The sequence below is a fragment of the Terrapene carolina genome, unplaced genomic scaffold (genome assembly GCF_002925995.2).
Source record: "Terrapene carolina triunguis isolate 2854851 unplaced genomic scaffold, T_m_triunguis-2.0 Scaffold926, whole genome shotgun sequence".
NCBI classification, from domain to species: domain Eukaryota; kingdom Metazoa; phylum Chordata; order Testudines; family Emydidae; genus Terrapene; species Terrapene triunguis.
The window spans coordinates 4,582,799-4,712,838 of NW_020665277.1; the positions used below are offsets into that span (position 1 = coordinate 4,582,799).

General features: G+C 42.0%; 4 protein-coding genes and 1 pseudogene across 11 annotated transcripts in view; 3 read left to right on the top strand and 2 right to left on the bottom strand.

Annotated features, from left to right (window-relative positions):
• The window catches only part of LOC112113064 (bile acid receptor-like), a 20,003-nt gene extending 5,429 nt beyond the window's left edge, over positions 1 to 14,574 (top strand). For 4 of the 8 annotated variants that reach the window (XM_024209228.3, XM_024209230.3, XM_024209229.3 and 1 more), the window contains exons 2-13: positions 1,395 to 1,527; positions 2,181 to 2,307; positions 5,623 to 5,985; positions 7,172 to 7,192; positions 10,034 to 10,174; positions 10,869 to 11,008; positions 11,110 to 11,214; positions 11,347 to 11,446; positions 12,881 to 13,009; positions 13,451 to 13,570; positions 13,752 to 13,865; positions 14,221 to 14,574. In XM_024209228.3, coding sequence (XP_024064996.1) covers positions 2,217 to 2,307; positions 5,623 to 5,985; positions 7,172 to 7,192; positions 10,034 to 10,174; positions 10,869 to 11,008; positions 11,110 to 11,214; positions 11,347 to 11,446; positions 12,881 to 13,009; positions 13,451 to 13,570; positions 13,752 to 13,865; positions 14,221 to 14,459 — 1,563 coding nt within the window. In that variant the 5' untranslated portion in view covers positions 1,395 to 1,527; positions 2,181 to 2,216 and the 3' untranslated portion in view covers positions 14,460 to 14,574. The remainder of the gene's footprint in view (positions 1 to 1,394; positions 1,528 to 2,180; positions 2,308 to 5,622; positions 5,986 to 7,171; positions 7,193 to 10,033; positions 10,175 to 10,868; positions 11,009 to 11,109; positions 11,215 to 11,346; positions 11,447 to 12,880; positions 13,010 to 13,450; positions 13,571 to 13,751; positions 13,866 to 14,220) is intronic. The other 4 variants (XM_024209227.3, XM_024209232.3, XM_024209231.3 and 1 more) reach the window with 2 other exon arrangements.
• Positions 14,575 to 18,888: 4,314 nt separating this feature from the next.
• SYCP1 (synaptonemal complex protein 1) lies at positions 18,889 to 83,586 on the top strand. The gene is made up of 30 exons (XM_029913816.1): positions 18,889 to 19,002; positions 21,216 to 21,300; positions 21,495 to 21,541; positions 22,587 to 22,751; positions 23,338 to 23,405; positions 23,615 to 23,688; positions 25,818 to 25,876; positions 28,660 to 28,729; positions 36,227 to 36,300; positions 37,313 to 37,421; positions 39,356 to 39,450; positions 40,957 to 41,141; positions 42,304 to 42,371; positions 43,553 to 43,614; positions 48,071 to 48,175; positions 56,485 to 56,588; positions 59,347 to 59,455; positions 59,743 to 59,809; positions 61,735 to 61,820; positions 64,504 to 64,566; positions 65,654 to 65,716; positions 67,794 to 67,910; positions 69,909 to 70,019; positions 70,927 to 71,019; positions 71,978 to 72,052; positions 73,665 to 73,724; positions 73,882 to 74,061; positions 82,366 to 82,509; positions 82,918 to 83,006; positions 83,101 to 83,586. The coding sequence occupies exons 1-30, from the start codon at positions 18,895 to 18,897 to the stop codon at positions 83,234 to 83,236; spliced, it is 2,871 nt and encodes a 956-aa protein (XP_029769676.1). The 5' UTR covers positions 18,889 to 18,894; the 3' UTR covers positions 83,237 to 83,586.
• A 4,204-nt stretch (positions 83,587 to 87,790) lies between these two features.
• Positions 87,791 to 93,101, bottom strand: LOC112113062. The gene is made up of 3 exons (XM_024209225.2): positions 92,573 to 93,101; positions 91,215 to 91,376; positions 87,791 to 88,023 (listed from the first exon to the last, which is right to left on the bottom strand). The coding sequence occupies exons 1-3, from the start codon at positions 93,099 to 93,101 to the stop codon at positions 87,791 to 87,793; spliced, it is 924 nt and encodes a 307-aa protein (XP_024064993.2).
• Positions 93,102 to 109,385: 16,284 nt separating this feature from the next.
• TSHB (thyroid stimulating hormone subunit beta) lies at positions 109,386 to 111,504 on the top strand. Its single transcript, XM_024209246.2, has 3 exons — positions 109,386 to 109,432; positions 110,300 to 110,462; positions 111,262 to 111,504. The coding sequence occupies exons 1-3, from the start codon at positions 109,386 to 109,388 to the stop codon at positions 111,502 to 111,504; spliced, it is 453 nt and encodes a 150-aa protein (XP_024065014.2).
• A 2,717-nt stretch (positions 111,505 to 114,221) lies between these two features.
• On the bottom strand, positions 114,222 to 117,647 carry LOC112113060 (annotated as a pseudogene).
• Between the last annotated feature and the right edge of the window lie 12,393 nt (positions 117,648 to 130,040).

Sequence of the window (130,040 nt, forward strand, 5' to 3'; positions counted from 1 at the left end):
TTGCATGAAGCATATCCCAGTTACATTATATCACTTATTACCGTATTCTCTCTAAATCTATTCCAGTTACATTATATTGACTTATTATTATATTTTTATAAAACCATGTAGACTGCACAACGTCACACCATGATGCTGTCATTTTCTTTCAGAGTACGGATATGTCTACATTGCAGAGGAAAGTGTGCCTACCAGTTTGGGTAGGCAGAGAGGCACATGCTAGCTTTGCTCAAGCTAGAGCATTAAAAATAGCAGCATGGATGTTGCAGCATGAGCTACCCACCCAGGTACAAGCCTGCCTGACCCTGTGGATCCAAGCTCAGGTGGCTAGGCCATGCTGATGCCCAGGCTGCAATGTCTACACTGCTGGTTTTAATGCATTAGTTAGAGCAAAGTTAGTCTGTCTCCCTAGGCTGGGAGGAGTGCTCCAAGCTGCAGTGTAGACATACCGTAAGAGTTTAACCTAGGATCTTCCCCAAACCATTGTGGAGCATACTATGTGCTTGGTGGCTGCAGTTCAATAATTTTTGTATCAACTGTGAATTTCTTTGGGATAAAAGTTTCAGTAGAAATGTAAAATATTGGGTGCATCTCTCTTAGGGTTCATCTACATTTGATCTTGGGGATGTGATTGAGGCACAGCTAGTGTGAGTACCTCTGTGTGAGCTGGGAATCACATCTCCCAGCTCAAATACAGATGTATCCATAGTGTGAGTATATACTATATTCTTTTTCTGTAGCACATTTCAGCATTTCATACAAGTTTTCAGTTACAGCATATGTTTTGTACACACTACATATTTTACATAAAGTCTATTTTAGAAATGTTTTAGACATTTTACATTTTTTTAGACAGGCATTCCTTGTATCCCTCCTCCTGTGAAGTAAGGTGCCTTATTTATCATGAGTCCAACTGTTCAGTACTTAGAGAGAAAATTATGATGATTAACTAACTTTAGAAACTTCTAAATATTACCTAAAATAGCTTTACCGTGATGATTTCAATAGTCAGAAATGTGGCTTAATTACAGTATTTTCAGCCCAGTTCAGTAGCTGTTAATCTGAAGTTCTCTAGCATGCAGCATTTTCATAGGTGTTAAAGCCCACATTATCCTGTTGTTACCTAAAATAACTGCTGAGTTTTGGATTTTGCAAAATATTGACTTTATATTTAATCAAATCCTGTAATTCTTTGAAAGCAACTTCACAGTTAACAGAATGAGCTTTCATTTATGATATTCTGTGATGTATAAAATGGCAAAATCAACATCATAATTAGTGCTAATTTGCCACCCTTGTCTGCTGTCTCACCCCCCTACTGGTCACAAAGCTCAGCAGAGGGGCCAAGAACCAAGTGAGCCATGGAGAGTTAATGTCCCTTCTCCTCTCTACAGATGGTTCCTCCTGAGCTGAGTTGAAGCATATTGGTTGGGGACAGTGCTGGCCAGAAGTTTGCACTGCCACTGCCCATCTTGTACTTGCTCTGGGGATATGCATAGAACTTCTGAGTCCAAGGCTGTCAGACTGGTACTTTTCATCTCTTTGACCCTCTGTACTCACTCCTATCATGCACTTTTTATTTTTACCAAATGATTATTTGCCTTCTTCATCTTTGTCATCCCTCCTCTTTGCTAAAGGAGAGACTATTAATATTTTAGTGGTGAGGCCCCCTTTGGAGCCTCACCTCTTCTGGAGAAGTCAAATTGACTGGTATCTTTAATCAATGCAGTTCCCCTAATCCTTCCCCACTGTGGAGAGAAGAGAAGGACACTAAGGCTATGGCAGCTACACCAGACTTTAGGCTGCAGTAGTGGCTTCAGAGCAACTCCACTGCTGCTATGAGATTAGTGTTGGAGAATATTAATCCTAGTCTAATTATTTGGAATGGGAACATAGTTTAGAGTAAAATCAGCGACATGAGAAGACTTATAAATGAATCCTCAACCCTGTTCATTAGCACCAACATAGTCTGAAATGCTGTAGACTCACAGTGACTTTCCATCTATCTGCATTTCTCTCATAATTCGCAAATGGCCTCATTATCTGGAGATGTTTCTTTTTTTTCAGGGCTGTTTAATCTGCCTCCCACAACAATTCTTTCTGAAGTAATGTTTGTCTTCTTTCTAATGAAAGCCTGAGTCTTGCCTTTTGAAGTAACTGGCAATGTTCTACTTCCTCAGATTTTCTTCTTAAAAGCCCATCATACACCAAAGTGAATGAAACAGTGGGAGCTGGAGCAGAGTATGGCAAATACCTTTGTAACTGTATCTGATGGGTACTGTCTTGCTGAACCCATTCAATATTATGGTGAGTAAAGCAAAATGAAAGCATTATGAAAACTCAGATTGTCTGCAGCAGTTACTCTTTTCTTTTGGTTTATTATTACAAAAGGTGCCTACCTTAAAGATCTAGGCACTTATACATTCAAATGGGGAATGATAAGCAAGCAAGTATGTTTCTAGTGAGCTTCCACAGGGATCAGTTCTTGGCCCTATGCTATTTAACATTTTTATTAATGACTTCAAAGAAAAGGTAAAGTCATCCCTGATAAAAAAAGTATGAGACGATACAAAAATTGGCGGGAGTGGTAAATAACTAAGAGGACATGTCACAGATACAGAGCAATCTGGATTGCTTGGTAAACTGGGCACAAGAAAACAATATGTGTTGTAATACTGCTAAATGTAATATCTAGGAGCAAAGAATGTAGGCCATACTTACCGGATGTCATGTGGGACTCTATCCGGGGAAGCAGTGACTGAAAAAGATTTGGGGGTCGTGCTGGATAATCGCTGAATATGAGCACCCAAAGTGATGCTATGCCCAAAAGGGCTAATGTGATCTTTGAGCGCATAAAGAGGGGAATCTCAAATAGGACTAGAGAGCTTATTTTACTTTTGTGTTTGGCACTGGTGTGACCCCTACTGGAATACTGTGTCCAGTTCTGGTGCCAACAATTCAGGAAGGATGTTGATAAATTGGAGAGGGTTCAGAGAAGAGCCACGAGAATGATTACAGGATTAGAAAACTTGCCTTATAGTGATAAACAGATTGATCTCCGTGATTCTATCTTAACAAAGAGAAGGTTAAGGGGTGTCTTGATTACAGTCTATAAGTACTTACATGGGGAACGAATATTTGATAATGCACTCTTCAATCTAGCAGAGACAGGTATAACATGTTCCAATGGCTGGAAGTTGAACTTAGACAAATTCAGACTGAAAATAAGGCATAATTTTTAACGATGAGGGTAATTAACCATTGGAACAATTTACCAAGGGTCATTGCAGATTTTCTCTCACTGTACATTTTAAAATCAAGATTCAATGTTTTTCTAAAAGATATGCTTTAGGAATTATTTTGGGGAAGCTCCAGGGCCTTTGTTATACAGGTCAGACTAGATGACCACAGTGGTCTCTCCTGGCCTTGGAATCTATGAAATATCCAGTGAGAGATATTCAAAATTCATTAAAATAATTCAGGTACAAAAATCTGTGCATTCAGTGTGATATGCTGACCATCAGTTTTATCCCAGGGTTGCACGGAGCAGTTTTTTTGTCGTCCTCTCGCACACAAAGGTTAAAAGTCTAGGTGTCATTAAACTATTCCAGACATACTGTAAAGGCCCTATGACTATTGCTTCCGCTCCAGTGTGACTGTGTAATTGAAGTTAGTATCTGGTTCAGGATGAGTGAACACTAAAGTCCTGATCAAAAGCCCATTTAAGGCAAAAAGACTTTCAAGATACTTCAGTGCTCCTTGGATCAGGCCTGAAAGGTAGACTAAAACAGGATACATAATGTACTGAAATATGCACACATATTCTTAACAAGAGGAAAGAACAGGTTAAAGAATATTCAGATAAACTAGATGCATTCAAGTCAACAGGGCCTGACGAAATTCATCCTAGGGTAGTTAAGGAATCAGCTGAAGCAATCTCAAAACCATTAACAATTATCTTTGAGAGCTCCTGGAGGGCGGGTGAAGTCCCAGAAGACTGGAGAAAGGCAAACATAGTACCTTTCTTTAAAATGGGGAACAAGGAGGACGTGAGGAATTATAAACTACTCAGCCTAACTTTCATACCTGGAAAATACCTGGAAAATACTGGAACAAATTATTAAACAATCAGTTTGTAAGATGAAATTCAGTAATGATAAGTGCAAAGTACTTAGGAAGAAAAAAATCAAATGGACTACTAAAAATGGTGAATAACTGGCTAGGTGGTAGTACTGCTGAAAAGGATCTGGGGGTTAGAGTGGATCAGAAACTGAATATGAGTCAACAAAGTGATGCAGTTGTGAAAAAAGCTAATATTCTGTGGTGTATTAACAGGAATGTTGTATGTAAGACATGAGAAGTAATTATCCCACTCTAGTCAGCAGTGGAGTGGCCTCAGCTAAAGTACTACATACACTTCTGGGTACCACACCTTAGGAAGGATGTGAACAAACTAGAGAGAGTCCAGAGAAGAGCAACAAAAATGAAAAAAAGGTTTAGAGACTCTAAACTATGAGGAAAGGTTAAAAAACTGGGCATGTTTAATCTTGAGAAAAGAAGACAGAGGGGGCACCTGATAAGCCTTCAAATATGTTAAGGGCTGTTATCAAGAAGACTGATCAACTGTTCTCCAGGTCCACTGAAGATAGGACAAGAAATAATACGCGTAGTCTTTAGCAAGGGAGATTTAAGTTAGATATTAGGAAAAACTTCCTAATTATACAGGTAGTTAAACACTGGAATGAGCTTCCAAGGGAGGTTGTAGAATCTCCATCATTGGAGGTTTTAAAAACGTGTTGGACAAACACCTGCCAGGGATGGTCCAGGTTTACTTTGACCTGCCACAGCGCAGAGGGCTGGACTTCATAGCTTCTCAAGGTCCTTTCCAGCCCTACATTTCTGTGATTCTTGTACATTTTGTTTCATTTTTAAACCAACTGCAAACATGATAAATAACTGTAAAAACAACTCCTGTCACAATGCTGTACAAACATATTAATGCAAGTATGACTATATGAAATCTGGGTTACACAGAGAAATATTAAATAAAACGTTCTGGCATTTGTGGTCTGTTGAATATCAGCTTTGAGATGTGTATGTGATGGTAAAATATGTCACCCTTTGGAATTTCTGAAATGCCCTTCTCTGCTTGTTAATGTTTTTCATTTTCATATATTGTGCCTGGAATGTGTTTTAATACAAAACATAAATGTTTCCCTCCTTAAAATGTTTACTTATTTAAGGGTAAATTTTCTGCTGGACTGATACCCAGCCTCTTTTCTGGAGCTCAACCTTAGTCCATATTAATGAACTACAGGCATAAGTCTGAGTATACCAAACTCTCACTACCTGAATTTCCTGCAATTTAACGATCTATGGAAAATTAAATTACTAATCTACAGGATTCCAGTAGCCCACAATATGACACTGACCAAACACATGAAAAGAATTTACTAAGAAAAATTGCAGGCACCAATTTTTAGGTGCAAAAGTGAAGCTACCCTTCTGAAAATTTCTCTTAATATTGACACATTATAAAAATAATTTAATATTTTCAGGTATATGAAGTCATAAATTCTTCCACAACCTTTTTGTTTTATTCTCATTTTTTTCATTATCTAGATGTTTTGCCAGAGCACATCAATTATCAGCTGCAAGACTCAGACTTTCAGGCTACTCCTTACTGCCAGTATTCAACTGTTCAGTTTCCTCCAATGTTACAGTCACAACCTTCCCAGTCACAATACAACACATACAGCCTGGATTCTCAATACAGTGATGGGCAGTACATAATCAGTAATTGTGAATTAAACAAGCCCCCCTGCATGGTTGCCCATAATGATGATGATGGATATCATGGACTAAAAAGGCCAAGACTAAGTCATTCCTCCTTGCGAATGAAGGGTCAGGAAGAGCTCTGTGTTGTATGTGGGGACAAAGCCTCAGGATACCACTACAATGCGCTCACTTGTGAAGGCTGTAAAGGTAAGGGAGAAATACCGTATATACTCGATCATAAGCCGGTTTGTTTATAAGCTGACCCCCCCTAAGATGGATAAGTAAAAATGGAAAAATTTTATGACCCGTTCATAAGCCAACCCTATAGTTCAGGGGTCAGCAAACTTTCGCTCCCGGGCCATGAAGATAAGCCGCTGGCGGGCCGAGATGGTTTGTTTACGTCGAGCGTCCGCAGGCACGGAGGTAAACCTAAGTAACCAAAGTGTCCCGGTGCACCAGCTGCTAACCTTGACGGGCCGGGACAGCAACTGGTGGGGACATTTTTTGGGGGGGAGAAGCTGGGGGTCAGGGGAGTAACCCCTGTGACCACCCCCCACATGACCCCACCCCTAGCCCGGGACCCCCACACTCTCCCCACCCCATCCCTTCCCACCTTATCTGGGAAGGATGTCTCTGACCTGGCTGGAGCTGCTCCGGCAGGCTGGGCAGCGCGGCCGCAAGTTGCTCCGGCGGGCCAGACCAGGCGGTGCGGCCGCAGCATGTTCCAGTGGGCTGGGCCAGGCGGCATGGCCACAGCGTGCTCTGGCGGGCCGGGCAGCACGGCCACAGCCTGCTCTGGGGGGCGGGGCCCAGCGGCACGGCTGTAGCCCGCTAGCCCTGGAGCTGCAGCTGCTTCGGAGGCTGGGTGGAGAGCAGCGTGGCCAGAAGCGGAGAGACTCTGGCCCCGCCTCTTCCCTTCTGGCTGTGCTGCCTCTCCTTGCTCCCTCTGTTGGGGGGAGGGGCTGTGTCCCACCTCTCCCTCTGTATACCCGTTCATAAGCCGACTCCCTTCTCTGGTGCTTCCCTTTTTTAGTAAAAAAATTCAGCTTATGAACAAGTATATACGGTAGTTTTATTTTGTGACTTAAAAGAAAAGTGCCCCATATTAATCAGTGCAGCATGCTGAAATTCCACATGTGCAATTTTAAATTAACACATTAATGTTAATTTTCAATTGACATTTTGGAGGACAGCTGCAATCTAGTTGAAGAGTGGAATAACTTATGGGATCCCCTCCTTTGAATCCCACTACTGACTGCTCCTTCTCTGCTACATCAGACTCCATCTTCTTGTCTTTGCTTTCAAGTATCTACATAACTCAACTCCTCTGTACTTATCTACCCTTGTCTCTTTACATGTTGCCCCATCCCCTCTGTTCCACCAATGATGCCAGACTCATCCACTCATTTGTCAGGTATGTAAAAAAAACATCACCACCCTTCTCCTTCCCTGCTTCCCCCACTGCATACAAAGTCTTCCTGAGCTTATGTGTAAGACCACTACCCTCACCACATTAAAATCCCTCCTAGAGATCTATTGCTGCTGTGAGAACTATAGATTGGGCAAATTCTGGAACTCTCTCATACAACACACACACAAAGCTATTGTTATTCAAGCAATATGTTGCAGTGGACAACTACCCCCTTGACCACTTTATTCACATTACTCCTCTTCCTCTATCTTTTATCTGCCTGCTTGTCTTTTAGCTTCTAAGTTGTTCAGGGCAAGGACTGTGCACTCTTTTGCGTTTGAAAAGTGCCTAGCACATTGTGGAAGCTATCAGAAACAGATAATACATTATAATACTGGTCCCAGTTTCACATTTTTGAGGAATTTAATTAATATCTATTTTCACAGTAAACATTATGTGAGGTGAAAACTGATTTCACACAATGCTACACATGGCTCTCGGGCCTGGCTGACTTCAGTGAAGTTGTGTCTGCTTATGCTGGTGGTGACTTTAGCTCATAATGCCTATGTATTAGCCCTGTGTTTTTCTCTCTCTCTGCTGGACTTGGATTCCTGAGGATCACTGCGATTTTGCATTTATCAAAGTTCCTTTTTCATGGAAACCAACTCATTTCTCAGGAACCAGATAATACAGCTCTAAGAATGGCGAAATCCCTACAAAGTGGTGTGGTGCATTCATAAGAACACAGGAATGGTGATATTGGGTCAGACCAATGATCTATCTAGCCCGGTATCTTGTTTTCTGACAGTGACCAGTGCCAGATGCTTCAGAGGGAATGGACAGAACAGGGCATCTATCGAGGGATCCCTCCTTCATCATCCAGTTGCAGCTTTTGGCAGTCAGAGGTTTTGGGACACCCAGAGCATGGGGTTGCATCCCTGACCAACTTGGCTAATAGCCATTGATGGACCTATCCTCCATGAACTTAGCTAATTCTTTTTTAAACCCAGTTATGCTTTTGGCCTTCCCAAAATTCCCTGGCAATGAGCTCTACAGGTTGACTGTGCATTGTGTGAAGAAATACTTCCTTATTTTTCTTTTAAACTTGCTACCTATTAATTTCATTGGGTGACCTCTTGTTCTTGTGTTATGTGAAAGGATAAAAAACACTTCCTTATTCATTTTCTCCACACCATTCATGATTTTATAAACCCCTATCATATCTCACCTTAGTCATCTCTTTTCTAAACTGAACAGTCCCCAGTGGTTTTAAACTCTTCTCAGATGGCAGTTGTTCCATACCCCTAATCATTGCTGTGGCCCTTCTCTGTACTTTCTCCAATTCTAATGTATCTTTTTTGAGAGGGGGCAGTGTCACGAGGTGGTCTACTCATTACTGGGTGGCACCCCCTTCTGGCAATTCTGGGGATTACCCCCTTTCTTCTATTCCACTGTTGCAGCTCTTCTCCTGCTCACGGAGTCGCAGTATGGCTGCTTTGTGACTTGGCAGTGTGGCGAGGTCACACTGTGATTTCCCCTTCCAGGGGGTCTGTCAGAGTTCCCTTGCACAAGCAGCGTCAGGCAGTCCTTATTCCCGCTGCCCTGACTATATCACTGCTGCAGCGACTCAAGCAGTCTTCCATTCACTGCCTCCCAGCAAATACCACTCTGCAGTAGATGATAGGGGAACCCAGGCTTGCCCTCTACTCTGGGTTCCAGTCCAGGGCCCAATAGTGAGCAGTTAAGGTCTGGACTTCCCTGGACTACTTCTTACCAGGCTTCCTCCCTGCTGTCTCCCACACTGTTGTTGGCCTCCTGCCTGTTCCCTCACAGCTTCCTTCTCATTGGCAGCCTCCACACAGCCTAATTCTCCCATTTGCAGGTTAATTGATTGATTGGGCCTACCTGGCCTAATTCAACTCTTTCAAGGCCGGAGTGGAGAGTACATCCCATCACAGGCAATCAGAACTGCACACATCATTCAAGGTGTGTGTGTACCGTGGATTTATATAGTGGCATTATGATATTTTCTGTCTTATTATCTATACCTTTCCTACTGGTTCCTACCATTCTATTAGCTTTTTTGACTGCTGCTGCACACTGAATGGATGTTTTCAGAGAATTATCCACAATGACTCCAATATCTCTTTCTTGAGTGGTAACAGCTAATTTAGACCCTATTTTAAATGTGTAGTTGGGATTATGCTTTCCAATGTGCATTACTCTACACTTTTCAACTCTGAACTTCCATCTGCCATTTTGTTCCTCAGTCTTCCAGTTTTGTGAGATCCCTTTGAAACTCTTTGCAGTCAGCTTTGGATTTAACGATCTTGAGTAATTTTGTATCATCTGCAAACCTTGCCACCTCATTGTTCACCCCTCTTCCAAGCTGCTAAACATGTTGCCTTTACTGTGTTCTCAGTCTCTATCAGACCTATATTATTTTGCTCATTTTAGTTTTCTCGGAACTACAGTGTCAAGTGTTAGAGTGTTGGTTAGACCTCCTACTTAGAATATGGTTTGAGCCATTACTTAAAAATTGGGGGGGGGGGAATTATGCTGGATTCCCTGCCACTTTTAATAGATCCCTCTAGTCATTGGTAAGGTGCCTGTCACTAGAAAGAGTGAAAGGGAGTTACCTTGGTCAAGCACTGATTAATATTAGGCATAAAACAGCAACAAAAGTAATCAATGATTATTAGATTGTTAGAAAATATTAAAATTTCATCAATCTGATCCTTTCATTGTAGAAACATCATACAGTAACTCTTTAAATAACTGAGAGTGGAATTACAAAGATTCCTTATATTCCTTCCCATCATCCAAAATATCTTTTGTTTCTAGGATTCTTTCGACGTAGTATTACCAAAAATGCAATATATAGATGCAAGAATGGTGGCCACTGTGAAATGGACATGTACATGCGGAGGAAGTGTCAGGAGTGTCGCCTGAAGAAGTGTAAGGCTGTGGGAATGTTGGCAGAGTGTAAGTGCTTCACTGCTCCTTACAACTGCAACAAATTCTCTGGCATACTATTTTCCAAAGCCAGTTTCTTTATTTTGCTTTAGGAAGTTTTAACTTTGGAGGGTCCTCCCCTAGGTTCAGAGCATTTGTGGTATTTCTTTTTCCACCCATATTGGTCATCAGTATTTGGGAAATATCCTCTCTAAAGTGATGCAGACTTACTTGTGATCTAGAATTGCTGTGTCAGGCACCTTAACTGAATCAGAGAAGGGTCTATGAAATTGCCATCAAGAGATAGCTAAAGGTGGTGAACTGTGACTGATCTCCATAAGCGTGTTTAATGCTCTTTCATGTTACAAAAAGATAAAAAATAAATTTTGCCCATGTTCATTCTTCATGTGAAACCCTTATGTTCATATGGTTCAGAGCCTAGGTTAAGAGAATGTGACGTCAGACTGTTTGACCCCTGCCCACATCTAGGCTATTGATAGGAACTGACTGACAAAACACATTATGTTGCTACCATCATAGGCAGAACCTGGAACTACCTGTTATCTGAGAACATTCATAGGTAGGAAGCTGCTTTCCATATAGATGATAAGCTACTGAGGTGCCAGACTTATAAAGTCTGCATAATAAAACAAGTGTTTGTTTTGAACAGTACAGGTATTTGAACTTTGATAAATACGTTGATACAGAATTATATATCTTACAGGTTTGCTGACTGAAGTCCAGTGTAAATCAAAACGACTCCGAAAGAATTTCAAGCAGAAGAGCAGTTTCCTTTGTAGCATCAAGGTGGAAGATGAGGGAGTAAACAGCAAGCATGTTTCATCCACAACTAGACCTGGAAAAGTGGGAGATTTTACCTATTTAAAATGTATCTTTTCATTGTAATACATTATTTTTACCTTACCACATATGTATTGTCATTTATCTGATTCTTTTTTTTAAAGATCCAAGAGAGGATGGAACTAACTCCAGTGGAACATCAACTTATTGATCACATTGTGGCAGCCCATCAAAAATATACAATTCCCCTAGAGGAAGCAAAGAAGTTTGTACGTGTTCAGAATGGACAGGACACAATACAGCGATATTAATTAATATTGTTATATTTATTTTTTCACATTCTAGCAGTGTATTTTGGCAATACCAAATGTTTCTAATCTTGCTTTCTTTCTTTTATTCAGCTGCAGGAAACTGCAAACCCTGAAGAGAGTTTTCTGCGGCTCTCAGAGACAGCAGTTGTTCATGTGCAAGTACTAGTGGATTTCACAAAGAGACTCCCAGGTAACTTTATAAAATAATTTAACAAACTCTTCACCACAAGCAGTATAATTTAGCCTTACTCTAAGAGAAGGACATTTATTTATGTGGCATGCATACTCTGAGAAAAGATATACAGTTCAGAAAAACTATTCAATTGATTCATTATTAATTTTATTTGCAAATGTTAATACTTAGGGACACTCTGGTTATCTTCCCTAGACCTGAGGAAGACCTCTGTGAAGCTCAAAAGCTTATTCCTTCCACCAACAGAAGTTAGTCCACTAAAAGATATTACCTCACCCACATTGTCTCTCTCATATCCTGGGACCAACACAGCTACAACAACACTGCAAATGACAATTAGGAAGGCCATTAATTCACTAGCATTTGAAAAACAAAGAAGCAGTTCCTTGTTCTTTCTTTCAAGAAGCCAATTCAACATGTATGACACACATTTCACTTCAATAACAGTACAATTCACCACCTTTTTTTCCAAATCCAAAAATCAGACAATATACAATATGCAATAATTGATCCATATTTTCTCAAAAATATACAATTAGAAATGCTGTCTCAAGTGAATTATTGTTCATCTTATTGTCTGAACTCTGTTTCACTTTGTCACAGCAAAAAGTGAAGTTACTTTATGTATCAAAAATAAAAGAGGTATACTATAATAAAATAATGAATGGCGTAGAGAAGACAAATCAGGCACTCCCATTCATCCTCTCTTATAATACAAAAACAAGGAAACGTTTGATTTAGTTGAAAGGTGATACATTTAAAACCGATAAAAGGAAATACTTTTTTTACACAGTGTACAATTAATTTGTAGAACTCATTGTCAAAAGATATTGGGTTTGTCTACAGCAGGAATTTTCACACTAAGTATCTAGCACTGGTCCAGCTTCACTGGTGGTAGCACCAGTGGAAAAACAGGAATGTTTACCACCCTGTTAAGTAAACCTGCGCTGATCAGGATTAAGAAATCCTTGCAATTTAACTGAATGTCCCCTTGCTCTTGTAGGAGACCAAGAGGTGAGTACATGTCTGTGGCTAAACAGAACATCCACAGTTACACCAGACAAGATAACAAATGTATAGGATATAAGCCCTCTGGCTGCAGGGCAGGTTATTCCAAAATTGTCTACTAGTTTCTTGTACCTTCCTCTGAAATTTCTAGTATTGGCCACTGTCATTGACAGAATGGTGGACTAGATGGATCACTGGTCTGATCCATGATGTCAATTCCTATGTACATGTAAAATATCTAGAAAGACCACAAGACTCTGCTAGCTGAGATTGCTCCTTTACTGCTTGGTACAAGGATCTTGCCTTTGATGCAACTACGGTTCCTACTGTCTCTTAAAGCCAGAGACTAATAATTTTTGGTAACTTATATTGGTAGCCTGAGGCCAAACAGCCACCCCTAATTTTGAATCTTATTGAATACAGGATTTGAAAGTTTAGCCAATGATGACCAGATTGCATTGTTAAAAGGTTCAACGGTGGAAGCAATGTTTTTGCGTTCGGCCCAGATATATAATCAAAGAGCTAATGAATGCCAGTCATCAGTGAGTGAAAGTAAGTAAGTTTTAATGCTAACAGTTGTGTGAATTCAAACAACAGTTTTGTATTTCTTGACTTATTTTTTTCAGCAAGCCTGGCTCCTCTGGACACTGCACCTAAATGGGGTTGTCATTCAAGCATAGAAGGGTTTTTCTTATAATAGCTTTGATAATAATGTCCACCTACCCTTCACTTTTTTAAAAGACCCCAACAAATAACTCTCTTGCCTCTCATTAGCCCCAAAGAGGTAGCAGTGCTTCTGGAATGTTTATACAACAGAATATTGGGTGGGTGGGGAGGTATGTGAACTTAACTGTACTGTGTATCCCCTGTACTGGATTTACAAATAGTGTACTCTTGTCTAGGACTCATTTGCAAAACATTTGCAACCCAATGTTTAAATAGAGTAAAATTAAATGCAGAAGTGGACTTTTAATATTGTTTTCCTTGTTCTAGGTCATGTAAGATTTTCTGATCATGCTGTGTATTGTCATGTTCAAGACATTGATAAAAGCACTATTTATTCCATGGAAATATCTCACAGTGAAGAGAGTCCAACTTCCACAACTACCACAGGTAGATGAGCCCTCAATACCTCAAGAATTATCATTCTTTTACTAAATTTGCTAATAATTTTGAGATAAAATAGTTTGAGGATTTTAAAATTACTCAAAAGTTTTTGAGAAAATGAATTGACAATGGCAACACGAGTTTGCTCCTGGATTGATTTTTCAATAGCTTGATTTCATTTTTAAAGGTATCACTGAGGAGTTTATCACTGCGCTATTTTACTTCTACAGAAGCATGGGAGAACTTAATGTGACTGAGACGGAATATGCCCTACTTGTAGCAACTATTATATTTTTTTCAGGTAAACTTTCAGATTAATGAAGAAGTAATTATGTTCCATATACAAATTAATTTTTTTTTTAAATTAACTGATCACTTTCAAATCAAATATGCTCAAGCCACTGTCCTAAGAAGCAAAAAGTGTGTAACTATTTTATGTGTTATTTTGCTTTGCTATTCTTTTTCCTCAATGTATAATATTTCTTGAGAGTTCAATTTCGCTAATCATTGCATTTCATTTTATGCCTTTCATTTATGTCAAATCCTGTTATCATTCAAATGAGTAGTCTCACCAAAATTAATGGGACTACTCAGAGAAAATAAAGTGATCAGATTTGGGTCCCAAATTATATTAATATACTATTGTTGTTTTGCAGATCGCCCACTCCTAAAAAACAAACAACACGTGGAAAAACTCCAAGAACCCCTTTTAGGTATTTTGTACAAATATTCAAAAATTTATCATCCAGAAGATCCACAGCATTTTGCACGCCTCATAGGGAGGCTTACCGAACTCAGGACCCTCAATCACAACCATTCAGAAGTGCTAGTAACTTGGAGGACAAAAGACCCCAAACTGACCTCTTTACTCTGTGAAATTTGGGATTTGCATTGAACTATATTACTGTTGTTATACAAATGGCTGATTTTCCTTAAACTTGCAGAAATGCAAACTGTTCAGAAACGTCTTACTTTTATAAAAACATACTAAAATTTTCACTTTTATTTTACATGGCTGCAGCGTCTTCTTCAACAAAAATATTGTATTTAATATCTGTAGTAATAATCTATATTTTAAACAAATATTGGATCACAAGTCATGCTCTGTTGAAGTGATCCAGTATTAAATATATAAAATTTATCTTAAACTTTATTACCACAAATGGGAAACAAAGTAGAATTTAAATCAGGTTCACAGTTTGAACTGAGTCCCCAGGAAAAATACAGTAGCAGATCCTTCATTTAAAAACACAAAAAATCTAATCCTCCTCTTACTTAGGTACTATGATTCTAATATTGCCGTGCCATTAGACTGAAAAGTTAATTTCCTGGGATCTGTTCAACTTGTGCAACATCTTCCTTGCAAGAATTATGTGACCATGTTGGGAAATTTGCCAGGTGTATAATCCAGTGGGTAGCATGTATGTCCAAAAGGCCCCAGAAAAAGTAGGAAAAAGGATACAGTGGCCCCGATGGACACTGCAAGTATAATGTTATTAAAACTTTTAAAATCTTGGGAAGGCTGGGTGCATAAATTGTCACCTGAATGTGACCCTGGCAGGATTATAGTGCTCATATTTTTACACATGAATTACTCTGGAATGGTTTCTCCAAAGCAGATAAGCACAAAATATACTTTTTCAATTTCAGCAATGTAGGTCTTTTTTCCTTACCTACTATGGGTGAAATCCTGTCCCCACTGAAGTCAATACCAAAATGTCAACTGACTCTAGTGGGACCAGGATTTAACTGTGTATTTTTGCCTACCAATCATAGTGCAAGTTTTATGGAGGATGTCATAAGGACTCTACATTAATGCTTGAATTCTCTGTTACATTTATCATGACTATAATGGGGTAGAAGATTCCTATATGGATTTGAGGATTCTTTTTCAAGACACCAGTCTCAATTAGAGGCACTCAAATTCATTTGTTGAATAACTTCATTAAAGAAAATGGAAATACAGTGGAGATGAATGTGACTTTTCTCCAACAATGGTCACATTCTGGAGCGGTTGAGATCAATGTTCTACTGCTGGCATGTGCTGTTCCAGAGTCTGCTCCATCTCCCAACACAGGCTATATATCCCATTTCCTTAATGTATACAAGGATTCCAGCAGCACGTTTTTCCTGCATCAGACATAGCATCATGATAGATTATGTTGGAGGCAGAATACTATGAAGAGTGAAATCCTCCTCTTACTCAGAAGAGCAGGATCAATGGAACTACTTATGTGAGGTTGTCATGGGGTGGATGTACTCCATGCTAGGCCTGCAACCAAAGGGTTAATACAAGCACTGCTAACCACTGCTGATTGGCAGTCTCACAGCAGCTGGGAGGATAAAAATGCTTGGAAGCAGAAAGGTGGGGTGGCTGCCAGAGGAGTGAGCAGGCTAGAGAAAGGAGCTTCTGTCAGCAAGCTACTAAACAGCTGCCTAAAGACAACAGCACAGGAGGGGATGAACTGACCAACAGGTGAGAGAGCCTGCAGAGATCCAGGGGAAGATAGGAAGGTGCTCAGGGCACTGTCTGTTGAAGAGTCCTGATCCTGTTTATCTAGCTTGAGGGCTCTGAGCTGGAACCCTGTGGAGTGGGTGGTCCTGGGTACCCCTACTGACAAACTTGTGAGTGAAGAAAGGGTTTTCAGACTCCTGGGCATCAGGACTGCTAGGCTGTAAGCCCCAGGGCTGTGCCATACTTGACCAGAAGGGGTGCTGTTGCATGGATCTACCACCTCACAGGTGAACAGAATCTAGCCTATAAAGGGGAATAATTTGGTTGGTGGGTTTTTTTTTTTTTTTTTTTAGTAGTTTTAGAAAATTACATGCTCCCATTGGAAACTTACATCCACTCTGGGCACTGCCTATAACTGTGTGTGGGTAGAATTCCATAGTCAGTAGTGCCCCCATCTTACTAAAAAGAGAGGAATAAAGAGATGAGGGGTATATAAAGAAGACTATAATAAAATCTTATTTGAAACATTCTACACAGCCATTAAACATTTCTCACCATAGAATGAATGTGAACTTTCAAATAGTTTAATCTCAGGATTATTATAAAAACAACTGACTTCTTAGTGTTGTGTTTTTTTTTAACAGAATCAAAACATAATAAATGTAAAAGAGACTCAGGCAGCTGGTGTGCATCTCCTCCCACAATGAGTTTGCTATTGCACCTAATCATATTTTTTTTTTTTTTTTTTTTTCTACAGACTCTTTTTTTTGCTTTTTTTTGGATTGTTTTTTTTTTTTTCAATAAAGTTTCATGATACTTAATGGGCAGCTGATTCTCTTGCTAATGTTTTCAAGGTTATGCTAATCTGAAAATGTTAATTAGCACCTCTTATATTTTGTCATTAAAATATTTTCATATCGCAGATTAAAAACCATGTATGAATACTTTCATCTAGTCGATAGACAGATTGAATCAAACCATCATGCATGTGGATCTTTCATCACTTTTGAATTATAATGCAAATAGTGACCACAGACTAAAGATATATCTTTAAAATCTTAAATTTAAGTTTTATATTTTTTTCAGAAATTATATATGTTTTTGCCCTATATACATACTACTAGTGTTTTTTACTATAGTTTGAGACTTTTATTTTGTATGGATTTAGGAAGAGTCAAAGGAGTGCTCTAACCACATAACTTACAACTGTAAGTGGTGTAACTATGTGCATCAAGTATGACTGTTTGGTGGCCTACACTCTGTTATACTGACTAAAAGGAGTGGAAAATAAGATATGTAAAGCTTTGAGGCACCACAGCCTCAGACTAAAGGAATGAAGGGAACAGGTGAAACAAGCAGAGACTATTAGGACAAAAAAGGAAATAAGTGAAGGGAGCTGTTCCTCCTAATATTTTTCCCCTCCCTACCTGTTTCCATTTCTTCTCCCTCTCTCCTCCTCTAAAATGAGATATAGTAAAGTGAGTACAAAAGAGCTATTTTTAAAGGCAAGTTAAAGTGCAGTCCTATCCTGAAAAGTAGGTCTTTAACAAGTATGGGTGGAGATTTCTAACCTTTCAGTGGTGTCCCACTCAAGTTTGCTGTTTAGATAAAAATAAATAGGGGATGTGTATATTTTAGATTGGGAGTAGGCAACCTATGGCCAAAGGTGGCACGAGAACTGATTTTCAATGGCACTCACACTGGCCGGGTCCTGGCCACTGGTCTGGAGGGCTCTGCATTTTAATGTAGTTTTAAATCAAGCTTCTGAAACATTTTAAAAACCTTATTTACTTTACATACAACAATAGTTTAGTTATATACTATAGACTTATAGAAAGAGACCTTCTAAAACAGTTTAAAATGTATTACTGGCACGCAAAACCTTAGAGTGATAAATGAAGACACGGCACACCACTTCTGAAAGGTTGCTGACCCCTGTTTTAGATTTTTGTCATCTCACCTTGAGAATCCACCTGGGCTCTTTCCTCCTTATGCACTATCCCCAGTAATAGTCCACTGATCAAATTATGCTCTCCATACCACCTGTGCAAAGCCAGTAGCCTTTACGACAGGTGCAACAGGATAATAATTTAAGAAAGGCCGAGACATTATTTGGCACAGAATGGAAGGCATTAGGTTTTCAGAGGTATTACCAAGAGCAGAAGTTGGCCTGAAGCATTATTACAGGTAATGACAAATGATATGAGCGGCACAGAGCAACCCTAAGATCCCAGAGAGAAGGTTTGAGGCTGGCAGGTATTCCAAGCCACCTTTTCCCTGAGGGGAGTTGCTGCTGCGAGGCAGTGACTAGGGGAGCAGAGGAGGCTGCTGTATCTGAGCCCTACGCCCTTCTCAGGGCAGGCCCCGGGGAAGCTGCCCAAAGACTCGGGGTCAATCTGTTTCCAAACAAGGCTGAGGTGTGAAGGGGGCGTCCCGGTTTCTTCTGCCCCACCTGCGTGTGTCCACTTGAGCCGTCCCCCGCCGGCTGACAGCCCGATGAGCGTCCCGGCGCCGGGGGCCAGGCTGCGGCCAGCTCGCGCCACACCGCGCCGGGGGCTCCCCACACAGCCACCGCTGCACCGTGCCCCCTCCCAGCTGTCCCCGCGCGGGCAGCACGCGGCCCCCCCGGCTCGCGCCACACCGCGCCGGGGGCTCCCCACACAGCCACCGCTGTACCGTGCCCCCTCCCACCTGTCCCCGCGCGGGCAGCACGCGGCCCCCCGGCTCGCGCTTCCCGCCTTTTCCGTCTCCCGCTGGCTCGCGCGGCCGTCAACCTCCGCGCCGCTGCGCTCAGGGGTGGGGTAGGGGGAGCGGCGGCGGCGGCGGCGCGCGGTCCCTTTGAGCCCCTGGTTCTCATGTTGCGGGGCCTGGGGAAATGGAAAAAGAAAAGCCCTTTAAACTGTTCGTGCCACCCAGGCTGAGCAGCGGCCAAGTGTCTGCCGTGAAACCGCAGGCGAGCGCCAGGGACGATGGATCCCGTCAGGTAAAGACGGTGCGAACGAAACGGCCGCGGCTTGGCCGCGGTCTGTCCTAGCGCGGGCCAGGGGCTGGAGACCCTGCCGAGCTCTCCCGGCCCCCCTGCTGCGGGCAGGGAGCGCGACGGCCCGCGCAGACCCTTCTGGTGCTCGAAGTCCTGGTCTTGGCGATGAGTTCAAGGCCCTTGTCAGGCAATATTGGTCTCTTATCGTGTAGTGTCACTTCTACACTGACGCTCCAGGCCAGCCTAATGGAAGTACTTTTATTACAGTGGTTCTCATCTAGGGTTGCCAATTCTGGTTGGACGTATGCCTGGAGGTTTCATCACAGGACCTAATATTTACTTGAAGATTCATCTTTACTTCCTGGAGACGCCAGGACACTCCTGGAGGGTTGGCAACCCTGTTTCAACCAGGAGCCCAGGGTCCCTAAGGGGGCTGCGAGCAGGTTTCAGGGCCTCTGCCAAAATAAACCAAAGAGCAGGACAAGTGTTAGACTCACAGGAGCCGAGGGCAGAAAGCTGAATCCTGAGCCCCGATGCTCCTGGCTGAAGCTGAAGCCTGAGCAACTTAGCTTTGCGGGGGGCCCCCCCCTGTGGCGTGAGGTCCTGGGCAATTGCTCTGCTAGCTACCCCCTAACACCGCCCCTGGCTATTAATCTACTGAAAAACTGTTGCAGTGGCACAAGTGGGCCGGGGAACTTGTATAGCATGGGAGGGGGAAGAGGAAAGCCTCAGAAAGAAAAAGGTTGAAAACCTATACACATACACCGAATAATGCATCTGGGGGTACGTTTACACTTACCGGAGGGTCCGGCGGCAGGCAATCGATGTTCTGGGATCGATTTATCGCGTCTGGTTTAGACGCGATAAATCGATCCCGGATCGATCCCGGAAGAGCTCGCCGTCGACGCGGGTACTCCAGCTCGCCAAGAGGAGTACGCGGCATCGACGGGGGAGCCTTCCTGCCGCGTCTGGACCCGCGGTAAGTTCGGACTAAGGTACTTCGAATTCAGCTACGTTATTAACGTAGCTGAATTTGCGTACCTTAGTCCGAAGTGGGGGGGTAGTGTGGACCAGGCCTAAAAGGTTACACCTGTTGCACTCTGAAAGCTGCAGGGAGAATTATGGTTGTAGCTAGGCTTGGCAGAATTTGGTTTGTTTATCTTTTTAAATAATTTTGATGGATAATAATTAGTTGTAAGCATTTTTTTCAGTTTTTATAGATTTAAATTTTCATAGTTGTGGGAAACTAAGAGGTTCGACAGTAAATATTTAGTCACAATAGATGTTGAAATTCAAGAAGTTAAAGATTTATAGCCATTAAAACAGTATCAGTATCTCATGTAGAAATATACAAAATCCTGAAATCAAACAAATAAGCAGCCTTTTTCTTACTTTGCCTATTTGTAAATGTTGATTATTATAGGTGGAAATATTTTTTTAGTTGGTTTCTGTGTGTATGCTGAAATTGACGCTTATTGATAATATAATCCTTCCAAGCCTAACTATAGCTCCAAAACAACTAAAAATAATGTTACCAGTATTTCCAAAAATGGTAATATTTGGCATAAGAACAAGAATGAAAAATTTCACCCCCCTCAATATTGTTTTTTTACAGAAAGCTACAATAATTTGAGAACAATGACAGAAAAAAAATATAGATATTCAGCCAACGAGAAATAAAAGTTGCAAAGCCTATTGTGGATAATTTAGAATACAGAAAATGATCCAGGGATTATAAAATGTCAAGGCCATATTCAGATATCCTTATTCACCCTGAATAGTATCTTACTTGACAAATAGTCCCACTGAAAGCAATTGGATTATGAACTATTTCATGTTCTGTCAGTCAGTAGTACTAGTTGAGGCCTGCACACGCTCAATTGTCTATTATTGCATGAATATACATAGGTTCAACATATTATTTTTTTCTTATTGGGGTCTCTTATTCAAGTACTGATCAGTTCCAGATATGCTCAGTTTTTAAAAGCATTTGAGATCAGGTATACTCATATCAGATTTCTATGGTATTTTCTAAAAATGAAAAATTGATTTATAAGGTAAGATTTAGGTTGTGAAATTTCATCACACGTTTTCTGAGAATGTTATAGGGAATGGAAAATAAATTTTGAACAGAGCCTTAGCTATAGTATTATTCTGGGATTGGCACTCCCAGTCTTCAGATATACCTTAACAAACTAATTTTTAAATTTTTCCAGGTTTTTAACAAGTGCACAGAAGATTATTTTAGTTTGCCTTTTGTAATGACAAGTACACCAAGCCATGGTGAAGTCACAGATCCAGGTAAGGCCAAAAAAGGTATTACATCATCTTGTACAATAGTCTCTTTAAATTTAAGTTTCTAGTTATATGCACTTTTTAATGTCTTCTAAGAAGACACTTCTAAATATTGTAACATTTTGCCTAGTTTTAAGCTATTATATTATATGTTATACAAATTTATTTAGAAAAAATACTTATCAAAATATCTTTTTCAGATCCTGTTTCACAGAAAATAAATTTTTTGCCTGGGGTAGAAGAAGAGGTCAGTTAAGTGTACAGACTGTGAATCTAGTATTTCAGCACCTCACAATCTTTAATGTATTTATCCACACTCACAATGCTCCTGTGAGGTAGGCAAGTAGTGTTTAACACATGAGGAAACAAAGGTACAGTCTCTGAATGACAGAGAAGGTCTGTGGCAGAGGAGGGAATTGAACTCTGGTCTCCAAAGTCCTAGGCTAGTACCCTAACCATTAGACAGCCTTCCACTTATACATAGTACACTCTATGGAAACACCAAATAATTTACTAGCATGAACTACTGAAAAACTGAATTACAGTACTGCACTTTCAGCCCATTTTCCCCAGTTAAAGCTTTTGTGGGCGAATACCCATTTCGTCAGATGCACGCACGAAAGCTTATGCTCCAATACATCTGTTAGTCTATAAGGTGCCACAGGACTCTTTGTCCCTTTTTACATTTCTTGTGTGGTGCTCTACAGTTCTTTTTAGAGTTCTTAATTGACTGATATAATTAACGGCACATAAAGACCCTCTACTGCAGAAAAAAAATAGGAATTCTTGGATATGCTCTCTGGAGTCCTACTGATTTCACTCCCAATGTCTGGAATTTTGGGCATTGGAACTTGGTATGGGAAACCTAGTGGGTGAAATCCTGGCCTTAATGAAATTAGTAACAAAACTCCCATTTACTTTAGTGGGGCCTGGATTTGACCCTGTGTAATCATCCATGACTGCCAGGATTTGCCTTCAGCTATGTTAGAAGATCTGAGTATGTTAGGATAATTTTCCCTTATTTTTATTGTATTGTAATTATGCCTTTTTTGTTATTTCTTATTCCATGAAACAAATTGGTACACAGTGGTTTTTAGTGGGTGCTGTAAGCATTCAGAATAATGCATCAGTGGTGCTACCAAATTTAATCAGTTTAAACTTTGGTCCCTAGAGCAGCTTGATTTGCAATTTATTAAAGAAATATGAATTCTTATGATATTTCTAAGAGACGTGTGTAGAATATTTTTAATTAAACAGCATTTCAGATTAAATTGTGAAACCTGTTTCAATAGAATATAGAGACAATGCATGAGCTTTATTCAAAACTCTACAAAGAGGCTGAAAAGATCAAGAGGTGGAAACTGACAGTAGAATCTGAACTGAAGCAGAAGGAGAGAAAACTGCAAGAAAATAAAAAGATTATTGAAGCACAACGTAAAGCTATTCAAGAGTTACAGGTAAGTTTCTGTATAGGATACCTCAAAATATATTTTTAAGAATAAAAACTTTCTGAGTAAACACACATAATTTGGATTTCTGATATAATTTAATATTCAATAATGATTCACAGCTCACAAAAATATTTTAAGCAATTAATCTCATGTGGAAAAAAATGTGACTGTCTAATTGATCCAACAGCTTCACCTTTTTACAAGCAAAACTTCACTTTTTAATTGTAAAATGTAAAAACTTATCCTCTCAATAATGAATGTTTGTTTTGAAAGAAAAAAATGAGTTAATATATACAAAGAAAAAATAAGAATGTAATTAACACGTGGAAATGAAGCTTCTCTGTAACTTGTAAAAAGAGTACAGTGAAACTTGATATGTTTATTCCCTCTTTCATACAAACTGTATCACAAAACATGGTTCAGAGTTAAATATTGCAGTCAGACTGAAATAACAGCGCAGAGAGAGAAAATAAGAGGTATAATTAACAGCACATAAAAATATATTATCAGGTGAGATTTGAAAAGAAATGGAGCTAGATAATAAGTGTATTTTGAATAACTAATTTTTTAATTGTGTCTCTTATAAAATTAGTTTGAAAATGAAAAACTAAGTTTGAAATTGGAAGATGAGATATGTGAAAATAAAGATCTTCTACAAGAGTAAGTAATATGAATAAAATATTATAGAAAAAAATTTCATACTGAACACTTCTCATTTTTATTTTTAATTTTAAATAATTGCACTCAAGAAAGACATTAGATTGCAGAGCTTCTCAAGGCAAGGACCTTGTCGTTTTTATATCTGCAAAATACTATGCACCCCTGTAATATTATGTAAATAATAATAAAATAGCTATTTCTTCTTTCAGAAACAGTGCAACAAGACATTTGTGTAATCTGCTCAAGGAAACCTGTGCTCGATCCACAGAGAAGTCCAACAAATGTAAATATATTTAGATATTGTTTTACATTTGTAAATGCACACTGCTGCATGGGAGAAAAAGCTTTCTTTCTGCTGGCATGGATTCTAGTGTAGTTTGAATAAGTTGTGCATGGCTTATCTCACTAAGATGAAGTTTTCTGTAGAAAATAAGCCATAGACTTAATAGCTATTAGTTTTGTGGTCTTAATTTCAGAGGGTTTTTTTCCCCAAAGGCAACAAGTTGTTAAAGAGTTATACATTTATGTCTCCCAACCTTTTCTTTGGCATATTCATCGGAAGCAACATTGACCTGTTTGGGGCAGCTTGATTCCTAAACAATGCAGAACAAAATAAGTGCATCACTCTAGTATTCTGTACATTACATAGGCTACCCATTTAGACATTGATCCAGGAAGGTATTTAAGCATATGTGTAAATTTAATAGTCCCATTAAATTCAATTTAAGTACTTAAAATTATGCATGTGCTTAAGTATTTTCCTGAATTGGGACTTTAGAACTATAATCTTGAATTTGATCTGGATTAATCTTCAAAACCCTCAATGTTGCTGAACCCACGCCGCTGGAGAGTTGCTCTGTTTCTCTGGCCTCAATCCTGCACATATTTACACATTTAACTTTACTACTGTGAGTAGCCCCGTTGTTGACCATTATCTTTCATGACCGCTGTGTCAGCTACAAGGGTGAAAGTCTTAAGCGCAAGATGCAGAGATTTTTTTTAAGAGTTGTCTCATGGCTTTGAAACTCTTTTCACAAGAGAAGAGAATGACCTGCATCTTGCCTCATATAGGATAAAATACAAGACTAAACCTTGCATCATAGCATTCCCTCAATAATAAAAATGTAAAAATACATTCTTCCTTCTACAGCAATGGAAGACAGGGCAGAACAAAAAATCAGTATTGATTATGCTATATGGGGAACCCATGATATTTTTGTAAGGTGCTTAGCTACCACAGCAGTGTGATTGGTCACTCTGGCACATTAACTTTGACTCTTTTATCTCCCTTGTGCTCACATCTAGGTCACGTGCAAATCCTGCTGTATTTTCCTTCATAACATTTCTAAAATAAGATCTTTTATTTCTGTTCACACAGCTAAAACATTGACATCATCCCCCTTTAGTCCATATAAAACGAAGGTGCTAAGATAATGTTCTTTGCCTGTTGCACTAACTATATCACACAAATCTCTTTGGATCTCTTTGCTGACCAAGTTTTCCATTGCATCAAATTCAAATGTTTTGTTCTCACCTTCGAGGCCTTTCACAACGTTGCCTCATCTTAGTTATCTGTTCTTGTCGTTTATCACATCAGCCTCACGTTCCCTCGTCTTTACCAACAATGTCAGCCTTGATGGTCCATTTGACTGATTTTCTCACAAGTGTCTTCACACTTTCTTCTATGCCATCTCTTACATATGGAACACCTTTCCTGAATTTATCTTTGAAATAACTACCTGCTCAAGACTCATTTCTTCCATGATGGTTATTGGAAATTGGCCAACTAACAATGGTTAGGTTGAGGGGGTAATCCATGAAGTAAATAAATATATATAAATGCTCGATTCAGAAATATCTAGTTGTATGCGGCACTACTAGCATGTATAATGATGCGACCATATCACTTGACCTCCTTATTCCTCAAGTAGTCTCAGTGAAACAGAGTGGATTTCAGTGGGGCTACTCAAGGAATTATCAACTTTGATACTCCTGCTGTCACTGTGTATTGATGTATCAGAATCTGTTATAACAATAAAAATGATAATATGCTTATACTGTTTGATCCTGGATTTACATCTAGCCTGTCATTCTGTCTGGAAGAAGTGGAATTCAGAATGAAGCCATATAAACTGATCTGGAATGCTACTTAGATGGAGAATACACTTTTTCTGCATTGCATAACATTTGCCAACAATATTTTTGCAGACATTTTGGTAAAATGATGAGAAAAAGCAAGATCACCATATCCATGTTTTAATTCTTGATGCACTGTGTATTGAAATGCTTGGGCAAAACTTTTTTTAAAATCATATGTAGAATCTAATATGCCCTTGTATATTACATTTATTGCTGTATTGTTATGCATATCTTAAAAGTAAAATTTAGTTCAAAATATTTTTATATTGACAGATGAACATGAAAGAGAAGAAACCAGACATCTATATATGGCACTTAATAATAATATTGAGGTAAGTGATTGATTGTAAGAGGTTTCAAAATACTCTACATTTAAACAGCTGAATTGAGTTGATGTGAATGCTGAGATTTTCTTAAATACAAAACACATTTGTCATTGATCTACAGGAAATTTGGTAATTGGGGGTCAAAGACCAGAGCCAGAAAACAAGCTGAGGATCAGAGACAGGATTGATAGGGCTGTTAGAACAAGGTATAGGGGCAGGAACCAGAGATGAAGCAAGGATCAGGAACAAGGCAGGAACTGAGAAGCAAGGGAAGGAGCAAGATAGGGATCAGGAACAGGACAAGGGTTGAGTGGAACTAGGAACAAGGTTGGATGCAGATTGCAGAAGACAGAGAAGAGTGGGGTCTGTTGCAGCATCATCAAAGAGTCTGCACAGTTGCTCGGACAGCCCTGCCTGGGACACTTCCTGGTGTAAGTAGTGGGTGTGAGCCAATCAGATGGCTCTAGGCCTTGGGCATTCCAATAGGACCTTCCTGTGAGTCCTGATCTTCTAGGACTAGTGAGATACTGCTTTGTCTGTCTTCACTGGTGGCGACAAGGGACTGTCTGAGACCCATGCCTCCCTCCCCCCCCAAAAAACAAACAAACAAAAAAAACCCTGGGTTGTAGACCTGCCAAACCTGAGGACCCAAACCCCTGGATCCTCATAGCCCCAGCCTTTATACAGTTTCTTTGGAGTATCCCTATTTTTTGCCAAGCCCTTTGCTTTTTACAAGGGTGAGACCCACAGTTGTACAACTCCGAGGCTGGGCCTTTAGGCGCCAGCGCTCTTGATTTTTCTCTGTGGCTCTACAGCAAGTCTGAACAAGTTCAGACTCCTTTTAGAAACTTCCATTACTTTAGGGAGCAATATAACCAGTATTTACAGTGACAGAGAGTAGCCTTTTCAAAACAAGCCGGCATTTATTAGTCAATTGGAGCACCACATTTGAGAGTCATTAGATCATCATGGAAAACTTAACAGAGTCTATATTGGCAGAAAACAACTGTGCACTGTTCCATGTCATCCTTGAATCTATCCTAGTCTCACTCTCTCTGAACCTGTCTCGCTGCTCTGGGCAGCAGTAAGTCTCAAAAACCATTCTAGTTGCACCTTATAGATCAGGGGTCGGCAACCTTTCAGAAGTGGTGTGCCGAGTCTTCATTTATTCACTCTAATTTAAGGTTTTGCATGCCAGTAATACATTTTAATGTTTTTAGAAGGTCTCTTTCTCTGTCTATAATATATAACTAAACTATTGTTGTATGTAAAGTAAATAAGGTTTTTAAAATGTTTAAGAAGCTTCATTTAAAATTAAATTAAAATGCAGAGCCCCCTGGACCAGTGGCCAGGACCCGGGCAGTGTGAGTGCCACTGAAAATCATCTCGCGTGCCGCCTTTGGCACGCGTGCCATAGGTTGCCTACCCCTGTTGTAGATGCAGCCTTCCTTGTCTCCCAGACAGTTAAAAGTTAATTTTCAGTCATTGGGTCTCCCATTGTCTCTCAAGGGTGACATCCACTTATGTCTCGCTTCTCTGTGTCCTGGGGAGAAGTTAACCTCTTTGCACCTAGTGGGTAACAATACAAAGTAAAACTGAGTCACATGGATTGTTCATAAAAATAAAACAAGAATTCCCACAGTCTCCCCAGCATTCCCTTCCATTGTCACATGGGCAGCTACTGGTGCTGAGTGCCCAAGTCTTTGATAAGAACATAATTATAAGAGTTTGTTCTATTTGGTTGGTGGTGGTTTTTTTTAACATAAAGAACTTTATTTGAAAAATATATACATGTTCATACAAAACATGCTTACAAACATTATAAGGTGCAATACAATTATGTTATGACATAAGAATTGAAAATATACACCAGTTTTAAGTACAGCATAGTAAGTAGAGGGAACATTTAGTCTTAAGGCTGGTCTACACTACCGCACTATGCACTCTCCTGTCATCATAATTACTCCACCTCAGCGAGAGGTGGAAGCTATATTGGCGGGAGAGTGTCTCCCGCTGACATAGCATGGTGTATATGCCACTTTAAGTCGATGGAAATTATGTCGTTCGGGGGGGTGGCTTTTTCACATCCCTGAATGACTAAGTTACATCAACTTAAGTGGTAGTGTAGACAAACCCTTAATATATTTTGTGGAGGAACAGATGAGTAAATGTGGAAGATTAGGGAGGTACTAAGCTCTCTTGCACCATTTTTTGTCTGGACTTTGGTATTTTAAACAAAGTAATTGTAAAACCATCAGTAGAGTCTTGCAAAGTACATTTGACCTTCAGTTTTTTTCTGAAGTTCCTTGGGGATATAGTGAGAATTTTGAATATTTGTCAATGAGACGGGAGAGGCATTTTTATCTGGGGTAGAGAATTTGATATTAAAATAGTTAAGTTAAATGTTTGTCTTTTTAACCTTTGACTTTTATTTATTGTTTGTACTGTGATAGCACCTAGGCACCCCATGTTGTGCACCAGGGCTCCATTATGTTAAGCACTGTACAAATAGCTAGCAAAAAGATGGTCCCTGCTCTAAAGAACTTACCATCTAAGTATGGAATTACTTGATTTTCTAATTTTTAAAATAATTAGTGTTCTAATAATATTGATTTAAATTAATAGCTGTCTGTTTACAACTGTAACTCTGTTTTAACAAAGTACTTTTTAATCTGGAAACATTACCATCGGCTTATAATACTGCATATTTTTAAATGGTATGTACATTCCTTTTTCATTATAGGAAATCATTTGTCTGTGAACATTTACTGCTATGTTTTATTTTTTAGAGAATGATATTGGCTTTTGAAGAACTTCGTGTGCAAGCAGAGAACTCCAGATTGGAAATGTGTTTTAAATGTGAGAATTCTGCCTAATGTTTACAATACTCATAATGTACTCTGTATATGTAACAATCTCTTTGATCCTTGGAGATAGCATAACATGCACTTTTGGCAGGAATGATGGGATTTATTAGAACCAATGAATTATAGGCACACTGTTAAGCATGATTATAGGACATGCTTATGTGGTGGTAAGGGGAGCAGATGCCCTTATTACAGCATAACTTGGTTCCACAATATGGCAACAATTCCTGAGGAAGGTCAACTAGGTTCTAAAAAGGGGCATAAAAGAGATTCTCATCCATTCTTTGTACTCATTTGGCCTAATCTTACTCCCCTTAAAGTCAATGGCAAAACTCCCTTTAATTTAGTGGGAGTAGGTTTGGAACCTGTATACTTGTAATACTCTAAAACAGTGGTTCTCAACCTATTTACCATTGTGGGCCACATCCAATGCTACCTCTGTGGTCCTGAGGATGTCACATGGGCCGTAGCTCTGTGCTGATTGGGCCGCAAGCGGGCCGCAGGTTGAGAAACACTGCTCTAAAAGCTTGAAAATAACATTATTCACCTGAGAGATAGGGTGCATGAGGTAATATCTTTTATTCTGTTGGTGAGAGAGACAAGCTTTCAAGCTGCACAGAGCTCCTCTTCAGGTCTAAGAAGTGTACTCAGAGTCACAGGTTCAGCTAAATACAAGCGGTGACAGATTGTTTAGCATAAAAAGTTAACACACATCTCAAGGGACCATTGAAGGTGAAGTGCCTGTTAACACCACCCCAGTTATTGGGGGGGTAAGTAGGTTACAGATTGTTGTGATAAGCCATAAATTCAGTCCAAGATTTTTAGAATCTAGCAAAATTATGAATTTAAGCTCCCAGGTTCATTCTTTGAAGGTGTTATGCAGGTTTCCAATGAGGATGAGGACTTATAGGTCAGATATAAAGTAATTGCTTTGTGAAAAGTGTTCACGCACATGTGATAAGCAAACACCTGTCTGGGATGGTCTAGATAATACTTAGTCCTGCTATGAGTGCAGGGGCCTGGACTAGCTGACCTCTCGAGGTCCCTTCCAGGCCTATGATTCTATGATACCATATTTTTTGTCTTTTATCATTTTTCTGAGAGAGTTAATTTGAGTATAGTGATTGTCTTGTTTCACCCACATAGTTGTTGGGGTATTTAGTGCATTTTCCAAACCTGAAGAGTACTGTATAGCTCTAAAAATCTTCTCTCTCTCTCACCAACAGAATTTGGTCCAATAAAAGATATTGCCTCACCCACCTTGTCTCTCTAATATACTGGGACTAACATGGCTACAACAACACTGCATACATTTATTTTCCTGTCATAGAATCATAGACTTTAAGGTTAGAAGTGACCATTATGATCATCTAGTCCGACCTCCTGCACAACGCAGGCCACAGAATCTCACCCACCCACTCCTGTATCAAACCCCTAACCTATGTCTGAGCTATTGAAGTCCTCAAATTATGGTTTAAAGACTTCACGGTGCAGAGAATCCTCCAGGAAGTGACCCTTGCCCTACGCTGCAGAGGAAGCCGAAAAAGCCCCATGGCCTCTGCCAATCTGCCCTGGAGGAAAATTCCTTCCTGACCCCAAATATGGCGATCAGCTAAACCCTGAGCATGTGAGCAAGATTCACCAGCCAGACACCCAGGAAAGAATTCTCTGTAGTAACTCAGATCCCAACCCATCTAGCATCCCGTCACAGGCTATTGAGCATATTTATCGCTAATAGTCAAAGATCAATTAATTGCCAACATTAGGCTATCCCATCATACCATCCCCTCCATAAACTTATCAAGCTTAGTCTTGAAGCCAGATATGTCTTTTTGCCCCCACTGCTCCCCTTGGAAGGCTGTTCCAGAACTTCACTCCTCTGATGGTTAGAAACCTTCGTCTAATTTCAAGTCTAAACTTCCTGATGGCCAGTTTATATCCGTTTGTTCTTGTGTCCACATTGGTACTGATCTTAAATAATTCCTCTCCCTCCCTGGTATTTATCCCTCTGATATATTTATAGAGAGCAAACATATCTCCCCATAGCCTTCTTTTGGTTAGGCTCAGGGCTGGCTCTTGGCACCAGCGAACGAAGCAGGTTCTTGGGGCGGTCAATGGGAAGGGGCGGCACATCCGGGTCTTCGGCAGCAATTCGGCGGCGGGTCCCTCTCGGACCGAAGGACCCACCGCCGAAGTGCCGCCGATCGCGGCTTTTTTCCCCCCCCCTTCCCCGCTTGGGGCGACAAAAAAGCCTGAGCCGGCTCTGGTTAGGCTAAACAAGCCAAGATCTTTGAGTCTCCTTTCATAAGAGAGGTTTTCCATTCCTCGGATCATCCTAATAGCCCTTCTCTGTACCTGTTCCAGTTTGAATTCATCCTTCTTAAACATGGGAGACCAGAACTGCACACAGTATTCCAGATGAGGTCTCACCAGTGCCTTGTATAATGGTACTAACACCTCCTTATCTCTACTGGAAATACCTCGCCTGATGCATCCCAAGACCGCCTTAGCTTTTTTCACAGCCATATCACATTGGCAGCTCATAGTTATCCTGTGATCAACCAATACTCCGAGGTCCTTCTCCTCCTCTGTTACTTCCAAGTGTTGCGTCCCCAGCTTATAACAAAAATTCTTGTTATTAATCCCTAAATGCATAACCCTGCACTTTTCACTATTAAATTTCATCCTATTACTATTACTCCAGTTTACAAGGTCATCCAGATCTTCCTGTATGATATTCCGGTCCTTCTCTGTATTGGCAATACCTCCCAGCTTTGTGTCATCCACAAACTTTATTAGCACATTCCCACTTTTTGTGCCAAGGTCAGTAATAAAAAGATTAAATAAGATTGGTCCCAAAACCGATCCCTGAGGAACTCCACTAGTAACCTCCCTCCAGCCTGACAGTTCACCTTTCAGTATGACCCGTTATAGTCTCCCCTTTAACCAGTTCCTTATCCACTTTTCAATTTTCATATTGGTCCCCATCTTTTCCAATTTAGCTAATAATTCCTCATGTGGAACCGTATCAAATGCCTTACTGAAATCGAGGTAAATTAGATCCACTGCGTTTCTTTTGTCTAAAAGATCTGTTACCTTCTCAAAGAAGGAGCTCAGGTTGGTTTGGTACGAGCTACCTTTTGTAAAACCATGTTGTATTTTGTCCCAATTACCATTGACCTCAATGTCCTTAAATACTTTCGCCTTCAAAAATTTTTCCAAGACCTTGCATACTACAGATGTCAAACTAACAGGCCTGTAGTTACCCGGATCACCTTTTTTTCCTTTGTTAAAAATAGGAATTATGTTAGCAGTTCTCCAGTCATACGGTACAACCCCTGAGTTTACAGATTCATTAAAAATTCTTGCTAATTGGCTTGCAATTTCATGTGCCAGTTCCTTTAATATTCTTGGATGAAGATTATCTGGGCCCCCCGATTTAGTCCCATTAAGCTGTTCGAGTTTGGCTTCTACCTCGGATGTGGTAATATCTACCGTCATATCCTCAATCCCATTTGTCATCCTACCATTATCCCTAAGCTCCTCATTAGCCTCATTAAAGACTGAGGCAAAGTATTTGTTTAGGTATTGGGTCATGCCTAGATTATCCTTAATCTCCACTCCATCCTCAGTGTTTAGCGCTCCCACTTCTTCTTTCTTTGTTTTCTTCTTATTTATATGGCTGTAGAACCTTTTACTGTTGGTTTTAATTCCCTTTGCAGGTCCAACTCTACATGGCTTTTGGCCTTTCTCACGTTATCCCTACGTGTTCTGACCTCAATAAGGAAGCTTTCCTTGCTGATCCCTCCCATCTTCCACTCCTTGTAGGCTTTCTGCTTTTTCTTAATCACCTCTCTGAGATGCATGCTCATCCAGTTTGGTCTACAACTCCTGCATATGAATGTTTTCCCCTTTCGTGGGATGCAGGCTTCTGATAGTTTCTGCAACTTTGACTTGAAGTAATTCCAGGCCTCCTCCGCCTTTAGATCCACAAGTTCTTCAGTCCAATCCACTTCCATAACTAATTTCCTTATTTTTTTAACCCTAGTCACAGATCTATTTTTGTTTATCCTTCCATTTAGTTTGAACTGAATTAGCTCATGATCGCTCGAACCAAGGTTGTCCCCTACAACCATTTCTTCTAAATGGCATCCTGTAGTGGGGCAGTTGCCCCACTCCTACAGAACAGGGGATGAAAGCAGCCCTGGAGAGGGCTACAGATGCAAAAGGCTAGGCTGATTGGGAAACAGCCATAGCTGGGGCCACGCCCCAATCAGGCCACAACTGGCCCTATAAAAGGGCTGTGAGCCAGGAGCTCAAAAAGGGAGTCTCTCTCTCTGGCTTCTGAGAGACAAGGACCTGGCTGCCTGCAAGCTGAGAAGGGTACCTGAGGTGGAGCAGTGCTGGGAAAGGGCAGAGGGAGCTGGGGAGCTCCAGCCTGATAAAACCTCAGGCTGCAGGCCTTGAAAAGGGCCTATGAAAAGGTACTGGGGCTGCAGAAGGGCAGCCCAGAGATAGACAAAGGCAGCAGGTCCTAACCCCCCCCTTGCTAATGATGAATGGTTTACAGACTGCAGTCTGCCCCAGTGAGTGGGGGCTAGATGGTGACTGGCAGTAGCCACTGAGGCAAGATGGATAGAGGGTTGAGGTTTCCCCTGGGTGGGGGGACCTAGATTGTGGCTTACTGCTGGGGCAGAACCCTGACGTAGAGGGGCACCGGGGTCCGGGAGGGACACGGGGGCCAGCGGCAGGCAAGACACCGGCCTGCAGAGGGCGCTTTGGGCTGGAAGAGCTCATTCCCAGGACGACCAGCAGGAGGCGCCGTGCCCGTGAGTCGTCGCCTTGCCACACATCCCCTCTTGTTGGTTCAGCAACTACTTGGTGAAGGAATCCATCAGCTATCGCATCCAGGAAAATCTGAGCCCTATTATTATTACTAGCACTTCTCCTCCAGTCTATATCTGGGAAGTTAGTCTCCCATGGTCACACAAATCCTATTAGTATTTACTTCATTAAAAACATTAAAGAGGTCTCGATCCATATCCAGATCGGATTCTGGCGGTCTATAGCACTCCCCAAGCACTATCCCAGGGGAGGCTGTAGTAGCTTTCTTCCCCAATGTGATTTTTTGCCCAGACAGACTCTGTCTTATCCATTCCATCCCTTCTTATTTCTTTACAGTCTACCTCATCATTGATATTCAATCCACCACCTACTCCACCACCTTTGCCTTTATTTCTGTCTTTCCTAAACCGCATATACCTTTCAATACCTGTACTCCAGTCATGACTATTATTCCACCATGTTTCTGTTATCCCTATAATATCTGGTTTCACTTCCTGCACCAGTAACTTTAGTTCCTCGATTTTTTTTTTTACCTAGGCTCCTCGCATTGGTGTACAAACATCTTAATTTTTGCTGTTTGGCTTCGCTCACATTCTTTACTTGATTAGGCACAGACATTCTACTGCCAGTATCACCTATTAGACTGGTATCTACACTACCCTTCCTCCTTATGTCCATTCTCCTACCCACGGCTGTATCCTTTCTTACTTCATTTTCTTCCCTCTCAATGTTAAAATCCGGCGTGGAGATTACCTGGACATCTCCCCCAAATTCCTAGTTTAAAGCTCTCTTAATCAGTTCTGCCAACCTCCATCCTAGAAGTCTATTTCCCTCCCTACTCAAGTGAAGTCCATCCCGAGGAACAGTCCTCTGTCCATGAATGCCTCCCAGTGGCCATACATCTCAAAGCCCTCCTTATAGCACCACTGCCTGAGTCATCTATTGATCGTCATAATCTTGTCACACCTTTGTTGCCCTTCTCTAGGAACAGGCAGAATCCCACTGAAGATCACCTGAGCCTCGATTTCCTTAAGCGTCTTCCCCAGCCTAGCCTAGTCTCTCTTGATACGTTTCAGCGAGAATCTAGCCGTATCATTTGTTCCCATATGAAGGACAATCAGTGGATTCTTTCCTGCTCCCATTAGGATCCTCTTCAGCCTCAGGTCCACATCCTGTATCTTAGCACCTGGCAGACAGCACACCCTTCTGTTCTCTGGATCAGCTCTGGTTACAGGCCTGTCTATTCTCAGTAAGGAGTCCCCAATCACGTAGACCTGCCTTTTCCTGGTGATGGTGCAATTCTGTTCCCTCTGGCTGCAAGTCCTCTCGATTCCTATTCTCCCTTAAAATCCTCTGTAACCCATCCCGTATCCTCCTGGGGCTCATATTTGGTGTTATCTCCATTGACTCTTCCCCTCTTCCTATAGGACTAGCTGCTCTTCTCTTCTTCCTTGCCCTCTCACCTTCAATGACCACCTGCTGTGCCCCTTCTTCATTTTCCAACTTCGCAAACCTGTTCCTGAGCTCTATTTCTCCTTCACTAGCCCGTCTTTTCCTCTGTCTGGTTCTCTTAGTCACATGCATCCACTGTCCACTTTCCTCACCCAGCAGTCTCCCCTCAGAGTTATTTGGTCCTGCTTCCATCTGCAAGTCTGAGCTTTTCCCTTCAGCCTCCTCGTGTCTTTGCTCCATCATCTGCTCGAACCCCCTTCTAAACTCAACCAGAGTTTCCACCTGCATCTCCAATCCTCTGATCTTTTCTTCCATCAGCTCTATCAGGTGGCACTTCATGCAGACGAAACTCTTTTCAGGTACCCCCTCCAGGATCATGTACATGCCGCAGCTTCCACATCCAGTCATCTTCATTGTGTCTTCCACTGCTTGGGTCACTACCGTTGCTGCCTCTGTATCTGTCATAGCCTTCCCACGTAAATCCTGTTAGTCCGTGAAACACAAACCAAACCAAAACACCACCACCCACAGCAAAACAAACCCCCAACGAGCACCAAAACACTGCCAGAACACCAGACACTCCCTTCACTAGCCTGTCTATTCCTCTGCCTTCCTCTTAGTCTTCCCCCCCAAACTCCCCTTGCAAACTCCCACTCAAATTCCCCTGTTTACAGCTCTGTTTGTTGGCTCCTGTGCCGCTGCAGCTGTCTGTGCTGCTGCCTGTCAAATTTGTTCTTGTTTTACTTCTGTTTTAGGGTTTTGTATTAGTACATATCACCATAAGCATCTTTCAGACACTGTTTTTCTAATTATGGAGCCCAGCCCACAATGGCACTGCTTGTTTTCTGTAGTTACCTTCTTGATATATGATGAAGCTGCACTGGTTTATACCAGCAAAAAATTTGGGCTCATTAATTGCTTATTTACACTTAAGTCCCCAGCCTTGCATCATTTCTATACATGAAATTCTCATTGACTTCCCATTTTACATAATACTGGAATAAATACGTAGAGAGACAGTGCAAAAAATATTTTCTCTGAATGGTTCATAGCTTCAAACATAACCTCAGCAGTAAATCTATAATGAAAAAGCTATACAAATATACATATATTTTAAAATGATAATTATATTTGATTTCTTGAAGTATATTTAGTTTAAGTACTAAGTATTCACATTATTTTATTTCTGAAGTAAAAGAAGCAGCAGAAAAAGTAGAACAGCTTGAAAAAGAATACAAAATGGAAATAAATGTCAAGGAAAAGCAGGTTTGTTTAGTGTAAAGTCCAATTTGTACATTTTTATTTGGAAATATAATTTGCATTATATGGAGCAAAAATTTCAACTAATTTTGACTGATTTTTGTTGTTGTTGACTAATTTAGTTGGAGTGCAGAAAAACCAAAATAGTTCTTTAAAAGGTGCTTTGTCTGTAAAAGATTTTGTACTTTTGAAGGATGAAAATTATTATTATAAGTGATATTTAAATTGTGTGCTTTTTGCTTTGTGGTGTTTGAATTAAAATGTTAATGGGAGTTATATGCTATTATTTTTTTCACCACAAAGCACCATAAAAATAAGTACTGAGTTCTGACAGTCCTCATATTTGAGCAAGGTTCATTCCACATCTGCTGGTGAAGAAGAGATGGGGGAAGGACAATGATGCAGAAGCTGGGAGGAAGGATCAGGAAACAGATCAGACCAGGGACTGACTAGAGGAATACTGAGACTAGGAGAGGGAATAGGGTGTTGTCATGGTATTGAGGGAGCCAAGGAAGGTGGGCAGATTGTGGAAACTTGTGGTGGTGGTATTAGGAGTGTAATCAATAGTGTGGAAAGAAGGTTTTATTTCTTTATTTTTTTTTAAATCTGAGAAGGGTCAGAAGTTGGACCTGTTGGTTCATGGGGAGAATGGATCTGAGGAGTGTCAAGCAGTCTGACCAGGCACTGATGTAAGTGTAGGAAATGACAGCAGGAGACTACTTGAGAGTCTGAACGGATACTCCATTCTCCCTAAATATAAGTTTCTACACCTCCATCCTGTTGGAACTTACACTCTAGTTTTGATGGCAGATTTGCTGTCTCTAGACTGCAGCACCTTTTTTTGTTGGACATTTGGTTAATGCCTCCCTATTTTTTCTTGAGCAGTATTCATTTTTCTACAGTTATGTAATGAAATCCTAATCCTGCGTATAACGTACAAATGTGAAAATAATATGAAGTTAGTAATCTTTTCTAGACCTTGTTATTTATATATTGTAATTGCTCTTCACTTCATTAGCTATCAGTTTTGACTGTGCAAAGTGGTGAAAAAGACAATAAAATGAGAGACATCACAGTTCAGTTGCAGGAATCAAGGGATAAGATTATTGATTTAGAAGAAGCAACAGGTAAGAATTATAATCCGAATAGCATTATTTGTAATAGTGAAAGAGACAGAAAAGCTAGAGATTGATCATGGTGGTGTTATTCTTTTACTGAGCACTGGTGGAATTTGGGGCCTTGCAGATCACTTTCCTGTTTTGAAGCAGAAATTGGGTGAAATGGGAATTGGGTATTTTGTTAGTGTGATTTGTTTGTTTACAAAATATACACAAGTGCTGTTTCCTTGAATGGAATAGGTAACAAACATCGATTAAGCATATACTTTTTGTAGAAACCTCAGGTAAGGTGCCCCTGTCTCAGTCCTAAGAAGCAGTTGTCTTGCTCGCCTCTCACCCCAGGTAAAATCTCAAATTGCTAACAAACCCAGCTGCTTTTAAACACATCCTGTGTCCTTTTTTTCCCACCCTCAGCCCCTGCACATTACACCTGTGAAACCCTTAGTCCAAGGCTACTCACTGAGACCACGAGGCCTGGAAAAGTGAGCCTTGGCATTGTTCACCTGCTTCTTAGTACAAAGGAGTGTCAAAGCTGTAACTGCCAGACCAGTGCTTTAATCCGCACAGTCTCTTTAATTATAGACTTTTATAGATCACTGGCACCCTAATGGACAAACAATTAGCACCTTATGCCATAACAGTATGTTCAAACTTTCATCTCTAGGGTCTGGTCTACAATTATTTATTATTCTATTAAATAAGAGCCCCAGTCATGGACCAGGACCCCATTGTGCTAGGTGCTGTACAAACAAAAGAAAAGATAGTCCCTGCTCCCAAAAGTTCATAATCTAAGTATAAAATGAGACAACAGATGGTTACAGACAGATTGATGAGAGAGAACAAGAACATTGAGACACAGTGTTGTTCAGCATGGTAGGCTGTTTTTGTCTCAATACGCCAGCAGCTTTTGTAGTGGTATAATGGACGCATAGTTTTTGTATCGATGTAATAATTTGTTTTGGGGGTGTAGTTATTATTATTTGTGGTGGTTTTTTTTTTTTTTTTACTGCTAGTGTGGACACTGTTATACTAATATAGCTTATTCCCTTATAGGAATAAGCTATACTGGTATAACTGTGTCCACACTGTGGGAGGAGTTCCATTTTAACTATCCCAATATAGCTAAAAGGGTACAATTTTTGTGTAGACCACCCTAGGTCCCTAGTTACTGAAAGTTGTTAGTTTCCAGCAGTTGTTCAGCAGCCAATGAAATAAATGGTGGCTTCACTCTTCTCTATTGGACATGTTTCCACATCTCCAAAAAATACCATTACAGATGGCATTAGAGTTGACATTCTTGTAGGCAGGCAAAAGGCAAAGGATTGAATGGAGTTGGAAATTGAACTGCTTTTAGAAGGGGTCTTCCATTTCATGGTTGAGACATGTCAATGAGTTTTTGAGTGAAACTTGCAAAGGACAAAGAAAGGACTTCAGTCTTCTTAACTGTTAATCAGCCATTTTTAATTAAATTAAATACTTCTTAAAAATAGTGGTATGTTTTTAGTGATTTTTGACACAAAATTATATCATTTTATCAATAATTAAGTTATTTCTGTTTCCTTCGCTTTGTAAAATTGTGAGGAGAGTGCTAATTCATTGGGTAGATGAGGAATAATTAATATTCATTTTGGAGGGTTGTAAGTTTTATAGTTAGGTGTTTTTTTTATACCATGTTGTGCCTAGGATGGGTACATTTAATTAAATTTTATAAATAAAATATATATAAAGTACGGTACTCCTTGTATTTTATATTTACATAATGAAAAGTGATATGTATGCAGTGCTGTCTCATGTCTCTCTCCTAAACCGTTGAGATAGATAAATTATTTAAGTGGCATATATCGTACAAATTATTGTAGAGTACAATCAAATTTATTGTTTGGTACATGACATAATGTTTAGAAACATTAGTGTATATCTTATCTGTAACAATTGTCATTTAGAACAACAAAAAGAAATGTTAAAAGAATCACAGAGCAAACAGAAACATTTGATGGGAGAACTGGAAGAAGCTAAAGTTTTGCTGCAAAAAACAGAGGTATGACTTGCTCTAACTTTTTTTTACAAATCAAAATGTAATATAAATAAGGTAAATGTGTAATTTGTACAAGCAATTGTCAGTACTTTTCATCCAAACCCTGAATTGTAATTGCTTGCTACTACACATTGTGACGAGTTGGACCCCCCTTCTGGGATGCCATCTGATGTACTAGGATTTCACTGAACCTCTCCTTCTCCACCAGCCTGGATTCCCACTCCCTGTTTTGCTGAATTAGGTTCCCCGGCCTCTTGCAGCACACACACACACAGGTAGGGCCACACCCAGCTACAGCCAGACTGAAGTCAGCTCTGTGTGGGAGGACTCCCCCAGCACTCACGTGCACACCCCTTTTGGGAGATAAACCCAAAATAATACTGTCTTGCGCTGTGCAGATTTTTTTTATACAGTGCAAGCTCATAAAAATCTGCCCTCTTCCTCAATGTGAAGAGAGATGTGCACGACTTCTTCCCCCCCCTTAGAAATTACATAAACTGGGTTTAATAATAAACTAAATAAGTTTATTAACTACAAAAGGTAGATTTTAAGTGTCTAAAGGGATAGCAAACAGAACAAAGCAGATTACCTTAGTAAATAAACAAAAGTCGCAAACTGAGTTTAACACACTGGATAGGTAGGATACAAATTAGCAAATTCTCACCCTGAGTGATAAACAGGCTGGCAGATTCTTAAGGCACAAGTTGCCTTGGCTTTCCCAGGTTTTCTTACACAGGCTAAAAATCCTTCCAGCCTGAGACCAGCACTTCCCACAGTTCAGTCTTTGTTCCTCAGGTATTTTCAGGTGTGTTGTTGTAGGGAGGGTAAGGCCACTCATGTTGTCATTGTCCCTCTTTTATATCTCCCCCCCACTTGCTGGAAAGCTTTTTTGCTGTGACTTGGGTCAAACAGTTCCCATTGTGTAGAGCGATCTCTGAGAGGTTTCTATTGCACACAGTTCCTGGGGTAATCCTTATGCTTGTGTGCATTGTCTTCAATAAGCCACTAACATTATTTGGCCTCATCCAACGTAGCACATTTGAAATACAGAGACAGCTTCAGATACAAAAATGATACATGCATACAAATTGGATAAACACATTCAGTAAATCATAACCTTCCCAACAGGGCCGGCTCCAGGCACCAGCTTCTCAAGCAGGTGCTTGGGGCGGCTGCTCCGGAGAGGGGCGGCACGTCCAGGTATTCGGCGGCAATTCGGCGGACGGTCCCTCACTCCGCCTGGGAGTGAAGGACCTCCCGCCAAATTGCCGCCGCAGATCACGATCGCGATCCCGGCTTTTTTTGTTTGTTTGTTTTGGCTGCTTGGGGCGGCCAAAACCCTGGAGCCGGCCCTGCTTCCCAATGAGACCTTACATGAGCCATCTTGTATAAAGTACATTTCAGATATGTATACCCATATCATAACCATATTTCCATTAAGAATATGGGGGGTAACGTCTTACACATATTTACAACAAATTTTATTTTTTTACACTTCTTTCTATTTAGACTGCTCAGAAGAGTTTAGAAACCGAATTACGGACTGCAATGAAAACCTTAATTGAAGTCACTGTAGAAAAAGAAGCACAAATGGAAGAACTTAAAGAAACTAGGGCTTTGCATGCCTCAGTGGTTGAAGAATTTGAAATTGCTGTTTCTAATTTGAAAGAGTTGCTGAAAAGAGAACAAAATAGGTTAAAAAGATTTTTACATTTAGAGTGAAAGGATGATCTTGCGATTTAAGGCACTAAACAGTGTTCAGTTCCCAGCTCTTCCGTAGAGTTTTCTGTGTGACCTTGAGTAAACTACCTAATCTCCGTGCCTCAGTTTTCTACCTGTAAAGTATCATCCTTAATTTCCCACATCCTTTGGGGTTTTTTTTCTGAATAGTTAGCTTTTTAGGACCGGTTCTTTCTTTTAGTGTGTCTATGTTGTATTTAGCACAATGTGGCCCTAATCTCAGTTGGGACCTGTAGGCAGTACTGCAATAGAAATATTCAATAATAATAAATGTAGTGATATGGACATTCAGTGGGTATATAATAGTATTACTCTTTAGTGCTACTTAATGTTCTTTCATTTCATTTGTTATTAAAATGTTTGGGGTTTTTTGCAAGAAGTAATTGATGGTAATCAAAATTAATCTCAGCAAAACTAGAATTTGATCTATAAAGTGGGTATTTTATTCAATTCTTTTAATGGAGTTTTTCAGGAGATTGACTGCATTGCACTATAATGTCATGTCACTAGTAGAAACTGTCTCTCACATAAATTGGTGTAAATCTGGAGTAACTGCACTGACTTTTCAATGATTACTCCAGATTCATAGTGGTCTAAGGGTAAAATCTGGACATGATTTTTTTTTTTTAAATGTAACATTTACTTTAAAAAAAATCTAAATGTTGGGAACGTATCTTTTTATCAATTTATTTTTAACTAATTTTTTTTAATTACACCTCTACCCTGATATAATGCGACTCGATATAACACGAATTTGGATATAACGCGGTAAAGCAGCGCTCCGGGGGGGCGGGGCTGCGCGCTCTGGCGGATCAAAGCAAGTTCGATATAATGCGGTTTCACCTATAACGCGTTAAGATTTTTTTGGCTCCCGAGGACAGCGTTATATCGGGGTAGAGGTGTAATTTTATTATGCCTGGTATTCAAGCAACATGTTGAAAGAATGTTTGTTACTTAAATTTCTCACAGCTTACTTGCCTATATGCATAGTATATTTACCTATCTGCTTGTTAGCAGGCAGAAAGACATATTGTATTTCCAATAGAAATATGACTGACTTTTCTAGTTTAAATCCTACATGGAAAAATATTGTTTTTTAATTATGCTTTTAAATAGATTGAAGCAACTTGAAGAAGAGTCAGAAATACTTGCCTCAGAGCTCCAAAATAAATCTATTGAACTGGGTAAGATTTGCCAAAAAAGGAATAAGTTGTTTTGCAAGAGCTGGTTACAGGTAAAAAGATCAGTATTAGTTCTCTGAGAAGGTTGGTGTTATCTGTATAATACCCACTCCAGTGTCTTGTATTTTGATTCATGATGTAGTATGTGTATGATCAATGTGTGGGAGATCCTCTGGTGGTGTAATGTTGATGAGTGCCTGTCTTTTTTAGACTGCTCTAAATTATACTGAGGATCGGTTCCAGGATTGAGGAAGTAGAAAGATGACAACATAAACTACCTTTTCTTCTTTTTCCCAGATCCCTTGCGAAGCAGAATTTGAATTGATCCAGAATGCTGGCCCTAAGATTTTCATTACTTTAATATTCTTATAAATAAATAAATAAAATAAATTATATATATATGCCTTATGCAAAAATATTTCTGCCAAAAGGTGTTTTTTGAACTGTTTGTCTTGAATATTAGCAATCATTATTTGTGGTGTGTGATTGGTGTCTAAAAAACAGTACTACGGAATTTACTTCCTGGTTAATAAAAGTTGCAGCTATTCAAACAGGAGGAGGAAAATCAGTGAGATTTCAGGATAGCCATGTGAACACTTGTGGTCCAAATCTTTGTGCAAGAAGACATTTGCATAAGTATTCTGAAACTAGCTTTCTCTGTACATTCTTGCAAACAACAATTCACTTATAGATGTGTATGTGGAAAACATAAGTAGCTTTGTGAATACCACTGAAGTGAATGATTTAATTTTTATTGAAATGTATGTTCACTAGTACTTTTTTGAAGTATTTGTCCAGCTCAGCTTTCAATTAAGTCATGTTACCAAGCTATAATTTAGAGCAGGATATAGCCTTGAGTCAAGATTTCTGGATTTGGGCCAGTGTCTTTTTTAACTCCATAGAAAAATATATTCAGTGGTAAAATATAAATTAATTTTCATACATGACTTGAAACTAAAAATAAAAAGGCAATATGTTTGGCCCTGATTCAGCAAGATACTTCAGTACATTTTGTAATTTTGAGCACATGCAGTGCCAATGAAGTCAATAAAGCTACACATTTGTACAAAATTAAGTACTTTATTGAATTGGGGCCTAAAAAGCTTTTGAGGGGGAAAACAATGTTGATAATATATAAAATTGTATCCATTTTGTATTATATCTTTACATTGTATTTGCTGTAGAAGAGATGGCCAAACTAAAAAGTGACAAAGAAACACAACTTGAAGATCTGACAGAAGCCTTGGTAAATATAAATTGTCCTACATGTTAATAGTCTAAAGCAGTGGTTCTTAACCTTTACTGCAGCCTGCACCCCTTTGGTTCTCAAAAATATATTCTCGCACCCTTTATCAAAAATTATTGAAGTAGGTCAGTTCTTTAAACCTAGATATATTGTAACTATAGAATGAAAGAGAGAGAATTATATATTTATTTTAATTTCACAGTTAAAATTTAACACAGTAATCATTAAAAATGTATAATGTTAATAAATACATAGGTTTGATGAAACAAAGTAGTTGTACTTATGTGCCTATGCTTAATTTGTGTTTTCGATGATTTACCTTCTAAAAAAATCTGGCATGTCTCTCACCCCCAGAAAGGGCATCTCACACCCCCAGGGGATGCGTGCACCCCAGGTTAAGAACCACTGGTCTAAAGACATTTATTTTTCGTTTGGGGTCCAGCGTCCCTTCTAGAGGCTTCCTAGAGACCCATATCAACCATCTCCAATCTATTCAAAAGCTGCCACTAAACTTAACTTTCTAACCGATCATTTAGACTATTTCACTCATCTCTTTTGAAGTCCCTGAATACTACTTCTGGTTCCCCTTTGCCCGGGCCTTCCACAACTCCACCATAGCCTACGTCTTGGACTTCGTCTCTTATGTTTGTTTCCTGTGTATGGCTATGAAATGAGCCTTGATGCCCTATTCATTTTCTTCTTCACTTCCATCCTTTCGCATGCCATCTCCTATGGATGGGATGACCTAGTCTTGGTATGCCAAGCATTCACCCTGTCTTCATTCAGATACCTTTCTAAATACTAATTTCTTCCATGATGTTTGCAAACTCCTACCCCTGTTGAACTCCTCTGACATTACATTTGAGGCTGAAGTGTGAAATGAATTCCAATAATAATTTTAAAAAATGATTTAATGCCACCTTCTGGGATCCCCACTGTGGTCGGTTTTTTCTGTAACTTTTAGTTTGTAAAACTAGAATCTAAGTTCTTTTAGAGCGACTGTCCAAATAAATTATGCCCAAATAAATTTGTTAGCCTCTAAGGTGCCACAAGGACTCCTCATTTTTTTTTGCTGATACAGACTAACACAGCTACCACTGAAACCTGTCTATTTTGGTGTTCAGTATGGATTGTTAAACTTCTAACTTCACACAAAAAGTGCTATAGAATTTTGAGACTATTATGTTTAACAAAGAGCATGTCTACACTTTGAGCTGGAAGGTATACATTTCAACACGAGACATACTTGTGCTTTTTCTGATCAAGCTAATGTGCTACAAATAAGAGTGCAGCTGCAGTGGCATGAGCAGTAGGTGGGGCTAGCCACTCCAACTACTTACCTGTCCAAGAGGCCAGTATATGTTCGAGGCAACTAGCTGCCTGCATTGCCACGGCTACCCTCTTATTTTTAGCATGCTAGTGTGATCAGAGCTAATGTGTGTGTGTCTCCTCAAGCTGGAATTTACACCTTCCAGCTTGAAGCATAGACAGTCTCATCAAAGTACTCACACTAGGGTATCCTATATACTTTTCACATTTTTACAGACATGATGTGGGATTGCGGGAAGTGTGTGAGCCTTTTGTGGGTGCTTACAGACACTTTTGAATTTCCCATTGGAAATACTTCAATGGAATTACATTTTCTCCCTACGAGGCACTATTTTTTCCTGTATGTTAGGCATAACAAGGAATTGCAGTTCTACCAACCTTTTCCCCAGTGAATCGTTATGGAAGGGAATGACATGTACTAGAAATTTCCCTTTAGGGAAGTACCTTCAGGAACTGGTGCTGACCCTCTAACAGAGTGTGCCTGCTCTCCAGCACTCCTTGCCTGGGGTAGCTCTGTAGTACTCTGCCTCTGTTTCCCTCTTCTTCAGAGCCTCTTTAATAAACTCCACATACACAAGTTGGTGCTGGAGATGTGGCTTGGCCCTCTGGTCAAGTCACAAACAACACCTTCTGGGGTAGCAAAAGTCCTATTAAAAAGTCCATACAAACAAAATGTGTTTTTCTGCCCTTTGTGGGCTTCTCTTCAGCTTATTTTCTGAACGCTCTTTTCTGCTGCTTTCTGGGCTACTTTTGAGTCTCTCTGATACAGAACACTGTCCCCCAGGCTGGTTCCCCGGGAGTACTTGCCTGCCAGCCCTCAGCTCTTTTGTAAGGCCCATGTGTCAGGCTGGGAAGGAGCTAATTAATTAGGGCATTGGTGGAACTGGTCACATCCCCTCTTACAAGGGAGCCAGTCACCTGTGACACTGCCAGTATGAATTCCTTAAATCCAGTAGATTCTTATACTAGTGCCAATCACTGTATTATCTGAGTACTCTTAATTTTTATTAGATTCGCATAGTATGGTTCATAGTGAATTTCATGGTCCTCTTTCCGTTCCGTCATCTGTGGGGTTTACCCAGGCATGGGTTGGGAGGCATTTCCAGCATTGACATTGAGTGAGGGCGGGATGCGGGAGAGGGAGTAGTATGTATTCTTTGTTGTGTAAAAATATGACTGAAAATAACCCATATACTTAATAAATCTTCTCAGCTTACTGGTACATTTTAAAAGATACATTTTAAAACATTTTCCTTTATTATTTAGGAGAGGTCAGTAAAACTTCAAAAAGATTTGGAGCAGCAGCTAGTGTGTGAACAATCAGAAAAAATGATATTAATAAAAGAGAGAGAAATTAGGGACTCTGACCACTCAGAGTTTAAGGTTAGACCATGTGGATTTTCTTGTTAATTATACTTAAAATTTCATTTTATTTATGTTACCTCTTGAATTAACTATTTCAAAAGTTATAGCTAATTTTTGTCGATTTTTCCCCCCAAGGGAAGTTGCTTTTCTTTGAGAATCGCCTGTACATAAGATTCTCATTTATAGTGATGCGCATGCCCAGCTCACAGAGGTTGGCAAACTGTAGATAGCAGTGCCTGTTGGGGCACTACAAGTGCCCCTTTATAGACAAAACCTTCAGGGGTCTGAAGCTATAAAAAGGATTCAGGGCCCCAGTTGCCACAATTCCTTCACTGGAATTGTATCCCACATCATTCGATCAGGTGGGGAGGGTTCTTCCCCTTAGAACAGACTGAGGGGCCAACTAGGGTGACCAGACTTCCCAATATTATCAGGACCGTCCTGATATTAGGGGTTTTGTCTTATATATGCTACTATACACACAGCCCAAGCCCTCGCAAAGTGTCCTGATTTTTCACACTTGCTATCTGGTCACCCTAGGGACAACTACAGGTCCTATGAATCCTAGATTCGGCCAGCAGTGACTCCTTGTTACAGATCTGGTTAAGCTTCCCCTGCTAGGCACTCAACAGATTGCAGTGAGGGGATGCAAATACTGACTCCCACATGCCTTTAGTTTGCTGGGGCTGGGTGGTGGTTAGCATTGTCCCTGGCTTTGGGCATTTAGGCACTCCAAGTGCAGATTTTGTGTCTGACAACTTTTGGCAGTGGGGATGCTATGGTCCAAATGCATATCTCCTGAAACGAGTGCCATCTCCTGCAAGCCTCCCCAGCAGCTCTTGCTTGTTCCCTAGAATCCTATTGAATGTGTTAGCCTTGTGTTTAACCCTTCAGGGGCATGTGATAGTGAAAGCCATCAGTCAGATTGTGCACAGGATTCTAAAACACTTACTCTTTACTTAACAGCACGAGAGAGAGGCAGATTTAGATTAAATAATAAATACACCTATTTGTGTTTTCCTTGCCTCAATTTTGTTACCACTTTGAAGAGTTTTTTTGGGCATGGGCAGAGTCCTCTGCGGTGTCTGGGATCCTTCTGTCACTACACAGCCTTTCTAGGTCAGCTAACTTTCTCTGATCTTGGCTGGTCCCACAGTTAAACTGGACCATCCCAGCTCCTCCCCACACCCCCTCCCAGGTGAAGGCATGTCCATTTCATCCTCACTGCAGTCAAAGTTTCCTGTTTGTCTCAGTGAGTCTGTCACTCATGTTATATGGCCCACCAATAATACCTGGTTCCTTTGCTACTGGGGATTTTCCACTCCCCCTCTCTGGAGAGGAGATGGAGGGACTAGCTTCTCCCAGCCTGTGCCAACCTATTGGCCCAAGGTGTTTCTACCTTAATAGGCAACAGTTTAAGGTTTAATGATTGACTGTTGCTCTTGGTCTGGCAGAAAATGGTGGATTCCACATCCACGTTCCATGATACAACAATTTCATAAGAACAACTTCATAATATCAACTAGAATTAATAAATTGTACATAGACAGATTCCCCAAATCATTAATGTAGTCTAACTTGGTTGCAATGTATATGTATTTATTACACGATGTTACTTATGGTCCTACATTTGATTGTGTAAATAGAAATTATATTAAAAAATATGCTCACGTATACTAGGGTTGAATTTAGCCAATTAAGCGTATTCTTTATATGTCCAAGCCCTAATTTTGTAAATTTTGAGCTCAATGTTCTTAAACAGGAACAAGTTCAAGAACTTTTATCTGAAAAGAAACATCTTGAGATCACTATTGAAAAATTACAAAAGAGAGAAAAAGAGATGAAGGATATTCTTCAAATCAGAGAGGTCTGTAGAAAGGGTGACTTTTTTCTCAGAAATATCTTATTGATATAATGCTCTTGAATATCCTGATTAGTGACTTACAGAAATTATTGTGCATGCAATGAAATTAATAGACAGCAGGTTTAAAATAAATACAAGGACGTACTTCTTCACACAATGCACAGTCAACCTGTGGAACTCGTTGCTAGGGGATTTTGTGAAGGTTAAAAGTATAATCGGGTTCAAAAAAGAATTAGATAAGTTCATGGAGGATAGGCCCATCAATGGCTATCAGCCAAGATGGTCAGAGATGCAATGCCATGTTCCAGGTGTTGCTAAACCTCTCTCTGACTGCTAGAAGCTGGGACTGGACGACAGGGAATGGATTACTCCATAATTATCCTGCTTTGTTAATTCTTTCTGAAGCATCTGGCACTGGCCAGTGTCGGAACACAGGATACTGGGCTAGATAGACCATTGGTCTGACCCAGTATCACCATTTTAGTGTTCTTATGAGTTTTTACATTACATATATTACATTTAAAAATCCAGGAGAAGAAATGTCCTGTCAGGAACCAAGGAGGCTCTCCTCTGCAAGTGCCCTGGCAACTCGGCACACTTCTGATTCCAGCAGGGAGAAGAGTTGGAAGAAAGTTGACACTGGCATCAGGAGTCCTAGAACTGATGGGTACTCCAGTACTGCAAAAGAACGGTTATTCACGTTCTTGTAACTGTTCTTCAAGATGTGTTGTTCGTGACCAAGGTCTTAATTAGTGGTAAGACGATATGGGAATGGCCCAAAGGGGGCAGGATGTCTACCATAGAGTCTGCATCATCCCTAACTTTTTCTGCCTTAATGCTCCGACCCTGTGCGACCCGGCGGAGCAACTGCTGCAATATCCTGGAGTCTTCCAGGGCTGAGGCAATGGTAGAGCCTGCAAGCGCCTCATCTGGGGAAGATGAGGAGGCAGCCACTAAGGGAGGTGGTTGTTCCCTTCCATCCCCGCCGGAGGAATCACATGAGCCAGTGGGGACAGTGATGGGCTGGGCTGGTCTTGGTGTTGAGAAGCGCACCAGCGTCGACATCGCCCCCCAGGTCGGTGCCAGAGGCACGGTTAGGTAGTGTGTCTGCGCCATGGTGGTCATCGACATTGGTGCAGGCAGTGTTGATGGCAGTGTCGGTGCCTTAGCAGGGGCCGGTGCCACAGTCAGTGCCGAGGGTGCTGTTGGTGTCGTGACCTGAGCCCCTGGAGCCGAGCGCACTGCCGAAGGGGCTGCTGCTGTTGGTGCCGACATCGGCAATGTTGACTCAGACGCCAGCATCAACACCGGAAGTAGCTGCTCAGCCGTGGTGGGACAAAGGTAGCAGACACAACTGAAGTGGCACCCGAGCGAGGGCCTTGTCTCCAATCCTGGGCTTGGTGGAAACCCCATGGAGTCCAGAAGGGCAACTGAGCTGGGTTCTGCCATTGAGGGGCCCACTGCCTCGGTCAGGACCTCCTATGGTGCCTGGAGCGATGACCTTCTGCTCCCACTATAGTCGGAGCGGTACGAGTCCGACTCAGAAGCCTCGGAATATGAGGACCAAGGTGGCGCTGCACCTTTTGATGTGGAGCATCGGGAGTCCGGGGACTTTGCTCCCTGGATGGAGGTGCTGGCATCTGTGGTTGGCGACGGGGAACAGCGTGTTGTTATAGCCGGCTTTTCCTTAGACTGCACAGTATGGGATGGAGCCTGCGATGCCAACGTCTTCTCCTGTGTGGGTGGCGAGAACAGTGCAGTGAGTCTGAGCAGGTTCTGCACTGCCCCAAATGCTTCAGGACTGGACGGAAGCGGCAGGCTCTCTGAGGGGTTCGGCAAACATGATTGGTCCGGACTCGACTGCCTCGCCTCAGCAGGCGTCGACATGGCCACCCCTAGTGTCTCAAAGCCGGGGCCCTATTGTGGTGCTACTGATGGCTGGTCTCTGGGTCTAGGTATTGGGGATCGACCCCTTTAAACCCTCTCCTTTTTCTGCACTGGCGACTGGGACCCGTGCCGAAGGCTGAAGTGTCCTCGAGACGCTCCATGATGGTGCTGAGGCTCCTTGGGCACGTCTTTCTTTGGTGCCTGGTCTCTTGAAGAGGGCGCCGGCACGCTCCACACTGAAGACAACGTTCTGGTGGTAGGGTCCCCGGAGTGGGGTCCGACTGTGGTTGAAGAGCTGCCTCCATGAGGAGGATTTTAAGCTGCTGCTCGCTCTCTCTCAGGGTTCTTGGTTGGAACTCCCGACAGATTATACAGTGGTCTTTTTGGTGACCTTCGCCCAGACATTGTAGACAAGATGTGTGGGGGATCACTCTTTGGCATGCATTTCACTCAGTCCTTGCAGGTCTTGAAACCCAGGGATCGCGGCATGCCCCAGGTGGCAACGAGAGTGGGAAGCAGGAGGGAGAACCCCCATAACGGAACATATGACAAATTAACTAGGTAACAAACTAAACTAACTGACTAAACAAGAAGAATACAATGAGAGTGGAGCTGCTAAGCCACTTGCTGGAGCAAGAGCCGGGGAAGTTCCAGCTACCGTCACTGGCGGTCTGAAGGAACTAAGGGAGTGGCGGGTCAGCAGAGATCTACATTGGGCGCCATGAAGGCGCAACTCCAGGGGGCGCCCAGGCCGACCCTACGGTGGCTGCTAAGGGAAAAATCTTCCAGCTACTGTGCACGTGCGTGCGCACACCTGATTGGAATTGACATAAACATTCTCTCGAATAGGAGAACATCAGAGCTGACCTCCTCGGCACTGACACTGGAAGAGAGAAGCCCAGGACATTTTGAATCCAGCACAGAGCGCTTGAAGCTGCATTTGCAGCAGTGAAAATCATGGGTTCCCTGGAAGGAGGTCTTTAAGTCCAAAGACATATTACTGAGGCATTCCAGTTCCAGAGACAGTGGCAGGGCACCAATATCAAAGAAAGCCAGAGAGACTTTGGCCCCTATATCAGCTTTGGCACTGAGATACCTTCAAGCCCCGACCATGACACTGACTAAGAAATCACTTCAGGCACCAAGGTTTGAGGGTTTCACTTTCACTGTGTCTCAAGCACCAATATTGGTACCAGTACTGACCCTGGTACTTGTACCAGCACCATCCTTGCTGGACCCACACCTGATGGCACCACCATTCCTGAAGAAGATTTTCTCCTTTTCCTCTCCTGGCTACAACAGCAAGTCCTCCTCAGAGAAACTGGAATGATACCCTAGGAGATACCCAAAGGACAATCAGTACCTGGCCCTCTGCAAAATGGTAGTGAATGGACCACCCACAACCTAGACAGTATCAATATGAGATGCCACCATGGCTGTATTGCCCATGGGGCCTGCCGTCCCATCAGCCCTGGAGTCACTCCCCATGGTAAAAGCCTCCACGAGGGGGAGAAGGAGATCTTGCTATCTGTTGTCACTTCCTCACCGGAATTGGAAGAGCAGGAAGAAGAGCCAATAGGGCAGGCTAGGGAGACACTCCAGTTTCCCTCAATGCCCAGGGAATTCTCTTCCTCACCTGATGAGGCTATCGATTTGGCCCTGGTGCCAACAGTGGATAACTTTTGGGTATTCCAGGAACTCTTGTCTGAAGTTGCAGATACCTGGGCTGTCAAAACAAACATAATCCAAAAGAATATCCATAAACTATTTGACATTTGAGTTACATACTGTCCACAATAATTGCCTTACCTATTAATGACAATTTGTACTCTGCAAGCACCTTGGAATACCTGAGCCTCACTCCTTCTGACTTCAGGTTGAAAAGTGGTATTAAGTACCACTGAAGGGGCTCAATCAGTTCTGTGCACACACTATCCCAAGGTCACTCTTACTGGTGTTTACAAGAGAAAATAAGGCCTGCCAAAGGACAAGAATCCAAAGAAACTTTTCAGTTGGAAGGCATACTCTTTGGCCTTCTTGCAGTTCCTCATGGCAAATTAACAGGTGTTATTCATGAAATACAGCTTCTTGGTGTGGGAAAGTGTGACCCCCATTCCTTTCCAATTTACTGCAGGACTACAGTGTTGAACTGAAGGATGAAGTGAGAGAAGGGCAGATGATAGGCAAAGTGGCATTACAGGCAACCATGGATGAGTTGGACACGGCCACCCAGTCCACAGCCATGGCTATCACAATGCTGAGAATCTTGGGTGCAGGCGTTGGGCATCCCCAAAGAGGTCCAAGCAACCATTGAAGATCTGCCATTTGAGGGGATGGTCCTATTCAGTTCCAGGACAGATTACATAGACTATGGTTGCTAGACATCAGTCCCCTGGACTGGAACCTGGAGTAGTGGGCTGACCCATGTTTCCCTACCAGCTACTGGGAAGGTAGCTCCACTGCCCAGAATGTGCTGAAGACTAATTCAGACAGTCCAGAGGGACTTTGATACCCTGAAAGAGGAAAACTATAACTAGAGGGCCAAGTCATAAAGAGGGTGCACCCTGAGTCATGAGGAAGGAGCAATTGAGTCCAGCAAGAGAGAGAGAGACCATGGGGCAAACAACTGAAGGAGGTGGTGTCAGACTGGTTGACTTCAATATATTATTAACAAGATTGATGGGGGGCCTCCCCTTCTTCCCTTTGCAACCTGTTTCCTATACCACCTATCAGTGAATATTGCCTTTTTAGTAGCCATTACATCACATCAAAAGTTAGGGGAGATTCAGGCCCTCAGGGCATGTCCCTGTCTACAGTATTTCATAAGGACATGGGTACTCTCAGGTCTTGTCCCAAGTTCCTGCCTAGAGTTGATTCAGAATTCCAGAGGAACCAATTTATCTGACTTTCATTTTTCTTCCACAAGTCTCACTCAACACAGATGAAGTTAAACTTTGCACACTTGATGCAGTAACAGCACTGTCTTTTTACATTGACAGAATCGTTCAGAGAAACACAGATTATTTGTGGCCTTTGCTGATAGGGTAAAGGGGCAACTTATGTTCTCTCAGATTGTCTAAAGTGGGTCTCCAGCTGTATAGGGACATGTTATGATTCAACCAGGTTAAATGCACCTAGTCTCATTAGAACTCACTCCACTACAGCTCAGGCAGCCTCTGCTGTCCCAGTCAGGCAGCCTAATACAGGCCAGCTGTGCTTGTTAGGTTGACCAAAGACTGGCTCCGCTGCAGACCCTGATTCCTGACAGTGCTCCTGCCTCAAGGGCACTTACTTGGGGCCTGTTTTTTTCTGGGTACTTCCGATGAAACTCTCATAATAAGTCTGGGGTTTGGATGTTCTCTGTCAGTTACCAAGACTGCTTGTCCAGCCTGTAGCCTTTCCAGTCCACCAGGTACTGGAGCCTTTCCCTAACTTGTTGAGAGTTGAGGATTCAATGGACAAAATACTCCTCTTGTCTGCAGACTGTTATGGGTGGCAGATTAGAGCGGTTTGGGTATGGGTTCCTGGTGTAAGGCTCTAAAAGTGAGATGTCAAGGATGAGTGTATCTTCAAGGACTTGGGCAGCTGTAACCTGAAGGTCACTGGGTTCATCTGTTCTACAATCTTGAAAGACTCAGATATTGGTAGTCTAGTTTGGTAAATCAGCTCAATTTAAGGTTCTGGGCAGAGAGCCCAATCTTCTCCCCCTACATCCAGATTAGCAGTCTTGGTCTGGGGCTTCTTTAGGGGACTGCAGGTGTTCTTTGAGCTGCAAGTTAGGTGGGAGACCAAATCTGCAGCAGCTGCCGTACTGGGAAACTCACAGGTAAGTGTGAATGGAAGCAGGGGTGAAAGCCCTAACGTGCAAAGTATGGACTATTTTGCGTAGCACAGCAGGGAAAGCCAGTAACATTGGTGGTAACTCAGGAAGCAGTGAAGATGCTACTCCAAGATTTGATTGACCCTTTCCATTTGCCCATTAGTCTGGGTGATAGGTAGACAAGGTGAGAGACTTGATGCCAAGGAGTCTGAGAAATTCCTGACAAAATCAGGAGCTGAACTGAGGACTCTGGTCTGATAAAATGCCCATTGGTGGTAGCAGAAGATGTTTTCCATGAAGAGCCAAGACATCTCATGTAGTAGGAACAGTATAGAACGGGTTGAGGAGCTCTCTTCTTGTTAGGAGGTCAATGACGACCCGGATTATTGAGTGTCCCTTGGGAGTGTGGAAATTTACAGTGAGGTCCATTGATATAGTAGACCAAGCATGTGGAGGTGTGGGCAAAGGCGGAAGGAGACCTAAGGGTCTTGAACTTGGGTTTTTGGTATGGGTACAGAGGTCGCAGGACCTTATATAATTCTTGATGAAAGCTTATTCTCTTGGCTAGCAGAAGCTCCTTGAAACTGGATCCCAGGTCTTGAATTGGCTAAAATGCCCTGCAGGCAGCAAATTGTAGCATTGTTTCAATACCTGAAGCCTAACTTATCCCTCCAGAACAGAAATACAACTCTTGTGGTAGAGGAGGCCATTTTGTAGTCAGAACTCTGACTCAGGTTGGGTACCCACATTGTTCAGAGTCTGTCAGATCTGGGTTGTGAATGTGTCGTTGGAGGGCAGGGAGTAGATGGAGAAAGTCAGACTGCTGTCAGTCATCTTGTTGACAAAGCTGGACATCTTGAGCATGGTGGCAGAGAATTCATCGCCTGCTTCAAGATATTGTCTTTGTGGGACAAGGCATCTATCTTCCCGTTTTTGTCACCAGGTGATAACTTACAACAGAGGCAAAGTGAGAAAAGAAGAGAGACCAGTGGATCTGGCAATGGTTAAAATGTCTAGCAATCCATAGGTATTCCAAGTTCTGGTGGTCTGTCAGGACTTCGAGCAGGAACTGGGCTACTTCTAGAGGTGTCATCATTCCTTGAAAGCTGCCTTAATAACCAATAGCCCCTTATCCCAAATATCATAATTTTTTCCCCACCAGGGTTAGCTTCTGAGAATAAAAGGTACAGGGGCGGAGTTGGTTGCAGGTGCCCATGTATTGAGATAGTATTGCACCCGTGGCAAAATTTGAGGCATCCGCCTCAATCGTAAATGGTTTAGTAGGATCTGCATGAATTGGTGCTGAGGTGAATGCCGATTTTAGTTGATCAAAAGCCAACTGAGCTGCTGTCGACGAGGTAAACCAGGCCACTGTTCGTAGGATCACCATTTTGGGTGCAACCAGTGTTAGAGAATCCTTTAATAAATTGCCTGAAGAGATTGGTGAACCCCAGGAATCATTGCATACATCCTTGGATATGGCCCAGTCGGATATTGCTGCCACGGGTGAGACAATAAATCCCAAGAATTCCATTGTATCCTTATCAAACTCACATTGCTCTTGATTTGCGTAGAGGTCTGGCAGAGTCTCTCCAAGACAATGCACATGTGATGATCATGGAGATCCTGACTTTCGGAGAAAATGAGGATGTCATCTAGAAAAATGACAACAAATTGGTCCAGCATGTCCCTGAAAATGTCATTAAAGAAATGCTGGAAGGTTGCAGGGAATGTTGCACAATGCAAAACAGCATGATCAGATGCTTGAAATGGCCAGCCCTGGTATGGAATGTAGTCTCCTACCCAGATCCTTACCAGGTTGTAAGCTCTGCAGAGGTCCAACTTTCCGAAAACCTTGCCAGAGCAGTCTTTCAAACAGCTCATTTATGAAAGGGGTACCAGTTTTCAGAGAGTGATCTTGTTCAGAGCATGTTAGTCCACACAGTTGGAAGATTCCTGACATTATCTAAATAGGACTCCCAGTAGCCTCAACCAAGCAAATGTTTGAGAGTCACCAAGAGTAGAATCCATGTGGCCAGTCTCTCAGAGAAGAAAGAATGGTAACTTACCCTACAGTAACTGCGTTTCTTTGACATGTATTGTCCACATGGATTCTATGACCTGCCCTCCTTTCCCACTATTATGGAGTTCTGTTTCTCTGGGATTCTGTATTGGTGATGGAATGGAGGGATGGGTGGGTGTGCTCTGCCCTCCTCTTTGTAGCACATCCCTTGCATATACATCTTAATAACATATTATGTATTCCTCACTGAAGGCGCTATCCTGAATTCCTTGTACTCCCAAACTTCCATTGGATTTGTGAGGAGTGCATGTGCCCACCCATGCACCCAAACAAAACACTTATAGCCTGGTTACTCAGGCTATGCGCTAGGGAGAGGATTGGCCTAGTGTGTATCTATGAAATGTTTTAATACAAACATTTAATATCTCATAGTAGTCCATATAATGCTATATAAATATAATCTGGCTAACAGATATCCATAGGTTTATTTATTATGAAGTTTTGGGTTGTCTGTTTCTTTGCAGCAGTATTCAGAAACTATATATTATAAATGCATAAGCATTTGTGACTTTTTTTCTGCAGAAAGAAGTACATGATTTGGAAGTACGGTTAACTGGTGCCATTGAAAATGAGCAGAATTGTTTAAAACAGATTACAGCACTGAATGCAGAGCTTGAAAAAGAGATGTATGACTTTATTTTTAATTACATTAACTTTAAAGTTGTTGCTCCTTTTAATGTATATTTAAAATCTGTGATTTGTTTTCTTATGAAAAATGTAACATTTATTTTGTTACATACTAATTGCAAAAGGGTACAATGTATCTCTCACTTCACACTTGTCTCTGCTGTCTCTCCCTCTTATTGGTACCAGAGCACAAAGGGGGGGAAGCGTTAGGTATGGAAAGGGATTGTCTTCAGGAAGAACCATAGAAAACTGCTTAAACTGTAACAAATGTCAATTTTGAAGTTTGTAAAAAATAAATCAAGGTGCAACTGTTGCTGATACCTCAATTCCCCCCCCCCTTCTGGTCCTCAGAGTATTTTTCAGTAATGTAAAAGCTGAATAGACTGCCACCCTCCTCTTCCCCCCCACAACAGTGTTACTATATTTATCTGTGCATTTTAAAATTAGATTAATACTAGTATTCGTATTTATAGCTGGAGACCCACTTTAGACAATCTGAGAGATTATTAGTATTTATATTATGACTGAGGCCCCAGTCAGGATCAGGGCTCCACAAGCTGTGCACTGTAGAAATATCTAGAAGAATCCATAGTGACAGGCAACGATTTTATAGTCTTATTTCGAATCATAGAAATGGAGGACTGGAAGGAACCTAGATAGGTCATCTAGTCCAGTCCACTGCACTGAGGCAGGACTAAGTATTTTCTAGACCATCCGTGACAGGTGTTTGTCTAACCTGTTCTTAAAAAAACACCAGTGACTGAGATTCCACAACATCCCTACATAATTTGTTCCAATGCTTAACTACCCTTACAATTAGGAAATTTTTCCTAATGTCTAACCTATCAAGCAACCATTTATTTAAATATTTTTTGATGTTTTCTACATTTTCAAATATATTGATTTCACTTACAACACAATACAAAGTGTACAGTGCTCACTTAATATTTTTGATTACAAATATTTTTCAATTCACCTCATACAAGCACTGTGGTACAATCTCTTTATTATGAAAGTGCAACTTACAAATGTAAATATTTTTTGTTACATAAATGCACTCAAAAACAAAACAATGTAAAACTTTAGACCCTACAAGTCCACTCAGTCCTACTTCTTGTTCAGCCAATCGCTAAGACAAACAAGTTTGTTTACATTTACAGGAGATAATGCTGCCCACTTCTTATTTACAATGTCACCAGAAAGTGAGAATGGGCTTTCGCATGGCACTTTTGTAGCTGGCATTGCAAGGTATTTACACGCCAGATATGCTAAGCATTTGTGTACCCCTTCATGCTTTGGCCACCATTCCAGAGGGCATGCTGATGACGCTTGTTAAAAAATAATGCGTTAATTAAATTTGTGACAAGTCCTTGGGGGAGTATTATATGTCTCCTGCTCTGTTTAACCTGCATTCTGCCATATATTTCATGTTATAACAGTCTGGGATGATGACTCAGCACATGTTCGTTTTAAGAAAACTTTCACTGCAAATATGACAAAATGCAAAGGAGGTACCAATGTGAAATTTCTAAAGATAGCTACAGCACTCGACCCAAGGTTTATGAATCTGAAGTACCTCCCAAAATGAGAGGGACAAGGTGTGGAGCATGCTTTCAGAAGTCTTAGAAGAGCAAAGCTCCGATGCGGAAACTACAGAACCTGAACCACCAAAAAAGAAAATCAACCTTCTGCTGATGGCATCTGACTCCGATTATGAAAATGAACATGCATCGGTCTTCACTGCTTTGGATCATTATCGAGCAGAACCTATTATCAGCATGGATGCATGTTCTCTGGGATGGTGGTTGAAGCATGATGGGACATACGAATCTTTAGCGTCTCTGGCACATAAATATCTTGCAATGCTGGCTACAACAGTGCCATGCGAACATCTGTTCTCACTTTCAGGTGATATTTTAAACAAGAAGCGGGCGGCATTATCTCCTGCAAATGTAAACGAACTTGTTTGTCTGAGCAATTAGCTGAACAAGAAGTTGGGCTGAGTGGACATGTGGGCTCTAAAGTTTTACATTGTTTTATTTTTGAATGCAGTTTTTTTGTACATAATTCTGCATTTGTAAGTTCAACTTTCATGATAAAGAGATTGCACTACAGTACTTGTATTAGGTGAATTGAAAGACTATTTCTTTCTTTTTTTTTTTTTACAGTGCAAATACTTGTAGTCAAAAATAAATGTAAAGTGAGTAGTGTACACTCTGTATTCTGTTGTAATTGAAATCAGCATATTTGAAAATGTAGAAAACACCCAAAAATATTTAAATAAATGATTGCTTGATAGCTGTACTGCAAATACATCTCAGAACGATGTTCACTTTTTAAGACAAGATGTATTAAGTGTATGTAACAAATGGTGGGAGGAGGATAAAGATAACAGCAATAAAAACATATGGTTACATAATCTAGCTGTGTACATAAGTTGGTAGTTCAAAGTCATTTTAAATGTATAGATTAGGTAGATATATCAGCGTGCTAAGCAGTTAGTAGAATCAGGGCCTGAGCGCACAGAGATTTGCATTCTGTACAGTCACTGACAAATAATTGTACTCTAAGGCAAATCTGCCACCTGTTAATCCAGTCAGCGTGCAGGGATTTACATAACCAAAAACTAACTCTACAGTGGTGAGTCAACAATTTTTCAGTTAGCCTGTATTCAAGGAGCTTTGTCATGGTCTGATCTGAAAGGGAATTTGAGAATACAAATAAATTATTCCTCTTGTCTCCCAATTATTTTAATAGGCTGCAGAATGAGGAACTAAATATGAATTGCAATAAGCTTTTATTAGAAAAAGAACAAATAGCACAAAAGAAAAGTGATACTGTCACAGAGCTCAAGAAACTACAAGAAGTTCATAAGGCAAGTTGAGAAGTAAACTTACCTTCTTTTGGAAGACACTTCTTACTTACAATATGCTTTATCACATTTTATTTTATATCGAAATATGACACATGACCATTTTCATGATATTAATTAATTTTGAAACAACACAATTTTTGCATTTTAAAATACACATGGTGAAATTCACCCTATGTAGAGGACCAGATGAAAGTGTATGCACTTCTTTGTGCTGTCTGTCACTGCACGGATTGAATTTCACTCAAAATAAATAATTGATTGCATGCATCTTTGTTTAGGATAACAGAAAGAAAGAAGAAAAGACTAAGAAGCTAATAGAAAACCTTGAAGAAACAAACAGCCAGCTAAGGGAAGAAAAAACAAATATATAAGTAGCATATTCTCAGAAAAAGTCTTGATTCCTTTACCATTAGATTTTGGTGTTATTCTTTTTTATGTATAAATGTATGTAGGCATTGGCTTCTATGACTTCAGATTAATATATTTGTTTTCAAGCTGTATCTTAATGAAATAGGTCTTACTCTCTCTGTGGTGATTTTTGGGGCACCCAGGACTGAGAGTCACCTTGTTACCCTCCTTCCTGAAGAGGAGGAGGTAACAAAGGAGAGTCTTGCCTGTGATGGCTGGGTGGCCTGTCAGCCATGCAAGCACCCGGCTGCAGGCTCTGCCAGGCCCTTTCAGGTGTGCATGAATTCCTCTGGCGCATTTCCCTGTGATATCCAGTCCCTGACTCTGATTACTCACAGAAATTCCAGATCCTCTGCTCCCAAAGGAGTAGCATACCCCAGTTTACCAGTTTTACCTTAAACCCTCCTCCTGTATAAGATACAGCATTGTAATAAAACTAAATAAGGTCTACTTAAGAAAGGATAGCGATTCTACTAGAAATAAGAGTACTGGAAACAGATGGTTACAACTAAATCATAAAACACTAACCTAGGTCTACACTTGTTAATATTTACTTTTCCTATCTAATAAAGTAGGTCGTGTTTCCCCCCCTCTCCCCTCCAAAGTTCAGTATGTTGCAGAGCTGGCTGGCTTCAAAGGAACATGGCTCCAATTTTTCGTGAGATCAAGCACCGTCCTCAAGATGTCTTCTCAGTGAAAGAATACCAAGTGCCTTTCCCCTTCTGTGTTATACTGAAACAGTCTTTTGTCTTCATTCATAGACAGGGTGATTCTCTGTCTGTTGTAATGTTCCTTTTTTTTTTTACCTCCAAGTGGTTTTGATTGTTTGTGATTGTGTCTGATGGTTTTCCATTGAAAGTCTTGGGATGAAGCAAGGCTAGATTATTGAGCCCTGCATTACATCACTGGCTAACCAGGACAGAATGACAACTCCAACCTCCTCAAATGAGCCATTGTGGAGACATATTATCCTCTGGTGATGAACTTCTGCTTCAAGTCCATAAAGCATACTGTCCATACAGTTCATTAAATATTACCCACACATTCATCTTGTAATGCTCGAGTCTTGATAAGTCATGAGCTTTCTATAGGTACCTTATGTGTTACTTTTGGGTAAATATCCTGCAAGATGTGTGGTCTAGTGAGCTTGTCAGGTTTGAGGTGAGAATTGTTTGCAAAGAACAGGGGACCCTTTGTTTGTGTCACATTCTCATTTACATTAAGACTACTCTGTCAGTGTACAGAGCCATGAAACTGCTATGACAATAATTTACACCCACTTTGTTAGTTATGTTCTTTTTGTAATTGCTGCACAGTTTATACCAAGAACTATACTGCATCATTCATTTTCATCTAAGACAGAAGTTTGGGTTTTCAGTTTTCTGAGAAAAACCCTTTAATTGTAGAGGAAATTTAAAGAAAATAGCATATACAAAGTTATTAGTTAAATGTGGAAAAAATGAGACATAACTATTATGGAGAAGAGGATTCCTATTAAATTTTACCATCTGAAATGATGTATATTTTGACAAGTCTCATTGTTAATCTGCCTTTCATAATATGGATTTAGATATTATGGAGATAGATGCATTAAAATAATGTAGATAGAAAGATAAACTTATTGGATGCCTAGGACTTTCTAGGTCTGTGAAAAATAAGTACAGCTCAGAAGTGAAAGTCTGGGCCACTGCCCTGTACCTTTTAGGGACATCTTCAAAGATTGGCATAAACCACCCTTAATATTAGCTATAAAGGAAGCTGCTTTTCTCGCCTTGAGCTAAGCTGTGATTTTTTTTTTAGCAGCTGTGAAAGAAATCTTCAGTTTTAAATTAATTATATACTAATACTTATTAATTTGGCATTTAGAAATGACTTGGAGTCTCTGAAGGAGAAGATGAAAAAGAAAGATGAAGAGGCTAAAACTAAACTGGATGAAAGTGAAGAAAATGTATGGGATATATACAATGCTACATCTTATTATGAAAAGCTATAGCAGTAAATGTCTGAGCCAAAAAAGGTATCCTTAGGAAACAGATGTAGGAGAGTAGGAAATAATAGCTGTGTAGGAAGGGGCTGGCTGTGATGCTTTCCATGAGTACCCAGGGTTGTGAGGCTTCTATCTACCCCTTAGAGTGAGGAAGTCTTGACTGTGCCTGTTGGGGATCAGCTCCCTGACTGCACTGGCCTCTGACAATGCAAACACTACCTTCCAGGCCTCCTCAGGCCTTGCACTCCCTCTGCAGGTTAGTGATAGGAACACACCAACCCCAACACTGCCCAGCCCGTTCCACATTCACAGAACTCAGCTGTGCTACTCAAAAAGGAATAATACACACCAACTTATAGTTTTAATTCAGGATCACCAGTCCACTTAATATACAGCACTTAGATATATTTATAGTGAAAACAAGAATAAGTTTATTATCAAACAACAGAGATTTAAATGATACAAAATCAGAATATTGGAAACAAATGGTTGCAGAGAAAACCAAATCATAACATGCATTCTAGAGCTTACACTTTGTTGTCAGATGTTCGGCTGCGTGCATGTGTTCTTTCTGCATGCTGCTCTGGCTTTGGCCAGATAGCCAATACAGCAGGCTCTAATCGAACTGACCAATAAACACAAGACTTGGTTTAGTAGCAAAGGCACCCGGCCAGGTTTATTGCCAACAAAGCACAGTGCTAATGCCCTTGCTCAATGGTTACAGGTACACTAACACGTATGCCTGTGACAATGGACCAGCTCAGTCAGTGGCGGGACTTTCCACTGCCCCCTAGGCCAGACAAAGGGTTAAAGCGAGGTATCCCAACATTTATAGACTAAGACAAACAACCTAGGGTAAACAACTTATCCATCACCTTACATGTTTCATGACATGTTTATTATCTCCCCTTGTACTTTTTCCTGATGTTTCAGACAAAATATCACTATTCATTACTTTTGTCAAACCATTTTATCATGTGCTGGGTTGGGGTGTTCTTGTACTGGCCTGCTGGAATGTGTTTACATATTCAGTGTGTTTTAGCAATGGTAGCAATACTGGTGCCGAGTTCGTGTACCGGACACTGACTTCCAGGCAAGCATCTGCTTTTGACAGGGTTTAACTGTTGCTCACAGCATAACTTTTTCTGACTTTGGTTGAGACCTCAGGCCTTGAACTAGGCCTATGCTTCAGGCTCTCTCTTTCTACTACACACTTAACTACAGGACATTCCTCTGTCTCCTATAGGATAACTTACCCAAAGTCCTTTCCCTAGCATTTTCAACCAGGACCTTTCATACAATCAAGCTTGCTGGCACCTTGTCTTCACAGATTGAAGGATGCCAGAATGTCTCTGCATCACCAGCTGTACCAGACTATCCCTTTGATCTTCACCTCAAAACAGGGGTGTCCCCTAGCTGTTTACGTCTTACTGTTCATTTCATTCTGAAGTCTCCACAAGCTCTTTGTTAGCATTTGACTCAGTATATTAATAGATTTATATTGTAAGACCTGCAATACACAGTGATCCATCAGGGAAAAATGTCTCCCACTTCCTGTCTGTAGAAGTTTGTCTCAAGGCACTGTACCTTTGAATGATCTGCCTTTAACTACAAGGCCTAGAGAATGTAATTTTCATCATGCATAACACCTCCCATGTTTTCCATATGTATGTCTCTGAATGATTATAATGACCAATGTGACCCATGGTTGTCTGGGGATTAGATGAGATTTTAATACTAGTATGTCTGGTGTGGAGGATTTTTATTTTCTTATTATTGTTTTCTGGTGCATAGAGATATATCTTGGAGCATGCCAAACAGTCTCTTTTGAAGTTTTACTGTGAAATTAAATTAGATAAAGATACCCAGAACAAGGGATGGTTGCTTGTTTGTTCTGTAAATATAAATAAGTAGCAGAAGAAAACTAGCTGCATATTTTGGGGCAATTTGTGGTAAAATTTCTAATAATAATTTAGCCAGATTTTAAAATAATGTATTTCAGACTAGAAACATTGGAAGTGAAATTTCAAGAAAGGAAAAGCAACTGAAGATGCTAGAAAATAAGGTATGAGAGTATACTATTATACTATGAACTAGAGAGAACTTCAAAAATTCTTTTCAGTTTTAAAGCATTAGCTGCAGTATTTCATACACAATTTGTGAACAGAAAAGAGGTGATTATGGTTCCCTACTACACATTTTTGCTCTGCTCTAATTACAGCTTTTGATGGGCTGTCCTACTACAGTTTTACTTAGCTAGCAGTAGACTATCAAAACCATTACAGTTTTAGTGCTCTAAATCCTGATTCAGCAAAACACTTAAGCTTGTATTTATGTCCCACTGAAATCGGTGGGATTTATGCATGTGATTATAGTTTAACACATGCTTAAATGTTGTACTAAATGGAGAGAGTTGAGCATGTGCTTAAGTGTTTTTACTGAGTTGTGGCCAAGAATAGTTCCAATGAGCATCAGTGAGGTTAATCACATTATTGAAGTTGAGTATGCTTAAATGCCTTACTGAATTGGGACCTATGCAAAGACAAATGCAATTGTTCTTAAAATATCAATCAAATAAATTAACAAATTCTAAAAAATAAATTATTTTGCAATGATTCATTGTTTGAAATCTCTCTGTTTTTAGTTTAACAATTTAAAGAAACAGGTTGAAAATAAAACCAAATACAACGAAGAACTGCAGCAAGAGGTATGTAGACTTTTTAAAAGTTACAGGAACATGGAATACATAGAAATCCAACTGCATGTGTGTAGAGCAATACTGTTCAGTTTCTGGTAGGATTTTAAATAGATGAGGAGTCTTTGCAAATGTCTATGAGATTACATAACTGGTTCGCTTTTCTATGATAGTCTTAATTCAAGTCAAATCTAAAGAAAGTTTTGTCTTTACAATGGTTCTTTTTAATTGTAAAACTTGGCCTACTTTAGTGAAAAGTAATTGTAGAAAGAGTATATTTATAATGAATTCTGATTATTTTGTATTTGATACAAAGTGTCATCAGTATACTTTAAATAAATACTTGAGTTATGTCAATTATCCATCAGTAAGAGAAGAAAAATCTGAGCTCAGATTGTCCTCTCTTGTTAAAAGCCATGGGAGTAGACTTTTTGTGAGGAAATCTCATTGAAGATTTTTTCACAGAGTTTCCCCCATCTCACCCTACAAGGGGGCAGAGTTGTCTCCTTGTAGAAAAGCCATCCAGAAACTTGGGCCATCTGCTTGGAGCCTCTGTATCACTGCATCAGGTCTGGCCCTCTGGAGATTCCTTTGTAGTGCAGCCTGGGGCTGTATTAATTTTTTCATGGAAGTTCCACAAGCAGGAGGCAGAGATGTTCTGCATCCTGCTTTTTCCTCCTTTCTTCCACCCATATCGCGCACATGAACCTTGAACCATGTGGAGAGTTTTCCACAGTGTCCACAAAGGATAAAAAAGAGTTATTGAGGTACTTGAGCTCTCCTTCCACAGGGAGGACTTTTCCATGCACAAATCTTAGGGGGCCTGATATGGGACGTGGATTGTAAAAAATTTTTAAAAAAGGGAGAGGGTACTGGGATCAATCTTTAGCCCCAATTCTGACTGTTGTGTGCTGGTGAGGCAGTTCACAGTATGCAGAAAACGGCTGTAAATGGGCAGCTGAAGTCTACCCTGCCTCAATTTGCCCTGTGTGTTTTACTAATTTTAGCTGCTGAAGCAGCAAAGCAATTCTCCAGTATGTTAATAAAAGAATGTAAATGTTTAAATGCATCCCTTTAGTCTTTATTTTGGTTTTAACAGAATAAAGTGTTGAAAAAGAAAATTGCAGCAGAAAGCAAGCAATCCAGTATTTATGAAGGGAAGGTAGGTGTATACTAAATATTTCTTGTAAAAGTGAAAGACAAGTAGTTGAAGAACATGAGTCTGTCCTTCAGTCCCACTGAAGTCAATGAGATTACTTATGTGTTTAAAAATTAAGCAAGTTTAATTGTTTTGCTGGATTGGGGCCAAAATGTTCAGCATCTTGTTGTATCAAGCTATGATATATTGGAGACTGTCAGCTCCCCATTGAAATCATTAGGAATTGAAGTTTCTCAGAATCTTACAGGAGATGCTCTGCACCTCACTGAATCAAACCTTTAATAAGAAATTTGTGAAATTGTATCCACTGTTTCTAGGACAAGATTTCAAGGGTAGTCAGACTTCTAGTGCTGCAAGCACCCATGCACGTATTATCTTTTTGGATCAGTTAATACTTTGAATTAGAAGTTGGCCCGGCTTGCAATATTCAGATATAGCATTCCAGTACTACAATATCTGTGACCAGATAAGAACCTTTATGGATAGATAAGCACATTTTTATTTAGATTTTAGTTTGGCTCATTGCAGAGATACAGGTCAGCAACAAAATTCAAATCCAAATAGGAGTTTGGGAGTTCAGAATCTCTCTTTACTTTTAATTTGGTCAGTTTCAGTTTTCCTGAAAAATAAAGTTATCCAGGGCTTGCTTCTTTATCATTCAGATCAAGGAAGTTGTCCCATTGACTTGACTAGGAGCAGGGTTAAACCACAAATGATTTGTTCATAAATGAGCATTTTCTGTGTGCTTTGTAGTTGGTCAGGTCAGCCAGACCTGAAGAGGAACTCTATGTAGCTCAAAAGCTTGTCTCTTTCACCAGCAGAAGTTGGTCCAATAAAAGATGTTACCTCCCCCACCTTATCTCTCTAATATCTGGAACCAACATGGCTACAACAACAATTTTAAAAATACATTTACATACTTTGACAGCAATATAACATTATTTGTGCTTTACTAAAATGAACAAAATAATATAAATGGTTTGTTTCTCCTTCTGAACTTCTTTTCTCTAGCATCTACTGAAAGTAGCACAAGACATTTCTCTCTAGCCTAATTATTCATATGCATATTAGCTGGTTATATGTAATTTGTGTGATAATTTATTTCTGTCATAATATATGAGCTTTTGTTTAAATATTCTAAGTACTTAATTTTGAATAAACTAATTTTACTAGGGTGCACCCTTTTAATTCATGTCATGGTTTCACTGAAGTCAGTTCCCAGTCAAACATGCAAATTGTTGGCCTCTTCCAGGCATCTTGCCAGCAAAATCAGCAGTTCAAAAGAATGTTTTAACAAGTACAGTTCCTTTCATAGAGGTTTTTATTAATAATAATAAAAACTTACTAAGACTAATGGGCCAGGAAAATTCCCTGTTCTTCAATCAATTCTATTATAAATGGAAATTATAAAAAAAAAAACACAGGACTAGTTCATTGACTGTGGCCGAAGACTACGCAGTACTGCTTAGGATGAGGATTGAAAAGGTGGCATGGGAGTCTAACTGTTGCACAGCCTTGCTTTGCATAGCTAATCCCCTCCCCCCCAAGAACAGGAAGAGTACAAGAATGGAAGATTATTCTGTGGCTGCACAGCTCTGGGAGGAAGTCATACTGCCAGTGGATGAGTGTCCAGGGAATAGCAAGCATGGTCTTATTTCCTTGTGAATTTTAGGACATCATGTACACTTTGGGGGGCCCTGTCCTCTCAAGTAATCAGAAACCTCGCCCTCTGTAGGGGATGATGTCTTGGAGACAGTATTAGTTGAAACTCATTAAGTTCCACTTTTCCTTTTTCATATGTTTTTCAATTGGAGGGGGTGATTTAATTGAAATTGTTGTTGCTATTTTCCCAGTAATTAGGAAAAAAATGTGAAAGGCCATAGCTCAGATCCTTGTTTAAAAAAATTTGAATCTTGAATAGAAGGTAAACTGTCCCAGTACAGAAGTTGATCCAATAAAAGATATTACCTCACTCATTTTGTATCTCCAGTACAGGGTAGGTAATAACCGCTTAAATGAATCAACATATATTAAAATTTACTCCTGAATGGTTAATTAAATGATTTTGTCTTGTTAAAAGGTGAATACATTACAACTAGAGCTCGAAAATGTAAATAGGCAACATAAGGAAACAATTGACAGCTACCAAAAAGAAATTGAGGCAAAAAACATAACAGAAGAAAAACTTCTTGAAAAGGTAAGAATTACTAAAATTGACTGTTTCTTTGGATTCATTTGAGTAATTTGATAATTTATCCAATGTTTAATGTGTTTTGTAAAGTTATTTAGGGCTGATCCTGAACTCCCTCCACATATTATTGTCCTGTGGACACCCGTGACCATAAGGGGAAGCTGTCTATATACAATTTATGACTTCTGTGTGAGATCATGAATTGTATGTGAAACTCCAACCCTCAATTTGTAGTAAGTCAGTCAAGGGCTGGGAGAAGTTACAGATCAAACAAAATAAGTTATTAATGTGAATGAATCCCATTCAAATGGGACCATTTTTTGGACAATGTGATGGCTGAAGCCTTGGAGAAACAGTTTTCTCTAACTTCTCTGCAAGGGGGTTTGAAAAGTGGAAAATTCCCAAAGAGCAAAACAAAGTACCAAGATGTTAGTGCTAGTTTTTAAAAACACAGAATCTGGGAGGGTAGGGTCAGACAGATGAAGAAAACCTGGTGCAGGAGAGAGGAACAAAGACACAGTGTTTTGGAAGGAGAGAGGACTTTCTTGACTTTGGGGGACCTGTCAAGGTCAAAGGAAACCAGCATGAGGAAAGAGAGAGAGACTCCATGATTTGGAGGAGAAACTACAGGCAGCAGGAGGGGGCTCCTGGACACCCTAGAGGACTCTTACCAAATCCCAGAAAACACTCAGGAGGAAACTGAAACAGGTGAGGAAACTGAGACAGGGAATAGCATATAGATGTGTTTTATTTTGCATGATCTGAATTTCTTTTGTGCTAATATAAAAAGTAATTACTTTAGCAATCCCTTTTGCAAAGCCTATCTGTGTTTGTTTCAACTATCATGAGTCCCTGAAGAGAAACTAAACCAGAATGCCCATGAGGTTGGAGCTCTGAGAAGGTGTGTGAGTAAGCTACTGGGGAGCCTAGTCGTCCCAGTGCTAGTTTTCCGGGCCTAGGAAGTTGGACCATGGAGTCTCAGCTTGCCAGATGGTTGTTAGCAGAATATTTGTAGCCTGAAAGTGTGCCTAGAGACCCAGAGTAAGAGACAGGGAATGCATGGACTTTGTTCAGATTCAGGAAGCATAAGAGCACATGGATCCAGCGTGGTGAGACCCAAACACAGCACCTGGTGAATGTCTAGTAGGGGGAGTTAGGCCAGGGCCATGACAAAGTCAGTGGAACTGCTTGTGTGTGAACTACACATACTGGTGATTATAGGCTTTCAGCTTTGAGTTCTTAAGTGAAAATGTTCATATTTGGGTCTCTAAAGTTAGGCACCTAAATAAAAATTAGGATTTAGCGCGTCAGTTTAGGTATCCAAGTTTAAAAATGTAGGCCTTAGTTTGTTAAATTGCCTTTCAACTAATGTGCATTCTAATACAGGAATTTTTAAAATAAAAAATATGTTATTTTTAAAACGAATTGCACAGTAATTTTTTGTGCTAGAAAGTACCAGACTGAAATAAAATGAAAGCGGAAAAAAACTATGATTTTAAAGTATCTGTTTTACAAATTTTTGCAGGGCAGCCAGGCATTTTTTAGTCTTCAGTACTGTAGATTATAATATCACAAAGAAGGAAATACTCCAAATCAATTGGTTCATTCCATCCATATTACTGTAATTGTTAGAATAACTTCAAAATGTATCTTGTGTGTTTCATTAAATGAATAGCTGTGGTTTCATATTTGATAAAATATAAAAATGGTCAGACAAGTCCATTGTGGAAAAAGCATTTCTTTTAATGTATATATAGTATTTTAACTTTTTATATATTTTTAGCTTTATTTTTTTTTACTTGATGCCACAAAATTTTGCCTGTTTATAGTTAAAGATAAACTGTGCAATAGTGCAAGCACTGCAAGTGAGCCATATAAAGAACAAAGTGGCTTTTGAGCTAATGGACTGTCATAAAAACTAAACTATATGTAGCGTTGGGGGTTTCATTAAAATATTGCATTCAATGCTGCTTACAAATTAGAAGAAAATACTGTTATTAACAGGTGGAAAAGATGAGGTTAATAGCTGATGAAGCAGTAATACTGCAGAAAGAAATTGATATTCGATGTCAGCACAAGATAGCTGAAATGGTAGCACTTATGGAAAAACACAAGGTAAAATGATTTTGCTAGTTGTATATGTACAATACATGACATTATGTCTGGAATCAGTAAAATTGCACAAACCACAAGTATTAGGAACTAGGAAATGGAGCTTTATTATAAGGACATTGATCTAGGAAAATTAAGCTGGAGATATGATCAGTTTCTTGACATCTAACAAGAAATGCATCAATGACAGGAGGCATTTCTTCATTATCTTAACTCCTAAATAAGTAGCTAAGCAGAAATTATACTACTACTTGTAACAAAAGTATTTGGCAATCCCTAATACTGTAATACTAGTTGTGGCAGAGATGCAGCTCTCCTAGAGCTGCTTTGGGGGTTGCAAATATTGAGGTATTATATTTGCATACATTTTTATGGAAGAAGGGAAATACGGACCTTAATGATCATTTAGAATTCTGAATATTCCCATGTCTGTTCTGTGGGAAGGATACTGAAAGGATTTTCTGGCATTTCAGATTCCTTTTGGTCCCATTCTCCCACCCCGGGTTTTCTTTCAGTGTTAATTCGGACCCATTCTTGTAAGGCCTCTAACTTTTCAGTGGCCCTAGGTAGTTCAGTTTAACATATTTTAGTGAAGCACTCTTTTTAAATGGATATGTTCATAAATGTTACTTGCTTCAGTATAACCAGCCTTTACACACAGGTACATTTGATTCCCCACAGAGGACATAAAATGCTTTTAAATGGCCTCACAGAATATTATTGCATAGAGAAAAAGTGTGAGTATCATCTGTGGAAAGAGTTAAGATATATATCATTGAAGCTTCAAACTAGTTTTGTGTCTAAAAAAGTTAGTAATCTTTTGTAACTTCTGAATAAAGAATGAATGCTAGCTGGTTTTAAGTGATAATTTTTGTTTATCACACTTATGCACATGACTCTTTGTATGCAGCATCAATATGATAAAATGGTTGAAGAAAAAGATACAGAATTAGAACTCTGTAAGACGAAAGAACAAGAACAAATGTCAGTTAAAAGATCCTTGGTAAGAGCTAAACCTTAATAGTGAATAACTATGAGAAAATTAAAAGAAACTGCTGCAGATGAGTGACATAACTAGATAACAATTTTTCCTTTTTTACTGTTTATTTTTTCTCTGTTTTAGATGTGTACTTTATATTCTGGAACTGTACAATGAAGGCTAGCCCCCCGATTTCTGTGTGCCATACTTGCTTATTATTGTTTTTATATGTGTTACAGTATAAAGTGTTTTAAATGAAATGTAAGCAAGTGTACTTTCCTGTCTACTTTTCTCCTGATGGCCTCTGAATGTTTTCACCACTCTATCTGATTAAGGAACTTTTGTATCAAACAGTGTGCCATTTTTTTCCTGGTAATAATATGCCACAAATAAGATGAGAAAAACTGCTTGACTTGAATAGCCCTGTCCAAATATTAATAGATACATTTCTCAATAGTTCTTGATCTGTTGAAAAAAATAAAAACAACCTCCTAGCCTATGACTGCATTAACTTTTCTGTGCCCCTCCTTTACCTGGCAAAACCCCACTTTGGGGAATGTTCTGAGAGCAGTCACCAAGTCATTGAGAAGTCTCTGACAGTGTAGCCTCAGCTCCTCAACCCCCTCAAACCCAGTGAGGGGATTCTCATGGAGATTTCCTTCTTACAGGACTTTTTCACACATATTTCCATGGGAAGGGGTTGATCCAAGTCTACAATTTAACTCATTCATGCTGAACATACCTGTTCCTTAGATAGGAAACTCCATTAGTTCAAAACATCCAACTTAACCATAGGCCTGTAAATGGCTTTGTGTTTGAAGGTACCCACAGTTAATTTTTAGAATTAATTCTGTCATTAAAATAATGTAAAGTTGAACAGTGTAGTAGTATATGACAGATGCATTTATTTGAGTTTTTAAAAACTATTTTCTTTTTCAATTTAACAGAAAATTATTAACTCTTATCTGATTGTAATTTTTAGGAAATTGAGCTATCTCATGTGAAAAGTGAACTATTATCCCTTAAGGAGCAGCTTAAAATAGAGGTTGAAGAGAAGGTATGTCTTGTGGCATGACATTTAAAAATTTTTGGCTTAGCCTGTGGCTATATCATTTAGTGCTATGGAGGAAATTTGGGTTGATTCCTCTCTCTCAGGACTTGTGTACACTAAAGAGCCTTTGCGAGTATAGATATTCTGGCAGAGCTATGCCAGCAAAGCCCCCTGTTGGAGACAGGATATGCTGGCAAAAGGAGTCCAGCTGGCATAGCACTCCCCCAAATAGCATTAACTATGCTGACAAAACCAACAAGGAGTCCAGTGGCACCTTAAAGACTAACAGATTTATTTGGGCATAAGCTTTTGTGGGTAAAAAACCACTTCTTCAGATGGTTCTTCTTCTTTTACCCACAAAAGCTTAGGCCCAAATAAATATGTTAGTCGTTAAGGTGCCACCAGACTCCTCGTTGGTTTTGTGGATACAGACTGACATGGCTACCCCTCTGATACTATGCTGACAAAGCACTCTTCTGTCAGTATAGTTGTGTCTACACTGGGGGTTTTGCCACCATAGCTATGTCAGGTAGAGGGGTTCACTTTTTCACACTCCTAGCCCACATAGCAATGCTGGCAAAACTTTGTAGTGTAGACTAAGCCTCACTCTGCTCTCAAGAGCTTGATGTGCTCTGAAGTCAGCATGCTTAGCTGAATTTAAGTCAAATTCCCATTGACCTACATGGGTCCCGGATTTCACCTTTGGCCTCTGAAGTAATCCAGTTGCAACTCTACTGAAGTTTTCTATACAAGAGTACAGGCATATGAAAAATGAAATTCTGTTTTGGACCCAGACATTTTAGCCTTTCCTTATCCAGATACAAACTGTTGGAGGAATGTTTGATGGTCTGAATCTTGGCATACGGATTGCTGAGCTTGTACCCTACCTTTTATTACAACTTCAAGCACTCTCATGGAATTTGTTGCTAAATGACTCATTCTAGCACAAGACCAGAACTGGCCAAACAATATGCAACAAATAATCTCATGAACTTAGCTTCTTTTTTAGTTCATGAATTATCTACAAACAGATTGCAATTTTTATTTATTTGCTCACTATTCGCAGTTGTTCAGTAGATTACTTGTGCAAATAAATTCTCTATTCATGTTGTGTAATTGTTAATGGACTGTTTAATGGGTCTGTTTATGTGCCTAAGTGCTTGCAGATTCAAGCCCTTAGTGAATAAAGGGATCACAAATATTTGACAGAAAATTCATGAATACATTTTTGCTGTATTTACCTGACTCTGAAGAGGACAAAACTCCGTATGTGGCAGAACTCCATAAAAGTAAATGAATGAGAAACAGTCTGAAATAAAAAAAATCTTACTGCATAAATCAAAAACAAACAGTAATGAAAACTGGGTATGTAGGGACAGTAAGAGATGTATCCTTTCCCATATATAATTAAGATAAGTTTGTTAATTCTTATTTCCACTTTTTTAATATCTACTGAAGTCTGAAATTTAATTAAACGCTGCTTGTATATTGTTGTGTGTGTTTATAACTGAATGCTGAACATGTGTACTACTCCATTATTGTACAGAAGATATAGTCAGCTAAAATATTTGCAAATAGAGCATTTACTATATCTTACACTACTCTGTTTTTTAAACAGGAAAACCTTGCAAGAGAAGCAAAAGAAAATGCGGTTTCTGAAAAAGAAAAAAAGCATAAGGTGGCTTTTTACTTTGATTTTTATAAAATGTTATGATTTGTGTTAGCAGGCATGTATAATTAAACTAAGGTTTCATACTAACTAAAAACATTGGCAAGTTGGCATTTATTAATATGTTATTGATTTTTAATATATTTTCATTTATTATTATTTTTAGAAAATACAAACATCCTTTATGGAGACTCCTAAAACCAGTTTAAAGCTTGCCTCTGCATCAGTTAATTCAAAAAAAAATTCATCCCAGAATTTCACATCTTTTAGAGAGAACAAGTTGGAAAACAAAGAAATGTCTTCTTGGACACCTACTAAAAGTGTCTTGGGCACTCCATCATTAAAGGTCTGTTGCTTATTGGATAGTATATTATTTCCATGTTTTTGTTTTTATTTATTTTTTAAAATGTACCTTTCATTTTATTTTAAGGGCCTATGCTGATCTAATTGTCTCCGGAGTCACTTTTTCACTTTTGATTAAGGAAAGCATAGGTTAAAAAAATTTACAGTATTTTCCATGTGCGTATATTGGGGGATATTTAGGGAAAAACAAGTTTTTGAAAAGGGGAACAGGACTCCAAGATTCTATTCCTGACTCCTGCTAGTTGTGTGATCGTGGACAGGTCAGTTCACTCATCTCTGCCTCAGTCTACCCATCAGTAAAATGGGGCTAGCAAAACCCAGGGCTGTTGTGAGGCTTTATTTAATTATTGTCACAAGAGTTTTTTGACAATCTTGGTGGAAAAGTGCTGTGTGTCCTGCACTGCAGAAATGTTTCTAGTAAGTAGCAAAATAAATAAATAAATTGATTGATTGCATGGCTATAATAGCATTACAGTGTTCATGGCTGTTCTGTTATAGCCATAAAATAGGCTCTTTTTAAAATGTGAGAAACTCACATACAATTTTTACAGCATTTGAACTAATACAATTCAAATATGTAAATAACTAAGGTCAACTTTATGCTGAATACATCTATAAGAATTTAAAATCAGCAATAAAGTGTACTATTTAGAAAAGAAATCTAAAACCCTTTTCTCCTCTTCTGACAAATTTATAATATATTAAATTTTACCATAATAATAATTAATAAATAATAAACATGAAGGAGAACAAAGTGACTAAGATGGTAAGTGTTAGCGTACTGTCTTCTGTATAATTCTTTGTTAAATGTGTTAACTATGTATTCATATTGTATACATTATGAGGTAAATCCAGACCCTTCTTCTGTGGTCATGGTGTAGTTCTGCAGTACAAAGTGAGGAGCCCAGAGCCCTCTCCTGCCCACCTCCAGCCTCAGGTCTCCTGAGCGCTCCCAACCCCGGAGCACTGGGCAGGTGGGAACTGTGGCCTCCAGCATCCCCAGTGCTGGGTGGCTGGTGGCATGACCCGGAGCGCCAGGCAGGCAGCACGGCTCTTAGCTCTCCCAACCCCAGAACGCTGGGGGCAAGCGGGCGGCACGGCCCCCAGCCCCAGAGTACCAGTCAAGCAGGCAGGCAGCGCGGCCCCCAGCCCCAGAGTGCCAGGCGGCGCACTCACAAAAGTAGTCCACCAGCCTCACTGCTTAGATCTTGGTAGATACTTTCTAAAGCCAGTAATAACGGTTTCAGTCATTTTAAGACAACAGCCAAGGATCGCTCATGAGAAAGCCAGCAGGTTTTTCCAAGTTTTTTGAACTTCAGTCCTAGTGTATCTTCTATTTGTTTCCAAGATGTTCAGTCCTTTTGGACTCTTGCTGAAAAAAGAGTATAACAAAGCCATTCAATTTATGGCTTTTTAATGTCTTTTGAAGATTCTGCAGCTTGTATTAGCGCTAACTGGACTAGATGGCCTCTTCAGTGTGTATAGGAGAGATTAGGGTTACACTTTTCTCTGAGTAAAGCTTGTATTCCACTGTGTCTTCCAGAGAAGTTTGTAGGTCCATCAAATGCACAAGCAGCCATCTGTTTGGGGTCCAATTTACAAGCATTTAACTCTTCTAAGATGTCACAGATACAGCTGATGTCTTCTATAACCTGAACATCTAGAATGCATCTACTGGCCTACCATGGACATCAAGATAACATATGCAAGGACTTAATACTTGATGCCTATTTGCATTGGTGCATTCATCAGCCACGTATGCACATTTATTGAATATGGTGAGAGAGTTCTTCACTTTTTCAACTGCTGAGTCTTTCACTGTTGCAGCCCATGTTTCTAGACAGTCAGCTGAGTTTTTTGCAGAAAGATAGCGAGCATTTTCCAGTCTTATTCGGAACTAGTGTCCAACTTCAGGATTAATAAGTGACAATGCACTTAACATTGGCCTCCAGTTTGTAGTGTGTGGTATCTCTTGCTTAAATAGAAAGTATGATGCAACGGCCATGTTGGTTCACATAAACTGAGTTGTGTCTCCAACATTCTTAACAGCCTTATTAAGTACTTTTAAAACTGGGTTTGACAGTGACTGGCTCATAAGGCTTTCTGCATGTTGATGCGGTCCAGAGGCATGCTGTTTTTGCAGCCTTTTCATGTAGGTTGTCAGTATTGGCTCTGCTGATCAGTCTGGCAAACCAACCTCCTCCACTTTTACTATATAAATCCATGATATGCCCACATCTTGAATACTGCGTGCGGTTCTGGTCACCCCATTTCAAAAAAGATATATTGGAATTGGAAAAGGTACAGAGAAGGGCAACAAAAATGATTAGGGGGTATGGAACAGATTCCATATGAGGAGAGATTAAAAAGACTGGGATTTTTCAGCTTGGAAAAGGGATGACTAAGAGGGGATATAATAGAGGCCTATAAAATCTTGACAGGTGTGGAGAAAATTAATAAGGAAGTGTTATTTACCCCTTCACTTAACACAAAAACCAGGGGTCACCCAATGAAATTAATAGGCAGTGAGTTTAAAATAAATAAAAGGAAGTACTTCTTCACACAATGCACAGTCACCTGTGGAACCTTTTGCCAGGGATGTTGTGAAGGCCAAAATTATAACAGGATTAAAAAAAATATAGATAAATTCATGGAGGTTAGGTCCATTAATAACTATTAGCCAGGATGGGCAGGTATGCAACACCGTGCTCTGAGTGTCCCTAGCCTCTGTTCGCCAGAAGCTGGGAATCGATGACAGGGGATGGATCACTCGATGATTCCCTGTTCTATTCGTTCCCGCTGAAGCACCTGCCATTGGCCACTGTTGGAAGACAGGTTCTTCTTCAAGGAGTGTCCCTATGGGTGCTCCATTTTAGGTGTTTGTGCGCCCCTGCACTTCTAGTAGGAGATTTGCAGTAGCTGTGCCCCAGTTGGCTGTGCACGTGCGGCAGCCGTCTCTCACCCAGGGCCGGCTCTAGGTTTTTTGCCGCCCCAAGCAAAAAAAATTTTGGCTGCCCTCCACCCCAGCCCTGTGCTCCCCCTCCGTGCCCCCCTGCTGCCCCAGTCCTGGGCTCTTCCTCCCACACCTGCACCCCCTGTCACCCCAGCTCTGGGTTCTCCCCTTTCGCCCCCCACCAGTGCCCTCCCCCCCACCCGCCCCCCCCTGCCACCCCAGCCCTGGGCTCTCCCCCCCCCCCCCAAACCCCCCGCCGCCCCAGCCCTGGGTCACTGGTAACTTGCTCCCAGGGCAGGTCATCAGCATCCCACTCATGACACTAGCAGGGGCGGAGGCTGCATCCACCCGACTCCTTCCCGGCGCCCAGGGGGGCTCTGACTCCGCCCACTCCCCCCTCACCTCCAGCCGGTATGACGCTGGCAGGGTCAGGGTAAGCAGCGGGGCTCCCAGGCCGCGCCTCAGCCCAGGGTCCCTCCAGCCGGGACTCCTGCCTTCAGGACCGGCCGGGAATTGGGAGGCAGAGCCGGGGGGACCGCCCCGGCAGGGGGCTGAGGAGCCGGGGCAGGGCAGCCTCAGAGGGAGGGGCCGGTGGGGAACGGAGCCCCTGAGAGTGGGACGTGGGCCCCGCACGGCAGCGCCCCGGGCACCTTTCCCCTCTATGGCCCCTCTGCTGCTCCTGGGCGCCCTGCCACAGCCTCTGGGCAGCTCGGGCCATTTGGCCCAGCCCCGGCTGCGGCACTTGCAGGCGGCTCCGTGCGCCCCGCTGGGCGGCCCCCAGACCAAGTGTCCCGTGCTCCACGTGTCAGAGCCCGCTTTGGCCACCCGCTGCAGCTCTTCCACCTGGACTTAGGCGTCAGCTTGGAGGCCAAGACAGCGTCTACCTGGGTGAGCGCCTGCAGGGCTGCCCCCCCCAGCAAAAACAAACCAACCAACCAACCAAACAAAAAAAGGATGGCCCGAATGCCGCCCCTGCAAATGTGCCACCCCAAGCACCTGCTTGCTTTGCTGGTGCATAGAGCCGGCTCTGCTCTCACCACTCTGAGCAGCTATCCAGCGTGTGTGGACAACCACCCCCTGTTCTTTCTCTACTGCCATTGGCTTTGGTCGGAACAACAACAGCGCCCTCAAAAACCTTGCTATTCCTTTAGTTCAACCCTTGTAGTTTTATCCTTTATTTACTTCTTCCTTCATTTTTTCTCTATTGAAAAAAAAACTCCCCCCTTTTCCCCCTCCTCCGGCGGAAATCTGCCTCACAGCCCAGATGCACTTGGAAGGGACTATTCCCATTCCTTCTTTGTGAACAGCCTCTTTGACATGCCTGGTTCTCCAGGTTTTAAACTCTGCCTGACCTGTAGCCTGTCAATACCAGTCTCAGATGGTCACTCGCAGTGTGTCCGTTGTCTGGTAGAGCGAGACATCGCACAGAAGTGCCACCACTTTAAAAAGCTGACAGCGAGGACTAGAAAAGCTAGGGATCTCCAGTTAAAACTTATGATGGAGAAATCCCTTTGACCTGCTTCTGATCCTGAGCACAGGACCCCTTCCTGCTAGCACTCACCTGCGGCGGCATCGGACATGGGTTCATCTTCAAAAACAGCTGCAAAGGACCCAGTCCCGCAGAAAGCCACAAAAAAGCGGTCTCACTCCTCGCCTCAGCAAGAATCACCTCAGTAAAGGCAATCGCTGATCACCAAATCTGTTCCAGTACCATCGGCACCCAGAGCTCCGGACCGAGAGGCACTGGGATGGCCCAAGGAGCAAAAGACCCCCCCGCAGTCTAGTTCTAAGACAGGCACACTTAACAAAGCTAAGCCTGCTACCTTGGCACCGAGCAGCGCAATGGTGCCACCTCCTGCACCAATACATTGCAGCAAGTCTACAGCACCGGCGGCAATCACAATGATTTCGAACCAAAGCTTTCCTCCTCTGTTGGCACCGAGCCTACCCATGCTGCAGCAGTTTGTTAGCCAGGCAGACCTCTTCATCACGTCTACTCCAGGAACGCCTCTCTTTGTTACTGATTGTACCCCATGGTACTAATACACCTGCTGGCTCAGCCCCTCCTCTCTCCAGCGATGAGGAGGAGGAAGTAGGGGAAGGAATGTACACCCCTCACCATTCCTCGCCCAAACCTGGACCCTCACAACAGCAAGACATAGCATGGCAACCTCCGCAATGGGTGCACCCCCCATGGTCCTCCTACCGAACTGGCCATATTGGGACCCATGGGCGTTATACAGAACCCAGAACATGCAGCCCTCCAACCCATCCAGGTCCAGAACACCAAGATCACAGAGATCACCTTCACCTTCTGCCCCAGCCTCCCCAGAAGCTCTCGAGGAGGAAGCAGAAGCAATTGAAGAGCCACCAGACGGTGACACCATCCCACCCACCCACATCTCCTCTTCGTTTCCTGACGAAACAATAATGCCTCCTCCACCCACATCAGGCGATGACTTTAAATCCTTCCAGGAATTATTTAAACGAGTGGCTGACTCCCTCGACCTTCCCTTGGCAGAGCTGCCAGAGACACAGCATAAACTGACAGATGTTCTCCATACATTTCCTACTGCCAAGATTGCACTACCCATCAATGCTGCTATCATGGACCCGGCAAAAACTGTCTGGCAGACACCAGCTCCACCTTCTTGTAAAAGATCAGACAAGAAGTACTACGTCCTAGCTAAGGAAGCCGAGTTTTTGTTCACCCCCCGTACCTCTAATTCATTGGTGGGGGAGGCGGTTATTCAAAGGGGAAAAACAACATCTGGCTAGGACCACCCCTTATGATAAAGATTGGAAACGCCTAGACCTCTTTGGCAGGGTAGCCTGTTCCTCAGCGACCCTTCAGTTTCACATAGCAAACTATTCTGCGTTACTGGCCAAGTACACACGCAACATTTTTGCACAAATGACAGCTTTTATTGAACATCTTCCAACAGATAAAAAATAACAATATAAAGGTAACATAACAGAAGGCTCCCTCATTGCCAGAACAGCCTTACAGGCTTCCTTGGACTCTGCTGACAAGGCAGCCCGCTCCATCGCCACATCCATAGTCATGTGGAGGACGTCCTAGCTCCACCTTTCAGGCTTCCCCAAGGAAGTTCAGGCGACAGTAGAGGACTTACCTTTCGAAGGTCAAAAACTGTTTGCGGAAGGCACAGATGCAACCTTACACACACTCAAGGATTCCCATGCTACATTAAAAACCCTAGGAATATATGCCCCTTAGAACAAAAAGAAACATGGCAGATTTTATACCCAACGCTTCCCCGTATGCCCAACCTCAAAGAGATTATGACCAGCGCTGCAAACAACATCAGATGAGATGCCAACAAGCCCCAGAGCAATCATCAACGTCTCAACCATCCACTTCCAGACAAGCATTTTGAAGTGTTGGTTGAGGACACGAGAGCCCCACATACTCCACTGCAGGTCTAAGCACTTAGACCTGATTATCCGTGATTTCAGTTCTAATGGTCACTTAACAAACCAAAAGACTCTCTATGGAGCTGTAACAGGGTCGGCACCCACCTTTCGTGGGCATCCCCTTTTCTTTGGCCAATAGTGCCTGCAAACACCGTTCTTTTCATGGAGGGGCACCCATCTCTCATGGATGGCCTCCTTTCTCTTGGTTAGGTTTGAGCCTGCTTTTCTTTTTTGGTCTTACATCAGGCTGGCGCCTGCCCTCACAAACACCCCCCTGGCCGCTGGTTCTCTTGGCTGATCTTCGGCAGCTCAACTCTCCGGCCAAGCCGCACACGCTGTCCCCCCCTTCTGGGGTATATAGTCCAAGTTTCTCAGCCCTGGTATGGGGCTGTAGCTCTAAGGCTTCTTCCCTGAGGCACTGCCTTTTTCAACCACCCAGCTGGGGCCCATCTTGGTAACCTCAGCTGGTGTCCTTTTCAGCAGCCCTCCCAGTCTGAAACCAGACCAGCACAGCTCATCTTGGTACTCTCTCCTGATCTGGCCAAGTCCTGAGCTCAGTCCCCTGGGCTCAGCCTGCCCGCACTGACCTTTTCATGGTCCTGCTGCTACTCTATCCAGCCAGCCAGGCGCCTGGTCTTTGGTAGCCTTCGCTGGGCTCAAATCTGTCTGGTGAGCTCTCTGCTTGTCTATTAAACCCTAAGCACTGATCTGTCCACATGACCTCACTGCTTCCAGCCCAGCTCCTCTCATTCCTTGTTTTCCTGGTATCCCCTTGTAGCAGGGTGCTGGCGCAAAAGCACCCAATTAGCCCCTGCCCGGTCAGCTCCAATCAAGGGAAGCAGATGGAGCTGATGGAAAAATCCTGATGCCGGCCTGAGGATTGGCAACACCTGCTGGCCTGACAAGCCTAGGGCTATAAAGGCTGGGAGGGAGCCAGAAGGCAGGGGGCAGCCAGGGAGAAGTCAGTCAGGAAGGGAACTGGAGGCCTCCTAGCTGAAGGCTGACTGCCTGTAAAGGAGGTGACTAATCCTGTAAAGCTTGTATATAGATAGACATTGGTGATGGGATAACCTTAAGTAAATAAAGACACGGGTGTTGCACAACCCTGAAACTTCTCTGAGCCTTATAGGGGGCCACAAGCGGGCCCCAGGAAAAGAGGGGCAGGTCATGGACCCTGTTACACCTCTCCATAACAATCCCTGCAGGGAACATGGGCCCTCTGACTCCAGTTCCACTTATTATGATTAATCGTCCCTATTTTGCACAACATTTTAATATAATAATTAAAAAACAAATAATTGATACCAAGACCCCTACCCTGTATCCCCTGAACCAGAGGTTGCTAGCACACAGTCGAGTTGGAGTCTTGTCTTTACCACAGAATCTGCTGGTTGCATAGTCTTTGAGATAGTTTGGTCTCCTCAAGAGGCAACCACACCAGAAGTGACCTATCTCTGTCTTTCTGTTATCAAGTCTAGCAAACTCGCTCTCTCTTTCGAGTCTCTGTCCTCTTGGTGTGGCCTCCGGATGGTTCTCTGTCATTGCATTATGTGATAATTTATGTATTTCTGTAGGCTTGCTCTGGGTGTTGTGTCTCCTGGTTCACAAATGGCTCTTGTTCTTCAGATCACTTGTCCCTCTGGCATAGTCACCTCATATGACCTTCGTGCCACTGTGCCCCTCACAACTCCTTTAGTCCACTCTGTCTCGCTAATGTCTGTGTCCTTACAGGCATACCTGTTATGGAGGAGAGTCCAGGAAAACATGGGCCCTCTGACTGCAGTTCCACAAATCACGATACAACTCAGACTTTGTACTCTGCTCTGGGTTTGGTCCTCCATTTATGAAATTAGTGTAACAACATAATCTTAAATATTTTGGGTTTTTTTTCTCCCCCAGACATATACTGTGAAGACTCCTCCAAAATATAAATTGCAAAGAGAAAGCATGAATCCACTTTCAGAAGACGACATGAAGAAAAAAAGAAAAGTGCTTTTAGAGCTGGATACTCATTCAGATAGCTCAGAACACAATGACCTCCTGGTAAAAAATTCAAAATGAATAGCATCTATCATTGTTTATTCTGTCTGCACTCTTTGCTGTATCTCAGAATGTGTGTCCACCATTCAGGATATCATATACTGTACAAAATAAAAATATGTATGTGTGTGTATATTTAAGAAGTAACTTAGATTGTTAGTTTATGTGTACATAATAACTCTAGAACATGATCAGGGCATGTCTACAGAAACATTATTATATATTCAGTTAATCATTGCAATTGCACTAAATAATATCTCTGGCATTTAACTGAATGTTGTTGAATTCATCAGGATGTATAGTAATTTTTTAAGATTATTTTTCATGATTGAATGTTAATAAATATGGTAGCATAGAAAACATATATAGTTTATTATGTCTTTGATTATGTAACTTTCTTTTTAATTTAAGAGCATAGTCTCAGAGGAAGAAATGTTTAAAAAGCTGTACAAAAATTGTCCTCAAGCTTCTCGCTTATGTGTCATGACACCAAAAAAGGTATCTTCTTAACTTTACTTCAGATCAGACTACATACTTGAAAGATTTGGTTACAAAAATAAATGGATAGTTTTATTTTTGTTCTTAGATATCAACTCTGTCAACCATAAAATCTACTGGTGCTGCACTGAAACTTACAGCTATGAAAAAGATGCGAGAGACTGGATGGACTGCAGTTTCTAAAATGGACAGGAAAAAAAAAATGAAAGAAGCTGAAAAACTCTTTGCCTAAAATTAAAACTGAGCAATCAGTTAGGAATTTTCTGTTCATATAAAATCTTTTACAGTAGAATTTATTAATCCTACACAGTTAGCACTTGCAGCATATTACTGGTTTAGGGCTAAATCCTGGAAGTGCTATGTTTGTGGAACTCCTGTTGATTTCATTGTGGTTACTTTGTTCCACCACAACCTTGTCCTCTGGAGGACTCTTCACATTGGGTTTACACCATCATAAAACAACATAAACCTAGGAATAAATTTGGCCCATTTCTGTTTTGAAAATTGATAGGAAAAAATAATGTATGGTGTGTTAAAATGGAAAAATATGTTGCAAAATTGTTTGAAGTCATTTCAATAACATCCGTTTTTGTTCTTTTAAAGTTTACTGTCACTTTTGCAGTATCTTATCCATAAGAGTATTGTTTTATTATTATTGATATTGTTGAACTACATTCATTTAATTGAATACTTATATTTGAATTAACTTCTTCTTTTTTGTTCTTTTGATGTATTCCTTACAAATATTCTTTTAAAGTAGTTGGTTGAGGCATTAGCCTGGTTTTCAGTTTGTAACAGTATTGAAACATTTAAGTGTTGAACTTCTAACAATATTGATTCAAATCTTATTTCTTTTGCTTTTTGGGAATCTAGTTTTATAATAAATGCCATATGTAAACTTGTTCTTTCAGATTACTGAAAACACACTTTCCAAATGTCATTAAACGGTTAATCTGAAAAAAGTTCGAGAAAGTGTTAGGCTAAATAACAAGGAGTCCGGTGGCACCTTAAAGACTAACAGATTTATTTGGGCATAAGCTTTCGTGGGTAAAAAACCTCACTTCTTCAGATGCATGGAGTGAAAATTACAGATGCAGGCATTATATAATGACACATGAAGAGAAGGGAGTTACCTCACAAGTGGAGAACCAGTGTTGACAGGGCCAATTCGATCAGGGTGGATGTAGTCCACTCCCAATAATAGATGAGGAGGTGTCAATTCCAGGAGAGGCACCTCCTGGCTAAATGCTTACCTATAAAATGATGAGCTCATCAGTAGTCAAGTTAGCACCAAACAGGTCTTAAAGCAAAAATGTTGTTCATATTCAGGTAGCAGAGAATTATCCTAATTTGATCTCTGAATGTAAATAGATCCACAAATATCAAGGAAAATAAAAATCTTTGGATGAAACCTTGGCCCCATAGAAGTTAATTGCAAAACTCCCATTGACTTCACTGGGACCAGGATTTCACTCGTGTCTAGAAATTATTATTATTATTTTTTTTGTTTTTATTATCATAGCACCTAGGATCATTAGTCATGAACTAGGACTCCATTGTGCCAGGCAGTGTGCAAACACAGAACAAAAAGATGATCCCTGCTCCAAATAGTTTATAATCTAAGTATAAGATAAGAAATAGATGGAGAAAAGCAAACAAACAGGTGAGTACATGGTCAACATGATAGACGGTGGTCTCAGCACATCAGCAACCTAATTGTTGTCAGGGTTTTTTTGTATTGCTTGTTTGGGTTTTTTTTTGTATTGCCTAAAAAAGGAGTTTAAGGAAGGCTTGAAAAGATAATTCAGTAGTTTTGTTGATGTTTATGGGGAGTTCCCCCCCAACTGAGGAGCAGAATGGGAGAAAGCATAGAGGTGCTTGTTTGAAAATTTAACAAGTGGGTTATGGAGGCTGATATTATAGGTTGATCAGAGGCGGGAACCAACATCTCAATAATGGATGAGAGATAAGTACATAAGAATCGCCATACTGGGTCACACCAATGGTCCATTTTAGCTCAGTCTTCTGTCTTCTGACAGTGGCCAGTGCCAGATGCTTCAGAGAGAGTGAACAAGGCAGAGCAGTTTATTGAGTGATCCATCCCCTGTTGTCCAATCCTAGCTTCTAGCAACTAAAGGTTTAGGGACACCCAGAGCACGGGGCTGAATTCCTGAACATCGTGGTTAATAACCATTGATGGACCTATCCCCCATGAATTTATCTAATTCTTTTTTGAACCCAGCTGTACTTTTGACCTTCATAGCATCCCTTGGTAACAAGTTCCACAGATTGACTCTGCATTGTGTGAAGATGTACTTCCTTATGTTTTTTTTAAAACCAGTTGCCTGGTTCTTGTGTTGACCCTTGATTCTTGTGTTATGTGAAGAGGTAAATAACACTTCCTTATTCACTTTCTGTACACCATTCATGATTTTATAGACTTCTATCATATCCCCCCTTAATCATCTCTTTTACAAGCTGAACAGTCCCAGTCTTTTGAATCTCTTCTCAGATGGAAGCTGTTCCATACCCGTAATCATTTTTGTTGCCCTTCTTTGTACTTTTTCCAATTCTAATATATCTTCTTTGAGATGGGATGACCAGAACTGCATGCAGTATTTAAGGTATGGGTGTACCATGGATTGATAAAGTGGCATTATGATATTTTCTGTCTTACTATCTATCCCTTTCCTAATGATTCCTAACATTGTTAGCTTTTTTGACTGCTGCTGCTGCACATCAAGCAAATGGCTTCAGAAAACTATCCACAATGACTCCAAGATGTCTTTCTTGGGTGGTAACAGCTAGTTTAGAACCCATCATTTTTGTATGTATAGTTGGGATTATGTTTTCCAATGTGCATTTCTTTGCATTTATCAACACTGAATTTCATCTGCCATTTTGTTGCCCATGCACCCAGGTTTATGAGATCCCTTTGTAATTCTTTGCAGTCAGCTTTGGACTTCACTATCTTGAGTAATTTTGTATCATCTGCAAACTTTGCCACTTCCCTTGTAGGGTGGTAATACCGGTAGGCTGTGAAGTGTGGACAAGTAGCCTTTCTTTGATGCTTTAGAGGAGGAGGAGCCAATGGAGGCATGCAAAGAGAGAGTTGACATGGTGAAAGTGAAGGGTTAGGAAAATGATCTTTGTAGAAGCATTCTGAATGCATATGAGCAGGGCAAGGCCAGAGAGAAGGCTCTTGCAGTAATTGTGATGTAAGATGATGAGAGCCAAGACAAGAGTTTTAGCTGTGAGGATGAATAGGAAAGGCTGTGTCTTAGGGCTTGTCTACATTGGCAATTTCCAGCACTCCAACTTTCTCGCTCAGGTCTCGTGGAGGTGGTTTTTTTAGAGCGCTGGGAGAGCTCTCTCCCAGTGCTGCGCTGCGATTATAAAAGCCATGTTAAAGCGCTGCCGCGGCAGCACTTTAGTGTTGCCAGTGTAGACTAGCTCTTAGAAATGTTATGCAGAAAGAATCTGCAAGTTTAGACATAGCCTTGTTTTGAGGACCTAGAGCCAGGTTTGAATCAAATACAACACATGGGTTATGGGTCTGAGTGGCAGGCAAGATACTACTGATGTCTTCAGTTAATCGAAACTCCCATTGACTTCACTGGGATCATCATTTCACTCTGTATCTAGAAATTAGGCTGCAAACTTTGGTCCTGATATATTGCCTATTGAGCAATGATGCTTATGTCATTATAACTGTTCCAGTGCATAAAGCTAAAGCAGATAAACATTTAACAGAAGGGGATTTAAAAGATGTACAATATCTTCAGAATGTTGTGACTGGAATGTAGGGAGTGTCCCAGCTTCTGAGTAGTCATTTGCAGACGTTTGGTTTTTTTTTTTTACAGGAACGTAGTGACTTGACACACACACAATATTGTGTTCTATTCTAATTTTTTTCAGTATGTATATTTTTAACAGATATATTAGAAGGCAATGCACAGACCCTCTTATAACACAGACAGCAGCTGTTTCCTAGAAACTAATCTCTCTAAATACTGTAAAACTCTCTGTTTTAACCTTTGCCAAATACATTAATTAATTTTGTAGAGCCATGTATGTGGGCTGTGACTCAAAATGAACTATTCCCCTGCAATCAGTTAGTTTGTTGACAGTCAAAACCACCTATGGATATGGGTATTAGTATTGATACATCCGTAGCTGCTTTGCAACAAAAAATTAATTCCTCCCCCCCCCCTTAAATATAAGATGTGAAATCCTGGCCCCATTAATTTTGCCATTGACTTTAATGCGGCCCAGATTTCACCCAGGGCTCCAAGTATCTGCTATTAATGACCATTTCATTTCAAAACAGACAATTGATAGTTTTGAGTGCTGCCATTTTTGAGCTATTCAACAACAGAGGTATCTAAATTCAGAGACCATTCTAAAATGTGAACCTTAATTACTCACTGAGCTTGCTAGGGAACTAAGAATAATGGTTGGCCTGTCTCTTTTCTGACCCAGTTATAAATCCATGCATTTAATAATTTTGCAGCAGTAAGACTTAAAATCCATGTTTAACCTTTACTAATCATTTTATGTTTTTGTTATATCCCTGCATACCTTGGGTGAGTCACTTCACCTCTCTGTGATTCAGTTTCCCCATTATTAATATGCGGATAACAATACTTGCCTCCTTTGGGAAGTGGATTGAGGTCTATTGATTAAGAGCTAGTATAATTATTAATATTATAATAAAATGATACTTAAAAATTAATATTACAACTAATTAAAGAGATTGCTCTATACTACTATCATTATTACTACATTATAAGTGTTGTGGTGGTGTCTGAAATCTATCAAAGGTTGGGGAAAGTCCTTTATAATTTTCCCCAGATAAAATTTCAAGTCTGAACTTCCCAGGTCTGGCGCCAAATGGTAAGTATTCAGCTTGAAGCTCATCATCGTCCAGTACAGTCATATTGGGGTTATAAACCCTTGGTGCATCATATAGTCCTCCTGATATCATCAATGTGTCATCTGGAGTAGTGTATATGTCATCTGTAAAATATTGAAAGCATTATTAAACATTATTAAAGTACTATGGGGAGAAATGTAGCATATTCAAGCAAATCACAAGGTCTAAAATCTTCACTGGGCAAAGATGTTGTCATGTTGTACTACTATTTTGTGTATCTGTGGATTGACTGTATATGTTAAAGTAAAAATGGAAATATAAACAAGCATCATTGTTCCAGGCACTAATCCAAATAGCATAGGAGGCAAATGAAAAATAGCAAATGAAAAATTAGCGAATCTACTACTTTATAATCTGTGTTTTGGTTTGTACATTCTTCAAGTAGTAAAGTGGTAGAAATTATCTGTTTCTAACAAATTGTGAAGCTGATCAGAGTATTAATAAAATAACCTTAAATAAAAGAATAGAAGTACCAGAAAACACTGAAAGAATGCCAGGTTGTTTTGGGTGAGTGGCATTAAAAAAGAGGGGGGTATGATAAATGTAGAAGTACTTTGACAAATCTTCACATGTTTTAACAGGGAATATTTTCTCAGTCAAGACCTGAGTGAGAGACCACCCAGATGTGTCATTTTAACACAGGATTTTATTAAATCCTTAATTGTCAGCCAGTTGCTCTTTCAATAGTCCATGAAAGATGTTATAGTAAGTACAAAAAATATTACTATTATTACATGGGAATGTGGGTTTATTTGTATCCATTTCGTCAGGAAAATAGAATATTTTTAGAAGTTATAATTTATAATATTGAAGCATTTAACTATTGAAGCATTGATGCATTTACCTGTGCATTTTTATTTAAGTTTTTAGACTAAATTCTGCTTGGTTATCCCAGATCCACGTTATGTGTCCAGTCCCATTCAATTCAAGAAAATTGTGTTATTCTACCATTATCTGCAAGAAGTATAAGCAGCACAAGCATATCTCTAGCTGTCATTTTCTCAATGCTTGTATGTATTAGCTATACAAAGAACTATTTGGATGATTCTCTGTCAATGGCTTTTTAATTCAAATTTATATTAGTGATTCTGTTGACATCAATTTATTAGGCATATTTGTGATTCACCTCCTTTAACTCAGCTAATTTATACCTGAAGTACATACACATTACACGGCTGCTACTCTGAAACCTGTCATTATACATTTGTTATACTACATTTTATTTTGTGAACTTAATCCACCTAACCAGTTCTCGGGAGGATATAGCCTTTCAGCACCTCATCTCTAAAGCATCTCACCAACTAGAGAGAGGCACAGTTTGAAAACTATAACCTCATTGTACCTGCAGATACTAAATAATTACTTGTTTTCAGTAAGTGACCCTAATTACTAATGAAAAATTCTGATAAAATGAATTATCAAATTTATTATCCAAAAATAAGTGCTGGTGTTGAAAGTGTAGTCTCATTTGCATTTGTCACCACTGCTATAGTCAGTAGAAGACAAAACAATGATACAAAACAAGGACTAGAGATAAAAAGAGCATTGAGAGGGAAATCTTTCTTAATTGTTCTGGGGACTTTCTCACTAATTGTAAGCTAAACAAATAAATATATTGGAAGATTTCCAGATTTATTTGTAGGATAGTGTGCCAGTACAAAGGATTCTTTGGCTTGTTACAATGTCATCAGCAGCTCTGAAGATTCTTTCTAATTATACACTGTGGCAAGATTAACAAGCAGATTTTTGCCAAAACGGTCACTGGCTGTCTTTTCAGTTCCCACTTCATTTAAAGTTATGGAACTATAAAACTTCCATTAATGAAATTTGCTCCAGTGGATGTAAGCCAAGATTCTGTAACAAAAAGCCCCTGGTACCCATATGCTTTCTTGCTTTCATAAATGGCAAATATTATTTGCTGCTGTTCCTCCTGCTGTGGAAGCACTGGTGCTAATGTTGACACTGGGTGAGGTGTGCGTGTCATGCATTCTCTTGGCCTTGTCTTTACTGCTGAAAAAGTTGTTTTACCTTGGGGTAACTAAAGCTATCTTGATATAAACACACAGTAAAAATGGGGCACTTTGGTTTTACTGCAAGGTAAACTAGGTGAGGTCAATGCCAGATTGGGGTATAATGCTAACCTCTCTAGTTTATCTTGCAGTAAAACTAAAGTGCTCGTTTTTTATTGTTTCTCTAGTCTGAATTTGACTAGCTGTTTTAAGCATCTAAAGATGCAGATACTTGCCTAATTGTGTTTTTTATTTAAAGCGCCTAGGCAGGTTAGATGTGTAAATACCTTTGAAAATCTGGCCCTATGTGTTTAAGGATTTTTCATTGTTGCTATTTCATTTAACATAATTAATTTCATTTAAACATAAAACACACACATAAATAAATATTAAGTATAATAATATACATTCTGGGTCAAATTCCAGTTTCAAAACCCGCCTGCCTAATTGTCCACAACAGTTGTAATTGGAAAAGATGGTAAGTTCTCACTTCCTGCCCAAAAGTCACATCTTCAGCAGGTGTAAATTGGTGTATTTCCACTGAAATAATTGGAATGATACTGCTTTACAACCACTGAAGATCTGGCACTTAGACCATTGTGTAGCACTACTTTACCCAGTGGTTCTCAACCCGTGGCCCACAGGCTGCTTGCAGCCCAGTCAGCACACAGCTGCAGCCCGTGTGACACCCTCAGGGCTATACAGGTAGTATATGTATCAGGGGTCGGCAACCTTTCAGAAGTGGTGTGCCGAGTCTTCATTTATTCACTCTAATTTAAGGTTTCGCGTGCCAGTAATACATTTTAACATTTTTAGAAGGTCTCTTTCTATAAGTCTATAATATATAATTAAACTATTGTTGTATGCAAAGTAAATAAGGTTTTTAAAATGTTTAAGAAACTTCATTTAAAATTAAATTAAAATGCAGAGCCCCCCGGACCAGTGGCCGGGACCCGGGCAGTGTGAATGCCACTGAAAATCAGCTCACGTGCCACCTTTGGCATGCGTGCCATAGGTTGCCTACCCCTGATATATATTGTGTGGATGCAGCCCACATAAGACATAGAGAGCTGCATATGTGGCCCACAGTGGTAAATAGGTTTGAGAACCACTGCTTTACACTGTTAAAAAGTTACCACCTTCTTCCTCAGGGGTTGCTGCATTTCATTACTGGGGGAAGTGGTTGTCTTGAATAAACAATTTGTAATGTGCACATGTAGAATGCACGTTTGTTATATGATACATCTTATTAAAAATATGCCAACCTGTTTCAGAAGAGGTGTCATATAGTGGGTGATGGGAATACTGAGCTCTTCTCTTCCTGTACTTATCAAGACTGCATATGACAATTGCTAGAACAGCAAATGTGAGGATGCTGCTGAAAATAATGATCAGAATGGCCTCTGAATTCCTTAGATGAATTCCTCCTGTTTCAATAAAATAATTTAGAAAGTTGTTCTTATTTCACAGCTACAAAAACAACAAATCTCAATCTTTAGGTTTCAATATGGCAATACAGAAGGTTTTCATGTGCTAAGTATTAAAGAGACAGATTCAAATTCTAACCTCTCCCTTAAAAAACCTCCCTAAAATAGACTTGAACTGCCTTAACCTCCAAGTTGCCATGGGACAACCCAACAGCAACACACCCAAGATGCTTTGTTTATTCAAATGAGTCTTGTAGTAAAGTCTGGTTATTTTATTATTATTGTGGTGAATTTTTAAAGTAAATGTTTCAGTTTGGGGTTGATCCTCCCAGGTTTACTGTAAATATATGAAAGCAGATCAAAGATATAGCACATGGTCAAAATTTATAAAATCAGGGTACCTAAAGTTAGTCAACTAAATCCATACTTAGGTGCCTAAATTAAATTGACCTGATTTTCACAGCGGCTGAGGACCTGCAGCTTGCATTGAAGGCAATAGGAATTGTGGGTGGTGAGCCCTCTAAAAATCAGGTCATTTTGACGTAAGGGCCTAAATAAGGATATAGTTATCTAACGTTAAACCACCACACTTTAAAATGTTGGCTTACGTGATTATTTGTCTTTGTTATGTTGCTAGCATAGATCCCCAATACCTGTTCCATCAACCTGTGTCTACTTTTCAGGAGGCATGGGTGGCCCTCTTTCTCATACTCCTTGACACCTTGGCTCAGTATGTCGCTTTGTTTCTGTCCTTTCCTGTCTCTGCTTTCCACCTTCTCATCTTGAATTTTTTCTTTTCTGTGTAATTTTCAATCTTTGGTTTTCCACTAATTTTTTTTCCCCTTCCCCTCCCAGGAAGACTCCTTCTCCTCAAGTCCTCCACTCAACAGAAGTCACATACTTTTGGGTGTCCAATGGTAGCTCTTGCAGCTGAGCTGAGTTCATGGGAACAGAGAAGAGAAACTTGAGCTGATGGTCTGTTCCCAGGACCTGAGGCCCTGAACACGTAAGCTGGGAGGGAATGTTGGTGCCCGGAAAGCAGCTAACGCTGGATACTTGTTGACACATTTGTTGTGTGTACATGATGAACCCCAATGCCTGATGCCATTGCTTCTTTCCAACAACTAGGTGCACACAGTGAACTAGTCTGACACCACAGGTTAGGAAATGCTGCCATAGAATCTAATGACACCTACCTGAAGCGTGTGTTATAGGAACTGAATCCAAAGCTTTGCTAGTATTTAGTTGTGTGGCTGTAGAAGACTGAGCTGTTGGTTTCAATGTGATTGCAGACGTTCTGGGATTAGAATCTTTATCAGTTGCTCGATTAAAGGTTGAAACTGTAGGTGATGTCACAACAGTGTTGAATCTAATAGTAATATCTGAAGGGCTGCTAGTGTCTGTGTTGAGGGGATGTAGAGTGCTTCGTGCAAAATGTGACAAAGTTGTTAAAGCCAATGAACTAGTTATCTTTGCTGTCACGGCAATTGTATTCCCACTGGAATTTATATTCTGCACTGTGGTTGTATTAACTGCTTCTTTATCTGAAATGGTGGTCATTACAGTACTTCTAGATATGGTTGTATTTCCAGATTCATTGGATGCTGCTTCTGTTTGCATGTCTTCATTCACGGGGGGAGTCTGATCTGAAGCCTGAACAGAAAACATCACTACTGTATGACAAATCAAAAGGAGCTTGACACACACACGTTGTGTTCCATCCATTATGGCTTCTCACTCTTCCTGCTCAGCTGAAGATTTACCCTTCTCTGTGCAAATATACAAACAAACAAAGCCATGAAGATAAGCAAAATAGATTAACTTAGTATTAGTGGGCTAGTTCCTGCAGGAGTTTTGGGTGATGGTTGTGACAGTAGTTGGGCTTTATTACTTGGGATTTGAGGGCTTGCTTGTCTATGCAGGGACACTCAGGAAAGTAAAGATGAATTAAGGTAGTAAAGTTAAAATTAATTAAGGTGTGAAGTTAAAGCAAATATTCTGCAATATTCACTTAAAATTAACCGTTTCTGCAAATTTTCTTGTCAGTAATATTCACTGTTACCACTGAACTTATGTTCTAGATTTGCAGAAAACAAGGGTGGGCGGGGTGAGGGGGGGGAGAAGGGAGGGGAGGGTTGAAGGAAAACAAAGTTGAAGGAAATTTTGTTACAAGTGTGAACGAATATTAATGGAAAATTGTTTGCAATACTCAGCTAGTTTCTGTGTTTACCATGGGTTCCTGTTAAAATATTTAACTGTCAATCACTGTAGTTTCTATTATTATCACCTACAAGCCTTTTTTTAAGCATGGAAAATTGGAACATTACCTATTATTGCAAAATTATTAGCTTGCTTTTATTGCTTTAGCCCAGAATGCCAGTATTTTGGGATTTAGATATCAGGGTTTTTTTTGTTTGTTTATTTGTTAAACAATAGAATAAACTAGAGTTGATAGAGTACCTGACACAACACTACACACTGTAAGTCAAACCAGCAAGTTGTCTTAATAACTGCAAAGAAACCCCAAATTTACAAACTCCAAGTGAAATATCAAACACTTTTGGAACTTAAAACTAAAGTGCAAACCAAGCATGTCCAAGTACTTCCGGGTGACTCGTAGCTGTGAGCCGACATTAATGACGCAGTTACATTCCACACACTTTGTATTCTCTGCCTTAGTGTTCAAAATAAGTGGAATTTTTAAATGCCATACGTAAATATCAAATCAGAACAAATTTTACCAAAATAATACTTTCAGAACTCACCTAGTTCTATGAAACACGGTGGCACTTGTACCTGCAGGTAGTTCTGAGTAACATACACTATCTTAGCATGTTCCTGTTTATTCAGACTCTGGAATACACTCCTTGGAGGGCAGGGTGAAACACTGAGGTGTCTCTATGGTAACCAATGGAGTTGCAGTGGAGTTTCGAGATTAGTCAGGGATAACTGCACTAGGGTTGGGTTCACCTGTCTATGAATCTATCCAGGTCACATTACAGGGAGGTGTGTGTGTCACGCTAGCAGTTACGAATAACTTAATTTCACAATAGTTTTAAAAAGCAGCTTTTGCAGACCTAGAGACAATTTTAGACTCTTGTAAAGAATATATGTAGCAATCCCTTCAAATGTTTTCCCTCAGAAGTGGTGTAGGTGTTTAAATCTTCTTGCTAATAGCAATACCATTCTCTGATCAGAAGCAGTGAGTTTTAGAAAACCTATCCGACATGCATGATAATTACAGTAAAGGACAAATTAAACCCAGAACAAAGATAATACTCAATGCAACTTCTAAATACAAAAGGACTAAAAAAAAGTAAGGTACAGGAAATAAATGAAAGTAATAAAACAAGACCCAGGAAAAGTGAAGCTCCATTATCACTAGACTCCAGGGGCTCTTTCCTTCTTGTGGGTGTCAGTATTATACCCAATTCTTGACTGCCCATTTCTTCAGCTAAAGCAGATTTCTCAGCTTTCTCTTTGTCTCTAATTGCCTGTGTTTTTGGAGTCGCATTTCTTGGAGATCAACAGTAAAAATTCAGAATTGGGGAAGGATGTGAATTGGATGATCTGCAATGTCTTTTCCATCTTTCACACCTATGTTACTCCGAAGAAGGTGCAGAGATGAAAATCCAGATTCTCATTTACACTAAGATCACTTTATATCATTGATAGCATGAAGGGGCTTTAAGATGGGAATAAATTATATTTAGTATAAAAGAAAATCAGTCTCAGAATCTTTAGGTGAGCTGGTGCTTGTAGGTTGGAAGTAAAAAGCAATCTGACTGCATGTTCTCTTATTTAATGTGACACATTGTGGTACATGGAAAGATAATAGGCTAAGTTCTGCTCTCACTGATCCTGAAGCCAAAGGAACAACTCTGGGTTTAGGACAGTGTCAGTGGTAGTAGGTTTTTGCCCAGTGTGAGTGTCCTGTTTTCAAGGCCAGGTTTCTTCTCTTTATCCATCTCATATGCTAGCTCTCTGGGAGAAACACAAGTTTATCACAGAGCATGAAGCCTTTCGGGGGGCAGGTTTCATCCATATATCTACCTTGGATTCGGGCACTAAATCAGCCCTTTTCATTCTGAAAACCCCCCCTGCAAAAAGGCCACTGCTCTTGGCTCACTCTCTCAGAGTAGAGCTATTTATATCTTGGATGCAAAAGAAAAGGAAAAATGAACTTACCAGTAGAATCCCCTTCCTGATTTAAGAGAACATCCCTTACCTGTGCTAGAATAAAGGACTAAATATCCTCAAGCCTATTAACTGACTGAACATAATAATTGTTTTGGCAACACTCACAGGTAGGTAAATCATTAACATGCCATTGTGCGTTCATAGTACATGTGGGAAAGAGGACCTTTTGTTTTCCCAGGTAGTTCAGGTCAAACTGCGGCACCTGAAAAGCAGTGGGTAAAAAAATCATATTTGGATAGATAAAGGGCTGACATACACCTCTACCCCGATATAACGCGACTCGATATAACACGAATTCGGATATAACGCGGCAAAGCGGTGCTCCGGGGGGGTGGGGGGGCTGCGCACTCCGGTGGATCAAAGCAAGTTCGATATAATGCGGTTTCACCTATAACACGGTAAGATTTTTTGGCTCCCAAGGACAGCGTTATATCAAGGTAGAGATATACTACAAAATGACTGTCAAATTTTCACTGTCACAATGTCACTTGACAACTCACATATCAGATTGTAATTAAAACAACTTGTGAACAGCAGTCCAGTTGAAATAAACACATGAAATCCAGAATGGCCAAAGCAGAAAATATTTTGCCATGTTTGTTAATAACTACATTTAGCAAAGCAGGTTGAAGATAAGTTTGGAAAGTTACTTATTTTATAATAAAACCCAATTTGAATAAAAGATGGTATTTTTATTTTACAGAGACAGTAATATAAGTTTCCTACCATTGTATTAATTTTTAGACAAAGTTTTTCAAATAAATGTTGGTATTTGCATTTCAGTTCAGAATAGTTTATGCGGCATAGATAACCTAAAAATGGAGCATACCTAAATTGTCACAGAGGGAAATGCATAGAGTGCTTCCAAAGCTCTAAGACACCCACTTTCCATTGTTCAACAGCTTGTTTTTTAGTTTGTTAAAAGGCAACAAAATTAAAGGGAAATTTGTTTACACATTGTGCAACTAATTTGTAGAACTTAATGCCACAATATGTCATTGAAACCAAGATCTTAGCAGCATAAAAAAGGATTAGACATTTATATGGATACAGAGCACATCCACAGTTGCATTACATGGGTTAAGAACAACCATACTGGGTCAGACCAATGGTCCATCTAGCCCAGTATCCTGTCTTCTTACAGTGGCCAATGCCAGGTACTTCAAAGGGAATGAATAGAACAGGTAATCATCAAGTGATCCATCCTGTGTCGCACATTCCCAGCTTCTGGCAAACAGAGGTTAGGGACACTTCAGAGCATGATTTTGCATCCTCGCCCATCCTGGCTAATGGCCATTGATGGACTTAACCTCCATGATGTTCTTTTTTGAACCCTGTTCTAGTCTTGGCCTTCACAACATCCTCTGGCAAAGAGTTCCACAGGTTGACTGTGCATTAGATATACTTCCTTTTGACTTACTAATGTGGATTAGGAAGAAACTTCATGTATGGGCAGGTTTCTCCCTAATTACCCGCTAAGTGGTTTCTTGCACATTCCTCTGTAACATTTGGCGTTGGTCACTGTCAGAGATGGGACTGGACTATATGGACTCCAGTCTGATCCAGTCTGGAAATTCTTGTGTTTTCTAATCCATTGAAACATGTAATTGCCCTTTTTTAACCGATATTATTCTATTCTCTTTGTAAGGAATCAGCATAAATAATAAGGCTGAGTAGTGTGAGTATGAGATACTGACTAGACAGAGAGTGTGTGCAGACAGAGAGTTGGAAATTAATGGAAGTATCACTCAGGGACATCACAGATTAACAATTCTACAATAAAGAAATGTTGTAATTTTAGGAGTCAAGAAGCCTCTCTGAGGGGAATTTTGCTCTTTTTCACATTGTGATGGGATGTATGCCCCCCACAGTTAGTGAAATGGTTAATGTGGGTCTGCAAGGCTAATCAATCCATGTTGTTGCAACTGAAGGGTGGGCCAGACCCAATTACAGATGAGTCCCAACTTCAGAATGAGTTAGGTGGTTAATATAAAGAGAGGAAGCACAGACTAGAAGGAGGCTTCAGGGATAAATTCTGCAGTGTTTCTTTGCAAGATTCCCAGTTGTATCTCAAGGCAAGACAGCAGATAGAAGGGTAAGAGGCAATCCTGGCCTCCAATACCTGTATCTGCCTCTGATTTCTAGTTCTGAAGGAGAGATGAACATTCATTGGTACTTCCAGCTTGTCCTTCAGAAAGGGGTGTAGTGTCCTCTCCTTCCCAAATACATGTGCACACAAAATACCCAAAGATAGGACACATTCCACTGAAGTTCAATGGCTTTTATGAAAAGAGGGGGTCAAACTGCAATTACCTTGAGATTAGTGCATAAGAGCAATAGAACTTCACAGGCTCAGCCTTCTCTCTGGACAGCTTAATGTGCAGCAAGAATGTTTTATTGAGAGATCTAAATACGTACTAAAATTACAGTTGTGATCAGTGATGAAAAGTTGGGTAGACAAGGCTAAAACCTCAGTTCCAGTCATTCTGGCTGCACACTGTGCTGTTCTGTATAAACAACAATAATTAAGCAGATTATGTTGTATTTTCAATATCTAAATGGAGATAGTTATCATATGCTATGCAACGAAGAGAGAGTATTAGTGTTGAAATCCTTGGTTGGTAAGGAAATACTGCAGCTAATCCTGGAAGCGGAGGAGCAGAACTGTGATCTGTGAATCTTTGATTACAAAAGATTAGAGCTAGAAGGAAACATTAGAAGAGATTACTCTGAGAGCCTGCGATGGACAAATGGACTTTGAAAATTCATCAGCCACAAACATTTTAAATGTGAAAGCTAATGTGTCTATCTCTTTGCTAGGATCTTATTTCCCTTTGTCACTGGAGCTCTGCATTGGGATGGTACTGGCAACGATTCCCCCACCATAACTGTGATCCTGTTCCTGACATTTTTCTTCTGCTCAACCACCTAAACTATCTCAATACTTTGGGATCTAGCTGCCTTGTTGCTAAATGTTGGCTTTGTCTCCAATTCCAGTATTATCTGCACACATGGATATTTTTTTAATTCCAAAACCCAGAATCTTACCTATAATAGTAAGAACAGATTTACTCACACTGATTTTGGGCTAGCCCACTCATAACACCTACAAAGTTTTCTGTCATTGCTTCCTCTTGTTAAGCTAGCTTGCTTCTTCGAGTGCTTGCTCATATCGATTCCAATTAGGTGCGCGCGCGCCGTGTGCACGATCGTCGGAGAATTTTCTACCCTAGCAACACACGATGGGTCGGCTGTGGAGCCCCCTGGAGTGGCGCCTTCATGGCGCTGGATATATACCCCAGCCGACCCAGCGCCCCCTCAGTTCCTTCTTACCGCCCCGACTGTCGTTGAAACTGTGGAGCGCGGCATAGCTGTTCTCCACTCTCCCTAGCTTATCCTGTTAATTCTGTAGATAGTTGTAGTTATAGTTGTTGTATAGTGTTAGATAGTTATTCATCTTCGTTGTTAAATAGTTAGCGGGGGTTAAGGGGGTTGTTCTCCCCCCTTTTCCCCCCGGCGCATAGCCGGGCTCATGCCCAAGGCTCCTGGCTTTAAGCCATGCGCGTCCTGTGCTAAGCCTATGCCTACGGGTGATCCGCACGACTCGTGTCTGAAGTGTCTAGGAGAGTCCCATCAGACAGATAAGTGCAAGATCTGTAAGGCCTTCAGACCGAGAACCAAAAAGGAGCGGGACTTTAGGCTCAGGCAGCTCCTCATGGAGGCGGCACTTAGCCCAGATCCTCCCTCGGCGCGCCAAGCCCCGGCACCGAGCGCCTCGGTGCGCAGCGCCCCTGCGGCACCGACCGGCACTGCACCGCGGGCAGAATCGGATAAGGCCTCACGGCACCGGCCTCCTTCGGCACTGCGACCGCCACAGGAGCCTCGGCGCCGTTCCCTGTCTCCGGGACACAAGAAATGCCGCAAGGCACAGGAGACCGCTGTCCTGCAGACGCCGGCTCCCCCGGTGCCGGTGGTAGAGCCGCGTCCGCCTTTAGAACGCCAGAAGCCGCAAGTACCTGCTACACCGTTGACTCCGGTGCCACGGCCGTTGAGTCTGGTGCGGACTGGCTCACCACCTCGGTCAGTGGTGGAGCCTTGTCTCCCGTCCACTCCGGAGACCTTCGCGACGGCGAAAGACCTCATCGCTCTCACGGAGCCGGCGCCGTCTCAACCCTCGGCACCATCCGCTCCTCGCACAGTGCAATCCAGGGGCAAGCCTGCCCTGGTACGCCCGCCGTCTCCAGACGTGGACTCACGGCACCGCTCCAGGTCTCGGAGCAGGTCCCGACACCACTCGCAGTCCCGGCGCCGACTATCACCTCGGCACTGGTCGTACTCGCGGCCTAGGTCCTCTTCACGGCACCGGTCTACGTCTCGGCACCGTCAGGATCATCGGTTCCGATCGGACTCACGACGTAGTTCTCGGCACCGGTACGAGCGCTGCTCCAGTTCGAGGGGCCGCTCCCGGTACCACGTCTACTCGTGGTCGTCGTCCTCTAGGTCCAGATCCGGATCTCAGCACCGACATGGCCAGCGGCACCGATCCCGATCACGGTACCGCTCACCGGCACCGCGTAGGGACCGATCGCCTACGGACCGGCACCAATCGGCACCGTATCGTACCGAGCCCATTCCGACGCGTTCGGCACCGCCTTGGCCCTCGAGATCAGCGTCTCGCTCCTCCGACGGGGCTTCGAGATCAGCATACCCTCCTCAGGGTCAGGCTGCTGCGGCTGATTTTGGCCACTGGCAGGAGGCGGCAGAGGACCCTGCGCAGGACCCTACGCATTGGTCTTTCTGGACCCCGTGGGCGTATCACCAGGCGCAAGGGGCTCCACCATCAGCCTCTCGCTCGGCACGCTCTGAGCCCAGAGTCCCGGAGGCCACCATCTCCCGTCCTCCCCCAGGGGGCATGGAGGCTCCCGTGCCTACACCACCTCAGGCCCTGGATCCCGGGGCAGGCGATGCTCTGCTTCAGGGACCCTTAGAACAGGACCCTCCATTAGACCCCTTCAGGTCCTAGGCAAAACTTTTGAAGGTGCGGTCGAGGATGGCCCCCCAGCCACTACCCAGGATCCATCTCCCTCCTTTCAGGATCGCCTCTCCCGTTTCCACCGTGCTTGGTCCCTCATAACATCAGACTGTTGGGTCCTTCGCATGGTGGAGAGGGGTTACGCTATCCAATTTTCTTCGTCCCCCCCCCCCCCCCGTCCCTCTTCAGGGACCCTTCTCACGAGCATCTCCTTATACAGGAGGTTTTTGGCCTCCTATCTATGGGAGCCATAGAGGAGGTGCCGCCAGAGTTAAGGGGCAGGGGGTTTTATTCCCGCTACTTCCTGATCCCCAAGTCAAAAGGGGGTCTGCGACCCATTTTAGACTTACGCGGACTCAACAAATTCATAGTAAAGTTGAAGTTCCGCATGGTCTCCTTGGGGACCATTATCCCTTCCCTGGATCCTGGAGACTGGTTCGCCGCCCTCGACATGAAGGACGCATATTTTCATATAGCGATCTACCCCCCACACAGGCGCTTCCTTCGATTTGTAGTAAACAAGGTGCACTACCGATTTGCAGTCCTTCCCTTCGGCTTGTCCGCGGCTCCGAGAGTGTTCACAAAATGTATGGCTGTCGTGGCATCATACCTTCGTCGACAAGGGATACAGGTGTTCCCGTATTTAGACGACTGGCTGGTGCGCGGCCGCACCAGAGAGCAAGTTCAAGCTCACGTCCACATGATACTACAAACATTCCACGAGTTGGGCATTCTACTCAACAAAGAGAAGTCCACTCTGGAGCCAACCCAGAGGATAGAATTTATTGGGGCAGTCCTAGACTCCAGACTCGCCCGAGCTATTCTACCAGACAATCGTTTTCATACCGTCACAAGCATCATTCGAGGGCTCCGGGCCTTTCCGATTACCACAATAAGGACGTGCCTTGCCTTATTGGGTCACATGGCCTCTTGCACTTATGTAACTAGGCACGCCAGACTTCGGCTTCGCCAACTTCAGGCCTGGATATCGTCAGTGTACTGCCCTCATCAACACAGCCTAAACATGGTGGTCACAATCCCAACCTCGGTCCTGGCCTCTCTCACCTGGTGGCTGGACCGCAAGGCGGTTTGCGCAGGAGTGCCGTTCCACGCCCCTCAACCCTCCCTGCACCTGGTCACGGACGCCTCATCTCTAGGTTGGGGCGCTCACCTCGGGGAGCACCATACCCAGGGAATGTGGACCGCACCCCAACTAGCCCTGCACATCAATGTTCGAGAGCTGATGGCGGTGCGCCTGGCCTGTCAGGCGTTTCTCGGTCTCCTACAGGGCCGTTGCGTGTTAGTCCTCACCGACAACACCACGGCCATGTTTTACATCAACAAGCAAGGAGGAGCCCGGTCGTCGCTTCTATGCCAAGAGGCCATTCGCCTGTGGGAATTCTGCATCGCCCACTCGATACATCTCACGGCATCGTTCCTTCCTGGAGTCCAGAACACGCTAGCGGACCGTCTCAGCAGGTCCTTCCAGACGCACGAGTGGTCGATTCGCCCGGACATCATCTATTCCGTCTTCCAGAGGTGGGGATTTCCCCAGGTCGACCTGTTCGCATCTCGAGCCAACAGGAAGTGCCACGCGTTCTGCTCCCTACAAGGGCGATCTCTGGGCTCCCTGTCGGACGCGTTCCTTCTAACGTGGAAGGACCACCTGTTCTACGCTTTCCCTCCATTTCCACTGGTCCACAGGGTACTGCTCAAGCTACGCAGAGACCAGGCACGGGTGATTCTAGTCGCTCCAGCTTGGCCAAGGCAGCACTGGTACATCACGCTTTTGGAGCTATCGGTTCAAACACCGATCACGCTTCCCTTGTGCCCAGATCTGATCTCTCAGGACCACGGCCGACTATGTCACCCCGACCTGCAATCGCTCCACCTCACAGCGTGGATGCTCCATGGCTGAATTGGACAGAGCGGCAATGCTCGCATTCCGTCCAACAGATTCTGCTGGGAAGTAGAAAGCCCTCTACACAGACCACTTACTTAGCCAAGTGGAAACGGTTCTCCTGTTGGTGCGAGCAGCGAGCCACGCCCCCCTTGCAGGCATCAATTCCTCTTATACCTGAATATCTCCTATCCCTAAAACAGCAGGGCTTGGCGATATCTTCGGTCAGGGTTCATCTGGCCGCTATATCGGCGTTCCACCCAGGAGAACTCGCTTCCTCGGTCTTCTCTAACCCGATGATCGTTAGATTCCTCAAGGGCTTAGACCGACTGTACCCACAGCAACGCCAACCCGTTCCGATGTGGGATCTCAACCTGGTTCTCTCAAAGCTCACAGGGCCCCCGTTCGAGCCATTGGCTACCTGTTCACTCCTGTACCTATCTTGGAAGACAGCCTTCCTTGTAGCCATCACTTCAGCAAGGCGCGTTTCTGAACTCAGGGCGCTTACGTCTGAGCCTCCATACACAGTTTTCCATAAGGACAAGGTGCAGCTTCGCCCCCACCCTGCCTTTCTTCCCAAGGTAGTTTCACCTTTTCATGTGAACCAGGATATATTTCTCCCGGTCTTCCATCCTAAGCCAGAAGCTACCCATCAAGACCAGCGTATGCATTCCTTGGACGTACGCAGGGCCCTGGCTTTCTATATTGACCGTACAAAGCCGTTTAGGAAGACAACACAACTCTTCGTTGCAGTGGCTGACCGGATGAAAGGCTCACCGGTCTCCTCACAGTGCCTGTCCTCTTGGATCACGTCCTGCATTCGTGCTTGCTACGACCTGGCCGGTGTCCCGACGCCGCGCCTCACCGCCCACTCCACGAGGGCCCAAGCCTCCTCGACCGCCTTCCTGGCTCAGGTCCCGATCCAGGACATTTGTAAAGCGGCAGTTTGGTCATCGGTCCACACATTCGCCACTCACTATGCGCTGGTACAGCAATCCAGAGACGATGCTGCATTCGGATCAGCAGTTTTGCACACAGCGATGTCTCACTCCGACCCCACCGCCTAGGTAAGGCTTGGGAGTCACCTAATTGGAATCGATATGAGCAAGCACTCGAAGAAGAAAAGACGGTTACTCACCTTTGTAACTGTTGTTCTTCGAGATGTGTTGCTCATATCCATTCCAAACCTGCCCCCCTTCCCCACTGTCGGAGTAGCCAGCAAGAAGGAACCGAGGGGGCGCTGGGTCGGCTGGGGTATATATCCAGCGCCATGAAGGCGCCACTCCAGGGGGCTCCACAGCCGACCCATCGGGTGTTGCTAGGGTAGAAAATTCTCCAACGATCGTGCACGCGGCACGCGCACACCTAATTGGAATGGATATGAGCAACACATCTCGAAGAACAACAGTTACAAAGGTGAGTAACCGTCTTTTCCATCTGCCTCCTTCCTCCCACTTGATATTCTCTTTCCCGACTCTATCTTGACATTAGGCATTGGTCTCTGTTGTAGATCCTTGTCAAATGATTCAGTGAATGCCAATGTATATATAGAATGTCTCTGGCCTACCAGAATCTCTCTGACAATCCTGCATACCAAACCAAATATTTTTATCCCTTATTTGGTTCCTTCCATTGTGATCACCCATAACATTTCTTGTGTAGCAGCAGCACGGAGGCTTTCACTTCATGAAAGTGTAGATTACTGATGTCAGAGAACTAATTGTTTTGGTTAGCAGAAAGGCTAGAGATAAATAATTCACAGTGTGACTGACTGTCACTGAATGCAGCTGAGAGCTCGAGGGCTGCAGTGGCACATTGAGAATCTGTATAACTGAGCAGGCACCAGGTCAACAGTGGGTCAGGAGGAGAAATGGATCTACAGGAGTCTTAAGAGTAAACTCTGGACTCTACTGGACTATTCAGGGAGATGCTTGCAAAAGCAGCCTTGTAAACTTAAGGAAATGCTCTTAGACCAGCAGGACTCAGAGAGGCAGTCAGCCAGGGACCTAGCTGCAGTGAGAGGAGCCCCAAGTTTAGAGAGAGGTCCAGGGTGAAAGGGAACTACACAGTCCAGTGCACAAGGGAAGGCTGCACACCATCAGTTTAATGGCTCGTGTAAGTCACTGGAGAAAACAGCAGACTTATATCCTGTCTGATGAGGTCTTAGGTACCTCAATGGTACAGGCAGAGAATTGAGCCCAATGGTAGCAAGGGTGAAAAAGTCACTAGTCGGGACATTGAGTTGCAATGAACAAATGTACCACAGAAATACCACCAGGCACAGTGATGAATTATGCTCCACTGCTCTTCATACACCATGGCCGGCTCTGTGCAATGGCTCCCTGTAGTACTGAATTTATTCATGGAGTTCAAGGTCATCTAGTTTGTCCTGTGTAACACAGGGCAAAGAATTTCACCAAATTATCCCTGTATGGAGACCAATAACGTGTTTGGCATCCATTCTTGATACAAAGACATCAAGAGATGAAGAATCCACCACTTTCCTTGGTAGTTTGTTCCAATGGTTAATCATTCTCCCCTTTAAAAATGTATGCCTATTTTTAATTTGAATTGTTCTGGCTTTAGCTTTGAGCCATCAAATCACCTCCATACTCCTACTCATTGCTCCCGTTTCTACATCCAAGGGTCACGTTAGACTTTTTTGCCACAGTGTCAAACTGACAGCTTAGGTTGCATTGTTTGTCCACTGTCTCCTTTTCAGAGTCATTGCTTTCCAGGAACAGTCCCCCATTCTGTAGGAGACATTTGCTCCTAGATTTCTGACCTTGCATCTGGCTATATTAAAACACATTTGTTGGAAAGGGACCAACTTTCCAAATGATCCAGATCATGCTGTATGACTGCCCTGTCTTCATCTTTATTTGCCATTCCACCAATTTTTGTGTAATCTGCAAATTTTATCAGTAATGGTTCTTTTTTACTTTTACTTCCAGATCATTGATGAAACTGTTGAAAGCAGTAGCCTTAGAACAAATCCATTTGTAACCTCTCTAGAAACACCCTCCATTTGATGGCGATACTCAACTGACAACTGTTGTTAGTGTTGCTAGTGCTGCTGTTCTTGGAGCATCTGTGTATTCTGCACCAGCGTAGATTGTTGATTCAGCACACCTCAGTGTTACTCCTAAAGAAGGCCTGTAGGCTTGGTTCAATGGCGAAGGCTCAGGAAAGGTTTATTGTCAACAAAGCACGGTATCAGAGCCCCACATACCAAGCTGCAGGTTCACTAATGCATTTTCTGCACTTTATTACTTCCAATTTAAATTGATTGCTACTTGATTTCCCTTTTCCCATTTGTTTATATATTTCTAATTGCTGCCTTTATTTCCCCTCTTAACCAGGATGGGCTTTTAACCCGTTTTCCTCTTTTGTGATTGTAGAATTGTGGCTCTTTTGGACATGTAATGAACTCTTCTTAAGCAACTACCAATTTTCATTCATATTTTTGTGTCTAAAGGTTTTCTCCCAGTCAGTTTCACTCATAATATTCTTCAGCTTTGGAAAATTATCCCTTTTGAAGTACTTAGCATATACCTTTCGGGTTGGGTCTGTCCTCTGTTTGCTCATACTAAATGTAAACAGCATGTAATATGGTGAGGGCACATTCATTCCTTATCCTTAAGGGTTCCTTATGTCAGGACCAGCAGATACAAGCACAACCCCAACAGCCTGGGGTCCTATATGTAAAGGACGTTGAGATCTGTGGGTAAAAGGCACTAGTTGCTCCCCAACTGCACCCTTTGCAGGTATGCTGTGAAGGTGTCAGATGCCAGTGTTTTGACTTGTGCAGGACTGGAAGAGGGACTCTAGATAGGACAGGTGTCTATGAAGCTTTTGCATCTCACTGGATTTTATCTCCCCCTTACCACATTTTGGAGGAAATATGTTTTCTCTTGCATTGACCTTTTCTATCCTTCCTGGATCTCAGTAGAAACTCCAGTGTCCTTGTGCATGCTTATAAATATTAGATTTTCTCAGGCAGGAACTTATTCCCTGAGACTAAAGTTTTATGCACATACACTAACATGTATAAAATATATGTACCCACACAAACAGTATATCTAGTTACATTTTAATTATATCAGGATAAGAAAGAGTTAAATAGTAATAGGAGCAAAATATCAGTATTATAATTTTACTGCTGAGGCAGCATGGACAGATGTTACTGAGAGTACAATTAATACTACACTCATACCCTTAAGCCAGAAAGAGTCACACCTAATTCCTGGCAGGTTATATAAAGAAACCCATTATTAAAGACCCCTGGGAAATGAAGGGGGAGGAGTAAAAAGTGTTTTTTCTGACATTATGGTATAACTGAAGGACTACCCGAGGACAAAGAGACATGTGCTGCAGGCTGAAGTCATGGCAGTGAGGTAACCTAATGTGCCAGTGAGTGGAGTAGCTTGGCAGTAGTCTGAGCTAACTGGATCCCTCCTGCCCAACTCACCATGTGCTCACCAAAGTCAAGTTAATCTTAATTGTATTGTATTTCTCATGTCCATGTAAATGGAGAACTGGGCTGTTGCTATGTGATATGTTATGGATCAGATTCATGAAAACTTAACGGCAGCTAGTGGTTACTGAGGATGTGTCTGGGATGCTAACAATGGAGTAAGAACCAGCAAAGCTCTAAGGACAAAATAAATGAGATGGGAAGGCAGGTTGGCTACTGATGAAGCAGGAGAGCGCAACAGCCCTAGTATAAGTGAGAATGCACATGTCTCATCAAGGCCAAGTCACATGCAGCCACGCAACCCCCTTAGCCACCCAGACTGCTTCCCCAGGATCTGTCCAGTCTCCACTGGGACCTGAGCACTCCCATTTCTAGACATTCTTCAGACATAGTTATTCTGTATGGTGCTTCTAGCTATGCTGCATATAGCTGTTTATAGAGACTTGATTCCCATTGGATATGACTAACTTCTGAGTCATTTATTGCCATCAATCTTTTGCAAAATAGGTTCAATGCCCAAATAATTTCTGTATCTACTTGTGGGGGTAGATTAAAACTCCTCCCCCCATGTGAAATGGTGGAGTGACTGAGGGAATTTTTTCAAATTAACTACAGTTTGAATCTTATTAATTTTGGACTAGATTCACAAAAGGACTTAGGCATCTAACTGCCATTTTAGGCAACTATATTCCAGAATGAAGCCCCACTGGGATTTACAAACCCCATGATCTGCCACTGAAGCCAGTAGGTGTCACAACTTACTTGGCACCTAAATGTTTGCAGTAAGCATTCTCTATGTGCCTACATTTCTGCATGTGCACTGCAGCCCCACCCCAGGCCTCTGGATACCTAGGCCCCAGAATGATGCATGAGCTGGGGGAATATAGGCATTCCTCTGCCAAAGTTGCCTGTGGGGATTGATCCATTAAGTGTAGTCATAGCTCATTTACTAAGTTGGACCGCTATAGGGGAGCTTATGTAAAATGGCTGGGTGGCAGAGAGGACCTCCCTTCTAACTTTTGGCTCGCTGGTTAGAGTACTCAACTGGGATGTTGTGAGATGCCCCCCAGTTCAAGTCCCCCCTCTACCTGAGAGGGAGAAGAGATTTGAACAGGGTTGTACTACCATTCAGGTGAGTGCCTACACACAAGGCAAGGGGATATTCTGATGTGGGTCTCCATCAGTCTCTGCTGTTCAAGCTGTTCCATTGTGAATAAATAATTTTAAAAAGTCATTGGAACAGGGAGACTGGATCCTGGGTCTCCCAAGTAGCGCTCTAACCATCAGGATAGAGAGTCATTCTCATGCTTGAAATCTTTCTTGCTCTGGCCGAGTGACTCATTATTTATTTATAGTAGAACAGGTTCAACAGGACAGACTGAAGGAGCCCCCCATATCAGAATATCCCATATATAGCAGGTGAGTGGGGCACTCACCTGAGAGATGGCAGATCCTTTCTCACCTCAGGTGGAGATAGGGCTTGAGCTGGAAATCTTTCATATCCCAGGTGAATACCCTAACCACTTGCTAAAAGTTATGAGGGGGCGTCTCCTTGCAAAAATGGTGTAGTCACCTAACCACAAGAGAGAGTTTGCAGCTGAAAATCCCAAGCAAAGCGAGGTGCTGAACTTCCTGAGTGGAGCAGAGCTTAGGACACCTCCCTCTTCTTGGCATCTCCCATTGGCTAATTGAGATGGGGAACTGCCTAGCATGCTAGCTTTTGCGAATCCCATTCTGGGATGCCTATCTCTCCCCATTCATTGTACAGGGAGCCCCAGTGCCTGACTTAGACTTCATTAATCCCAGTGATTTTCTAGGCACCTGAAAGTTAGATGTGGTGATGCTGAGTGGCACCATCATGCCTAAGTTTCTTCGTGAATCTAGCCCTTTCTGTGCATGCTACTGCCTCTCTTTGTTATGTCTATCTGGTTTCTGGTCACACTGCAGCCAATGGGAGCCAGAATTAAGTCCTTCTCCAAAATAAACAATTAGGGAAAAATAACCATCTGTAATTCCTAGAGCAGCCCTCAGTTCTAAGCATCCAGGTTGGCTATATGTCCATGGTAGTCTTTTTGTTGTGATGTTACTGTCCTGTGTAGTCACTAAACTCATCAATAAAATCTTTTTTAAAGCAACATTTGGTTTAAAAGTCTGAGAGGAAAATGAGTGTTAAAGTAATTAGATTTCCAGTCCCAGTTTCCATGTGAGGATATAATTGGAACATTTGTTCCAATTACATTTGCTTTATAGTTCAGTATGAATTTTCAATAGATAGGTTTGAGATAAGAAAGCAGCAATTCAAATGCAATTATATAAACAGTACGCTCAGCCTGGTATTAGCTTGGAGAGTATAAAGCACAGTGAGAGCTTGTGCTAGGTCACAGCCTCTCCAACTCCACAATGCAGACTCAGGCTCCTGTATTGAGGAAAGATTCAGCTGCCAACAGGTTGGTCTTTGCAGGTTCAGCATTGTTGCAGCTACTGGGTGTTGTAAACTGGACAACATAATGGCTTTGGCTGGGGAAACTAGACGCTGAGAGAATTCAGAGGGTGATGTCCATAAATTTGTAGACACTGTCAGTTCAACTTTGTACTTTGGAGGCTGTTGAGCAGACCTTGGAGCTAATAAGAGCTTCATTCTAGGGATCCCTCAGCATGTATGGGAAAGGTCAGCAGCTCTGGTAGATGGTTGATTGATTTGAACTCTTTACTGATCTGTCATTTGTTGTCATTTACAAGAATGTTACTTAATTACTGGCAGTGTGCATATCTCGCCAACTCCATTCAGTGGGCCTCTAATTAAAACAGCCAATTGGAGTGTCAGAAATGTGACGATGTAGTCTATCTACACAGCCATTTCTTTTCATTCTTTCACCATTTTATAGGACTCGCTTTCTTTAAAGCCAATGGGATTATTTTAGGTTTTGTGTTTGAACTCTAGAGCTCATTGTTTCTTTCATGTGTCACATTTCTTAGATCCTTTAGTAGGGAGGGTTGGGGAAACTTCCTGCTATTTTATTGTATCAGCATTTTAGGACTCATTAACAGAAAGCTCCATGTAATGGGATTTAATAGGAGGACGTGAACATGAGATTTGCCTCATTGTTCCGTGTTTTGGCACCCTGCCTCTGGCAGTCAGTACTATTTCAAATAAAGGACTGAGGGTAGTGGAACTTTGTCAGGTTCTTGTTAGATATAATTTCATTGTCTTTCCCTTTTGTGAATAATATAACTGGTTCCGCAGTGGCTTTTCAGAACATGGCAGAAGGTCACATCTAATGCTTTCTCCTTTGATATTTTGTCTTTTCATCTAGCATGAGTCCCATCTTTCTGATGTCCCTTCTCTTTGGCCTGACTTTTGGGCAGGCAATGTCTTTTTGTGCGCCCACTGAGTATATCATCCACGTGGAGAAGAGAGAATGTGCCTACTGCCTGGCCATCAACACAACCATCTGTGCTGGATTCTGCATGACACGGGTACCAGGCGCTATTCTGTTCTAGGCGGGTGCTTCTATTGTGCCCACTGCTGTGGTATGAACATCTGAGCTCACTCATTACTTCCTCTAGAAAATCTGCGGGACAAACCATTCATCTCTTACGTTATTTACAATAGATAGAAAATCACACACTTGCCACATTTGGCAAATCATTCAGACACAGAGGCGATGTGGGGAGGGAGGAGCCATCTGATGGATCTGGTGCCTATAGCAAAAATGTTGTAGTAGAAGATTGGCGGCTTCTTCTCCTATGAATTTGGGGGTTAGGATGGAAAAGAGGTTCTTCTCCCACTTAATGAGGAACAGAATTTTTTTTAAATTACTAAGCGAATTGTTTCAGTAACTTCTGCCTCATCATGTGTGCAGCTGGTAAGTCAAAGATCACAGTGATGGCAGTACAGTGTGGGGAGAGAGGTGTCTCTTACATAGGCAGGTCCCATGCTACCCTTAGAGCCAGCACCTAAAATTCCACCCTTAAACCAATAGGCAGTCAGTGCAGGTCACGGAGCTCTGGTGTCACTTGTGGGTTTACCTCTGAGCCAGGCAGCAGGTGCAGCATAATGTGGAAATCTTCATAGAGATGTGGAGACTATTCACATGCAGATTTTCAGTGAGGGATCTCAGTAGAACTACACTAGAAATGCAGCCATTACAGTCTGCAGGGAAAGATAACTGCCTTCTGAACACAATCAGAATGACTCAGGGAGGTCTTGAGTCACTGGGTCACTTGTGTATCCTTCAGTAAAACAGAATAACAACATCTCTCTTTTTTTTTGTAGGACAGCAATGGTAAGAAGCTGCTCCTCAAAAGCGCCCTGTCCCAGGATGTGTGCACGTATAAAGACATGGTGTACAGAACAGTGGTACTCCCTGGCTGCCCACGACACATCGTCCCCTATTACTCTTACCCAGTGGCGACGAACTGCAAGTGTGGTAAATGTAACACTGATTACAGTGACTGCATTCATGAGACAGTCAGGACAGACTATTGCACTAAACCACAGAAGTCCTATAATGTGTGAGCTTATTACTGAATGAGGTAGAAATGTACCTTCTGCCCCACAGTTAGCTAGTGGCTATCTATAACTGAATCATGAATAAAATTGTATTTCACAACAGATCTGCAAGTTGGTCTGTAGCATTTTTTAATCTAAAGGAATCCTAGCAAATTTACTGTTGTATCACCCTGATAGGACAAAGCAACTGCAACACTGGAGGGCACTGGTGGAAGTGAAGGGAGGCAAAAAGGATAAAAATAATTGGTGTGCAGGGAGGAGTTAGGCATTGCTAGGGGGATGCGCCCTGGCCTGTTGGATGATGTTTTAAGATGTGGTGATGCTGCTGTGTCATCTCCAGGCTCAACACCTGATTGTGATTATTTATTTTGGATCTGTTCCATGCCCTTTCGTGCCTTCTAGACTGGGTCACTGCAGTGTGCTCATTTCCTCTTTGCTCTCAGGTGCTGACATCCATGTATACAGCTTAATACTGTCTGTCTGAGAGATGCCTCTCCCCATGTGTAGTGTCCTTGGGTGCGCAAGCTATATGTCCGTGGCTTTAAACATCTGGGGCTGGGAATTCCAGAATCAAGGACTTTGCATTGAAAAACCCCCTTCTCCACTTGACTGAAGGAGCCTGAGTTTGTTGAGCTTTATGGCTTATCTGTAATTCATGTTGAAGGGTAAAGGGAGTGGGGACAAGTTGAACCCTCTGTTTGAGTTTTGTTTGTAAAGATTATATGAAATGTGGTTCGGACATATTGGGCTTGGTCACTTCAAAAAAATAAATAAAATAGGTGGCACATGGTCCTCTCCCGATGTACGTTAAGTGGAATTACACATGCCTTGCTCCTCAATTTGGAGTTTACACCCACTCTGTGCACAGTAAGTGGCAGCCTTCTTTTAGGTGCTGAGCAGGCATGAGTGAAGAGTCTGTGCCCACTCGTAGGGAAGTAAGAGTAGGTGAATGAATGAATTTTTGCCTCACTATGAACCCCTGCAGATGTGAAACTGCAACAGGTGGCTCAATGGTAAGCTATAAATAAAACAGACCAAACACGCCGTGACAGGGCTAGGTAGTTTCTAGCAGGTGGTTCACAGCAGGGGAAAAAAGCTGCAGAACCCACTTATGGAATTTTACATCCCTAGCATTCACACATCTATTTTATTAACAGAATTGGAGAAGTCAGAGATGGAAGAGGGCCATTCAGTCCCTTCTCTCCTCTACCCAAACCAATCTCACTCCTTTCACTTATCCAAGGACTGTGGGAGGGCCACGCAGGGCTGCAGCAAAGAAAAAATATGCCTCATTAATACAAAAGGATCACTAGCTTTTACTGCAAGGTGGTATGGCAGGCACAGGGTACGGATGGCTTCTACAAAGTTGCCATTAATGTCATAGAGGGCTTCAAGCTTTCCTTGCACCATATACATTTAAATTGCAGACTGTACACAGTGGATTTGGGGAAGGGGCCAAAGATACTGACCAGTTTATTCCTCTGCAAACAACAAAGAAAAAACTGGGATCAGCCATTACATGAGCTCACTGCCAAGGAAAAGAACTGGCTAAATATAATCAAAGGTAATATTTTAACATGGTTAAAAACTCTTGATTCAGTTTTATCCTCAGGTTGCAGCTCCTAGCAAATTCAGTGGTTGCACTGTATGTTTGTTTGAGGGAAGAACTGGTCTTTTATTGCTGAGAAGTTCAAGTATGGAATGAGTTATGCTAACAAGTTCAAGTAGCACCTATGTCTCTGCTGAACAATTAGGGTTTATGAGCATTCAAAATCCATTCAGGGCTCACTCTATAACCCATATTGTAAGTCATAAGTAGGCCTTGTACAGGATGAATTTCATACTGAGTGCCTATCTAGGATAGTTTGCCTACTATGCATGTATGGTCTGAAATGGCTTCTGTTTTTAGCAGTCACCAAAGCAACCACCTTCTTTACAAGGAAATGCTCCAAGTTGTAAACTATGACTTTTTATAAGCCATAGCCTTCTGTTCCCAATTAATTGTAAAGAGTGAATTAATGAAACAGCATTGATGGAACAGAGAACAAAGAGAAATACCAAGACAGACCTTTCTAGTCCGGTAGCTGGATAATCAAGTGCAGCTAATAGAGGAAAGACTTGGCTCCAAACCCATTAGAAAATGTGTTGTTCATGTTCCCTTCATTAAATATATATATACATATATTCCTTCAACAGCATGTCCTTAACCTCCATGTAAGACTGAAGTCTTTAACCTGTCCCATTAAATTCCACCACCTACTGAAGTTCCAAATCAACTACCCCTAATGTCTGATCACGCTACCCTCTGAAAAGTACACAAAATTCAGTAAAGCAGCAATGGTCGTTTCACATATAGAGATTTATATCTCTTAGAACCCTTAGCACTGGGAGACATTCTCATACACTAACAATATGCAGACTCCTGTACTGCACTGGTTGTTGGTGTCACAAGTCTGACTCTTGGTGCAAAAGGATAATAGGAAATGCCATGAAAAGGAGACGTACAGCATCCCCAAGCTGGGGTGCAACACTGAGCAGCAGCCCAGGGGATACGTTGTCCCAACTTTCCATTAACTTTAGTTGATTAGTAACAGTGTATTCAGGGAACCCCAGATTCACTAAGAATGTAAGTAAATCAATCTGAGTTGCCATTTGTTTCTTGGGTCCTCTCTATATCGATGATTCTTGCAGGTTCTGTTCCAACATGTCCATGGCATGAGGAGTTAGGATGAAAATCTGCCATATTGGGAAAGCTCAACAAGGAACTCCCCTACTCCAATAAAGTAAATGACTTGGGCCTGGTCTACACTACGACTTTAATTCGGATTTAGCTGCGTTAATCCGAATTAATCCTTAACCCGTCCACACAACGGAGCCAGTTACTTCGAATTAAAGGGCGCTTAAAATCGATTTCTGTACTCCACCCCGACGAGCGGAGAAGCACCAAAATCGATTTTATTAATTCGAATTAGGGGTAGTGTGGCCGCACACCACCGAATTAATGTGGTTAAAATTAATGGGGTAGTGTGGCCGCACACCACCGAATTAATGTGGTTAAAAACCGAATTAATGTGCTTAGTGTGGCCGCGCACAATCGAATTTATACAATCTGTTTCCCAAATTCGAATTATCTAAATTCAAATTAATCTCGTAGTGTAGACGTACCCTTGGGATACCAAAGAGAGGAGCAATGACTAATGCTCTGCAGCCAGCCCCTCTCAGGAAGGCAGAGGGACCCTCCTTCCATCATATTTTCCTGAAAATAGAAGACAATATATATTGTTTTTGTTACCAGGCTCTCAAACATGTCATTTAACACAGAACGTTTTTCCCTATACACATTCAGCTTTCATGAAAGAGAGAGAAAAAACACAAATGCAAACTTGTGGCAGCAGCATGTCTATCTAATTCAGAACTAATGCTTCACAATCAATTAAAAGCTAAGAATATATTCTAATGGTAGGAGTCCTTAGATCACTGGCAAGACAGACTTCCAGCCCCATGCCACTGCACTGAAATCAGTGGAATTTAGAAACCTAAATGCCTTTGATCTAGGTGAAAGTGTATTGACATTTATATCATGGCAGTCAGCTAAGAATGGCTCCCACTTGTATAGCTCACCAGTGCCATTTCCCTCATGGGTGCACACAACTGTCGATACCTAGGTGGCAACAATACAATGATGAAGGATATCACCACATTTTTGTTGGTGATATGATGTTTGAGCCGAGGCAGTTCATATACAGGCAGTGGCTGATTCTCAGTACTTCTGCACTGAGGGACAAGACTGTTATTACTTGTGTTTTATCAAATAAGAAAAATGAATTCACATTCAGCAAAAAATATCCCATTTATAAATGAATTGGAATATTAACTCCCTGGCTGTGTGCCTAGTGCTACAAAACTAGTTCACCATTAAGAACTTACTGATCTCCACAATTACACAAAATGACTCAAAGCCACAAAGAGTACAATTTTCAAGGCTGCCCAAGTCATACAAACCCCTAATTAGTCACTTCTGAAAAATATTGTCCATCATCATTCTTCATTTGTTACCTTACACAGTCAACTAGTCCGCTGTAGCTGTCCTCACTTGTTCCTTTGGTTAGTGACTGGAGCCGTGTCTTTATTATTGGAAAATCAAAATGTTCCATGGTAAAGCATAGTGTTGGCTTGAACAGATTTATACAGGCAGGGCCAGGAAAGGACCCCTGAATGCTCTTTGAAGACACACATCTTGTCAGTTATCCATACTAAGATTTTTCTTGCTTTATTTTAGTAGACAGCAGAGACCAGAATGATCTCCTCTGCCCCATACCCAGAAAGATGAAGGCAAGTGTGTTAAATGCTGTTTGACTCCCCTTCTAGCCTAAAAATGTGCCACGTATTTCCACTGACCTGGTTGAACACTGAACAGTTATTTGTATTGTACGAGAACATACGGACTGCAACACTGATCAGACCATTGGTCTGTTCAGTCTTGCCTTCTGCAATAGCCAACACTTAATGCTTCAAAAAAGGCAAAAAGACTATAATACACCTACCAAGATATTCCTCCTCCTTTCCAAATCAATAGGAAGTTTCATTCATGTCTGTGTGAAGTAGCATATATTGACCTTTAATTTCCATTGAGCTTTCCTGGAGCCATCAGCATTCTTTGTTGGGACATCGTAACAGCACTCGAGGACTGTTTTTAAGGTCCCATTGATACAGCCACCCTCCTCAAAAACACCTCTTCACTACTCTATGGTACAGCTGTTGAGGTGCCTATCTCACAGCACAGACATGAAGGGGATTGTTCTTCAAGTGACGGTCCCTATGTGGATTCCAAACGTGTTATAAAAAGCCTCTTACCATCACACGGATTGACACAGACTGCTGCCACAGAGCCAGCCACATAACCAGCTAGAAATAACAGATAAAATGGGGCTCTGTCATCCAGAGACTCCTGTCCTCCTCTGTTCCAATGTGCAAATAATGGAAAGTAGATGATGGAGCAGGAAACATCCCTGAGAAAAGAAGACACCATATTTACATAACACCCCTTGATCAGCAGTTCTCACCAATGAAAGGAGAAAATGAGAAATGTACCATTACCACCTCAATAAAATGTCTCCAAGACCCCTGTAGAGTCCCTTAATGCCTTGCGTATGCAGAAGTGCATCTGCTATGTGTGTAGCAGATAATCTGTTTGTAAGTGCAGCAGGTCCAATGTTGTATGCTCTAGTCAGGGGAGAGCTGACAGCTACAAGTTTGCAGCCAGAACTTGAACAGTGGATTCCACTCACAAGCTGTTGAGATGCTGAAATGAAGCCGGAAATGTCAAGCTTACTTATTTCCCGGCACTCTTCCTGAAGTTTCAGATCTAGTTCTTCATCCTCAGTTCAGATGAGGCTGGAGAATCTGGTCATGGCCACCACCCAAATCACCTTCTTACAAGAACTGGCCTGCACTCAAGAAGTTTCATACCAAAGCTGCTACTTCTCGCTGATCTTTCCCAACCACTGAACGGTGCTCCTACCTGACAAGACATTGCCAGTTCTATATTACCACACCCAATCAGCCACAACAGACTGACAGAAGATCAGTACAAGATTCCTCTTTGTCCTCCATTCCCCTGGGGCCAAAGTGTTATACAGTACAAAGATTGATCTGCACTGATTGTTGCTCTCAGGCAGTGAGAGCTAAAACCTGAAATAATATTAACAGCTCCATCATTCATGACTTCAGAGATCTGTGTGTAAATGAAAATGTGGCTCTTTAGCACAGACACATTAGCACCCAGAAATTGACACTCAAAGCCAAGCACGTTGTAAATGAGGGGGGTAAGTGCTCAATTACCTACTCTCCCTGATTCCTGTAGTTGGATTTTCAGCATCTCCATGGGAGTGGTGATGATGACCTGGCATGTTCCAGCACCACAGCCTGCCACCATCTCTCTGGATATGGTCAGTCCCGTTCTAAAATGGAGACAAAAAGATTATGGTATAGCAATCTCGGTTTAGACCACAAATCATACAGGAGCAACAGAATACCTCACTGCCAATCTCATCATCTGCAACCTTATTCCAATGCAGAGTCTAAAAGGTAGTAACTTCTTCCAATCAACAAGTTAATTACCTGGCACTATACCCAACACTGTGCTGCATCTGCTACTTAACATCTTGGACAGCATAAGGTGCTGTATATAACTAGCAGTTTTGTTAAACAGCTGAGTTACTTTCAGTTCTGTTCAAAGCAAGGGGGAAAAGTTAAGATTAATAAAACTGGCAGAAAAAGCCATGTCTACCCTATGAGAAGAAGTTTTCTTCATTTTCCTCCACCATACATGTTTTATGCTTCTAGCTGCTGTGTAATGATGGCCAAACATTACAAGTGTGTTTGCAACCTAACAGGCTATTGTAATATTACATTGTTATGAACATATTAGTTCAGTTTTTAAAACTTTACTAATTTTGTGCCCTTCTGTACACATGTTCAGAGTTCGAGAGAAGCTGGCCTCCATTTATTTCAGCGGGACTACCTGATGTGGGACTGCCTGGGTCTTACCTCTGGAAGTAAGGTAAGACCAAGGCAGATAATCTGTTCCACTTTAATGAACTAGTAACAGCCAAAGCAGAAGTCAGGTGTAAGAAGCCCTCAATGATAGGGGGATTTGGGTACTAACCTGGGCTGTTGGAACCTGTGGGTCAATTCCTCCCGCTCTGGGGCAGGGAGTTGAGTGAGCTTTTTCTCTTGAAATTGTTGTAATTAACTATTAACTGGGCCAAGTATAATTTGAGAAGCCCTGTGTGGTTTAGTGGTTAGAGTACTCTACTTGGGGGGGTGGAAGCTCCAGGTTCAATTACTCCTTGTGAGAAATACCCTTTTCTCTTGACGCTCTTCCACTATAATTAACTATGAATTGGGCCAAAGGACACTTCCCAAAAGAGATGCCTTCTGTGGTGTAGTGGTTGGGGCTCTTGTATGGGCTGTTAGAGTACCTGGTTCAATCCTTGCTGTAAGCAAGGGGTTTACAATGTGTATCAGCTGCCTGTGGGGCTGTTTTATTTAAATATTCCTTGAGCTACATTAAAAAAGAAATCACTCTCTTGTCCCCCGTGGCTAGGCTACCCACCCAGGCAGTGGGAGACCCCAGGTCCATTCTTAACCGGCTGAGAGAGGTGTTGGAATAAGCTCTTGCACTTTTGAGGTCAGCAGCCTATCAAGCAATTCTGAGCCTTTCACTGGCCCAATTCATAGTTCATTAAACCGGAACAGCTTCAAGCAGCTGGGCATTCCCCGTCGAAAGCCCTTCTCCTCGGCCAGCAGAGGTGGCAATTGAACCAGGGTGTTCAACTGCCCGGCAGAGCTACCCTAACTACCATTCGGTAGCAGGCTTCTTGTGCTTTGCTATTGCTTCACACAAGTCATACAATTGAAGTGGAACAGCGTCAAAAAGAGCAGCCCACACCAGCCTATCCTTTATCTCAGCAATTAAGGCACTCGCTTGAGAGATGCCAGACCCCCTTTTATAGACTTTCTGCTCATCAAGCAGATGGGGGGGGGGGAAGTGACCCATGGTCTCCCACATCAGGTCCCTAATCACTGGGATGGGGGCAGACAGCAGGCTTCTGCTGCCTTCCCCCCACTGGTTTTGTATGGTGTTGAGGTGTCTATGGGTGTGTGAGAGGCACTGTGGAGCTCCCTTTCCTCTGCACACCTGCAGGGGTGGGTGTGGAGAGAAGAGCTCTAAACTCCGTCTCCACCCACTTCTCTGGGTGCTCAGCTGCTGTGTTCAGCCATCTTTTCCCACGCCACTGAAAGCTGAAGTGGATTCACATCCACTGGCCGCATAAGGCACAATGTCCATTCCCAGCTCCAAGAACAGAGCAATATTTTGGGCACATCAATGCAACCTGAGTCCAAGCTCCACAGTAGCATCCTGTTTGCTTTGCACGAGCAACATACAAGAACATGAGTGACTCTGTTTGCTTGTGATCTGCTTTGAATTCTGGTATTGCAGCATGGGTGCCAGGCCCTACTCTCACTGCTCGTGCAATGTCATGAAACTCACCAGCAAGGTGACAGGCTCTGCTTACACATCACAGTCCAGTCATCAAGGAGACTGTTTGCAATGTTAGATTTATTCTTTGACTTTGAATGCTTCGGATTAAACCCTACCCCCTATGTAGACATACCCTATCACAGTGGGTCTCAAACTTTTTTACTGGTGACCCCTTTCACATCACAAGCCTCTGAGTGTGACCCCCCGCCAATAAATTAAACACACTTTTTAATATATTTAACACCATTATAAATGCTGGATCCAAGTGGGGCTTGGGGTGGAGGTTGACAGCTTGTAACCCCCCCATGTAATGACCTTGTGACCCCCTGAGGGGTCCTGACCCCCCAGTTTGAGAACCCCTGCCCTATCATTTCAGTTACATCAGCTGGCTCCAGTACCAACACACTGTATCAAAGGCAAAGCCACTGGGCCAAAGTATTGTGTCTTCTCGCCAGGCTCTGCCCAGTCCCCTCCCACACTGTTGCCTGGAGTTTATTGGCAAAGGCTTAGGCCTGCTCTGCTCTAGAGAAGGTATCCAGGGATAACTGTCAGTTGGGCTGTAATTATTTTACCCCTGTAGCTACACTGGATTGAGCCCTAGTGTGCGTGCAAGTTTATCAGTCCCAAGGTGTTGGCTAGCCACACAGCTCATTTTGCTTCCTAAACCAGACTAAACGTTCATGCTGATATTGCTGCAGCCACGCTGGGCTTGGGGGAAGAGCTTATGGAGCCGGGTGTTGCTTCGTTAACTGCACTGGACTAGTTAACGTGGCCCCGCTTTTGAGTGTAGACAAGCCCTTAACTGAGCTGGTTTTCACCATGGTGCCCATCACATCAGGAATCAGAAGTCTTGTGATTTGTTTTCTGCGGTGATGGTTTGCACCTCATTACAGTGGGGCAGTAGCCCAAACAATGGAATTTTGTACAGCCCTTTTTCCCCCAATGAAGAAGGAAAGCTTGGTGCAGGCTTATCTGTGGTGCCACACCAGGGTTGGGGGATGAGCTAGCAGTGCGTGTTGTGGTCAAATGTTCCTCACCTACGGCCCTCCAATAAGGAGTAGACGTTAATAAGCAAAGTCCACTAAAATCCACCCATCTAGGGAGTGTGGATTGAAACCTGCGCTAGCATAACAAGGAACCGAGTAGAGTGTAGAGGCCCTGGAGCTGGGGGCCCACCCACGCCCAGCCACTTTTAAGCATGTGTTGGGGTTGCCACCTAGTCGTGGCTGGGCTGGTTTTTCTACTGCCTTGCTGGTTGCAATATATCCCTTGTTAAACACTGGCACATTGAAACTGTAAGCTGCAGGTGTGCACGGCTGCAATGGGGAGTCGTACAGCAATCTCCCTACTCTGGCACACAGGCCACGTGGCCAGGAGCATGGGCAGCATGGCATCCGGGGCCCACTTTAAGTGCTGGGGCCCCAAGGTGCCAAAACTGCAGCAGCTGAGGTTCCTGCTCCTCTTGGCACCGGGATCTTGGCAGCAGGCTGGCTGGGCCCAAGGCTCAGCAGCAGGGGGGTAAGGAGTGGGATGGGGGTGGGAGGCAGAGGCAGTGGGGGGCTGAGGCTCCTGGGAGTGCATGGGTCATGGGGGGAAGGCAGGGGCTCCTGTTTCTAGGGGACTGCAGGGAGCTTCTCCTCTCTCAAGTGCTGAGGGAGGCTCCTGGGAGCGGGTGGGTGTGGGGGCTCATGGGAAGGCAAAGAGCCTTGAACCCAGCTCCCTGCCTGCAATGCGCCTGTGAGAGAGAGGGGGGTCAGGCTGCTAAGAAGGGAAGAGGTGGGTCTTAAATAGCATCTTCAGCCAATCCATTGTGAAGCAGACAGTGCGTGTGCTCTATGGAGCAGAGCCATGCCCTCCCCAAACCCTGTCCCCCACCCTTTACATTGCACATTGCAGCCCTTGCCCCTTGTGGTGCAATTTCCGAGACGTTTGCTTCTGGGGCTCCAAGAATTCAGCCTGCCCCAAAATCAGCTCCTTACCCTTGTCCAAGTGCACTAAAATCCACGGGTCTGAAAACTGCTTGAAAACCTGGTATGCTGGCATGGTGTAGCGCAGCGGTCGGCCACCTTTCAGAAGTGGTGTGCCGAGTCTTCATTTATTCACTCTAATTTAAGGTTTCGCGTGCCGGTAATACATTTTAACGTTTTTAAAAGGTCTCTTTCTCTAAGTCTATAATATATAACTAAACTATTGTTGTATGTAAAGTAAATAAGGTTTTTAAAATGTTTAAGAAGCTTCATTTAAGATTAAATTAAAATGCAGAGCCCCCCGGACCGGTGGCCAGGACCTGGGCAGTGTGAGTGCCACTGAAAATCAGCTCGCATGCCACCCTTGGCACATGTGCCATAGGTTGCCTACCCCTGGTTAATACACTTAAGCAGCATGGGTCACACACATGTGAGAGAGAACTCTGAATTTGCCCAACACTGAAACAAATGACATTAATAGTTTGTAAAATGGCTGCAATAAAAACCAGTACATTTTGTTGGATAATTTTTCATTTGCCACACTAAAGATCTGTAAAATTCACTTACTTTGCTAAATACCAGCAATACGTAGCACAAATTAGATTATCTAACAAACTCCTTTATTTTGGCTCCTCACCACTATGCAGCCTTAGTGGGTGTGAGAAATTATTTTAAATGTTAGATTAAAAGCTATAACAACCCATTAAAACTTTTAGAATCTATCCCAAATTAAAGGGAACCTTCCATTGCTGGAAAGGTGAGACTGGATGTTTTTGTTAAACATCCATAGTGTCAAGATTCCTTGTTGGGAATCCAATATACAGTGGGAACTCTCCCAATATCGATGAGCCTTTAAAACAGATGTTTGGCAGAGAAAGAATTTATATCGAAGTTAAGGGAAAAATTCTTTACTGAGAAAGTAAACACCTAAAGCTAGGCAGTGTCTACAGATAGGAAAAAAATGGAACTATGCCTGTTTACAATGGTAAGCAGCACTTCAAAACCATTAAACGTTCCATTGTGGCTTGACCAGATTGACTAGCCTTCAAAATTCACAGGGGCCAAGGTGTGCATTATGAAAAACACAGATGCTACAAAAAACATTCTACTTTGCCTAGATATTAGCAGTAAAAGTCACTGAGGGAAAATAATTAGGATGTCTGCCTTTATATTTTTCTTAAATTCCATATTAAAATGCTGGCTTTTGTGTTAAGGGATCATTTATTGTTTAATCTCCATTCACATGCTCTGAAAGCTTCTTTTCCTTGGCAAAGATTTCTGCACTATGCGGTTTTGGCTCCTAAAAACTAAACTCTCTTGAAGTAGATTTATCAGAGGGGAACATTCTTTAGGTATAGTGAACCTGTGAACAAAAAGTAGCTACCTTAGGAACTAACTTTCCAATTTGATAAAAGTGGATTTATAGAGGATCCTGGCATACCCATCTCCCTCTCTAACACATCCCAATCCTGGATGTGAATCCTTCCCTGGACATGAACTGATAGAAAGGCATGGTATATGCAGTACATAAAGGACCCTCATATACTACTTGGCAGAGTCAAAACCCTTGCTGTAGTGAGTGTGTCCTTAAACTTTAATTGGCCTCCTCTTAGGTATGGATATCATGATTACATTCGATATATTAGGCCTCTCACAAATCCAGACGAGACCTGAAAACTGGATCCCTCAGCTGCTTTTAACTAACTTTTAACAGCTGCTTTTAACTAACTGCTTTGTGCCCATAACTGAGTTCCTTGCTTGCCATCTGGCTACCAGCACTTGCACATCAGAGCATGGAAACAATAGAAAGTTTGGATAAAATGTATAATAACAATAACAACAATTTAAAAAACACTCTAAAAACTTCCAGTTTTATGAGATTTTTTTCTAGTGGTTGGTATTGTTCCACTCTTATGTCCTGAAGATAAAGGGCCAACTTTTCAAAAGTGGCCTCTAATGTTGGGTACCCAGCTTTAGACATGTTGGGTCTGATTTTCATAGCTGCTGAGTACCTGCAACTCCGATTGATATTAATACCTCTGAAATACTGGTCCATGGTGTATGATGTTGGGAACCCAAAACATTGTGAAAATGTTGGTGAAAAAGAATGAGAATCACTGTGATTATGTGTTACAGAGTTACCTATAACTAGCTACGAAACAGGAAAAAAAGTCTTACCTCTGTACATCCCGAAATAGCCCTCTGAGCGCAGTGTCTTAACTAGACAATCCAGCCTGACCAAGACAAAACACAGTAATTTGAATTCATCTGTCAAAGATTTAAACATAGCCTATAAACTTTTGGAGAGTATCCATATATTTACTTATTCCAGTTATTAATATTAAAAGTGGAAATTCCAAAGGAAAAACTAATCCATCATTAGAGGAAGCTGCATCCTCATGAAAGAGTTTACACAGCCAAGCCTGTGTCATCTCAGCACAAAAGTGCCTGTTTCATGAGCCGCTTAACTTGCTGACACCAGGGCTTTGGCAGCAACAGAAAATGAGAGTCTCAGCACAAAAAGATTCAAAAGACTGAAGGTGTATACCAAACTACTGCAGTGCAGCCACATGTTTGATGTAGAAGCACCTGTGACGGGTCAATACGGGAGGCAACAAATTAGGAAGGCAACAAAGTCTAATGCAGGGGTCTCAAACTCAAATGACCATGAGGGCCACATGAGGACGAGTACATTGGCCCGAGGGCCGCATTACTGACACCTCCCCCGCCCCGCCGCCCTCGGCCCCACCCCCACTCCACCCCTTCCATGAGGCCCCGCCCCTGCCCTGCCTCTTCCCACCCCTTCCCTGCCCCCATTCCAAGCCCTTCCCCGAAATCCCCACCCCAACTCTGCCCCCTCCCTGCCCCCAGGGGGTGCAGGAGGGGTGTGGGGTGTGGTGGGGGCTCAGGGCAGGGAGTTGGGGTGTGGGGTGCAGGAGGGGTGAGGGGTACAGCAAGGGGTCAGGGTGCAGGGTGCAGCAGGGGGCTCACGGCAGGGGGTTGGGGTGCAAGAGGAGTGTGGGGTGCAGTAGAGGGCTCAAGGCAGGGGGTCAGGGTGCAGGAGGCATGTGGGGTGAGGCAGGGGGTTCAGGGCAGGGGGTCGGGGTGCAGGGTGCGGCAGGGGGCTCAGGGCAGGGGTCAGGGTGCAGGAGGGGTGCAGGGTACGGCAGGGGGTTGGGGCGCAGGAGGGGTGTGGTATGGGGCTCAGGGCAGTGGGTTGGGATGCAGGAGGGGTGCGGGATGAGGCAGGGGGTCAGGGTGCAGGGTATGGCAGGGGGTCGGGGTGCAGGGGGGGGGCGGGGTGGGGGGGGGGGGAGGGGGGGGGGGTGCGGGAGGGGGGGGGGGTGCAGGGTGCAGCAGGGGGCTCAGGGCAGGGGGTTCGACTGCAGGAGGGGTTCGGGGGGCAGGATCTGGCCCAGCATGTACCTCCCTGCCTGCCTGCCCTGACCCCGCAAGAGGCTGGAACGTGGGGAAGGGGGGGCGGAGGGGCTGTGCGTTTCTGTTGCTTGAGGCACTGCCTCCAGCAGCTCCCATTGACCGCGGATCCCCGTTCCCGGCCAATGGGAGCTGCTGGGGGCGCTGCCTAAAGTAACAGCCACACACAGCCCCTCTGCCCCCCCTTCCCCACGTTCCAGCCTCTTCCCGGAGCTGCACAGGGCAGGGCAGGCAGGCAGGCAGGGAGCATGCCCTGCTCCCGGTGCACGTCCGGCCGCCGCTCTGGTAAACACTGGGGGAGGGCGGGGGGCTGCGAGGGGCTCGCGGGCCGCAGAAAATCACCCCGCGGGCCGCGTGTTTGAGACCCGTGGTCTAATGAATACCCAGCATGACACTAATATAGTGGTGTGTCCCCCTTTGCTTAACTAAATTATGAATTTCAAAAGAGGCTAAATGTTAACACAGTTTCTAACATTTCTTGAAAGGGCTTGTATTCCACAAACTTCTTGTTGGTGGCAGTGTCTCCGGCATACACATACAAACTCTGCTGTCTTCAGAATTCATTTCCAAAGTTCACTTACATGCTTTTGTATGCTTGCTGTCCTCTCCTCTGGTTCTGTAACCTGGTTTTAGTCAGATCAACTGGAAAAACAGAGGTAACGCCAATGATCCCTGCAACTCCCCCACTGATGAGTTTAGCAGGCAGACTGAACAAGAGAAAGTGCATGTGAAATGAAAGCAAATGAAGCAAGTATCTTTATTTCCCAAAGCTCCCCTGTGCTATGTAAAACCAACAAGTCTCCTTAATACCTTTTCACGCTGAACTGGAAAAGCTCAGCATCTACTTAGAGTTACTGAACATAATCTCAGACTCCCTTTCAACTTGAACTAGTGTTTGGAATTGTGTTGGTTTTGCATTGCACATACAGCCCTTGTTCAGTCATTACTACTATCACAATCAGTCTGCTCTGAAGCTCTCTCTTGAGCATTGGCCTGCTAAACCCAGGGTTGTGAGTTCAATCCTTGAGGGGGCCATTTAGGGATCTGGGGCAAAAATCTGTCGGGGGATTGGTCCTGCTTTGTGCAGGGGGTTGGACTAGATGACCTCCTGAGGTCCCTTCCAACCCTGATATTCTATGATTCCTCTGCAGATAGCTTACATAACCATATACAAAAACCAAAGCAGTTCTGAGCACTTTATGTGGAACCTCCAGACAAAGCTGAATTCTCTGAATAAGTGCAAAAAAAAGTCAATTTTAAATAGTACTATTGTCAGACCTTTGCACTTTGTAGAGACATGATTTTGCAGACTATATCCACAACATCCACTAGCATATTACAGAACATTTTAGATACAAATGAAAATCTGTCAAAATAAATGAATAAAATACATTTTTCAATCTATTTGATTTTGATGTATCTTGATCATTTAAAGTATGCTTGTTGGCTTACTCGCTAATTTCCAAACTCTAGCAAAGGATCTCACCGTTTTTAGCGTGAATTAGTGAGGTTCTATTGTACCCACACAGGAACACACCTAATACTTTCAGCAGTCCTGCTTTTTAACATTCCAGAACCATGAGACCTACCCAATGTGTTACTCAGCCATTTTCTTTGAAATTCACCAAATGAAAAGTGTTTGCACTTTTTGGTCACTCAATACAGATGCTGCTGGAGAGAAGTTGGTTGTTAAGCAGAAAATCCCAAGTAGTCTCTGTGAAGTAAAATGAAGCTTTAAAACCTTCTGGTTGTTCTATATACAACCCAGCGTTACCTCACTGGCTGTATGAGAATAAAGCTATTTCAAGCAGCTCCATGCCACTCAAATTCTGTGTGCAGGGAACGTGTAACTAATCAGCACCCGCCCTCGCTGCAGAGGGACAGCTTATCAGCGGACACAAGGGGGGACACGTGACCTCCCCATGTGACTCCTCCCCGCCCCCTCCATGCTCTCCTTGTCCCCTCCAACACCTCCCTTACCCGTCTAAAATTTTACAGATGCAGATGTTTAACTGATGCAGTTGTAAAATGATGCTTTGGGCCCCTGGTGCCACCTGTACTTCCAGGTGTCATTGAGGATCCAGCAGCATCCCAAATTGAAAACTTCTTAAATGAAAGAAGGATGGGAAGGACAATCACCCCACTTTCCCTTAACACACTATCAGTGCCTCCCTTATGTCCAAACTAAGCTTCTGCCAGCTTACCTTTATCTAAGGGTATGTCTTCACTACCAACGTTAAAGCGCTGCCATGGCAGCGCTTCAACGTGGCTGTGTAGTCGCGGCACCAGTGCTGGAAGAGAGCTGTAAGCGAGCCCCCTCCTCCCCCCGAGGGAAGTAGCTTCCAGCGCTGGTGCACTGTCTACACTGCCACTTTACAGCGCTGAAACGTGCATCACTCCAGGGTGTATTTTTTCACACCCCGAGCGAGAACGTTTCAGCGCTGTAAAGTGGCAGTGTAGACAAGGCCTAAGTATTGCTCTCTGCCAGGCACTAGGAAAGCAAAGATGCTGCGCCATCTGGGTTTGATGGAAAAGAGGCATAGAACTGTGTGCCACGTGCATCTTGATAGAACTACAACCCAAATTGTTTTATTATTTTCCTCAGCATGACATACAGGAGGGGCAATCAAAATCTACCTGGCAGACTGCGCATGACAACTGTCTCTGGACAGATAAGCAATTGATCAAAATCACATTCTCTGATCTCTTGGGGGCAAATCCTGTTCCCACTGAAATCAAAAGAAGTTTTGCTGTTGAGTTCAATGGGAACAGGCTTTGACATTTGGAGAGGAAAGAACAAAACCACTCAGGCAAGGGCTATCTTGCTTATAACATAGTATCAAAGGCTGCTGACTCATATGAGAAAGTCCGCAGACATCTGATCTTTGTCCATTGCAAGGGAGAAATCAGCAATCAATGAGGCTAGAACAGTCTTTGTACCATATCCAACTCGTAAGTCCATCTGCAAAGGATCAAGGAAATATGAAGGCTCAAGATTACCTTAGAGTCCTCAGTCCTTGGTTAGAATGCTCCCATCAGTAGATGTTCATAGTCCAGAGGCTGGAGCAGGAAAGAGGTCAGAGCAGGAAAGAGGCAAAATGGAGATGTTTCCAGGCCAGGGCCTTTTAGCTTCTGCTGGTAAAGGAAAATCTGTTCTCACTGTGAAAGATGGTGTTTGGAGTCACATGGGCAAGTTACATGTCCATCACCCCCACCCATATTCTAGTTAGAATGTTCACAAAAAGCCCATTAAGTGTAGACAGGCGTTTTCCAGGGACCACTGTGAGCTAAGTGTTCCTTAGTGGGCCATTCAATTTGACTTGACCCTTCATGTGTTGGCTAAATATCTTGTGGGCGTTACCACAGGAGCAAGCATGTAGTAAACATAGTTAATATTCATAACTTCAGATACCAAGATGAATACACATGCACACAAATAGCATAATCATAAGTACCAGCTATTTCCCGTAGATGACTATTCCCAAAAGAGATTCTGAAAAATCATACCACATACCTGAGACGCTATGTGCCAGCACCATGTGCCAGCACCCCACTGGAGTTTCGTTATCTGTTATGTAACAACAGAGATGGAGCCTAAAAGGGCAAGGTTAATTTTTAGCTGTTCAGGTGTGACTGCACCTTTAGTCAGTGAGGGGATACTGGCTAGCACACATTCAGGTTAATGGGCTTCAGTGTTCCTTTGCAGTAAACTTTTTAATATTCATACATCTAGTATGTGCTGAGGTGGTTTAAAGCATGACACAGGTTTTTAGGTTTGCAAATCTGTGAACCTCTGCCTCTTTGAGATTTTATTATTATTATTTTTTTTGCTGGTCATAAAAGGGTATCCTCTCCGCCCTCTGCTCATGAGGCTATATATGTGTCTTGTAGCATTCTTCTGAACACCAGTTGGAAGGAATTTTTTTTTAAGTGTGGACTGATTCTTTTCTCTTAGAAGGCATGTAATTTTTTCAGGTACACACTGATTAACACAGAAAACAATTGGGGCTGTTAATTTTCTAGGGAATTTGAAGAAAGTTTAAGTTCAGCTATATTTTCCAGTACAGTGATGAAATGGGTGTTTGTATAGACAAACATCAACATGCTTAACTACTCACTTTCCCCGCAAATGTGTAGTATTTCAGTCTCTTTATATGGAATATGGGAGTTAGGTGAGGAGCCATTTCAGCATATGTATAACTTATTAAAAGACAAATTTTAAGTAGAACTGTATCCTAAACTGCATTACAGTATTGTACCCAATCATTGCATTTCAATGGGAGATTCAACTTCCTTTATAGGAACAGAACAGACTCCTGAAACTCTTACCACAAAAGTGGTCCACAGTCATGCAAATAGTCCCATTTGTCTTCAATGGGATTGATCAAATTATTAAGGGTTTACAGAACTAGGTTCCAAGTTTGTAAATTGTTCTGGATGAAACTGACAATGCCTGAGCTCTCAGATCAAGAGCTGCATTCGAATAAAGGTGAGCAGATGTGTGATAAGTCAGCTCCGTTGCTAAGATGAGGAACATATTTTCAGCAAAGTTCTTGGCAGATTCCTGAGGCAGCTGGTTGAAGCCTGTCAGTTTCCAGCATTATAATCTTCACTTATTGTTCTCTCACCCACAAAGCCGGAAAATGAGGCATTTATTTTCTTTGTTTTGTTGCTCCAGTTCCAGTTAACAAAAGGCATGTTAGACTAGTTTGGCTGCAAAGAAGAATTTTATGTACAGTGGGGACAACACCTGATTCCTGTCAAGCTGCAGAACTGGGCTGACATCAGAATCCAAACATCCTCTGGTTAGTGCAAGCAGAGGCATTCCTCTAATGATTTGGACTTGATGTGATGCAGTTTGGATGTCATGGATAATTCAGACCAATGGGGAGAAACAGAATAAAAAACACAGTTTAAACACCTTCCGTCCCCTCACCCCTCCTGAGGACTCCTGACCAACTTAACAGCACAATACATATGCTAACAAACTTAAACAAAGCCTTTGTTTAAGTTTGTTAGCGTATGTATTGTGCTGTTAAAGCCATATAAAGAATGAATGCCCTCCCTAGCCATGTTCTGCTCCAAATCTTTCC

Coding starts and splice junctions, on each gene's coding strand:
- SYCP1 (XM_029913816.1), top strand. CDS start 18,895: ATGGAAAAAGAAAAGCCCTTTAAACTGTTCGTGCCACCCAGGCTGAGC. Junction 21,542..22,586: donor TGCCTGGGGTAGAAGAAGAG/GTCAGTTAAGTG, acceptor CTGTTTCAATAG/AATATAGAGACAATGCATGA. Junction 67,911..69,908: donor AAGAAAAACTTCTTGAAAAG/GTAAGAATTACT, acceptor TGTTATTAACAG/GTGGAAAAGATGAGGTTAAT.
- LOC112113062 (XM_024209225.2), bottom strand. CDS start 93,101: ATGGATGGAACACAACGTGTGTGTGTCAAGCTCCTTTTGATTTGTCAT. Junction 91,377..92,572: donor TCCTATAACACACGCTTCAG/GTAGGTGTCATT, acceptor TTATTGAAACAG/GAGGAATTCATCTAAGGAAT. Junction 88,024..91,214: donor TGACACCTCTTCTGAAACAG/GTTGGCATATTT, acceptor AATATTTTACAG/ATGACATATACACTACTCCA.
- TSHB (XM_024209246.2), top strand. CDS start 109,386: ATGCAGACTCAGGCTCCTGTATTGAGGAAAGATTCAGCTGCCAACAG. Junction 109,433..110,299: donor AAAGATTCAGCTGCCAACAG/GTTGGTCTTTGC, acceptor CTTTTCATCTAG/CATGAGTCCCATCTTTCTGA. Junction 110,463..111,261: donor CTGGATTCTGCATGACACGG/GTACCAGGCGCT, acceptor TTTTTTTTGTAG/GACAGCAATGGTAAGAAGCT.